Source organism: Lichenostomus cassidix, chromosome 3, assembly GCF_008360975.1.
Source record: "Lichenostomus cassidix isolate B80296 chromosome 3, HeHo_3.0, whole genome shotgun sequence".
NCBI classification, from domain to species: domain Eukaryota; kingdom Metazoa; phylum Chordata; class Aves; order Passeriformes; family Meliphagidae; genus Lichenostomus; species Lichenostomus cassidix.
Window position 1 is genome coordinate 102,152,113 of NC_139483.1, and position 144,179 is coordinate 102,296,291.

Genomic DNA, 144,179 nt, shown 5'->3' on the forward strand with positions numbered 1-144,179 from the left:
TCAGTATTTGACCTATATGTTGAGGCAGCTAGAAAGAAAATCAAGTCGAAGGGTAGGATTGAGAAGTCTTTGATTTTCTTTTTGGAATATATTACTGATGAAAAATATCTGATTGGATCCTTTACTCATTTCATAAATGCTGTAAATGACAGAGAGGTAATTCAAGTCCCTGTTTGTTATAAATTTAGATTCAGAATGAAGATATGAGCTAAACACTGTTTAAATGGTGTCTTTTGTATGCTCTCTTCAAAAAACCAGAAGCCACATCCAGCACAGTACCTCATGGTCACAGTTCTCCTTGGCTCACATGGAAGCTATTACTTGCCCAACACCTCTGAAAACCAGGTCTGAATTGTCTCCATCTGGGACCCAACAGATGAATAAATACATACACTACAAAATGAGAAGTGGCCATGAAAACTTTGGCCTCTCAAAGACAAAATCACAGTGGTTTATCCACATGCCTTGGTTGCACACCTTAAAAACAAACTACAGAAAGCTTTAAAAAACAAGACTGGGGTGTGCAGAGACCTTGCTGCTGGCTTTTTAGGTGCTGTTGAAATAGAGCAAACAGAGTGGCACAAGGAATCTTCAAGAAGCCAAAGTGTTATTAATTACTATTATATTTATGTGCTAATGCTGGTAATCTTAAGTAACTGTTTGTAAGAATGTTTCAGCCTGGCTGGATCCAGAAGTATTGTGTAGATGCAGTAACTGTCAAGAATATGAGCTGTGGAACAACAAAAGCCACCTGCATTGCTCATGAAGGTCTGGAACCAAAGTACCGGAAAGACGGGGTTACATGCCAAGAAAAGAAAAATCCATTCTGTATGTTCTACATATGGACCAAGGCATGAGGCCCGTAAAGATGAAAAGCAGCCGCTAATTTTAGTGGGATGTTTCTATGACTAATGGGCTGTGTCAGTTATAGGTCCTCTGGATACACCACAGTGCCTGTGTAGAACTGGAGGAGAGTTGTTCGATTCCCAGATGGACACCCTGGAAAACTGGCATTCCCACGAGCCATCATGTACCTTTAAAAAGATGCTGTAGCAATGGTGATGAAAATAAAACACGGTCAGATCCTGTGCTTTCATGGCTGGAGGCAGCAATCAGCGGATCGTCACATTGCCAGAGCTGACTTCATTTGGTCTTTGGCAAATCTGTGCAGCAAATCTGAAATCCAGGTATTATTATTTTCAGTCAAAATTCCAGCAACTGACATCTCTTGCTACTTTTCAAGTAGCCCCTAGTGACTCGCCAACGCTAAAGGACTTTGCCATATTTGCAGGAGCACAGCCACTAAAAATAGTCATGCATGTGCCTACAAGATGGCTTAGTCTGCACAGGGTTATAAAACACACACTGGACATGTGATTTGCTTTGCTGTCGTATTTTCTGAGTTGTGAGCAGCAAGCTGCCAAAATAGAATTCATTTAGTGATTTCTTCAGAGCTGTAAGCTTAAAACTGGTTTTTCTGTTCTTAATTTATGTCATGGAGTCTCAACAGCAATTTAATTTGAAGCCTCAGAGTGGGGGAAAGCCAGCTACTGATGTCTGCAGGCTGGTTGAATGTGTGCTGGCAGAGGACTGGAGTCAGAAGCTGTGCTGGTAACTACTTCAAAGTGGCTGCTCAATCCTCAGACAGTCTGAGCATTTTCCTTCAGCAGGTGACATAAGAACTGGAGCAGAAGTCTAGAAATGCAGATGCTGTACCTAAGAGTTATGTGGCCAACTTGCTATAAACAAACAACAAAATACCACTGCAGTGATCGAAAAAGGCACAAAAACATTTTCACCTTCAGAGAAATAGTTCATTTCTCTCCAGGCTCATACTTGAAAAGTGGAAAGGGATTCAAACACTTCGAAATTTAGCAAACATACAGGAAAACTTTAGTTTGAAAGAATGTCACTGTTGAGAAATGACCTTCCTTCCTTCCTTCCTTCCTTCCTTCCTTCCTTCCTTCCTTCCTTCCTTCCTTCCTTCCTTCCTTCCTTCCTTCCTTCCTTCCTTCCTTCCTTCCTCCCTCCCTCCCTCCCTCCCTCCCTCCCTCCCTCCCTCCCATCCATCCATCCATCCATCCATCCATCCATCTTTCTCTTTGTACTCCTCAGCCTGGTTAAAATGATATGCAGTGGTGTTTTTTTTAAACACACCAAACCATGACCAGAAGGAGAAAATACTTCTGTCAGAGGTACTCATACACTTCTAAAAACTGAGGTGTCTCTCCAAAGAGCGTTAAGCCTTGCAATCACTGAAAGAGAAGCAACTTGTACCCTTATTAACAGAGTTCAGAAATGGCTGCTTTCAAATCCACAAAATCTATTGACAGGACAGCACTGTGATAATGTGGTTCCTGTGATTCCAGGCATTAATGCATAATTTCTTACATATAATAAATTAGCAAGGCACATCAGAGTTTATTTTTAATGTTGTTTGTTGAGTTTTATCATACAAATCAGTTTTGACAGGAACTTTTCACAGGTAGCACTGCCACTTGAGAATTTCAACCCAAACATCAATGTGGGAGTCCTGGGAACAAAAAAAAGAGAAATGAAACATGAAAACAAATCAATAAATCCAAATCCTATATGCTAGATAGGATTAATTTACTAGGACTGGATTTTTCTGCTACTTGCAAGAGTTCCTGGTGAAGCCTCTGTCCCTGCTCCAGAGCAGCTCTGGCAGTGCCACCTGGTGCTGGCTGCACCATGGTCACCAGCACTGGAACAGGAATTGCCCTCAGAAGCAGCACTAGTGCTCAGCTGAGGCAAATTCCTGTGTTACTCTGGAAGTCAAGAAATCAATAAAAGATAGCTGAGGAACTAACATTTTAGAGCAACTAAAGGTTTCGTATTTATGGTTATGTGTGCATCAGTTTACTTTTTTTCTGTATTTGCATTCCAGTTCTTTTCTTCCACTTCATGAATCTTCCCAACAGGTCAGAAATTCTCCAAAATGGCTCTTCCACATCAAAAGCAGTGCTTTCCTTGTTCTTTCTGCAAGCATGTCAGCACACCACAGTGTATTCTGTCTGAATTTCTCGTGGCTGTGGTTTTGGGGCGAAAAAAAACCTAAGTAAAAAGAGGTAATTTTAAAGATCAGATAGTTCCAATGCCTCCATGGCAGGGGGAAACCCATCATGTCCCATAGACTTATAGGGATGCAGCTGAAGCAGCAGATCCCACACAAATTAAGGTTCAACTGGGATTTTATTATTCTAACAACCACGCTCCTTCCTTCTTTGCCTTAGCTCCTTCTCAGCCAGTCTTCTGCCTCATATTCTTCCCTTATAACATTTAGGAATTGCCTACTCCTGTGCCCTTAGGAGTCGGTCCTTAAAAAACAACCATCACTGATGGACCCCAGCACCTTCAAATGCATTTTCTCAGGAGACCTTACTCACTAACTCCCAGCACAGTCTGAATCCTGCTCTCCTTGTGTCCAGGGTGGAAGTTTTGCTGGTATGTCTCCTCCTGTCAACAGATTTTAAGCTCAAACACTTTGTGGTTACTGTGGCCAAGATGGCCACCAATCATCGCTTCACCCATGAGATCCTCTCTGTTAACAAGCAACAAATCAAGGAGAGCATTTTTTCTAGTCTCTTCAACCCAAACCATTCCATGATTCTGTGATTATTGGGCCTTCAAAGAAAAAAAACCCAACCTCACTTCCTAGTTTGCACTTCCTAGTTGGGGTAGAAGTACTCCTATTTTTCTGTTTACTGTTTAGGCACTAGATCCAAGGTAGTCATTCTGTGTCTCTTTTATAGCCAACAGAGATGAAATAGGTGCAGTTCTGAAGAGAAAAATCCCATTTTCATATCTACTTGTCAGCTGAGTCACCTGGTGCCCTAGAAGTACCTACTCCCACCCATTGGGCACAAAGGGAGTGCAGAGTGACCAGCCTTGCTGTAAATCTTCAGGCCTCACGTGGCTGCCTGGAGCTTCAGGGATGCTGCTACCTCACACCCCACCAAACTGTGCTGATGTGGGGCACAGAGAACCTGGGAACCTCTGCTTTAGTGTCTGCTTGCAAAACTTTGTTCTTGTTGCTGTTTCTTACTCTGTGATTTTTTTTTAATTTTGGTTTTTTTTTTTTGCTGAATGTATCATGGGGATGAAGTGTAGCCAAGTCTTTACTTTGAACACAGAGACAGGGAAACCTAAGGAGCTACTGCTAAAGTCCTAAAGGTGGCCCATGGTTATTTGTTTAATTGTCATTTGGGGCATTCAAATATTCAAGGAGCTAGAGGGTGCAGGTGGTTCACATGCCATTTCAGTATTCTGTGAGAGGACAAGAATGATATCAAGGCTATTACTTCCTTCAGTTGCTTATTTATTCACGTGCCTGACCCACGGGTTCTCTTCCTCCCACCATAGCCAATTTATGTGCATATAACATATTTATGGAAACCCAAAGTGTATAATTTGCTGCCAGCCAGCCCACATTGACTAAGTACAAAAAGGAGACTACATTACAGTGTGGGAAGTGTGGTATCACAAATATGTTCAAAAGTAAGGGCTCACCTCATAATTCATGTGTGAGGGAACGAATATGACAAAGCTATGATTTTCATTGTTAATTTTTTGCAAGCACATTTTAATTGTTAACAGGCAGGAGCTGTGGCTATGTGTGGTCCCTCTCCCATCTTCCACTTTTGGCGGTCGGAGGGTGTTGGTGAGGAACTTGAGTGGATCTTGATGCTCTCAAATCACCCCCAGAAGCAGTCACAGAGATGGAGCTGTTAAACAAGCTAAACTTGCCAGCTCCCTTCCAGCTGCAACCACAGACCTGATGTCTCTTTAGACAGCATCCCTGCCTCCTCAGAGCCAACAAATAATGTCTGATCAGACCAGAGCCCACTTCTCTGGTGTGTTATGACAAATCTCATGGCTTATCAGCTACAAACCTGGTCCCACTGCTGTCAGCCAGGGAGTTGCCCACATTGTTTGTGAGGAAGAGGATTGGAATATATGTTGCTGATTAAAAAAGCCTGCTTTGATTCTGTTTTAAGTGTCTTGAACAGTGAGTTTTCCAATTAAATGTCAGAATCATAATGTACCATAGGCATTGTAATTGTAGTTACAGATGTTTCTGACTTTCAGAAAAGATTTCCTTATGTCTTGTAATGTTGCATACTCAGTGTGAAAAACAAACCCTTTACTCATTTTTTTTCTGTGCATGAGGGGCAGAAATGTCCTTCAGTTTCAGCTCAAGACTTTTTTGTTTGTTTGTTTTGCATTGAGGTCAAAACATTTCAAGATTTTGGTGGTTTTTTTCTTTTTTTTTTTTAATGAGTAGAATATAGATTTAAAAATATATATTCCTACTCACTTTGACAAGGCATCATGAGCCAGTAGTGATGGCTGGGAATTTTATTGATATTTTCTGGCCTGTAGATAAAGCTATAATGAGGTTTTCTCTTCAGTGATTACCTCTGATTTTTGAAGAGTCCAATTAGCTCTTACCTGATCAATAAACACATGAATAGCTTAGAGAAATCTGGCAAAGCATTGGCTGTCACATTGAAATACACTTAGGAACACATTCCTAGTTCTTGTGGTTTTATGGTTTTCAGCAATAAGCCTGCTGAATTGGGTTATATTTTTGTAAATTATATTAAAAAAATTAGCAAAATACTTTTCTTTCTTAATGTCAAAGAGATATAATAATCAAAATATAATCTGATGTGATGTGGCAGTATGAAACCAGTCTTCCAGAAAATTGATTCCAGCAAGCAGTAGTCCTGGGAACGGGTTCTACCCACCCCTCCATTCTCCAGCTCATGTCAAAACCTTTTTAAGATATAAATGGAAAAATTATCAAACACAGTGATTCTTTTCCCTTTTACTTCTTTCACTTCTCCATTTCATTTAAATGAAACTAAATGCATCACTGGGAAAAAAGAAAAATATGAAGAAAAGCAAAAGTAAATCATATTTGGTCTCCCTGTTGTACACTTAAGTGATTTTAATAGAAACTCAAAAAACCTATCCCTTTCCAATTTTTGGTCATGTGAGTGGTGCATACATTAAAAGTCCTGAACAGCAGTGGTCTCATTGTAGCCTACAAAACCACAGGACTCTCCTGAATGAAAAGAAAGAACAAAAAAATAGTTATAAGGAGAGATAAGTATTATCTGAAATGCAGATGCTAATGCACAAACTGACTGCACATGTGGATAATTCTGACAGAAATCCTCTGAGAAATCCAGGATGTGACAAATGCTTGGCATGCACTGAGGTGACTCAGAAACAACATTGTGGCCAGAACTTGATGCTCCTAGCATGAGAGATGGGTTATAGAGATATCATTGTTGGGAAACAGGTGAATATCTTTTTCCACCTTGGTAGGAAAGTCTCCATTTAGATCACATTTAGTCCACAGTCTGTGTTGTTTTAGGACCTAAAGGAAGACCTTGAGAGAGAACAACTGTCTCTTGAAAGGCTGCAAATGTATAATCACCAAAGATTTAACTGCATTAAGCTGAGGTTCTTCCTTTACTAAAGAGAAAATAAGGGCAAAGGTGTGCGAAGGGAGAGTTTACACATTCTTCCTTGAGTTCATTCTGTTTATAAAAGAAAGGCAGAGCTTTGTGTAGTGTGAGTCTTGGGGATATTCTGAGAACACTTGCTTTATATGCTGATCCAAATGCTTGCATTTACGGTATATCTACACATTTTGGTTTCAGCAGCATTCATAGACCAGATAGATATCATCCACAGGACTGAAAAACATAGCTGAGTGGAACCAGGACTGTTTCTTGACATAGCTTAGGGATGTTTTGAAAAGGCTAAAAGACTGTCATTTTCTTCACAGCTGAAATGCACAGGTGGTTAACTATATATATATATATAGGCATGTATGTATGTATGTATGCATATTATGGGCAGAGACCTCGGGGGCTTACATATAGATGTGAGTATTAATTTATGTCTGTTTCAATGTTAACAAAAGAGATTTCCATATCCACTTGAAGGTATTGCCATATATGTGAGAAATTATATGAGGAAATATGTGTGAGCAATTTATGCCTCTTGTTTTAAAACCATCTACAGAATTCTTGATTATATTTGCAATATTTATATTTCGTATCACACTTACTGGGAGTATTAGACATTTACTTGACAAGGAAAATATTTGACAATGAGAAAATCAGAAATTTACACAGTTAAGTACGGCAGACAAGAATTTACGTGTTTAATATTGTCTGTCCTATTTTGGCCTGAGTTTCGGTTAAGCCACATTGATGCACAGGAAAAAAAGGAAGCAATTGTAGCTAGACGCGAAGGCAGATCCCCTTACACATACTAATAACTTGTACCAGAATATATTCTAGAGAAGTCTGGGTACCTCATCATCCTCTGAAAAGCCACTTCTTTAAAACTAATTTAATTTGTACAGTACTGAACCTGTGTGCAACACAACCAGAACAGCATGAATGACATGCATAATTTTCCAAGTTTCCTTTTCTTCTTCTGTAGTCACTATCTGTGGAAAATTCTGCCTTAACCCCAATTTGAGGACTTGTCCATGCTCCATGGCCACCGAATAGTGCTGAGGCTCAAAAATTACCAGGTGCTAGTCAAGGACAGTGACCGAGGTGGCTGCTGTTACCAGTGCCTGGGGTTTTCTTTGGTCTGCAGGAAGGAAGCAGAGGAAAATGATAACCCAAGAGGAGGCAGGCCCTTAAAGACAGCATCTACCATAGCGTGGGCCTGCAAATAGAGTTCAGCTCACCTGGGAGCTCCACTGGACTCTGCATCTGTCCCTGCACAGTTTTGCGATGCGCGGTGGGGAGAGCTGCACTCAGAGCTGTGATTCCCCCCCGTGTGTCTGCTGAGCCCTGAGGGAGCCTGTCCATCTCCATCCACGGCCCCAGGGAGCTCGGCCGGCTCTCTGAGGGGTCCCGCCCGGTGTGGGGCAGGTAGCCCTCGGCCTGGAGCTCCGCGGCTGCAGCCGGGAAGCAGCTCGGCGGGGTAACGAGAACCAGCTCGGCGGCTGAGCTTCCAGAGGCAGCTTCCCTGTGCCGGTAGGCAGGAGGCGCCATTATACAGCTGGTGAGGGGACAGGAGCGAGGAGCCGAGCGGGGCCAGGGGCGCCCGCCGATGCCAAACCCCCGCCCGGGGCAGCAGCGCCGGCAGCTCACACGCTCCGGTCAGCACTTCCCGCTCCAAGCGGCAGCTGTTTCCCGGCTCCTGGCCGCGGGGGAGGAGGAGGCTCCGGCCCGCAGCAGCGCAGCCTCTCCCGGTGTCTGCCAGGTGCGCCCGGCCGCGGCTCCCTCAGCCCAGCCCCGCTCCGCCCGGCGGGACACCGCTGCTGCCCCTTGGCCGAGGGTTCGAGCGGAGCAGCGACCCGCTGACCGTGAGAAACGCAGCCGAAAGTATCGCATAGGCTGCCTAATGTATGCTTGTAGTATTTGAAGTCCTTATCGCAGGGGATAATTCTGATTTTAGCACAGGTCTTGCCCCCGGCAAAAGGCAGCCGAACGCGGCACAGCTGAGCTGCGGTGCGATTCTGTCCGCTGCGCTCCAGCTGCCCTTCTGCCTCCTGAAAATCTTGTCTCTCTTTTCTATTCCCTTCATTTCCCAGGTAAATGAATTAACTGGGGAACATGCCCTTTCCTTTTTGAAATAACAACTGCAGCAAAACCCCCCCCAAACAAAAATAACGACAAAACAAACCACCAGCACTCCTACAACAACAAAACAAACAAACACAACAAGAAGAAAAACAAAACAAAAACCCAGAACCTGTGATGTTTTCATTAAAGCATCAAAACCTTTTGGTCAGAAAATTTTGAAAAGTATGCTTGAGAAGTTTTGTAGGGTTTTTTTTTTTTCAATTCATATGGTATGTGTCAGGGAGGGGAAGGAAAGGACAGATGAGGAGAAGAAGAAAAGATAAATAAAATGTAGGGGGGAATAAAAAAGACTGAATAAAGAGAAAAAAAGGATAAAAAAGGGAAAGAGTAGGAAAGAAAAGGGAGAGAAAAAATGAAAGAATGAAAGAAAGGAAAGAAAAGAGAAAAGAGAAAAGAGAAAAGAGAAAAGAGAAAAGAGAAAAGAAAAAAACGTTTGGTATTTCCTACAAAACTTTGTTTAAAAAGAGAAGTAATTTTCAGCTGAAAATACTTCAGCAGCCGCAATAAAAAAGCAACTTTAGCAAGTAGTTAAACCACACAAATAAACTTACTCACCTGCATAGCATGATTTCCCTGTCTGAGCAAAGTTTATGAACTGCTCATGTGTCAGTAGGATGGATTCCTGGTAAAGAACTGATTTATTTCAGTGGAGTAATCTTAACACAAATTTGGTATAAGATCAGGATAGGTGTCTGGCTTCAGTGATTCCTGATTTACATCATTAGCCAGCGGAACTGAACTCTGACATTTCTCCTTAAACTTGCTTGGTATTAAATGAAACCGGATTGTTTGACCTGATGTTGTTCGCTGCTTCACGGAGATAATATTAAACTCTGCCCTAACATGTATGTACATTAACCCTGATGATCCTAAAGAGAAGCTGAACTTGTGCATGTATCAGAGGGCAGAATTTACCCCTGTACTTAAAATAACCAGAAATTTCAATTGTATGTCTGGCACATGATGGATTTTAAATTGATTTCTGAATAAAAGCAAGCGCTTTACTGGCTTTAGCACTCAGCCAAGCCAATTGGAAAGAATGTGTAAACTTTACCTTTTGCCTACTCCATCTGCCTGTGCTTTGAGATTTGCCTTTGCATAAACCTTACTCGGGTATTTGTTATCTATTCTACAGGCACACTGTGATCTTTATTTTCCTTCCAACCACAGCCACCATCGAGTCTAATAAGAACTGGCATTATGTTGAGATTTTGTAAAATAATACTGGGGTTAAGGCTTATGTTTAGGGATGACTGTGGAAACCAGCCAAAGCCATGCTCTGAAGAAGCTCAGGAAAGCCCAGCGTGGATGAGAGGAGTTCAGGGGTGCAGGACAGGTCACCCCTTCGGCTGCCTGGTAGCAAAGCTCGTCGGTGTGAAGGACTCGAGGACTTGCAGGGGGTACTTTTTTGCTCAGTGAAGTTTCTCTCTGGCGGATGGCTTAGAGTTCCTCGAGGGTTTCGGGAGGCTGTGGGCTCTCCGCTGGCCCGCGGAGGGAGCTGCAGGCTGCCGCAAAACTGCGCTGCCCGGCCGGGCATCGTGCGCGGGATGCGGATGGGGATGGGAATGGGGATGGGGACGGTGCGGGGAAAACACCGCTGTGACTAAACAGCCCGCGGGGGGAAAACAGCAATCCAAAAACCGACGAGGAATTCAAGGTCTTTTTCCACCTACAGCTGAGAATGTGTTTGATAAGCAACACCTAAAACATGTTAGGAAGGAGACAGTTTGTTTGCTTGAGTGTGACTTTCTTGGCAGCAGGATTTCTCCCTAATTTATAACCATTATGTAAACTTCTGACTTCCAGATTCACACTGTGAAAATATTCAAGATGAACTAATCAGGGTGGAAATCTGAAATTGTTTCTGCATGGTTTATATCCCCCATCTGGCAGCACAGAACAAACAGTACGACCCTGATGGTGTTTACATGAGTTACCTTGTTGGAGGAAATGATTGTACTTAGAAAATTGTCCTTACTCGAGAAATGTAACAACTTGTTGGCCTAAACAGGGTTTTATATCTTTTAAATCTCCTCGTTTTTCTTTTTTTTTTTCTTCATTGTATGTGTTTGAGGAGGGGGAAGCTAATAACTGTGAATTAGAGCTTTCACACCACATCTGTCTTTTAACTACGAGCCGAACTTCGGTTAAATGTTCAAAATTACAGTTGGTTCCCTTGCTTACTCGCTATTGAGAGCTGTACTGGGGAGCGTTCTCAGAAATTATTATTATTATTCTTATTACCTATTAAGACATTCAGTGTGGCTCTTTCCCTCCCTAAAAACTTGGCTGTCAGCAGTTTCAAGTGACTGTGGAAATGTAGTGCTCTCGGTCAAAAAGCATAAACGTGCTCCGTGATTTTCATTTTGCTGCACCCTTAAGTAGAGTTTCACTATAGCAAAGTTTATTATGGCCAGTTTTCATGGTATTTGATTGGATTTGCAGTTCTGTCACTCACCAAGGTTTTCTTTTAGGAAGAGTTAGAGAATAGAAGGTATAGCTTGACAAATACTAATAATGATAATAAGACAAATTTGTCTTCAGGACCTATGGAGTTTTCAGTAACTTTAGAAGAGGGTTTTTTTTTCAGTCATTGCCTTGCAGTGCAGAATATTTTACATGTTTGTGGCAGAGTCTGAATCTGCATCCAGAAGTGTTCCAGAAAAAATATAAACACATAACATTATACCGTGAGAATTCATAACCCTAAAAGGTAATTGTTTTTATAAAAAATGGTCATTTGAGTTAGAGTTGTTGCATGAAGTTATCTTGGGGAAGACAACATGTCTTTTTTTTTAAACCTAAAATAAGTGAGGTCTTGTGTAGTGAACCATTTAAATTTTTTGGCTCTAGTTTGTATTATTCTGTAGTTTTCAATTGGCCTTCTTGTGATCACTGTGAATTAATGGGATATGACTCTGTCATGTGAGCTTTCCAAAAAAATGATGGAATTACATTAAATTTATTTTACTATGAATTCCATCTATGTTCTCCCAGAAAAATTCCTGGACACAAATAATTTTAAAAACAACAAAACTGGCTTGTCTTTCAGGATGAAAATTATTTTCCAAACACTTAAATTCATAATTAAAAGTGGGTTTTCTTTCATCCTAATATAAGGAGCCAAGATAATGCATACTTTGCATTAAAATTTTGGCAATTTTTGTATAGTTATTTCTTAGTCCAAATCAAATTTATATGCTAAATTATTTACGTTAAAATTGCTTTGTGTTTCTTTGCTTGAAGGTTTAAGATGATTTGAAGGAAAACAACATATCCAATATCCCAAAGTGGCTTTGCATTAAGACCTGGTTACTAAATAAATTATATATTTAATTTGGATTTTTTTAAACTTTTTTTTTTTTTAAATGAAAGAACCATTCTATGTTGGAAGGAGCTGCATCTATATAAAGCAGTAAAAGAAGTCAATCCTATAGCAAAGCAAAAGTACCATTGACTGTTAAGGAAACATTAAGAATTAGGATCAAATTATAGTAAGGAAAAAGGGGAGATTTTAGACGTGCAAAATTAAAACTGATTGCCTGAATGCGTTGTAGTGCTAGAGAGATCCTAAGGGTGTTTGAACATGACAAAATCTAGGAACTGGGAGACGTGCAAGGACGTTGTGAACATTTAAAAATAAAACATGTCCAGTTAATTTAAAAGATCAAATTACGTATTACTCAATAGAATGCAAGGAAGTAAAAAGAAAAGATTTCTTTTTGGAAGTACTTTTCGCCTTGTTCATAGCTCTAATGTGAAGAGTGCAGATTTTTCTTTTTATTCACAATTTTTTTTTTCCAGACAGCTTAACAGCAGCGTATTGTGAAATTTCAAGAACTGTTTTAAAGTGCATAGTTACCAAATAGATTTTAGATTTGTTGACATGCACGCTCTTATCATTACTTACAGGAAACATAAATTTTAAGGCAAGAGAAAACCTGGAGAATGTTGAATAGTATCTAAAATTATATGGTAGAATGAGTGTTAATTTCAAATCCTTTACATGATGAAAAAAAAGAAAAAAGTGAAGGTAAACTGCTGTTTAACAGCTTCCCACTGTTATATAAACTTTCAAACAACCATGAAATGTAGGTCTCTGGACATCACTTAAAAGAACCACAAATAAACAGAGGGTCGTACCACACTTCTGTTTCCTAATGTGTAACTAAAAGGTTTAGCTAAGAACAGAAATGTCTAAAACTCCTTTTTGTTTATCTACTGCCTTGTGTACCATAAACACAAATAAGCAAAGCAGGGCTGGAGAAGGGAGGTGGGATGCTGCCTGCCTGTGATTAAGGCACAGAGGAGGTAAAAAGCCTGTTAATGTCTCTGGAGGGTCATCTTACCTTTGTGCGTGCAGCAGACTGGGACATTTATGTAGCAAAGAATCACCTACTTAAAATATAAGGATGCTGCACTTAACGCTCCTGTGCCAGAACGTCTCTGGGGACTTGTATATCTTTCATGGAAATTTGCTGAAGTGTGACTGTTCAGCAATTATATGGGACTCAGAATAGTGGTGTCCTTTTAACAGAGCAAAACACAGGCAGGGCTGTTGTATCTAATGTACCTCCAGCCTGCAAGGCTGCATCCTCTTCAGACTTGCTGTGGTCATGACCAGAAATGTGTAGTGGTCTTAAATCATACAAAATTCCTCTGAAATTGAGGGTTGCCATGCATAAGCTGGAATTTCCTCCTGGGAGGAAGCTTTGGTACCTCTGTTGTTACTGGTGCTGCATGTGCCAAGCTGGGGAGAAGGGTCTGCACCTGGGGAGAAACCCAGCTCTAGGTGATGGCACAAACCCACTACCAGAAAAGAATAATAATTTCTTAGCTACACTGGTATATGCTAAGAGTTATGCAAGTTATCCAGAAGTACACCTGAGCAGAAGAACTTACTTTCTCCAAAGATAATACTTGCAATACTTTTATCCTTTGACACCAAAATGGTATAAATAAAACAATGCAAATAAAACCTGGAAAGGTAATTTTCTTTGAGTCTTGCTCCAAAATTATCCTACAGGCACCCCCCCAAAAAAAAAATCTCTGTCTATGGGGATTTCATTCTTGCTTTTTTTTTAGCAAATAGTGTTTAGGCAGCACAGCAACGAGCAGTAGCATAAATCAAATAGTCCACTGAATGTAGCATGGTTAGGAGAAAAGTGGGGCCTCTGGTTAAGACAGAGTAATTAATATCTATTGGAGTATAGGCTTCCTTGAAGTATTCATTATGTGAAATCAGGTACTTACATGTGCAGCAATTAAGTTGATATATATGTGTGTATTATTTATTTATTTGTGTAATGTGTGTGTGATAAATTACCAGTACGTGGACATATTTTAAAACCTGTTCCTAATCTCAGTGTTGGTCATGTAACCTAAGAAGGAATGAGGACGTCGGCTCGAGCGATGATGGTTATACAACACCCCAACACGAGCAGAACATAACACAAATGTCATTACAACCCAGGGCTGCACACAAAGTGTTCTGAACGCTCACAGGTTTCATTCGGGTGGTAAAAAAATGTGTGTGTGTGTAGCAAGGATTAGTCATGGGATCCATATGCTCCCTTTGTTCCCATTTACACGAACATTTCATGGCAGGAGCTCACTGGTGGCATTTCCAGAGCAATGTGGTAGGTGGGAGACTATGCAAAGGGTTACAAGCTGTAGGATGAAGTCAACAGCCTGCAAGCGACCCAATAATAATGCAATTTGCAGAAGGAGTTTGTACAGGAACAGAAAGGAAAAAATATATTCCCCATCTGGGCAGTTATTGAACATTTTTGACCGTGGAACATGCAAAGTGGGGTGGAGCAGAGATTTTCCTGGCTTGCCTTCCACATCAATCAGTTTGTTGGGAATTGTGCACAGCAAACACAGTTGTGCCACTCTGAAAAAGACAATGGATCAGAGAAACAGCAACAACATTTTTCCAAAATGACTGGTGGTTCTAGGGTCTCATTGGACATACTTTGAAGCTGTCACACTTTCAGGAAGCGTTGAAGCCCTATTCTCTGAAACTCAGGCCCTCTCAGTCAACTGAGGGCAAAACACATTGTGTTTAGGAAGGCTCCGAGTGAGGGACATGAAAATCTCCATCCAAGATAATTGTGTTCAGGGGATTTCTGTCACTGCAGTAAACAACTGTGGGAATGCAAATCTGCTGTTCTTATTATGGAAGTGATTTTCAACCAAAAAGGAGAAATTACACATCATTGCAAAGCAGAAAAAAAAAAAAATTCTGGATATCCTCTACAAATGATAAGCATTTCAAGGAATTCACTGGTCCCACACCTTTTCTGTGAGAAGTAATAACACACAGAGCCACTTTTTAGACATGCACATGATTTTCAAATAACATTGAAATGAATTTGTGTTGACTGTTTAATGGTATGTGAAGGGCTTAGGGCCCAAAATGGTACTTTTAATTTTCAAGTGCCCTACAAAGGTTTTTGTGGGTTCTCAACACTATAATGGTGTTTCACTTTTCTGAAATTCAAGTTATTTTTTTCTGATCAAAAATTTTTAAAAAAAGAAAACCAAACCAGCCAAGGAAAAAAAAAAACAAACAACAAAACAGTGTAAGAATGTTCATGTCTAATTTAGCACACCATATTAGCCCAGGGCTAGCACTGGAAGTTGTTGAATTTTCGGTTGAAGTCTTTTTCAAGGAAAAGTCAATTTTGTCAACATTTTTTAATTGTTAAAAAAGAAGCCAGGAAAAAAGAAATGTTTCTAAGTATCAAGGTTTATTTTCAAAAAGAAGAGCACCAATTTTCTGCTTTTGTTTTTTCTTCCTTTTTTTAAAGAAACTGAAAGCAGTTAAAACCCAGTTTTATGCTCAACTGAAAAACTGAAAAAAAGGGAGAAATAGTTTATCTTTCAAAAATGTCATCGATACATTTAATTATTACTGGAAGCTAAAGTCTCTGAGTGCTTGAACATTTTTCTTTTCCTTTCTTTCCTTTTACATACTTTTGTGTGTGTGTGTGTGTGTGTGTATCTGCCTTCACAAGGCTGTAAATTGTGATTAATCTCCCAGTCTATCACCAGGATTGAATTACACTTTGTACTGTGCTGCAAGACTAATTAATTTAATAGTCTTATGTAAGTGCAGTCTAGATGTGGTGTTTTTGAGCCTCCTCACACATTTTGAAACTCCAAACTGAATCTGAAACTTTTTAGGTTCATGTTCTGGGCAAGCCTGAGACTGTGCCAGCTCTGGCTGCTGTGGGCTGTGCACACTCAGCTCTGCCAGACATTATTCGGCTCAGTCGAGCACAAGGACAAGCACACATGCTCCTTCTGCACCCATCCTCTCAATCCCACATAAATGCCCCATTCCTAAGAAATCCTTTCTCAAATATATTCCTAGAACTAACCTAAATAGACTTTCCAGCTTGCTGTCTTCTCCTCATGGTCCAGACACCTTCAGTTGGCCTTTGAGCTTGGAGAATGGTTGGGCCAGAAGCAGTAACATCTCGTCTGCTCTATAATACCACTGTAGTTGTTTGATGCACCAAAATTTAAAGAAGCTTAAAGCAGCAGATTGGCTCGTGAAAGATTCTTCCTCATCAATTCAGAAAAGTCAACAGAGAGGCAGAGGTAGGAATAAATTGAGCTGAGTATATTTTACTGTACTATTCCTATGCAAGCAATGAAAAAATCATAATATTAGAAGTAGGAAAGTTCTTTACTCAGGGAAGGAATTAAATTCCTTTATCCATTGAGAAATGTGCACATGCACATCTGATCTTATTTTTTGTAACGCAGATGTGTATTTTCTCCATGTTCTGATATGCATTTCCACAACGACAGAGCTGGTTTTGTACATATTCTGTTCTGTATTTTCTAACATTGCTGTTGGCTTCCTGCCCATGGTGGATGTGTTTTTGCACTGCTGTTTTTGACAGTGTAACTTTTTTTAATTTTTTTTTTTCTTTTTACTTTTAATTTACATAGCATGAGCTTTTACTCAGCTAGAAATCCTGGCCTGGGTTTTTCTGCAGCCCTGAAACTCATGAAGCAAAGAGGAAGTTCATGAAGTAGGGCTTCCAGACCAGGCTAGTGGGTTTCTTCACCCACTGTACATAGCTTGAAGCTCAAGACAATGAGCTGGATTCTGAAGGTGTCCTAATCCATCTTGGAATGATTCCTAATTTCCCTTAAAGCTAAATTAGCTCCATAGCTCTGTCACGGTGAGACCACTGTCACCTAAAGCAGTGGGATACCTTTGCCTGGGTTATCTCAGCTGCATCAGACAACAGCTTCATAATTTTGACATTTGGGAGAAACAGTTGTAAGATTTTAATGAGAGCAGACACTTAGCACCCCCAAGTAGCCAAACAGGCTAAAAATATCCCTTGTTTTGGTATTCCTAGGTTCCCTGAGGTTAGTGATATGTTTAATTTGCTGTCCATTTGAATACAGGAACTCCCTTGACAGATTCTTGACAGTGGAGAGTTTTGTTAACGGGAAGGTTTGAATCAAGTAACATTCCCACTCAATCCCCTTCTATAGCTGTCCTCAACAGTATATTGCTCACATTTTGTTCATAAAATGAAGGACAACAAAGATTCCAAGATCTGACAGGTTCTCTGTTGTTCTTTATTTTAAAAATAGAGCCATTCCCCCATAATTTTTTTCCTATTACTTTATTCTGCTTAAGGCAAAAAAAAACCTAAACAAACACCCCCCCCAACAAAATAGCAACAAAACCCCACAACAAAACCCTACGAATTGAAGAACACTCTATAGCACTTATTATGAAGTTTTCTTTTTAAGTTTCTCTATTTGAAATCTCTTACATTCCTTCCTTACTGATTATGGCTTCATGCTCTTTGCTTAGTAAAATGTTCAGAAGCTCATGATGAACAACAATGGGCTGACTGTGGTTGAGTTTATGGTAGAATATGGGCCTTGCTTGCTTGTTTCATGTTAGGAGCTGTACTGGCAGCAGCCACCCTGCTGAAGGTGTAATTGGTTCTGAGACCACCAGCTTCTGGGGGGTAAATGGAGGTCATTTGCACATCAGCTTTGTTCTAGTAGATTACATATTGAACATCTAGAGGAAGGGTTACATGGGGAATAAAAACTGCTCTTTACACATTAAACTTGCTTCCCTTTCATGAAATGCATCTTACCTTTTATATGGAAAATGTATATTCCAAACATTCTTTTCTCATTCCTGCCTGGGAAGCTCCAGAGCCACATTTTCTACTAATGGTCCAGCTGAACAACCTTGTGATTTAGTTAAAATGTTCCTGTTTACTTTGGCCAAACCAAAGCTTACTTCTTCAGTGGAATAATGATCCAGGAATGTGTCCTGAGCATTTGCCTACAGATACAATTTTTTTTGGGGAGGTTGAACAACAGAGAAGCTGGGTGGAGACCAGCCCTCCCTGGGTGGAAACACACTTACCTGAGAGGAAGTGTGAAGAACTGCTATTATGTTTGGGAAATGGTTAGAGGAACGACCAATTTTGATTAGTTCCTACTGTGGTCTCAGAGATGCTCTGGGAGTATCTTCTGCCCTCAGCACTGCTGGTGAGACAGACAGAGCAGCCCAGTATGGGCATATTAACAAGTGATAGGATAAAAGGAAATGGCCTCAAGTTGCACCAGGGAAGGCTTAGATTGGATATTAGGAAAAAATTACTTCACTGGAAGTGTGGTCAGGCATTGGAATTGGCCGCCAGAGAAGTGGTGAAATCACCATTCCTGAAGTCTTCAAAAGGCTGGTGGATGTGACCCTTGGGGATGGGGTTTAGTAGTGAACACAGTGGTGCTGAGTTAATGGTTGGACCCAATGGTCTTTGAGGTCTTTCCCAGCCTGATCAGTTCTATAATTCTGTATGGTAGAGAAGAATTAGCACAGAGCAAGGAAGACCTGAAAAGTCCCTGAACAGAAAGCAAGGTTCATCACTCTGACAAACGCCATCATGTCTTTACCAGGTGCTTTGCACAGCACTGCTCTATGCAGTGTGCAAGCACCTTACAGGGATTTCTGCACCCCATCCACTGCTCAGCCACTGTGAGCCCTAGAGAGAGGTCTGCACATGTTTTGGGAGTTCCTGGAGGTACCTCAAACAATTGAGCATCACAGAAGTATATTTTTATAGAAGCGATGACTACAGGTCAACCACCCTTTGCAGTCAGGAATTAATGCACAAGGTCTTCCCACTGTTGCTGTTATCCCCCAGTCAGCTACACAATTTTCTGGAGTTTTAAGTGCTTTCAAAAACCCACATCTTTCTAAGTTTTTAAAGTGGAGTTTTATGTGGGGAGAAAACCCCATGTGAACATTTCTGCTACTCTTTTCTTTCATGGGTTTCCTTTCACTTGGTAGGGTTTCTGGGAAGAGGCATGCAAATATAGAATGGTCCTGTGCTGAGGTGTCTCAGTCATACAGGATAAGTTTATACTACAGAAAAAACAGTGCAAGTGCCTGTTCTCTGACCATGGGGCCAGCTGGCATTGTCATGACATTTACATATTATTAAGTTTTCTTTATTTCCAAAATGTAGACTGTTCTAAGCTGCCTATTCTGAGTGGTCATTCTCCCATATTAACTACTGTGCCGTGCCAGGAAATTGTTTGGGAAATGCTAGGTGATTTTAACATAACCATGTCAGGGACCATTCTTAGAGTTTAACCATGTAAGTGGTCAAGTTGCAGTGCCCAGAATAATCCCTGGCATAGTCATAAAAAGGGACTATTGTGTCCCTAACTGGCAATATGATGCCTTTTTGCTAGCAAGCCAGAACTTATTTTTGGCAGTTTTGTTCCTGTGTATTAGAATTACATTTGAGACAAAGATTAAAACAAGAGGGCAAATTAACAGATTGTTTATCCATCTTTAGTATTCACATATTCTGGGTAAGAAATTAGAGGCTGCCCATTCCATTATTTGAAGTTTGATTTATGTTCTGAAGTTTAGTTGATCTGCACTATTTCATTTTTCATTTTAAAATAGACCCAAAGACCCTGACCCTCTTAAAAAGAAAGAACATTAGCTTGTGGTATTGCTGTACAAAAAGTAAACAGCCAGTTTTATGAGGAAAATGACTTTGAGATGCATAACTATGGCATGCCAAAGACTGAATGTGGGATGCAGTGTGTGACAAAGATGCAGAATGAGGGACACACAAAAACTATTCATCCAGTAAATTTAAAATGTGGGATCCAGTCCTGTAGTATAAATAAGTCTTGTTCTAACCTCAAAATAATGATGCTTTATTTTTGATATAAATGGTTGTCAACAAAAAAAATTGTGGTGCAACCACATTTTTGTGGAAAGTAGGAATCTGAGTCTAAAACTAAATGGTGGAAAGGAATGTCTAAATATATGATATATACCTATTTAGTTCTTGTTATTGTCCATAAAAGTCTTAATTTAGAAGTGGCAACTTATTCTTTCACTAATTATATCAAATATTTTGGACTGACCCCTCCTTAATATAAACTGGATGTCAACCTGAAATCAACCTGCCAAAGTAGAAATAAGGGACATGTGAGGCCGTTCTGATTTCCACCACTTGAGATCTTGAACTTTCCTTATTCCGTTTTTTCCCTCTTTTTTTTCTGTCTTTTTTCCCCTCCTTCTGATTTTAATACAGTATAGCACTTTAAATTCCCAGGAGCAAAAAATGCAAATAAAAACTGGTAAACAAGTTATTCTATGAAAGCTTGTTTAACAGTGTTATTCAGTGTTATGAATGCTACTGTACCTAGTTGCTTGGCTAAAGGAAGTCAATCAACTGGAAGGTTTATTTATGTGTCTGAAACCTTGCTGTAAATTGGAACTTGTAAGGAAGTGCTAATGCAGCCTCTGTTGTGAGATAAGAGTGAAAGTGTGGTTAGTCATGTAGCTAACAAGCAATTTCTGTTGCTGTTTTTACTAAGTTTATGGATTAAAATCCATTAGATGCAATAGTAATGACCTGCTTCTAATCCAGACGGATTTTATAGTTAGCACCTCTGACTTTAGTGAAGCAATTCAAGGATCAATCTGATGCAAATGAGAAGAAAATCAGGTCGCAAATGCTGCAGTTCTAATGAAACCCTTCTCCCTGATCCTGTCTCTGACCTCCCATACTTTATCTTCCAAAGATCAGCTTTGTGGTGTTAATTATGGGGTAAGTAAGCAGTTACTTCCTAGAGCAAATCAGCAAAAGTCCAGGTTTGCTCTAGAGGTCTCAAAGATCAGAGCTCTGTGTTTCTTCAGGTTTCAATTTACCAGGCTCAAAACACTTAAAAGCACAAGGAGGAGAGGCTGGGGAGTGATCAGTTTACAAGTGACCTGGGAGTTCACAGTCTCCATCCCGTGAAATTACAGCCCATATAATAGGTCTTGTGCAGACAAAACCGCAACAAATTAACTCTAGCATCTTTGTTTGGAGGAGAAAAACACCTCTGCTTTATCAGCAAGTCCCAGGTTGCCCTTCACTGCAGTGCCAAACTCTTTCTTTCCAGGAGAAATGTTTCGGATGTGACACACACTTTGCTATTCTGCCAAGAAGGCAAACAGCATTTACCAGTTGACTTGGTTTGCGTCAAAACTCAAACCCCAGCCCTTCAAGAAGTGACGAGAACCAAGGACGTCTCTTACATGTGCAGTTACACTGAACCTCATCACTCTCCATCTGTTACCACTCAGCTGAGTTCCCACCAAGTTTTCATGGTCACAAAACTCTTCTGGGGCCAGTACGAATTTAATGGCATGTAGAAGAGTTTGAAAGACTTAATGTAGGGTGAGCAATGTGTTTTGTCATCACACATCATTCAGTGTGCTTGATGCCATCTTATAGGTGGGTCTGGGAATGTATATATTCTGTTGTCTATATTCTGTTGACCTACACCAAAATCACGATTGTGATGACTGGACATATTTAGAGGAAATTAACAGAGACAGATCAGAAGTATTGACCTGTAACAAAAAAGAATGTGCTTAAAAATGAAAGAGTGTTATCTGCAAAAGAGGCAACATGTTTTTTAAGACTTTCAGAAAATATTAAGTCATGTTCATTTTTGCTACCCCGCATTTATTTTTGCAGATGTCAAGACTGAAAATTATTTTATAATATTACTGTGAAATCTGCCAACTTTGCAAAACCAGGCAATTTTAATTCTGGGATTGAAAATGTACTGTTAGTTCCAGCACTGAATCTCATTACTTCTTTTCAATAAACTTGTGTTTGTAGCTAGGCTGTGCTTCAGCAATCCTTAAGTTAGACTTCAAGCCAAGATTCAAGGTGGTTAAATTCATCTCTCCAAGAAAAGTGCATTCAGAGGTGTATATAATCTGTAGCAAGGAATTTAAACAAAGACTGTGGAGATGGAAGCATGTTGCCATCTCTGAGATTAGCAGTTGTTTCTAGGCCCTCACCTACTTGTGCAATATCCTTGGCAGGGCTCCAGGGGATAACTTGTCTCCATATAAAAATACCATATAAATAATATTAGGAATATGTTTCGGTGGGTCTTTGTGCCTAAGATGAAAAGTTGTCTTGTGCTTCTGAGTGTGGGGGGGAATAAAAATGAAACATTCTATTTAGGCCATTGAAGCCCAAAAGGACTCAGAAGAGCATAATTATTGTTGCATTTCTGTTCTCAGGAGGTACACTGGTCTGTAAAAATAGTGAGGTGAGGAAAAGGCAGAGATCCACAAAGAAGAAATAGGTTGCCCTTTTATGCAGGTGCAGAGAACCAGAAATACCTCGTAAATACTGACCATAGCTGTATAGGTGCAGGGAATGTGCTTAGCTCAAATCAGTCAATTATTACAGCTAGATGATATTTTGCACTCCAGACATTTGAGTAGAGTAGTTTGACAGTCAGTTATGTAGATTTTGTGACTTCTTAGTATCTTCACATATGGAGACTAAAGAATATGGATGCTCTCAAAAGTCCCAAAGCCATTGGAGGAGAGGTTAAGGTTGTACTTTGGCATGTGCAACAGCCATCTGCTTCCATAGAGACAACCTTTGTCTGCCTGTAGGAGAAATTTAGAGCTGGGGTAGGGGAGAGAAACTTTGGTAATGAAACCAGAACAGGATATCTCTGATATGATGGTCATGCAGTGTCTGAGCCAATTAGAGATAGGGAATGAATAGGACAGTTCACTTTTGGACAGAGAGGAAGATAAGGGTGCTTGGGAAATCAGTCCAGTGGATGACACACCTGATATATTGCAAACAAATGGAACAGTCAGAAAACTTTACAGGAGATTATATTCTCACTCTGCAATACTTGCGACACAGGCTTAAATCCGTGTCCTAGTGGATACTCTGTGAGACCTGGTTAGCAGGCAATGGGGAACAGTCCTGCTGCCAGCTGAGCACAGCCGTGCAGTCCTCCCTTATGCTCCTTGGTGCCTTGAGAGGGCATTTCTGTGAGCTCTGGCTGGTGTCCAGATGTTGAGAGATGGTTAGAGACATTTTCTCAAACTGCCCTTGATCATTCCAGCCTGCAAAACAGATCTGATCATCATATGATGGCTCACCTTGGACCTTAGAAGCCCCAAGGACTTAAAAACCTGCCATTGAGGGAATTGCAACCTTGTTTTAGGGCTGTAAATTTTTGCAGCGTCAGTAAGTTAGAGTTCAGATCCAGAATGCTGACCTGAGCTTGACATGCAATATAAATGTATCCTATGATGAGTTTATAACATCCTGAAGTCTGTTGTGGTTGTGGATCCAGACTGCAGACTTTTAGCTGTATCCTAAGGTTTCATTTTTACCAGCAAATTAAACAGGACACAGGCACAGACACTAAAACTCCATTATCTGTAATGTTAAATAGTGCCTTGCCTGATTTTGACTCAAGATAACTAGCACTCTCCCTGATGATTCCCAGGTGTGGTTTGGGATAATGTATGGGATACAGATATTCCCATGTTGAGTCTGAGTGTGGCCACCTTATTTTGGAGGTAAAGACAGATAACCATATAATGTTGAGTTAGCTTTGGGGTCACAGCATCATTTATTTTACTGGAATAGATTCTCTACAGAGGCTCTGAGAGGAGCCCATTCTGACATGGCCTAGACCCCAAACTGATGGAGAGGTTGTTGTGCTGCTTGGAAGGAGAAGACAGCCTTTCCATGGGAAGGGTGCAAGGAGTATTTCCATACATGCATGCCCTAAAGCAAACCTTGCACTGGAAATGTACAGAACAGCAATAAGATGAGGATGTTTGCATGGGAAAGTCTAGACTGAGTTACTGCCTGCCAGCTTCTCAAGGCAAATTCTCTGAGGCATCCCTAGAAGCTAAATGCAAGGGTGGGTGTGTATTAAAGTCTATTTTCTAATCAGTTGCACAGCAAATGCTCTTGATGTTACACTTGTCCTTGTAAAATCCTGACAAGGCTGAGCTATGGTCTGTGCTTCAGCAAGAAAATACACCAAAGGACATGAAGAGAAAAGGAGTGATTGAGAGCAAATCAGTACCTCATAATCCATTATAAAATATCGTATTTCTCCCTAATGTGGCCTGCAGTGATTATCACAGTTTTGGGTTCCCTGGCTGTGACTACTAGAAACTCATTTCTCTCAAGCTATTCAAGTACAAAAGAACAAAAGTTGTCTCCTTCAGAAAAATGATAATAATAATAAAAAAAAAAAAAACCAGAGAGAGAATACCCTTCTCCAACAACTCTGATTCTGTGCAAGAACTAGAAATCCAGGACAGAAAATCTACTAAAATCTGAATATATTCTTAGTCTGAGAGAAAGAATTTGAATGTACTGACACTTCAAAGACAAGCCCACTTTTTTTCAAAATACTTCCCTGGCTTCAATTTTCATTTTTAACAGACCACTGCTATAATTATTTATGCAATCAGTTTGAAAGGTTTTTATCTGTTTACAGCTCTTCTCAACTTGTCCTTGCTTACTGTGTAATCATGACAATTCTTTGTCATGAACATGAAGAAAACAAAGTTAAGGGATCTTCTGTAAAATGTCCTTGCAGTTTAGCAATATTACTTTTTCTTGACATTGCATGAACATTCTCATTTGGCTGTGGAAAAAAGTCTTCTATATCTGTATTTTGACATGCAAATATTTGAAATAAAAATGTTTCAAGGCAGCTGTCAGATACTTAATAAAAATATTAGTTCAGGTTACATGTATTTAGAGCACTGAAAACACGGGATATGAGAACTGAATTGAGAAAGAACGTTTTAATTGTAAACTAGTGGTATAGAAATTTTAAACAATGGTAATGAGACCCAGGATATAGACATCTTGAATTCTGCAACCCCTATTAAGCAAAGTACAGCCAGACGCAACAGTTAAAAATATGTAACCACACAAGTTCCCCATTTGCCCTCTTTTATTTGCTCTGTGTTTTCAATTTGTAATGACAATTTTGTATCAGAACAATAAACCAAGAGGATCATCTTTCTTTTGCCAGCTGTGACCCAAATGACTAGATTTGACTGTCCCAGGAATGGAAACTGACAAATGAGACTTCAAAAGACTTCCCATTGCCAAGTTTAACAAAATTCTGCTATCTTTTAACCAAATATTTATGTATTACATGACTGTGCTGTATTATATTTATGTATTACATGGCTGTGTCCTATTAAATTTAAGTCTCCTCTGATCAGCAATACTCTCTTTCAGTGTCATTTGTAATATTTGGTTTCAATTAATATACATAGGACTGAAAGAAATGCACAAAACCTTGTTTATTTTCCAGCAGTTGATGGTAACTGATTAAATCATTGCACATGGCATGGTCTCCATCCACTGTTTGCTGTACAAGGCAGCTGGCAAGCCGCACCTGTCAGCCTAGGAGAGAATCTCATAAAGCTGCCAGTAAAACAGTGTAGCTGAATACACATCTGCTAATAAATTCTTTTCATCATATCCTAATCAAACAGCATATGTACTTTATGGCCTGGCTAATAAAGGGCTTGAAATATCTGCCTGTGAACTTGATTTTATCAATGTCAGCCTGCATGACCAGTTTTTATTTACTCCACTGCTCAGTGGAAAGGCGTGTGGTGAAACAGCCGATGCACAGGAAAAGGGAAGTGAACACAGGTTTTTTATCATAGACAAAAGGGCAAATTCAGCCTTTTATTAATCCTCTTTGTCCATTAATGGGACTGCTTCACTGCCCTGCTTTGCCAGTGGTTCTGTTCCTGACTCCAGCAGCCATGTGCAGATACTTCCCCAGTGGTTCACCTGGGCAATATTTTAATAGTGCCTACTGTAATACAAAGAGCCTGAGGTGGCAACTTGAATTTAAAGGTCGCCATGTCCAGCTGTCTGGTTAGGTGGCTGTGGCTTAAAATATCAGACAAACAATGATTGATACTTTTTAGCTCATGTGTAAGAGCAAGTATGTCAACATGGTGTATTGGCTCATGGCATTGGCTTGAAGAAGTTGAATAACACAAGTCTTTTCACAGGGCTATCCATTGATAGTAATCAAGAGTGGCTACGACTGAAATAATGATACTTAAAGTTGAAATGGGCATTTTTGAGAGAGATTTTGCTGCTCAGATTGGAATAGACCTCATCCAGTGTGGCTCTTCTGACTGATCTTCCTACTGGACCAGTGCTTTATGCTCTACATAAGCCATTGCTGTTTTAATGTTTCATCTCAGTCACCTAACATATTCTTCCTCCTTGGTGTTCCAGTGAGATATACAGCAAGCAAAAGTATATTGCATAGGTAAAACATTTTCCTGTGGAGCTGTTAATCCCACTGCACTAACTTCTGGAGTGTCTTCAGAAGCTGCACAAAAAGTAGTGGTTTTTCTTTCCTTAACAGTCCAAATGATCTCCTGCAATTTTTTTCTTTGCTCTGGTTACTTATGCTATCCTTACAGCTCAGCCCAGTGTTTCACCATAAGATTTTATCTTCCATGCTGATCTGACGAAGTGTCTCCCTTAACAAAGCTCCGTGCATTTTTAGGGTTTCTAAACATGTATAGTACATTTTGCAGCCAGCTATTGCATTTCTCTGTTAACTACAGACATGCACTACTTTTAGCTTTACTCTTTATCTCTTGTGCTACTATTCCATTGCTTCGTATCAGAGCAATGCTACTTTTATGTGCTTAGAATAATGTTGCAGTTCAGTGTTTTCCTAATCTTTCTGAAAGACCTCCTAAAAAGTGCTGAGTTTTGAAGCCAGGAGTTGGATGTAAGTGCACTTTTTTCTCCAGGAGTGCCCCTGCTCTTTTGCACTCTAGCCCACTCACACCTTCATGTCTTCTTTACCTTTTCTTTGGCACCACTGAGTTGTGCAACATGGTGATGTCCAATCTTCTTACTTTCTTTTCCTGGGTATCCAGCACTGTCCTTCTGGCCTGCACATCTCGCTCCTCTTGTGTGGATCTGGTATCCATGTGAACTACAATAACTGGAAATTCCTCAGTATTCTTCAGGATATCCTTTGCTTTTTTAGTCACACAAATCTCTAGAAACTTTTCAAATATGAAAGGCAATCACACAGATGATTCAATTATGACTGTAATTTTTTTGTGTCACCTTCCCTTCTTTATTTGTTTCTTTCTCTTTATGGTACATTATCATCAGCAGGAAGTTTCACTCACCTTGCCTCATTGTTTTTGAATCTCTGGACTATAGATAAACCATAGGATTGTTATCTTCTGTGTAGCTAGCTCTAAAGAACTTAAAGAGGAAGGAAAGAAACAAAAAAGTCAAGACACTGGCAATGTCACAACACATCCTCTCTGAACTTGAAAACATCACTTTCCTGCCTTTGGGAAAAAACTTTGTGTGGAGAAAAAAATTGGGAAATCCAAAGTTCATAAGTGTTGTTGCTATTTCAAAAGAAAAGACACCCCCACCTCCCCTACCACCACAGTTCTACATCTTGAGTGTGCATATTTTAAATGCAATTCCCACATGAAGTATTTAGTAATATTTTTAGAAATAGAGTTATTTAATACCTTAAATATGTAGTTATTCTTTCAAAATCTGGAGTGCTTTACACATCTGAGCTATTACTAACCCCTGTGCCATTACGTTACGACCGACAGAGGATGTGAGAGTTACTTAGTTTTCTGTAGTTTCAGCAAATTTTCCCAGAAAATCAATCTTTGTCAACAAGAGTCATTCAGTTGTCATAATAGTGTTCCATAGATACCCAAAAATATTTTTGTTTATTCATGATGTTTAGAACACTGAAAGTTTTTATTTTTACATTTCTTTGAGTGAGGAAAGCACTGTTTCCTTAGGTGATTTGAAGCACTCCAAAAGGACACATGCCTGAGGTATCTCATAGAAGAGAGCATCCATGAATAGAAAGAGGATCAATTTTTGGTGTATAAGCAGCTGACTTAGGCAGAGACACCTAGAAATAACCTTTTAGGTATGCAACTGTCCCATAGCAATGTCTCTGTCCCACCATCTTTCTCCTGATCCTGTTAATCTCAGACAGATGTTTAACATATGATTTCCTGCAGAAAAGGCAACCAGCTGACAGTTTAAAATTTAATATTAAATCTGCACGTCCTGGGTCCAAGAAGAACAATTTTATCACGGTGTCTCAAATGGGTGTCCTGCTCAGGCAGGTGTATATCCCATAATCACCTCTCATGTTCAAAGCAAGTTGTCCCTTCACATTTTGGTAGCTGATATTAGAGATGCTTTGGACAGGCCTAAAGGATTGCACTAGACTGGTGAGATAGAGTTTCCTAGAAAAGCTTGAAAATAAACTGTGAAGCCTTTGGATGTAGCCTGAGAATGATCCCTAAGCAGTTCGTGGCATGCAGAGCACACTCATGGCTTAAACACATTGACTGCAAATATCAGGGTATTTATGGAGAAACAATTCTGGGAAGGACTATACCTACACCACAGTAGGTGTCTTTAGAGATGGAGAGCTGCTTAACCAATCTCGAACACAAGGCTTCCCTTAAAGCCAGAAATGAAGCCTGTGAATTCAGGCTATGTAATGCTGGTGATTTCCAACCAGCAGTCTAAGGATTTCCACATAGGTTATAAGCAGTCAACAAAGAATTGAGGAAAATATTGAGCACTGATTGTTTGGACAGAAGCCAAAGGAATAAGGTTCAGCAATAATCTCTGAATGGGGAAAAGTTCTACTGGATAGCTATAGCTTATTTCTTTTATACATCCTTGTAGAATCGTAAAACAGATTGCAGATTCCTAGCTGATACAGGATGAATTCTCATTTTATTGCTACATTTTGGTGCAGAGACCATTTTTAGGCAGCAAAACATTACAAAAATGTACTCAATGGATATGGGATTGAAACAGACCTTTTTAATTATTTAGGCTGTCACATAAAATGGCCAGTGGCCACTATTTAGAATGCTTTTAAATTTCATGACCAGGGGCTGTACAATGCATTAATCTCAGAACTGGGAATATAATCCCTCCTGGGCCAGTATTTGGCTGTAATACTTTAAGCAGATATCTGTAATTTTGTAATCAAAGCCAAACAAATACGAACTCTGACCAGAGGTATTCTGAAGTGGTTTCCATTTGCAACTTCTTAAAGGAGACTTTCTGCCATAACACTCATTTTACTTTTCAGCTTGTGAAATAATCAGCAGATAAAAGGCAAAGACTTCCAAAGAAAGGGGGTAAACATATATGATGAGTAAATATTGTATTATTAAACTAAATGTGTCATAGTTTCTGCACACAAAGCAAAACTGGCAGAACTGGGCAGAGATTCTTTGACTTAACCATGGGGTTTCTGACTTTTACAAGCACAGTATGTGGTTTTGTGTCTGTCAGAATTTTTGGACATGTATAACAAGCTACTCTTTACAGTAGTGAAAAATATGGAAAAATAATCCATTTTTATCTTTAGCAATCTGGGATGAAAAATGATAATATTGTAGCAGGTGAGTCTGAGAAGAACAGAAGAAGTGATCTTATCTCTTCATTTGACCCAAGAAAAGATCAAGTAGACCTAAACCATTCCTGGCATGTTTGTCTAACCTGTTCTTACAACCTGTCAGCAAGAAAAACAACACCAGTTGCCAGGCGAGCTATTCCAGGGCTTAACTCTTCTCACCGTCAGAAAGTTCTTTCCACTGTCTAACCTAATTGTCCCTTCCTGCAATATAAACATACTGTTTTTCTTACTCTTGTCAGGGGATCTGGAGAACAGACTATTCTGTTTCTCTTTGCAGCAACCTTTTTATTGCATCTCGCCACAGCCCTCTCCCCCAGGCTGTCTTTTCTGTGTATTGGGTCACCTCCAGGATCCGTTCTGCAGCTAAGAAATTAGGTGTCTTCTTGAACAACCTGTGGCTTATCTTTTAGGTAGTCCAAGGACCCAACATCTGTCCACAAAATGTGGTTCTTCAACTTATATTCACCCTATTGGACCTTGCACACTTATTTTTTCCTTACACTTTTTTCATCATCCTTTTGCCCACAATCTACACCCATGTTGTCACTGTGAAGAAAATAATAAACATGACAGATGACAAAGCAGACACTCTTCATATCTAGGGCAAGCAGAAAAGGTATACCCTCTTAAAGAATACCAAAATTTCAGTCCTAAAGTTAGGCCACTTGGGGGCAGGAGGAGATCTAGCCCTTGTGGCAGGGTAGCTCAGGCTACCCTGGGCTGAGGTGAGAAAGGGCATGAGAGGAAAGAAAAGGACTGTGAGAATATCCCGAGCTGCTGACAGGGATGTGGCAGGCCAGCCACAGCTGTGAGCTTCCAGTGGGAAGAGTGCAATAGACAAACTTTGTGCAGATCACATGAGGTCAGTGAATTGGTTTGTGCCAAAGCCACGGGGCAAGGACTAAGCCAGGCTTTGCTCCAAGGGCTGCAGTGCATGGACACAATCCCTTCACATTACCAGGAGTGCACAAAAGCATAAGCCAGTTGTTAGAAATTAGGAATGGAATAGGGAATTTTAAAAAGAGGGCATGGTGTGCTATGTAAATTCACAAAAACTGGAATAGTTGTGCACAGTGCTGCAATCACCCAAATACGACAACAGGACAAAAAAAAGGTTCAGGCAAAGGGAGGGGTATGGATAAACTTCTTTCTGAAGGCTGAAGAAATGGGGACTCCCAGGTCTGGTAAAGCAATGACTGGATGGCAGCCATGGAAAAGCTCAATCCAGCCTAGCATGATGCTGAGGAGGCCATAAGGCTTGATTGTTTAGCAGGATCTAGAAGAAAGACAGGAAGCTTGTTCCCTTGGGGTGCAGTTAAGTGGTGGAGTTCCTTGGCATAGGATGTATATACCAAAATTTAAGAGGAGAAACAGAAATATTCAAACAACAGAAACCTGCTGAGCTCAGAAAGTCCCTAAATTATGAGCAGTTGGAGGTAATGCAGTTTTACTAGCTGCTTACCTTGTTATTATGCTCTTGTCTTGGCACTCACTTTTTGTATTTGTCTTTGGGTCTAGGTGGGCTTTTTGTTAGATGCAATACAACCATTTCAATGTAGGAACACTACGGATGTGGATCATTCTGGGCCAGTGACCTTTCCAAGAAGGAGATCAGAAAACAATCAGAAAGCCATGGGGACACTGCCATGAAGTTATTGCTCCAACCTTTGGCTCTTCCTGCCCCCCATTCAACCCTTCCACCCTGCTGTCCTCACCATAGCTAGCTGTGTCCCCTGCAGCACACTCTGCCAACAGCTGGCATTGCTCTTTGTCCTTGCTCAGTAGCAGCTGTTTGTAGGTAGCCTCATTCTTTTGACCGGCAAGTTTTATGGTCCCTCATCTTTGCCAGGGATATTCTTCGGATTTCCCACATCCTCCTAAGGGATTCAGGATTTCCATACTGATATATTATTTTGTATATCAGTATTTTTCCATACTGATATATTATAGTCTTTGTACACAAAGACTAAACCTGTCAGGAAAATGCTTCAGGGCCTGATTTCTGGAGTTGAGGGCAGATGGCACAGCATGGATCACATCCATACATCCAACCCCTTCCTCTGTAACACAAGTTAGCCACATACAAATAATCTATCGGGATTTATAAACTCACCTTGAACTGGAATCAGCTGATGTCTGGAGAAATGGTAGTTGGCATAGACCAAAATTTAAGCATATTGACAGTCACATTCCAGAGCTTGGGTTTTCTCTGGAGCACTACTGTGGCAGCATTTTATAATTGAAACTGGGTTTCAGAAAACAAAAGTATTCTTAAGTGTAATAATTTTTCAGTAGGGAGTGCCACATACTTATGAGAAACCTCCAGAGTTGTCCCATTGTTGACAATTTGGTAGAAACATTCTCTCCAGATGAAAATTTTCTCCTTGACCATGGATAGTCTACAGTTCACATCTGTTCTAGATATTATCTTAGGTCATGTTTAATCTTGTACTGTAAAGTAATCTTCTTAGATGGCTTATATTGGCTTATATGGCTTAAATCAATATATTAGCATATACTGATTTAGGTAATGCTCTGTCTGTTCTCTGCTTCTTGCCTCTTTCAAGGGGAAAAGAATCTATGTGAAAAATTGCGTCTGCTCTGTAAGACTGCAATTATGGTTTTAGAGTTTGGCATGATATTTTTTTACCTTTTCTGATCTCTATAAACAAAAATAATCGCAGCATGTAGAAACATATTTTTAACTTCAAGAGATGGTAAAGTGTGTGTTAGCTCATTAAATAAATAGTTAACAAATAAATTTCCAAATTTTTATTTATTTTTCAATTGTACTCTGAGCAGTCTTAAAAATATGATCTAAAAATAAGACATGCTGAGATTTTTTGCCCAGTTGTGTCATAGCAAGGAATTCAACAAATAAAGTGAATTTTAAGGAGAAAATGTTTTTATTTTTGTTTTCAGTGCATTAATATTTTCATTATTTTTAGTAAGGCTAAACAGATTCTCCAAGTTTTATATATATATACATATATACATAAAAAACATTAATATAAAACATTAATTATTGCACATGGTTAAGTTATAATGTCCAAGCTGAATCCTACTACTCTTTTCAGATGCTCCACAAGTGCCTAAGTCCTTAATAATTTTCATTTATTGTATAATGTTCTCGTTTATGTTAATAGTCTACCTAGAAAAAGTGTTATACATGTTAAAATATATGTAAGTGAAATGTGTTTTAGTATTAAAAGGTTTCTTAGCAAAAATAAAAAATTCAGTAATAACTATTTAATGAGAAAGTTTGGTCCAGGAATGGTACATGTTAGCTGTTCTTAAATCGCTACAGAAATGGGTTTGGACTGCAGCTTTTCCTTTCAATATAAGTTGGTGAGCAACCAAATTACAATCAACATCAATAAAGAATACAGGCTAGAACAGTAAAAAAATGTTGAAGCAAAATGGTTCATGTCAGTTGAAACAGGGAGATAGATTCCCAGGTGGCTCATAAAGAAAAGGAAAATAGCCCTAATGAACAGAACAATGAATCCAACCCTCTAGTCCTTCCTGAGGCAAATCTTCCCTTGACTTCAAGCCATGTTATCTGTGTAAAAAGTTGACCAGGGCTGGTGTGGGAGATTTTGCTTATTTCCAAACACAAACCCTTTCAATCTTCACAAGCCCTTTAACTCTGTGTGTGTTCATGTGCTCTTTCCCAGTGACTGAGGCTTGTTGTACATGAAGAATTCTAACTTATTAATTCTCAAGATTTCTTCTGGTTTTAGAATATTTATTCTACCTTGTTTTAATGTGAAGTTCAAAGCAAACAGGAAAACATCCCAAAATTCAGAATCACAGCAAGTTCTTATTTCACACTGGAGATAATTTTATTCTATGTCCTCCTGCTGGGCTGGATTACTGGGTGGCAAGGAGATATTGGGCCTTTAGCAAACACAGACTATTTGTCAACTCCTTGTCTCTAATTCCCTTTGGAAAATCTATTTTTGAAATGTAGGGAGAGCATACCTTTTAATTGCTAGACTTTAAAATATGTCTGATGCTAAAAGAAAAAAAAAGAAAGACATAATCTAAATAAATGTATCTAAAAACCTACACAGTAGGCACAGAAGAAATATCATAAACCTCTACCTTACTAATCCAAGCAGAAATCCAGGCACTGCCTTTCATGCTGAACTAGATGCATTGCTCAGGAATCCTTGTCAAAATGCCTTTGTGATACTCAGGCACAAAATTCAGTCAGGATTCACCTGACTAAATGCGTGCTTTTTCAGTGGAAATCTGTAATTAGAGCTAGTTATTCAAATTCCCTTAATAGTCTCCTTTTGTTCCCTTAATAACATCTCTTTTGTATTAGAGAGAAAGAAGAACCTCTCAGGATTAATCTCATACTAATGCAGGTTTCTAAAATTGGTGAGATAAATCCAGCCCTCTAATTGTATTTTGACTCTAAAGCAATCCTGTACAGGCCACCTGGGGTTCAGATATCTGCACTGTAAACAACTAAAGTTAAATAACTTGTATCCTACATAAAGCGTTTAAGTGCAGAAGAAATAATTGGACAATTTAATATGTTAAATTGAGCAAAGATCTCTGACTAAGAAATAGCTTTTGTTTGGCTGAAGCACATCCTTCTGAATTGCAGCCAATATTATTATGAAGAGAAGGAGAATTCACTACTTTCCCTTGTAGATGCTTTTTCTGACTAATCTCCCTCACTGCTGAAAAATGTGCCTGATTTCCAAACTAAACTTGTCTGGTTTTAGCCTGTATATATTGATTTTCTTTAGGCCTTTTTGCTTGGGTTTGAAAGTCCTTTAAGCGTTCAGGGGTTTTCCTAATGAATGTATGTGCATACATATTCAAGCCACCCTTAAATCTGCTATAATCTAAATAGATTGAGTATTTCCAGTGCCCCACTGTAAGGCATTTTCTCCATCCTGAAATGATTTTTAAGATCCTTTCTGCATCTTTTCCAATTTTTCAGCTATTTTTCCCCACAAATATGGGCACCAGATGTGTATGCAATATTCTAGTATCAATCTCATCAATATTACACACAGAGGCAAAATCATCACCCTGCTTGTATTTGCTACCCCATTTATAGAACAAAAGTTTAATATATTTTCAGAACTACATTCAGAACTTTTGCTTGCTGCTTATCTCTAAAGATTCATCTTAGAACTTCTGCAGAAGTTTGGCTGCAGTGCCTGGTTTGTTGAAATTGTCTCACCTGGCTAAATAAGCTAGCTAATTTTGTGTATAAGTTCTTCAACAATTTTTTACATCTGTCATTCAAAACTGTCTTCTGCCACTATTTTAGGAATATTTTACATTGCATGTGGTCATGCTTCAGCCAATCCTTGGGAGCTGAGACTAGGGGTAGAAATGTACCTCATGACTAGTTACTTTAGGGAACTGTCAGCCCATCTTAACCATATAAATTTATTCCTTTATCATCTTATTCATTATTTGACTGGGATTGATGTCCAGTAACTCGCTTAATTCAATCTTTTTGGATATTGGCTCAGCGTTTGTACTTTTTTTAGTCTTTTGGAATTTCACCAGTATTTCAACATTTACTCAAGAGCAACATTAGTGATTCAGCTGACTCCTCAGGAAAATAAGGGCTCTTGGATTCAAGCTAGCCAGCCTACTGATTTAAAAATATTCAGCAGATTTTGCCTAAATTCCCCCTTGCTAACTGAAGTACTGGAAAACTCTTGATCATCTTTATATGAAGATATTAAATGAACCTCTTTTTCTACAAGGCAATATTTACAGAAAATTTATTCTTCTCTATAATTACAAACAGATTTAATGTCCTTATCTAATGACAGCATTATATCACTTCTAGCATATTTTATCTTTAATGAAAGTTTTAAAATTATTGCTGTTTCATATAGACAGAAATTATTTTCCCATGCTTTTACTTTCTCCTATTAATTATTTTGTTTTGTTCATAATTTCTCATTTTTACTGCTAACTAAGTCTGCCTTTTCTGTTTTAACATTATACATTGCTTTTATATTCACAGTTTCCATAAAATGAGTTTGGGCTTGTAGCCAAAGTTTGTTCTTTCTTGATTGTGAAATTGTGGGGGTTTAGCCATTTAATAAACTCTTCTGAAAGAATGTCCAAGCTTCATTCAAAGTTCTCTGCTTACATTTCAATTTCCAAGAATTTTGCTATAACATTCCTCACCTTTTAGAAATTATGTCTTTTAAAAGCAGAAACCATGGTATTAATTGGGAATTTTCTTTGTTTACTCTTAGAAGAGTGCAGATCATGATTGCTTCTCTCTAGGCTGCCAACATCCTTCAGTTTAGAGAGACCATTTTTTGGCCTATAAGAATAATTTACCAGTATTGAACACCAAAAGGCTGTACTTTAAAAAATAGAAACCAAAATTTTCATAGGCAACATCTTTAGATGAATAATTATGTATTTACTTATTAAGATTCTCATGTTTTTCAGCTGTTTGAACGAAACTTCCAATATTCTTGTTCTAAGTTGGAGCTTACACGTAGCAAGGTGAATTATTTTGTTGGGTTGTATAAGATACTTTAGAAACAATTAAAATTATTGAATGTTTTGTCACCTGTATTTTATTAGAGCCCATCCTGAATAGATACAGCACCAATCAAACTGTTGTGTTCATTTAAACGCTTAGATTTAGGCATACAGAATAATAACAATCCTTTATGCCTGATAAAGTGATAAGCTCTCTTAAAAACAACTAGAGCTGCAGTGAACTTTGGAAAACAAGCCCCCTAAAGCTTGTAAGTTTTTAGTGCCATTTTCCAGGTGGGCTCATAAGGAAAAGGGAGGCCTTTAAATTATGGAAATAGCCAAAGCACACTCAAGGGTAATTCAGAAATTTGAAAGCACAGCAGCCAACACAAATGTCACGCTATGGTGAAGATACAAGCCAGAACAACAGTCTTGCATTTCACTGAAATATCAAATTTTAACTTTTAGTGGACACATCTTGGAGAAGACATGACAAGCAGGGCAAGAGTAGAGACAGAGGTAGACAGAGGTAGAGAGACAGAGGTAGCAAGAGTGCTAAAGAGGAAGGAAGGTATATGATTATTCACAATTCTGGCCAGATTGTGGATTTGCTATCAGTTATAGAAGAAAACAAATTTTTTAATAGAAGGCACTTGGTTTATATAAAGAAGCTGTGACTTTTCCTTTCTTCCCCCCCTCTGAGAGGGAAAGTAGTGGATGTGAGAAATTGCAAAGTGTTTTTTACAGCAAGATATTCAGATATCCTTATGCTGCTGCCAGAAGACTTGTTTGGCCTGAGTCTTTTTTCCACCTCTTCCTGAGTGTGAATTCCTGTAGATAACCAGAGTCCAGCCAGTAATTAAATCCCAAACCCCAAGAGAAGGTGTCCCACATAAGACCTGAAGCCTAGGTGTGCCCCACTGTTCTGTGTGTGTTACATCCACTGATAGTCCAGAAAACAAACTGAAGAGTGTGCAATCTTCTCTCTGCTGAACTGCTTGTGCAATCCGCGTTCTCATAACATCTGACTGCTACCCCATCATGAATATTAAGTACTTATTCCCTTTTAAAGATCCCAAAGTTATGGGGAAAGACCTGTGGTGTGGAGGGGTGAGCCAGTTATTTCAGGTCTATTTAAGAAATCTGCTGTTGAACATAATTTGAGTCTCCTGAGCCCTGATTTTTTATGTACAAATGGTACAGGCCCAGTTTTAGCAAACATGGCAAGCTGCCCTGCTCTGCTCTGATTTTGTGACTAAACTGTACAATTAAATCCAATGCTTCCTGGATGTGGCAGGTCCCATATGCAGATCATCCTAGGAGTTTTCTGGAGGACCACACCTGCTGTAGGGCCTTGGTAGTTCTGCAAACAGCCTTGCTTCCTGCTCAGGAGAGGAACAAAATGCAAAGAAGGTGGTTTAGATTAGTTAAATGGTACCAAAGCATGAGGCCCACAAAGCACAGGGTCTGACACCATCCCCATGTTCATGTGTGCAAGGAGACCCTTACAGAGCAAGAAGAGAGAAGAATGAAACCTTCTAAAAAAATTGCAAAAAAATCCAACAGAAAAGAATCACTTTCTAAAAGAAAATATTTAAGAACATTTTCTCCCTGAAAAGTTTCAGTTTTCATGTACTGTGTTTTATTATGAGATCTGGAAGAAACTGACCAGGAAGAGAAGATAAACTGCAAAATGTGTTGGAGAGCTTGAGAGGGAGGGGCACAAAAAGTCACTGCACTTTGATGTGTTTTTTATGGTTCCCTCTAAGAGATTTTTGTGTGTAAATAATGTAGCTGAGATCATCCAGAGTAAAGTAAGCCTTTTCCATTAGATGCTCTAATTTCCTTCAAGAACTGTTTGTGTATGCATGTGTGTGTGTTCCCATATAGCTGAGAATAGTCAGTGAATTCAAACACAATGAAACTGTACTTGAGAATTATTTCTGAGCCCCCCAAAGTGCTTGGTGCTTTGTAAAACAGAGGAATTCCTAACTGCTACTTCTAGAGAATTTTGTCATATTGTCTAAATTACAGAAATGGAGAAAACCAGCTGCTTTAGGGACTGGAGTAAAGAGGTACAACTTTATCATCTTAGGGTTATTGGCCGTCTAAGTTGGGGATCAGATACAAAGATGTCATGTTTAAAAGTGGTAGGCTTTACATTTGCTTCAATGTCTTCCCCTGACTTGGTCAACTGTAATGAAAGAGGAAAACCACAAATATGATATTTGGAAGCTATACTATTGCTGTTGCTCTGATCTGATTGGGCAGGTCTCTTTCAGCCCACAGCCTCAGTTATATCAATTACTGCAAAACTCGGAAGGTATTTGGTATCCCTCAATGAGTGGCAAAGAAACATTGCTTCTTTGTGACCACTTCAGTCTCTACAAGCCACACTCTAATGATCCGGTACAAACTTTTAGGAGCATTGACAATTCTACATAGCTCTTTCCTGACCTCTGTGGAATATTTCACACCACTAAAGGTTTGGCAATAAGTAATCAAGTGGTAATTCTTTGGGAATTGTTATGTTCCCCTAGCCCAACCTATCTTTATTCTGGGAGTAAACTGTCATTTCCATTATCATCAGTCACAAACGTCGAGGACAGACCCACATTTTCTATTTCACAGCTGACTTTCCTGAGCTTCCAAAGTAATGCAGTCTATGCTTGCTGCAGCAGGGTTAAGTGCTTGCTTGGATTAGTGTTGATTAGGTCTGTTGATCTGAGGTTAGACCACAATTCTTTCACAAATGGAAATATTTTTGGTCGTCTTTCTCCACCCCCAAAGGACACTTGTTTGAAGAAGGATTTTCTGGGTGGGTAGAGAACTGTCATTCACCATTCTCCAACAGAACTGTCCCTGTTTGCCTTCACCCCTTCTTCATTCAAGTCAGTGCTGTCAGTTACATTAGTTATTTCCTGAGCACTACTTTTATCCAATAAAGGAAAACAAATAAACAAATTGGAAGCATGTTAAGCAATCTCTCTCTGTTCCCTTAGTAAAGCATAATGGAACAATTGTGTAAATAAAACTGTCATTTTTATAGACCTCAGGCCAACATAGCTCTCAAGCGCATCAGATTCTGTGGGATGTGGTTCCCCATCCTTGTGGCTGCAGCTTCTCCTATTGCACGACCAACATAATGTTCAGTTCCTTGACCAGAGAAGGAGATGGTGCCCATCAGCATCAGCACCTGCTCTGGGAACCAAACACCACAAGTTTCTACTCTATGACAGTTGTGCTGGCTGCTGCTTGTATTTCCATGACTTCAAAGCCCTGTTCTTGAGCAAGGTGTTATGCTGTAGAGTAGAACAGCATTTTTTTCATTTTCCAATAAATTTTAATTCACTAACTCATTTAGAGTGGGAAGGGAACCTCCTCATGCAGTGATAAGGCAAACCATAACCACTGAATAGCAAGGTTCAATATGTCATGATTTTTACCTTGGCTCACAGTCAGTCTAAAGTGGTGGTTACAGGGCAGTTTCAATGGTGAAGCACACATTGGACTGAAAAGTTTGATTTTGGTGCATCAGCAGCATCAGCAAACATTTCTATGGAACAAGTAATGGATAAATTGACACCTCCTCTAATTACTGAGTAGCCTAACACCAGTGTCTTTGAAATATAATGAAAGTTACATCTATGGACTATTTTTGGTTGCACATGGCAGACCCTTTCTAAAATGGTTTTTTCCCTCAGACTCAAACAGTATCCTTTGAATAAGTTTTAAGAGTAAAAACTATACTGACTTTATTATGGAAACACTTACAGTCTGCAGCTGGATGCTTGTGGTGAAAAAACACTAACTGCTTTGGCAAGTGCTAGGTGGATAGGGAGCTGTGAGATATATTATCCAATCAAACATTTGCATCTGGTCAACTGACATCCAGCAGTGCTGTAGTTGAGTTAATAAACAAGGTATTATCTTTATACTTGTCATTCACTGCTATTAACAATAATGAATTAATTAATTGCTCCTGATTAGTCAACTTGTGACTGGCAATGAAGGTAGAAATCAGAACAGAAGTGGTTATCGTGTCATTTCATGCTTAGCTTTATATTATCATTTGGCAGAATGCTATGTACCAATTTAAAACAGCTGGTCCAAGTGAGCTAAACTAGTTTAATATCCGGGATATATCACCAAGGGAATTACTTATTAAATTATAGGAAGTGATCTTAGATTTCAATAGTGGTTTATTATTCAAAATTGTTTTGCCTTACAACAAATTGTAGTTTTTGACCTCGGAGTTTGTATCTTTCATTTTAATATTGTGGTAGTTTATTAGAATCATAAATATTAAGATATAAAAGTTTATTATCCCAAAATTTCAACAGAGACTCATTGGGAACTATTATTCCCAAATGCTTTTTTGATGACAGTAAAACGTACTGTAAGTTAAGTGAAAACTTTTATTCAACAGTTCAGCTACAGTGCTGTGTCTCTGTTACATAAAAAAGACCACACCATTTCATTAGAAGCAAACTGCATCATTCCATCTTCATGTAAGGCAAGATTTGCTGCCATTTTTAAAATAGTAAGCCCAGAGTCTTGCTTCCTAGTAGGTTATCTCCATCAGTTCGGATGTAATTGCTCCTGATTTCCACTGGTTTGAGTGAGATCAGTAACAAATTCCAATCTTGTTGAATCACAAGGAGAAAATATGGTTTCTCTTTTCCAACTTTTTTTTCTGAATATGTCTTCAGAAAGATAGGAATGTAAGGAGAAATGCAGACCTGAATGAGTAGACTGACAAACTAGAAGGAGTGGTTTGATCTAAAGCTGAGCAATCTCTTTAGGCCTCATCACTCCTGCAGCCAGTTCCATATTTCAGTGTTCACTCTTGGAGACCAGCTGTCCTGTACTCATTTACTGTGTGCTGAGTAGATTGCAAAACAAATTCTCAGTGAATCAGAGTGAAAAATATTCCATACATTTGGCTTAAGTCTTCCTGTCTGCTCGGTGACTTGTTGGTCTCCCTGCACCAGGAATCATCTGACTAGCTGGAGATGTCTATAACATAAGGGTTTTTTTCTTTCTCAAGAATTTACCCTAAACTCCCCTTCCATCAATGCGAAAAGCAGGCATTTTGGGATATGAGTCAGCTCACAGTCATTTAATACAGGCCAGAGGAATTGTGTTCCAAAATTACTGACTTTTTTCATGGGCGATGAAGGCAATCTCTGGTGACTTGTTCACATACAGTTATCTAAAATGTTGACATTAAACTGTGTAAGCTGTATCTCACTGCAAGACCATATTCTATCCATTGGATGAAAAAACTGCAAACTACCTCTTTTCTCAGCTGTCAGGATATGATCTCAAGACTGAAAGTCATTCAGCGGTTTAGTGGAGAATTTAATCGAGTATGATGGGCCTGGCCTAGCTAATCTCTTCCCAGAAGGTAGGACAGCCTCTCTGTGTGGTGTTGCTCCATGCTGTGCTGAGGCATGGACTGTTCAGCAATAACAAATGACTCATGACACTGTGGGACACTGCTCAGTTGGCTCCCACTGGGAATATTTATTCATCAGCAGTCTTATTGCAAAATTCAGCCCATAGCAGTTGGTGGTGGCAGTTGCCATATTCCAGCGAGAAAATAACATGGGTAGCCTATAGACAGTAATGCTGGATTGTGATCTCCTCTGCACTAAACTAATAGGCAATATTAAGATGTCCAGTTCTGGCGACAGTTGCAGTACCTAACAGTAAAAAATAAGTAGTGTCCATTTTGTCACACAGTGTGATGAGTGATGCAGCTGGCCACAAAATTATAATTTCTTCTCTCCTTCCTTTAACCTCCTTGGTGAGGAAATGCAAAGAGACATGTCCCCATACTTACTCTTTTGCAAGTGAAATTTCTCTTCCACTGAGTAGGCACAGCAAAACTGTCTGGCCTTTCCTACTCTGCTTTGAGTACAAAACATTTCCACTGAGCCCTGGTTTATGTATGCTCAAACTATGATTTTTGATGTCTTTCTGGTAAGCACAGACTGAAGGTTTGACTTGTCTTTTTAGCCAAGTACCACAGCAATAACTGATATTAATAAGGACAAGAAGTTGGGAGTGATTGCGCTTTTTATCTGTGAAGCTGCACAGAGCAGAGCAAGTGGAACAACTCCTTTGCTTATATTTTTAAAAGGTCAGATTCCAGGCCTGTTATTCATGGTTTATACTACTGAATAGAATCTTCTTCTGTATGAAATTTGAGCAATATTCACATATAACATTGCATGCTAGCTGGGGCCCAAACCCCCTTCTGTCCACAGCCTCTTGCACTTGAAATGATTTGTGCATTATACTTGGACTGTCTGGAACTATCCAACTAATATTGGGAATTTGTTTCCATGTGAAAAACATCTAACTATGCAAGAATTAAAAGGCTGGACATCTTCTAATACACACCTTTAAGTCCCCAAAAAGGCTTGGAATAGGCAGATTCTGTCATTGTTCACCAGGAAATCATCAGTGAGCAGTCCAGAGCACTGCAGAAAGAATTATGGAAAGTATTACCTTAAGTATGTGCAGTAATACTTAAGAAGCAACAGTTCTTAGGAGGACACTGTCATTTTCCTTACAGCTTTATGGCTAGAGAAGGACAAGCTGGATGCACTAATTCTGGTGTCAGCCCTCTCTGTCATGAAAACATATCCTCTGTGTGAATTTAGCTAAGAATCGGTGGGTTTTTAACAAATAAGAAACCTTGACTTCTCTTACCTGCTTTAATAATATGTTTTAAGCATGATTTCCTTTCTTTTATCCTCATAGTAACTCTCATAAAATGTTCCTATTTCTGCCTGCCCCTATCTTCGGACCTCAACCTGTGATTCATTGTCTGGGAGATCTGCTGGGAATATTGAGTCAGGTTTTTTTCTTCTTTAAGCCAGGATGACTTGCACTGCTACTGGATGTACTACTAGCACATATGGCAAAAACACCTGCTCCAAATTCTGAAGTTCTCTGAAACATCTCTGGCTTACACTTTGAACTGCTTTTCAACTAATCCCTTCCTTTAAAGAGGTAGGGAAGAAGACGACAGTGGTTCTTTGATGTTTTTAAACAGTACCACTGCTAGTTTTTTTCTGGCAATTACAGACGCAGGTTTTTTTGTAGTGGATCCATAGCTTTGAAATACTTTGAGCATGGCTTTGTAGTAAATTTGAGCTCTAAATGTGCATTTCCATCACCAAACTATTAAATGTAATTGATCTTTATTGTTACATTTTTCTTTTTGTCATGATTTTCATAATGTTTTAATTACAAGCCTGATGTACATTGTTACCACAATATGAGTAAAGATGAGGATATTAGAAGAAACAGCAGAACAGAATATACCATAAATGTGAGGCAATGTGGAAAATTATCAGAATACTTTTTTCATTAGATAAATGACAATTATGCTTTTATGCATGAACATGTATAAATGGCATTAAGAACTTCAAAAGATAATATTTCTGACAGCCAGAACTGCCAACTCAAGCTGAAACATGGGAGACAAGCTTTGTTTTATTCTTCACCCTTTCATCCTGAAAAACTAATAAAGAATTTCCATAATCAAGACATAGCTGGCATCTTCAGTGACGCTCAAAGTAGAGGGGAATCCATCTTGCTCCTCACATAAACTCCTTTTCTTTCTGCTGCTGACAACAGATCTGATCTGAAGATAGAGCTGAGACTTGATGTGTCACATATCAGCTTTGCATTGCTATTTTTCTGGCAACTTTGAAAGGTGGGAGTTTCCACCCAAACCTAAGTAAGTAAATGACCAAGATTTTGGTCTAGCTACTTGTTTCCAGATAGTCAAAGTGTTCAGATCCATATGTAAAGGAAGGCAAAGGTTTGAGTATAATTTTTCAATCCTCTCTCACTTTGAAGAGTTATTAAAATTGCAAAAAGCATCCAGTTTTTCTTATGCATTATATTTGGAAATTCACATGGAATCTAATAGCATGTGTACTGTAAATGACTGAAAAAAACCCTAATGCTGCGCAATCTAATCAGCAGAAGAAAACCATCCACCCAGGTATTCCCAGAATACTGGGGTGTAGATGGCTTTCACAGGGTGAAACATCACAGAAAAAAGATTGGTATGGAATCTGGCAGTTTTCCTCAAGTATGAAATTATCAAAGCATTGGGCAGGGGGTTTGACTCAGTCATTGTGGAAACAGATGACATATAGTATCTTCCCATAAAAAGTGAGAGTTACACCTGCTTTTACTCTATGTACCTTCTCCAAACAGGAATGCAGTGCAATTGGCACATTGGCTGCAGTCTATGGGGAAAACGTCATTTTGACCACTGTCAGATTGTGAAGCAGGGCAAAAAGCAGGAGCTCTTACCATATAAATAACCAGCTGAGATCTGAAACAAATTCACAGCCATCGAAGAGCAACCACAGATGGAATCACATCTCACATGCTTACCAGTGCAAGAAAGGGGAGCCTGGTAATTTTATGCAGGCTTTCCCATCCTCTCCACTACTTGGCTTGCAAGAGGTAATGAACTCTTTTTTCTTGTCAAGTATGCAATTGCCTCCTTTGCAAAGGACATGAAATAAAGCATTGCTATGTTGTTTGAACTTAAAGCAGTAAAAAGATAGCAAACTTCACAATAACTAAGGTTGGGCATTCTGGCCTTGATTCAACACTGCACTTAAATATGTGCTCAAGATCATCCCCATTAAGCAGAGCACTTAAGCACATTCTTAATTTTTAACATATGTATAAGTGCTTTTCCGAGTAACGATAGATTTAAGCACATGCTTGTGTGTCATACTGGATTGGGGCTAAAATCAGCACATATTAGTTCTTTCCAACAAATCAAAGCATCTGTTTCAAAAATAACAATGGGTACTTCATAGCAAACAGCTGTCTTCCTCTACAAAGTGTTTCAACCCAAGGCAGGACTTGATGCACATAAAAAGGGAAATAGTTTTTAAGACGGACTCAAGTTTTCAGAAAAGGTATTGGTCATTTCTAGAGATGAAAGATGAAAAAAAAGTGTTGTTACATCTTTTGTGTCTGTAATTATTTTTTTTTTTTGTAATAAGAATAAGAATATATGGCTCTTAATGCAGGCTTAGGGAAAAAAGAAAAATGTCACAGTTTGGATTTCATGTCGCTTCAGTGCTGTATTTAGAACAGATAGAATTTCAGTTTGCTAAAACATTTCCAAGGCTATGGCTATTTTCATTTTTCCATGGGCAAAGGTTTACATATTTTTAGTGTTAATTCACTTTAATAAATAGGCACCCTTGAAAAAGCTGTACAATAGAGAGAATAATAGTTGTAATGCAAATCATCTAGGGATTAAGGGCTAATAATATAACACTACTCATCCCAGAGTATCCCTAAACACTGGAATGACTTTACAAAAAGATATCAGTCCTGAATCACTCACTCTTTCCCTTTTGGGGTAAACCACAGTAATGATTTATCAAGGCATAGCATTACATTTAAGAACAGAAGGAGAAGGATATTATCTTTGACTACAACAAAAGAGAGAATTTTACGTACTGTAGACAGAATAATTACCCAAATTGGAATCGGCCAGGGCAGAGGAAAAAAAATGGAGGAGGTGAACAGAAGGTCAAAATGAAGAGATGGGGGACTTCCAGAGAGCCATTTGTCACCTAAAGGGGAGAGGAGGAGGGGAGAGAGAAGCAGAGAAGAATTATGATTCTCTGTGGAAATCAAAGCAAAAGTATGCATTCCTGCCTTCAAAATTGTTGTTTGGTAATACAAGGTTGTGGGGAGCTTGACAGAGAGCCAGAAATAAGTTTCTTTTACCCAGAGAGACAAGACAGATATATCTGGGAAAGAGGCTTGGGAGCCCTGTAACATGCTGAACTTGAGCCAAATATTATTGGAAAGGACCTGGGAGAAAAGAGAAACTCCAGGCACGGCACTGGCTTTCTTTGTTGGAAAGATCAGATCTTTTTCTGTGTGATTTGAGATGTTATTACACATATGAGTGTGCATGTGTGTGTGTTGCAGGGGGGTGTTATTTTGCTTTTACAGGAGCAGCACTTTAGCAGAAGTGAGATCATCTGAGCCTTTGGCCATCTCCAGAGTTTGGGGTCAGCATACATTTCTCTGTAAGCTGTTCAGGACATGTTTTTGTTTGGCATCACAGCCCACGATGGCATCATGGTGTTGATTGAAGTCTGCTGCTGCTACTGAACTATCCACAATCATGTATGTTTTGAAATCTCTTGCATTCACCCAACAGGGCATTGCAGAGCAAAGATCATTCTGTTGAGATATAAAGGTCACAACTATTCTGTTAGAAGATTAAATAGAAGGATCTCTTTGGACAGAAAGGCCTGAGTTTGTGTCTGCTAAGGTAGATATGGCAATTAAAAGGTCTATATTATTCTTTGGATTCATTGTTATTGTACAAAACAAAAAGGCAGAAATGGAAGATCTAAATGTTATGCACATTGCATATCTTGCAATCATGGCTATGTAGATCATATTTGAGGCCCTGTTTACTGAAGATGAATAATTTATCACTCTAAGTAGAGTAGGAATTTGGAAATCTAAGTTTTGCAAATTCTTCCATTCCAAAATATGCTTTCATTTTAATCCATTTGAAAGCAGCCATAACAAAAATTGTTTTAGCCAGTTGAAATGTTGTGTTTTGATAACAGAGAGATATTTTGCTTCAACCTTTTTATTACATCAGATAACATTCATTTAAAAATGAAAAATCATTTAAAATGAAACATTCCTTTCTGCTTGTTATCCAAATTCTTCTTAACCATTTTCCCCCTTTAAATATAAATGAGCCAGCTAGATATGGCTAAATATGAATTAAGAGTTTAGTGGAACTTCATATTCTGACACAAAAATGGGATGTTGGTACAAGAAAAAAAGAACATCCCTTTTACTTAGCATGAGGAAACCTTGACAGAGGGAAAGTAAAGCCTCCTAGGACTGTGAGGTATCTATACAAGCCTGTGGGCAGGGGTTCTGAAAAAGCTTGAACTTACATTCTCTACCATTAGAATAACCTTACTTCCTTACCTGAGAAGGACATTTAAAAGAAAAAAAATCCACAGGCTTTTCTTGACAGTTTTAGCCTGAAGCATATGTAATATGCAAACATATAATAGATACTCTGGTTGTTGTCACCTATTTTTCATCACAGGACTGTGCAGCTCTGGCTTTTGTGGCTGCTTTGCTCCTTTACTTCTATTCTCTGCCATTTTGCATGCTACTAATCCCATGTGAGCTTTCTCACTTCTACTGGGGCAATGTGTGTACTTATAATTTGAGTGATTATTCTTTCAGCTGTTTGGCTCCACTGATATGTTCCCAAATAAAGGGCTGGTCTCACACCTACCAGCTTTTTTGAGGTTTCTCCTAACATCCAGCATAGCTTCATAAATAGCTGTACCTACCTATCTTACACTTCAATGCAGAAAGTGTATCTTGCACTAAAGAAACAAAGAAGTCACTGGGTTGGACAGGCAGGTTAGAAATATGTTTTATATTATTTCAGTGAAGATATCTCCTTAATCCTGTTATCTTGAAACTAAAGGCATATTTTTAAAGTTACAGCTACTCTGACTAAATAAATTTGTAAGTCTCCTGTAGACTTACATGTATTAAGAAGCTTGATGTGTTTAATCTGCATAACTGTGCATCATGGCATGGTGTATCTCAGGAACTTGTGTGAGTTTCATTCCCTACCTGTCTCTGGCATTCTTTTTTCCCTGAGAAAAGGAATGTAAATAAGTCAACCTCCGTGGAATAAATTTTTTCAGAGACTGAATGGTATTTCTCTTGCCAAGTGGTTTCTCTGCCACTCCTGTTGTTTGTAGGAGAGCCTGTAAAAAAGAACACTGCTCGTTGTGATCAAATGTCTTTTGCCAAATTTTCCGTATCAGAATGACAGCTAAGAGCATACATCCCATACAGTCATTCATGCTTACTATCCTGACTTTTGACAGGTTTATTCACTGCACATTTTTTTAAAAGATGCATCAGCTAGAATTTAATTTTTGTTGTGTTAACATTAACCTGGAACTTTAGAATCATGCCTGCTTTACACATGCAGCAATGATGTGGTGACAGGGAGAAAGCCAGACATATTGAATTTGTACCAAGACTTGTACAGCCAAACTTTGCAGTTCCCTGAAGCTGCATTAACTCTAACACAAATTCACTGGGCTATAGTTACATCTCTTCTAGTTACGCCTGTACTGGTAACTTAATAGTGCTAGGATTTGGTCTCTGGATTTGAAACCAACTTACACAGCCTTGCTAATCCATGCTGTAAAAATATCTTATCATTGAAAACAGTGTGGTTATGCTAAAACTGACTGGTGTGAGCAGTTAGAGTGCCAAAATGTGCTGGGCACTTTTTTTTTTTTTATTTTAGTATGTTATATAGACTGACAAAATATGTGAAATTTGCAGTAGTGATCAAGCAAATCTATTTCTTGCACCTTGGTCCTGGCCCCAACAGTGTGTGATTTGTCCCTATAGTCATAATCTCAGAGTCCACCTGAACTCTTTGCTCTTCAGCCTGTACTGACCCATGACCCAGCCTGTCAATTGGCATTCCCAGGTAATCCAGGCATCTTTCTGCGTCATGAATTTAGTGATATAGTTGTGAAACTAGTACTGCTTCAGCAGAGTTCTGTCTGTAATGTGATAGTTGCTGTATATTTGTGACAATTAAGTCTCTAAATTTACACAAAATTGACATGGAAATAAAAAAAATATAAAGAAAGGGATATAAGGCTAATAAGGGAGGAGATGAAAACAGTACTGTAAAAAAATTGCCATGTTTCAGCTAAAACTTTCAGACAATCAATATTAACAGGATGTTGTTTGTCTAAATACTGCTTCATGGCAAAGTTAATCATGAAAATAATAAATATTTTTACTGGGTTGTTTGTTCTGTATAAACTGTCTCATGAATGACACACATAAACTGGGTTTGGACAAAAATATACGGCAGTGTTGGAGGGAGCACTTTTTGACAGAAGAAAGCAGAAATTCACCTCTTCCTAAGCTAGTGGCAGAGAAGTTGCAGAAGCTTACAGCAAGAAAGACTCCAACATACTCCTGATAGAGTATTAAGGGGACAAAAAAGAAGATATCCTGCCTTTCTTATACCTACTTATTTCTCTTTGCAGATGTCTTTTTACATAATGATGGTTTCTTCACCAATCAGCAAAGACTGGATGCACAACACTTGTAAGCTGGTGCTCCACTGAATTAGGTCGAAGAATTTCCCAGAAGCTGGTGCATAGTTACGATTGCTGGAATTCTGATATACTTTAGGAACCTTGCCAAGCTCATCACAGGCACAGCACAGGAGTGGTTCTTAAATGTGCCCCTGTGATGCTTTAGCCCATGGATTCTTAAGCTTAGCTTCTTCTCAAACTAATAAGAAAAAATCCCATGTGAAAGGTACCACAACTTTAATATAGGCAAAATGAGACTTGACAAGTTTCTTTCTTCTTTCTCAACAGCAATGAGCAACCAACATTCACCAGGTTTCTAGTGCACATTTTCCAGTTATGTCTCCTTACATTCTTGGATTTCTTTGTGCTTCTGGGTCCTGCCTGTTTTGCTCCATAGGAGAGGTCAAACTTCATTGATTAAGCCATGGGCTTCCAGTCTGTCATAACCAAGACACCAGGCTTGCAGGAAGACCCATCTTAAGCAAGAACTAGATCATCTGTAAATAATGAGAGAAACTAGTGGACCCCTTCTTAGGGGTTCAACCAATCAACAGGAAGATTCACTGGTGTTTTACTGAGGTGCACAACAGACTTTTAGAAGAGGCTGCGAACTCCTGACTTATTAAGACAAACCCTGAAAGAGGCTGGAAAGCAGAATGTCCAGATATATCCCCAGTGAATTCTTCAGCAGATGTGCAGATGGTATTTTGACACAATCTGAACCATACGACTTGGAAGCAAACTTGGCAACGCTGTGTAAAAAATGAAAACTCTCCTTTCATGTTTGCCTAACGTTTCATTGTGATATATGGATAATGAGTGTTATGAGTAAAAAATATTTTTACAAATTACTAATAGAAATCTGAATAAGCTTTTTGTGCCTACACTTCTTTGGCATTGACATTGACATCAAAGCAGAGGGAAGAAATCTCATGAGAAATCATATGAATTATATGAGATAAAGATATATAAAGACATTTTTAAGAAGACCTGAAAGATACAATTCTGATCTAGAAGCTTGGGGTTTAATCGCTCAGTTAATAATCCAGGTAACAGTTTTGTTTTTTTACCACATAAACTGTCATTTATTGCAGACAGGACTTATTCTTAAGGTATTTAAAATGAGTAATCTGTGCCTAAATCAGACATACAGTTCATCTGACAGGTTATGGAAACCTTTATTTTGTTCTTCATACTATACCATTTTAATATTAATATAATTATAATTGTAATTATAGATAAAATTTTTAAAGTTTTGTGGGTTTTGCACTTTCATTGGTTGGCGCTTCTCAAAGTGTTCACAAACAGAAATTCAAGAACTTTTAGTACATTAGTCCTATACTAACAAATAAATTAGGTATTTGCAAGTGAGAAGTGGCAACTGAAATTCTTTACCTCTGTGCCTATATTGTGAAATTTGTATTTTTATAATTTCTTTAAAGTCTCATTAATTTAGGAAATACAAATAATTTAAAAAAGCAAAGTTGCAGAAAAAAAATCTTCACACCTTGAAAAAATCAGGTCTTAAAACAAAATTTAATAAATTTTAGAATTAACTTCTCATTTTCCCGGATGGGTACCAACAGCAACATGTTGTGACAGTCAGTATATCAAGGTTCTATGCATTAGTTCCTACAAATGCAGGCCCTGAGATGTCTAGGATAGCTAAGTGAATAGCTGAGTGAGAATAGAAGGGAAAACAAAAGCACACAAATCTGTTTGTTTCAGAAGGAATGTGTTTTTTTTTTTTTTCCTGGATGGCTCATTCCAGAAGTGGAAATATTTGAACTAAGTCATGTTAGCAATGATCATAGCTCTAGCATCTTTTCTGCAATTTATTATAAATTCTTTTTGGGAAAGGAAAAGTTTTGTGTATTTTTAAAAGTCAAAACATGGCTTTAAATATTCATATTTTCTGAAAGAAAGCATATTGCTTTTCTATTGAGTCATGCTATGGGAATAGAACCCAGACCATGCTGCTGGGATTCCTACAAGAACTTTCAGTTGCTTGTGCATATTGTATAATCTGAGAATCAAGGGACTCAGCTGCAGTTAATTTTCATTTTCTGTTTGTATATAAATGCTTTTAGTACTTAAACTAAATTCAGATCAATTAAACTAATGTTGTTTGACATAATATTCCTTGTTCCAAAATCAATATCCCTTCATTTGACAGACTTATTCTTGAATTCAGGATGTTTATTATTCTTAAAGCTTACCTATAGACCTGGTTTTTGTCTTTGAGGATGTAAACCAGTTCTTCCTTATGTACCATGAGCCAGAGTATAATGGGGTTCAAATTTCTCTGGTAAATATCTTTAATTGCAAGATCATGTCTGTTAACCTCTTGCCGTAGTGCTAACTTCCTATCCTTTTCTTTTGTCTTCGCTATTATTTCTTTGAGACCATATTCTCCCAAGGAAGTTTCTTTTTTTTTTTTTAATAGTACTCTGCTACTGAGGACATATTTTGTCTGAGATTGTGGTATTTGGTAATGAATGGTCCTCCACCTGATTTCAGAGGACGAAGTGCTCCAATTTCATTTCAATCAACAGATTCCATAAAATCCATGGTCAAAAACTCTGTCTCCAGATCGAGTGTGATATTGTTTATTTCACTGCCTAGAGAGGAAGGAGGAAAGAAGGGGAACTACAGGAAAGCACTAACTCTTTCAGTGTTTATTGTCCAGCACTGAGGAGGGTGCAAAGTGCTGATTCCCTGAGTTTCACAGTGATCTGAAGTGAGCCATGGAGTCAAGGCAATACCTGCTCTCTGCTGCTTGTTTCACAAATCTGTTCATAGATGGGAAAACTCTTGTAGGCAAATTCTGTACTGCCAGGGCTGGCATTTCCTTGTCCTCCCACAAATGAAGGATGAATCAGAATTTTCCCCTCAGTTGTGAATTTCTGCAGATATAGCCATAGTAATGTATGCAAGAGCTCCTGAATGATGTCTGGCTAAGGACTGAACAGAGTCCTTACTATTTGGTCCACCAGGAGTATTTTTCTTAAGCTTTAGTTCTGAGAAGACAGAGCAGGGCTCATGCCCTTCAGATCCTCTTTACCCTCCCACTGCAGTACTTATAAATCTTGTGATTTTGTTTTGTCTGGCCCTTGTCCAAAAACAGACCTGTCGAATGAAAGGCAGCTTTGGGATCATTTATCAATGTAACAGTGGGAATAGTGGGTTGAACAGTAGTTTTGTGCTGTTACCAAGTGAAACCACCATGAGCAGTTACCTAATTGGAATAATATGGCACATGTTCCCATAATTGCTCTCCTTTGATAACTTTACTTAGGTCATGTTTTCTTAGTTAATTATCATTAGAAAAATATCTAATGAAGGTAACAAGGACAAAGGGTTGCAAAAAAGAAATGTCTATAGCCTGCAGTGTGACTTATTTTCAGACACAAATATTTTCTTTACATTAATGGTAATAGAAATGATATAACTTGGCATAAACTGCAAATGTAATCAACAGCTATGGTTCCCAGGTATTTATTATGACTGAAGGTCAGAGTGGAAGAGGGTTTATTAATGAAACTTAAGGCAAATTGTCTCAGTTATGCAGCTGGAGGGCAGAATCCTGACCTTCTGCTCCTCTGCAGCTCCCCAGACCTTCAGACACAGACAAGAAATGAAATCCTACTGCTTCAGGTAGATCCTCTCATACAGTCAACCCCTGAGAACAAAATGAATGAAATGGGTATTGTTCCGTGCTTAAAACAACAATGAAGGTAGTATGGCAGCTGATAAATTGCATCATACTTCTGGGACACATGGGAGAGAACTTTACTGTTCTGGGCAACACATTCAGAAAAAAACCCAAACTTTTCACCCTTCCACACCCTACTCTGTGGAAAGCAGTTTAGCTTTCTGACAGGACATTCTCTCTATGAGTTCTTCTAATGTTTTTCTTGAGTAAAAATCTAAAATTTAACCTAAAAGGTCTTTAAAAGTATATTTTAACCTGAAAGATACACTGACGAACTTATTAGTATGCATTAGGCTGGTATCTCTCACCTTATCTCAGGTGTCTAATAGTTAGAGGTCTAAGTCTGACCTGGAGACCTCAGACTCACTTTATAGTCAGAAGGAAAAAATGGGCATTCCCAGATTGCAATCCATCTTATTTGAGCTAAGTATGCAAGACAAGTCAGATGAATTGTGGCCTGGATTTGCTTCCACTGAGTATAGCAGGAAGCCAGGGTAACTAGCAGAGGTTTGGATGTTGAACTTTTGTATGTCTACATTAAGGTAGATGAATTGCACCCTGAAGTTAGGTACACTAATAAATTAAACAGTAGAAAGGAACATGCTCTGCCACTTTGATGCCACACAAACAAGTTTGGATGGTACCTGGCTGCTTTTGACCTAGGAGTGCTACTGCTGCTCAAACCAGCTCTGGAGTGAGCTGGGGCCAGAGATTGGTGTGGACAGTTTGGATGTGGCTGCTCAGGGTCTGAGGGCACCAGGATTCCATACAATGGATGCAAACCTTCCCATCCTGGTCAGCTGCAGTGCCAGAGCACAGCTGTGAATGCATTTGATTTTATAGTATGGACATAGGCTTAGCAGCTACAGGAATCAACTCCTATCAAACCTATTTTGCCAGCTCCAGAAGTCACACTTTCCTACAGATTTCAGTGGAATCAGTCTCTAGAGAGATATAGGCATAGAAATCCCTTTCTCCAGCTCCCAAGGGAACCCAGAAGATGTAGCAATCTCTTGTCATAAAGTAGGCAACACTAATCTTACTGATAGAACATAACAAAGATGTGAGCAACTGTGTGACAACATCTAACTGAAACATTATGTTTTAAGGCTGTGATTCTGTTCCCACTGACTTCAAAGCTACAGGATCAGGCCTGAAATGTTTCTGAGGTTTTTTTGTAGGAATGATAATGGCCAGAAGTAGAGTTCTTTTTGTTCTTTATGAGAAACAATAAATAAGAGACCATACTTAGTTTTCACTGGAAATTTTGAAACAATCAGTTCACTTCAGGGCAAAAAAAAAAAAGGAAGCCCTCTGCATTGAATTATTTTTTTTCCACTATGGCCATGAACACTTTCAAAGAAGGCTGACTTAGGACAGCCAATGCAGGATAAAGCCAAGCTACTAAAACATCTTTCCTTTCCTTAGACATTTGGGGCCTGTACTCTCTTTGTATATTTTGTCAATGGGAAAGAAAACAGCTGTGTTCTTGAAATCCCTGTTTCTCTTTCTTGGTAGGTCAATTCTCTTTCATGCATTGTGTTTGGCTCTGCTAGTATCCGTAAGAGAACCTGTTTTTTGATTAATAACATTTTTCTTTTTTTTCCTTTAAACTTGCTTATTGGCTGGGTGGTTTTCATTAACAAATCCAGTGACTAGAATCAATTACACTAACTAAACAAAGCAGAGTGGAAAGCTGTAGAAAGATGAAGATAACAATAAGAGCTAAAGACCATCACAGACAAAAATTCTTCAGCAGAAATAACTAAAACAAATTTATGCCACCATTCATTTTGCTTTATGAATCATGTGAAAAACAAATATACAACTCCATGATGTTACTCTGCTAGTTACCAGCCTATGTGCAGAGTGTGACCCTCTAACTAATCTCCCCTAGGCCCAGGAATTACATCAGATTTTGACCACCTAGTTATTCATCAGTATGGAGCATGGCATTCTAGCTGGAATGCTAAAAGCCCAGCTAAAATCCAGGGACATCTACAACTCTCACCTCATCTACTTACTCTTCACAGAAGATGACCAGGTTGTTGGGCATGAGTTACTCTCAGTAAACTTGTGCAGATTGTGCAAGTTACCTCTTGTCCTTTACATACCCACAGATTCCAAGAAGACTTGCTTGATTTTCCTAAGGACCAAAATGAGACTCAGCAATTTATAGACCTTGGATAGTCCTTTTACATTCAGCTTAAAAAATATGCACAATATTTACCTTCTTATAATCTTTGGGGTCCTCCCCTTATCTCCATGACATTTCAGAGATGACAGAGAGTGATCTTGTTTTGACATTGGCTATCACTCTCAGACACAGCCTGTACAGTCCCAAGAAATCACAGGGATTGAATTCTCTTACCAGAGTCCCTGACTTGATCCTCATTCATTGCTTGTACCTCTTGTGCCTTCCTGTAACCACAGAACCCTGGGAAACTCTCCTGGTGAGGAGTGAGACAAAGAAGGCATTGATCCATCTCAGCCTTATCCACGTCTGCTGTCACTAAGCCACCTGCCCCATTTAGCAGCAGTGCCATGTTTGGCTTACATGCAGCTTTTCCCTATTAAATGTTCAACTCTATGTGGGCTTTGGCTTACCTGACACCATTGCTGCATTCCTGGGCAGCTTTGAAAATTTTCCTTTGTGGCACATCCATCCCTGCTTCCATGTTGCCCATCCAGATGTCAGGCATCAGATTAATGTTTCACATTAGATCTGGGGTTTGTGATCTAAAGTCTTGTTTTACTTAGAAATGATGGAATTTCACAAAACAAGTACTGATGGAAAGGTTTTGCCAAGAAATTTCATTACTGAAGCCACAGCTAGCATGGATATTTAATTATGGTGCTAATAGCTATGGAAATTACTTATTTATCCTAACATTTTTGATGGAGCTAAAACCACATCAGGTACAGGATTTTTTCAAGATAATTATAAGTAATTTTCGCTACAAAGAACTCAGGAATGTTTTATATTTTTTTGATGGCTCATTCTTAAATATCAAAAGTTTTGGTTGGAACAAATGGTAGGGTTTTATTTAGATTCATTGCTAAGGACCAGACTGCAGCATTCACTGTCACAGTGACTAACTGAAATGAAAAGGTCTTGTTTCACTTAGGTCAAAATAATTCTTTGAAAAGTAGCATAACACTCAATATTAGTAAATTCTCAATACGGTTAAGAACAAAGCTACTATTTTCCTTTCTTTCAGTAGAAGAAAAAAAAAATTATAAGAGACATAAGTAGGATGTGTTTCATAGAGCAATCTGTCTCAGCAGCATTATGGTCCTTTTCTCCAGAAACCAATAGAAATGCTCTGAATTGAATCAATATTTGAATCCTGTCATATTTTTCAAGAGCTTTTCAAGATTGTGAAAACACTGTATCGCATCTTAATCCAAACTTGGGTTACTGAAGGTCTATATAAAAATTGGAAATTATTTAGAACAAACTGTTCAGAGTTCTAAAACCATGACCTTTCCCTGATTGCCAGAAACAGAAAATAATATGATATTTTGAGCTTCATGAAATATGATCCTTTTTTTTCCTTTGCAAATGTAAGAGGAATTCTCACAACAGAAATATAGTTAGGGCCTATATGCAATTTCAGGGTAGAATAATTGTATTTGTTATTACTGGGACATGTTTAATGCTTTTACTATAATCAAAGTAGGAAGAGATTTATAACAAAATTCATGACAGCTCTAAAGTGCAATTTAATTGTTGCCTACCTCCCAGTGTTTTCCATGTTCTAAGCTTGCAGCATTATATTGTCTAGTTATCTTCTTACATACATGTATGTTAGTAGGCACACCTAAATTGATTTAAGCCCTAAAAACCACTTAATTGATGCTTATACTATTTGGAGTTTTATAGTACAAGTATTCTCTGGGTTCTCTGGCACAAAAGAAGATTTTTTCCCTTTCCCTTTTTTTTTTTTTTTTAACCAGTTAGTCCTATATTTCCCTTCAGGATTAAACCTGTTTTCAGTCTGGGTGTTTTCTTGCACTTTCTTTGATGGTGCCACAGCACTGTATAGGAATATTGGCCAGTAAGCAATATGGATCCAACCATTATGTTCCTGAGGTAAAAGAAATGAGATGTGTGAACACAAACCATGTTGTGTCGTGCCTCAGAGCTGAGTTTCTAGCAAGACTTCCTCACTAGTATGGACATCCTTTCTTTCCTTGTCCAAAGAAATTCTTTAGGAGAAGGAAGCCCCACATCTCATAACAATTTATAGCTAATGACAGAGAAATATTTTAGGAGACAAGAGATCCAAATCCAGAGGTTTTATAAAAAATGAAAGTGTCAAAAAAGAAAAGTTCCCTCCCTACACAGCATCTAAACTGGGTGGTACAGTACCGGGAGAAGGTAAATATAAATTCAGTCTGCCCGAGGAAAAATAAGTGTAGACACCATTCTTTGGCAACTAGGAAAAAATCTAGGCCCCAATAGTCTTAGAAGTGTTTTCTAAGACAGTTTGTTAAATTGTCAGAGCTCAAGTCATATTTTGCATCTGTCCCTTCCAGATGACAGTCACGACCTTTTCTCCCACTTCCTGGCCTAGGTGATCTCCTATCCAGCAAGCTGGATTTTGAGTGCTGTTCTTATGTGTTTAGCACTCCCATTTTGTCATTTCAAGAAGTCCCTGTACCCAGGCCAGGGTTGTGCTCTCTAAAAAGGGTAATGGGTAATAGCAGGGAAGTACTCCCAAAGAATAATTTCAGTACCTGGAGGGATGTTGCAGCGACCTTAACTCAGATGATCTTGAAGGCAGATATACTTGAAGAAGGCCCCTGGGTCTGAGGAGACCTTTACCTCAGGGTGACAAAAAGATGCTCCCCCAAGACACCTTGCAACCAGCCTCCTCAGTATGCATCAGGGAACAAGAGTATTGGTTTTTGGATTTCTCCTCCTCTTTATCCTATTTGGAGTTAATAGCTAGAATGTTCTACTCTGTTCCTTCTACCCGAGCTTTATTATTGGTTTTCAAAGTTCTGTGCCCTCCCTCCTTGTTTCCCCATTCCCTGGCTTCCCTACCAGTCCTGCATCCCCAGAGTCCCGGTTGGTTCTCCCATGTAAACTCCTCCCATCCTGCATCCCCCTCTTAACCCGGTGTTCACCTTTGTTCGGCGCTCTGCGCGCTCGAGAACCCAGCTTGCTCCATTCCCTCCGACCCGTCCCGACCCCACACACCCTTGCCATCCCACTGCTCCTCAATAAACCCTGGATTCTGAGAACACAGAGACTACAGAGGGATGGTAAAATGGGAGGAATCATCAGAACAGCGAAGTTAGTAAGGGCTCTAGTAAAAAACTAAGCCTTTCTGTTTAACTCAATCTTTGTCAAAGCCTCCTCTAGCTTTTGTGTTACTCTAGTCATTCAAAGAGGAAAAACTAAAATTGGACAAACTCCTTTGAATGTCTTGACATTGAGAGGTCTGCCTGTCTCTTTTCTTACATAGCATTTAATCTCACAACTCTTTGGCCAAGCTAGACTTGTCCACACTTTGGAAAACCCTGTCTCCAGTCCTTTTCCTCAGTCTCTAAAGGGACAGCTCAAGACAATAATATTTTCTGGCTCATCCACTCAGATATTGATATTCTGTACAACCCAAATTTCTGGTTCGAAGTCAGACAAAACGAAGCATTCCAAAATAATTATTCTTCACCAATGTGTCAACAAAAACCACTCTGAACTGTAGTATACAGAAAACACACTTCAGCACACTCTGCCAGTCCATCTCTGTTCAGGAAACCAGTTAACAACATGCTTAAATGATGTTTTGTCTTGGGACTCTTTCCTACAAGAGAATCTTAGGTATTTTGTCTCTGGTGGGCTTTTAAAAAGAGCTTCAAAAGACTATAATAAGCTGCAGTTGCCATGTCAATAGAACATTTTTTCTATAAGGAACCACATCCAAAGTGAAGCCATCTATATCTATTTGGAGAATATTTATTTATTTATTTAAAGTTAGTAAGGGCCTTTCTTGTTTTCATCCATTCTAAATTTGCTTGTAAGTGTATTAACATTACACTCCACATGTGTACTAGAAAAATATCTGCTTTTTTTGTAGTGCTGAGCATTAACACCAAGGTGAAGGACGTATGAAAGAGTGACACCACAGTTTCAAATATGATGTCAAAATTGGCAATTGCATGAAATTTCCAAACACTAAAGGGACTCTGTCAGGTCAAATTAGGTCTCAGATTTTGTTTTGATAAAGAAAAGCCTGCAAAAGTCTTAAAAATGAAACGCTACCCTGATTATTTGTTCAACATTCCAAAGGGATTTTTTTTTTCCTTTTTCCCCCTCCCTTTATTTTAAACAAGCATTGACCTACAGTATTCATAATGCAAATATCACACTGTTTTGGTGATCACTGCTGGCCCGTGAGAACCTAAATCTCTGAAATGGGTTTAAAGAAGTTACAAAGCTTAACACAGAGACAGATTTTGCTCTCAGAGTTAAGAAAAAAGGGTAAATAAACAATATAAAAGGTAAGGCAAGGATATTCTCACATATAAAAGATAAATGGAAATAGATTTATTGAAGCCTGTTTGGAGAAAGGTGAACTTGTTCTCTTGTTTTGTAATGGCAAGTGATCTGTATTGAAGAATATTCAATCCAATAAAATATTCCAAACACTGTGTTTGTGTTACAAAAATAATCAGCTTAAAAATCAGCTTAAATATTTTTTACTGACAGCTAATCTAAACAAAATTATCTCAAGTTATAACAGATTCCAAACTAAAAGTATCTCAGTGAATTACAGTGGCAAAAGGTAAATTTCACACATTCAAACAGGTTGTGAAATCCTCATATGTGGAGACTTGTAGCAAATGTTTAATAACAAATATTCTGCTCTATTCATGAGGATTTTATGGAAATAATCTTTAGATTGAGGGGGAAAAAGTTATTCGTGGCTTCTATACATCTGCCTGAAAGCCTGAACATTTTCAAAAAAAAATTAATATTTGGTTCCCTTTTTTTTCATAGAAACAAAGAATGAAGAAAAACATGCATCATGAAAAGCATCAAACTTATGAACTTGGATAAGTTTGGGAATTTTTTAGCAGTGTTATAATTATCAGAAATAGGCCTTTCATATTTTCTTCATAATTTTCATAGAAAATTTAAAAAATAATACTTTGTTAATGTCAATAATAAAAAATGCAGTAATTCTTTAGAGGTGTTAATAGGAATATGTACAGATATCCTTGAGACAGCAATATATAGGGCATTTAAAATAGTGGTAATTATTCATGGTAATTAGATTGTTCATATCTCTGTTCTTGAACTGATTTTTTTTTAAACCATTTGGTTTTGGTCTCATCTCTGGGTTTGGTCTTCTGAAGGACCTTAGATTTTATCATCTCTGTGTTTCTAATCTTAATTGTGAAATGGGTAGGATATTAAATCTGGACATGCAATTCCTTGTCTGCAGATAGAAATAAGGAGGTTCTAGTATATAACACTTATTATTAGTAGTATTTTATCTGGGCCCGAGACTCAGAAATCCTAGGATCATTTAAATGTAGCAAATTGTTACCTTTTTGACTGAAAAAGCATTTTGTTTTGTCCAAGATATTGAGACAATATTCCCTTACTCTCTTCATCTTATTGATGTAAAATGTAAGCTCTTTTAGGAAAGTATTTTTCTTCATTGCTTAGTTATACATTGCTTAAAACCCACTCTAAATATATACATACAGAAATGTTTCATGTGAACTACAAGAGGTCAGATTCATAAAGATTCTTTTCAAAGAGTTTCTGATGACGAGTTCCTCTCCAGCTTCCCTGTAGGCACTGCAGATACTGGAAGGCTGCTGCTGGGTCAGTTTAGAAGCAGATTTAAAGATGCTCCAAAAAGAAAGGGAGAAAGATCACAGTTATCATCCTTTGTCCTACTTTAGTAAATTAGAATAATCAAAAAGCAATTTTTTAATAAAACCAAACACATTTTCACTTCAAGAAATAGCGGCATCTACAAGCTGTATTGTACTGGCAGCAAAGCAGCTAATATGGTTACTCTGATAGTAAACCAGAATGAAAAGTACCTCTTTACATCTGTAAAGACATCTGTACCTCAGAAGTCTGAAGAAAAATGCACTGATAGCTTGTTTACTTTTAATGACAGACAAGGAGGGGAAGTATCTCTTTTATTAGCCTTTTAACAATGCTGTCTTTGAATTCTCAGTTTGCATACGTGGTCTTGCATCAGCTTAGCTCTAAGTTCCCAGTTTAAAAATTAATAACAAAACCTCCTTAAACAGACTTGGAATTTATCCAGGGATTCAGAAGCTGTTTATTTCTTTTGAATGACATTAAAAGATGTTTTTATTTATAGCCTACCTACTGGTTCCAATCAGTTCAAAACGCTGGAGAAAAATAGCAGGAAATGATTGCCAAGAAGACATTTGCACTGAATTCCCCAAGTTATTCACTGAAAGGATCATTTATATTTTTGTCCCTACTCCCATGTGTAGCACAGTTCATAGGTTCTCTCTTTCAGGAGCAGACCACAAGAGAGTAGCTCTTTGCCTTTGGGTTTCCATGTGCCCAGAGAAGCAGTGATTTAGCCCAGATTAACCTCTCAGGTCTCTCTGATGGGTTACTCCCTGGCAGGCTGTCGTGTGGCCTTGGCACACATATTTTTCAGGTATCAGGAGCAAGCCAAGCAAATTTGAATGCCAAAATTAAACTTAGAAACTTAACAGTCTTTTCCAACCCAAACCATTTTATGACACTATGATTGCAGGAGTTCTTCCTGATCCAATGTCTATCCTCAATCACCTGTGATATGCAAAAAGGAAATTTGAGTAGATTGGCACAACATGCAGAGACTTTCATGTCCAGAGGATGAACTTGACACATTACCAGCATAAATGTAACCTGTGAGAGCTCCAGCAGCCACGACATACAAAATCTAGGCTTGTTTGAGTCCTGTTCCTAAGCAGATTCATTAAAATTGCATTCTTCTTTGTCATGCTGTCCATGGTAACCATAGGCAATGTGAAGCAATGCAAATATGCTCTAACCCTCCCAACTTACCCCTGTGTATGTACAGGTCAGGCTAAAATCTGGGTTTGATTAAGTTGAACTCAATCTGAGTCTTGGGCAGATGGGAAAGAAACACCTTGACTTTTTCTTTTGGTACAAAGCAGACACCAATATTGTTTTAAAACCAGTGAGGATACAGGATTTTTATAAAAGAGTAATATTTCCACATCATTGTCCTGACCATGCTAGAGCCATTAAATTCCCATGTTTATATTCCATATTTTTCCTCACTGTTAAAGTGTAGGGACTTCTCACATACACCATGCTACTCAAACAACAGTTCAGACTTAACCCAGTCTTATTTGCTATTTTTAAATCATTAAACACTCTCACTCTCTTTGTTCCTCTTCTACTTATTTTTCCAGTTATGTGGTGTAACCTGGAAGAGCTCAATGGGTTGTCTAGAAGATCAGGAGTTCTGAGCTTTGAGTCAATGTTTTAGTGGGACTGAATTTGCCATTTCAGCCTCTCGAAATAAAAGAATGCTAATGAAGACTGAATCTGAAGTTTGACAGGTGCATATTTAAAGTAGTGTGAAATCACTTAAAAACAACAGAGGCATTTTAGCCATGGTAGTGTACTCAAGTTTTGTATGTAGGATTAAAACTTTTAAAACCTGCTGGTTAATAAATTCATTTCCTCTAACAGAAACCTTTATGCTTGATAGACACTTGCTACTTTCAGGAGTGACAGAACCTCTCTCCAGGCAGTAAGTTCCTACTGCAGCCCTGTGTTGACTTGATTTTCGGGAGTCTTTACCTGTGTAGCAAAATCAGAACTTTAAAAGGAAAAACTCTCTGTAAACATCTTTCATGTATTTAATTTAGACCAGTGTATCAACATTTCAGCAATCTCTGTTTAAAGAAAGACATAGAAAAACTTTATTTTCCCATAGATAATTGCAGCCATACTTCCAGGAAAAATAAAAAGATTGATGATATTTGCAGTTTTTTTCTTAATTTTTATTTGTTTGTTTAGGTTGGTTAGTTGGTGGGAATATGGCACTTTTGCTGCAGCTCACTGCCTTGTGGGTTTCAGTTATCTGAAGGGCTTACATTCTCACAAAGCTTTCTGTACGTGGCAATTTGTCATCAATTGAGGAGGATTAAAGAGGGATCAGTTACAAGACAGTCTTCTGCTTATATTTACTCTATCTACATCAACACTTCTTCCTACCTTAGTGAAATCACAGCCTAGTGCATGAGTTATTTGTGTATCTGTAACATGTTTACTGATATTAAGAGTTGATTGAATACAAATGTCAGGTTGGAACCTTTTTGTCTCCAATATTTGCCCTTTTCTTGTTGTCACGAATCACCCATTGATTTCAAAGGCACAAACATTTCTCGAGGGTGAGAGTTAATCTCATTTTCATGCTTGTTTACACACTCTGTTCAGTCCAAAAAGCCAGTTGCACTTTTCACCTTGGTCTACAAGTGGTTATGCAAATAAATGCCTCAAACCCCAGCAACACACCCTTTTGTGCTCACCCTGTTTGCTTACCTCATGCTTCTGCTCACTTCCTATCTTGGTTATAGCTCCATTTTAGAGCTAAGGCTCTGATCAAAGGATCTGAAGGTACACTGAGAAAACAGTAGTGAGCAAAAGGCTGGACTCGTGTACATCCTTTAATTTCAAAACTCTGCTTTCTGATACTCAAATCTTCTGTGTGCACATATGTATGTGTGTGTGTGTGTGTGTGTGTGTGTGTTTACCTTTGAAAACCTATAGTAAATAGTGAGTATCTCAATGTTCTTCAGTGTATCTAATTATGAGACTAATTCAAGTGTTATCCACCTGTACTTCATAGTAAAAGGAAGTTGGAGAGGGAAAATAAAGATTCTACCAGGGCCGCCTGTATCCGTTGCAAACAATTTTATATATGCAACTGGCAAATTAAAAAAGACAAGATAATATTAAATTTTGTCCAAGACAAAGAATGATGGCCCTTTTTAGCTTGACTTCTAACTCAGCACACATCATTTTGCTGACAGTTCCCTTAATTTCACTAGCATGTGGCTAAGGACTTTCATATTTTATTTTCAGGAAGTTCATATGCCAGTCCAACATTAAGAGACTTCACAGGTTCCAGAAGCACAGAGGGAGTGCATAGTTGCTAATATGTTGTTAAAACATGCATCTGTATGTTTCTATGATGGCTTTTGAAAATTTTGTATATAAAGATTTTTCGCCAGGAGCCAAGGTGGCAGATGATACGAAGTCCACCTACAGATTTGATCATCAGAGAGAACAAAACTATATTAATAGTGCCACAACATTTTTCTTCTCCGGTGTCTAAACCTTCATAGCAATATCCCAAGGGAGAGCATTAGCTACACACAGTAACCCACCACCTGTCCAGAAGGTAGGTAAGACTGTAGACACATGGGCCTCTGCCTCCTTAGAAAAAGGACATTTCTCAAAGAGTCAGCTTCAACTCTGAGCTTAAGACTCCACAAAAGCAGACAATATGAAGAGATTTGAAAGGTTTTCTTAAGCAGACATAGCTGGTGTGAAATGGAACTCAGCAGTGACATACTATGCAAGCAGTTTAAAGCAATTATGCTTGCCTAACCCACTCTCTGCGAGTTGGTTCTCCCCCACCAGAGCAGATGCTTGGAAGATCACCACAAGGCGTCCATAGCTTTTCAGTCTTTCTCAGAATTTCAAACCCAAAGGTGCCAGTAATAGTGCAGACAGATCCTGATGTGCTGAATATTTGACAACAATATAATGTATGGTTTCCTCTCAAGTCAAACCTATGTCCACCAGTTTAATTTCTACCTCTGTGCTTTTGTTTTCTTGCATAAGGAATCCATCATGTGCCCAGAAATGGCATGTCTGCCTGGTTTGGCCTTGGCAGCCTGGCATGTCCAAGCACACACTGGACAGAGACTTAAAGGCTTGGGTCACAGGCACACCTTTGGGGCTGACATCAGGTTGTGTCGATATTGTCCTGAGCTCTGGTGTGCCTAGTTGCTACACAGATTTGGCTTGTCTGGCAAACTTGGTCTTGGCAGTCAGCCTCTAATACCAGAAAAGAGACCTCCAGTGAGGGCAGCATAAAGTTTGAGAACATCTGAGAAATGGTGGGAAGAATCGGAAAGACGTATTTATCTTCATGTGGCTTTTTCCATTTGTCAGTGAGGGACTCACAATTTCTAGGGAGCCAGATTTGGTACTTAGTACTTACTGGTGAGACACTGTAGGGAGTTTCTGTGCAATGTGGAGAAGCTTTCCACCTTGGGGCTTGGCCTTGCTAATGTAATAACATGAGGACACTAAAAAATGAGAGAGCATTTTGTGCTACCTCTGCCACTCAGCTTTTGAATAGATATCCGGCACTGAAACCTGCCCACAGCTGTGTTACATTTCAGGTTGCTCCATGTCATGAGGCACCAGGGTGTAAGTTTTCCTGGTGGCTTCAAAGGGTGCACTGAGCTGCCTTGTGACACCTGGGGCTTGTTAGGACTTGCCTTCAGGCATTTCAGATGCAGCACTTCAGTGGTACTTTGCCGTGTGCTCTCAGGCCAAGACTAGTGTGCCTACAACAGCAATTTACATCAGGTCAGGAGCAGGCTTCTGAAGTTAATCATCCAGTTAACCCCTCCAACTGCTTCTTGGATTGCATCATGGAGTGGTCTTGAATCACAGGAAGTCAATACTTTTTGGGTCAGCATAAACCAAAAGGTGTTTTTTGGCATTGGACCTAACCCACAGCAAGTGATAATGGGCTGAAATTTACAGTATTAAACCAGAGCTAGTTGAAAATCAAGCACCTGAAGTGTGTAAAAAGGGGTTATTGCATCTTCAACTCTAACAACTTAAAAGATATGCTGCCATCAAACCTTGCTAGTGTGAACGTAGCTTGTGCAGCAAGTTGGGAATTTGAACTTGAGAGTATTGCTGGAGGTCTTTGAAATGGTCGATATTTCAGTGGGCAATGTAAGAAATTGTCATTTGAGCCTTCCCACATACAGAGAAAGGTTCCTTTATACCCTCATTAAAAATATCAAGTGCTGCAACTATCCCATGTTGATTTTTGTGGTGATTGTTACTACAGCAGTGCAGTGTTTCAGTAGGAACCCTGTGATCCCATTGTGCAGAACAGTGCACGTGCACTGAATGATAAGATTTAATCCTTTTAGCTTCTAGTCTGAGTGTAAAGCCTTTGTTGATCTATGCCTTGAAGCATGAGAGTTTATTTTGTTTCGATACTGTATTTCTACCAGTGACATTTGTGCTGTGTTATTGCAGAGTATTGTTCATTCTTTTGGAGAATGCACTTGATGTTATGGTTCATTCATAATGCCTCTGTTGAAGTGATGACTTGCTTGAATGCTAACATGATAATGCATGCTCTGTTGATCTTACAATCCTCACATCAGTTTTTGGTGGCATGTCCAATTGGAAAAAAATAAAATTCAAGTGAATATGATGCATGAATTAATACCTTCTATGTTGTTGTACCAAAGGCTAAAGGTGAAGAATCATCAATGCAAATAGGTCTGAATACATATAACACAATCTTTGTGCTGCGATGTTTTTTTGACATGATAAATAATCACAAAATATTGGTTCACACGAAGTAAATGTCTGTGTCACTCACAAGTTCCAAACCCAGTGAATTTTGCATGATTACTATCACAGATCTTGGAATCCAGGCTAACTTTCACAATCTTTCAATTAGGCATAAGTGGGGAGTCTCATAAATTCTGAGCCCTTCTGAAATCTTGTTATGTTCCAACAATTGCTATCCGAATCCCACCTACTAAGCGATGATAGAACCAGGCTTCAAGTTCCTAGCAGCTACTTAGGTCTCTTGATTTCTATTACAGATTTGTGTAGCTGACTTCTCCTTTTTACTCATTAATCTGGCTATGGTTTAGGAGATCTCTCTTCACCGTGGTGTAAAAATTTAGTGAAGAAGAGACTTGAAAGATACTGAAGTCTTTTACATGGAACAATCATGTGGTACCCAGGAGAATACTTTAAAACATACTGACTGATTTTAAACATGTCCCTTGGCTGCATGACCTCCTTCATTGTTCTATCCTCTCTCTCATTCTCTCTGTTCCTTTTTCCCTTCTATCCATTATCACTGTCCTTGCTGTCAGCAGTGCTTAGAATTTGCTGTTGACTGATTTATAATTTCTTCGCCACAGAAAGGTAGTGCAGACTACAAATGGTAGCTCTCCCCATGTTTTAACTCTCACTGTTTTTTCTCAATGTGTCTCAGGATTCAGATTTGTACCTCCCCCACAAGAGAACTAAACAATTCCCTAAACTTTTTTTTTTTTTTTTTTTTGGTGGGTATGACTTTATGCTTCAGTCTTATGAGCTAATTGGGATTATTTAGGAGTATTTGACTAGGTATAAAACATAATCATCTTCCTGCTGGCAGCTATGATCCATGGGTAATAATGTAAAGTCTATAAAGAATAAAATATTTCAGGTAGAAGAAAGAGGGTCATAACAAGAGTATCTTCATGCTTAGCTTATCAGGTGACTGTTACTCCACATATCAGGTTTTCAGGCACATCTGATATTGCAGTACCTCTAGAAACTTCTCTCATATGTAATATAAATAAATGCTGGTATCTTCTGTGGCAGGAATTTTATTTTCTCAATATTACAACAGGAAAGGAAGCCAGCTGAAGACACTCATGAACAAAATGAATGCTTCCAGTTCCTTTGAATAGGAATGTTATTCAGGAATGACGGCAACCTGAAAATTATTATTTTTATGCTCATACCATTCACCTCACAAAAATGTATCTCAAAAAAGAACTGAATGAGTTCTTATTGTGAAGAATATTTTAGTCAGTGTAAGTTAAATCATTAGAACTAAGCCCAGAAAAAGTAAGAAAATATTTTAATATATGCTCCAAAATACCATCTGTATTAATAAAAGTATAATGAGGGGGCAGAAGAGAGACAAAATAGAAATGTCTTTTATTATTATTATGTTTTACTTATGTTATTCCATGGTAAATATTTTTCAGTGACATTGTTGCAGTTTGCTTTGAGAACTTTTAGACACGCTTGACCTATAAAATGCACACTATAAAATTAATTTAATGTTTTACTACATTTGCCTTTGAACATGGGTCCTCTTCATTTTTTATGGTTAAGTGAAATGTGGAATGCTAAATTCCAGAGTTGGCAGCTGTATGCTCTAGCAGTTATTCATTTCTACACTACAGATTTTGTTTCAAAGGAATCATTCCTGAGCTGGATTGAATCCATTTTTCTGGGTGTTGTTCTACCCCCCAGACTTGAGTAGACAATCTTATTCTTGATGATTTCTTGAGACTACCAGAAACTGCAACTTTATATACGGAAAATTAATTTTGTGAATTTTATGAACAAACTTTGTATAGATATGCATAAAATCTTCCATTGTTTTTCTGAATCTATGGACTTTCAATATGTCTCCCACAAAAAAAACCCAAACAAACCCTCCCTCAAACAAACCCCAAAGCTTTTCTTTATGCTAATTCTACAAAATTTTCCTGAAATTTTATCTTTCATTGAAGATGAAAAGGTTTCATTGACAGCAGAAAAAAAAGTCTCAATTTATTCTAGGTTTTCAGAATATTCAAAATCTTTTGTAGCAGCAGAGATTGTAGTAGATACAGAAGTTGCAGTAACCTGTGAGTAAAGTTTGCCCTCAAAATCTAAAAAAAAACATTTTTGTAAGAGAAGTAGTCAATAAAGATCACACTGAATCATGTATCTTTGATAATGTACAGTTAATAAGTAAAGTGGGAGTTCCTGTTAAACAGTTTTCCCAGACAGGAAATCCCAATTGAGTTTAATGACAAAAACAAAAGTAGTTAATAATAGATATTTTATTTTATTTATAGTTTTTATATTTACTTTCTGTGGTACAAAGAAAATTGCATAAATTTTTAGTTACTGACTGTAAAACTTGCAGATTTTCATTCCAGTGGATCCAATCTTTTCCTAATGATTTTACTAAGTTGTAATTAACTTATCTATTTCACCCAGGGAGACAAAATTGAACAGATAGAAGTCTTCAACATGCTTAGTAATAGATGTTGCTGTCAAAGATTACATCATGAGATATAATAGTTGCAAAAATTGTCTTTCATAATGCAAGTAAATCATGTAATGCAAGATGTCAAACATGTTGAAAATCATTTTGAGCCAGATCATCATCCAAAACTTCAATAATTTTGGCCAATCAGACTAGGGTACAAATCAGTTTCCTTCCCAAGGTGGGGAGAAGCATAAAGCAAGAAAGGCCCTGCCTTTCAGTTCTTCTTTGTAAAATGGCACAGCATGGAGTGCAGTTTCAGTTTTGAATTTGAAAAATTAGTGTATTTTGTAGGGTTCTTTTACTCTCAGTAGGTTTTAAAGAAAGTGTGTTAATGCAACATTCTGCAGAGGGAAGTTAGTGCTAGTCTCTCACATGTTGCAAAGGCAAATAGCTGCTGTCCTGTGATAAATATTTTGGTTTTTTGAGAGGTGTTTATATTTTTCTTATGTTACTATTGGTTCAGCTGGTAAATATTTCAATTGCTGTTATCTTTTTTTTTTTCTTGTTTTAATTCTTGCAGGAATTGTTCATTCTTACGTATTCTAACCCCTTCAGCCCTCACTGAAGGAATAACTCCTTTTCAGTTGGGGGCTATTTATTTAAACAGGAACTTTTTAAAAAAAATTTGCAGAGTAGTCTCTGACATTCTTCCACAGAGATGCATTTTATTTTGCAGATGGTCTTGGCTATGCTGGGCTTTTGAAATAGTAGCTCTTTTCCTGTAGAAGATAAAACTGAAGTCCTCTGTTGTTCCAACCCAGAGAAATGGCATCATCTCTATTTCCTTCTCCTGCCCATGAACTTCTGTTTCTAGTAACAAATTTTTCAAAATTAAGAAAAGTGATTGCCATTTTAGAACCTGTGTTTATCTTTCTGTCTTTTCTCTGTAAAGCATGACTGTTTATCTTAGCTGTATTGTGTTTTCAGAGAAGAACAACAGCTAGACATTTCAGAGATTGGTATCGTGCTGATAAATTGCCACATATCGAGGAAAAGCTGCAGTAGAGCCATCATTTCTCTCTCACTCTGCAAGAAACCTACATAGAAACCACTCTGGCACTAGGACAAAATTCGTGGGTAACACTAAGAAAACATAACATTTCCACCTCATTCAAGAGCATTCTCTTGGCCTCTGCTCTGCTGTCATTTGCTCACAGCATAACACCAATTTTCATGCACTTTAAGTAAGAGCTGAGTGCAACAGCTGTCTGCTTTAAAAGTACCAGTGTTGGTATTCAGCCATCACACTACCTGCATGCACGTCAGCTTATATAAAACTGGAGTTAGGAGTTGACAGCTAACGCATGTCACTTTGACAGGTCTGCAGTAGAAACAGTTAAACGTTTGAAAGGGACAAAATGCTTTTTTGCTCCTAATGGTCTGGTCCTGCCAAACTGAATATATTTTGGCTGCTCCACGCTCTTCTGTTACTGCAAACCTGAGGAAGTGTTCTATGTTAGTAGTGCAAATTGCATTTTTCCCATTTGCTTTACCTTGTTACATCAATAGATCATTAACTACTTAACCATGTATACAATATTTTTCTAGATTCAAAATGATTTCTGCTTCTTTGGTAGTAGTGTGGTTTAAGCAAAGATTGAAACAAAAAAATGGCCAGTCTCAGCTGCCTCCTTGATACCTATTAAAACAACTTATGACATCTTTCACTTTTTCAACCTTTTACCTCTTTGGTCTTTTTGTCTTGTAAACTTTTCTGAGCTGAACTGTCTTGTAGCATATCAATACATGGAATTTAGCATAGAGGGGATCTTAAAGCTTGGTTGTCATTCCCTGAATTCTATGAATTAGAAAAAATAAGCACCAATATGACTCCACTACTCAGAAGATCTGAAGAGATGCTGTTTAATAAATTTTACTTGCAACAAGAGATTTGTTGCATATTTGAGGAAGCACCCATAAAGTTTTAAGCATAATCACAAAATCCTTTAAAAAAAACCTTCCTATGTGCTTATCATGTTAATAAATCTTGCTTGTTCTCTTAGAGTTTTACAAGTTCTTCTTTATAATGAGAAATCTCTTAGTTTGCTCACAAAAATCTAAATATTCTTCACCCCTAAAGTCCTCACCCTAGTGTAGGACCAGTAACACTGATTAAAAGAAAATGCGGAAAAGTCCTGGGAGAAATACCCTTTGGTGACCTTGTAGCAAGTGTGTATATGAAATGACATCAGAATAATGTGTTTGACATAAATTGTACAAGCTATATATGCCTTTATCCCAAAAGGTATCCACAAGGCATGGAGCCTATATGTGCCAGTGCAATGAATGACTGCTTTTGCTGTAATTACACAGCAATATAAACGTCATTCCCTGAATTCTGTGAATTAGAAAAAATAAGCACCAATATGACTTCACTACTCAGAAGATCTGAAGAGATGTTGTTTAATATTTTTTCTTGCAACAAGAAGTCCATGTAGGAGGGAGCCAGGAACCAGTCTTTGTTTTCAGTACTGTTTCTACCCACAGTGACACCTCATATAATCTTTCTGATGCCCTTATTTCTTCATTAGTTGCTGATTCCTTTGCGCTTTTTGATGGCCAACTCCATGTGGTGATGACACCCTCTCATTGGTTTAAGATCACTATGGGAATCAAGGAACATAATGTAAAATAGACAGAAAAAAAAGGACAAATAGTCACAGCAATACCTTAGGCAGCAGAAACGCCTTTCCTGCAGTTGGTTTGCTTCTTATATCCACTGAAGTGAGAAGCCAAAGCTCCAGGGCACAAGTGCATAAATATTGTGCAGGAAATTGTGTCATCATTCCTTCCTCCACAATAACAATGTGTTAGTCTGGGGCAGCTCTTTGCCAGGCGTTTGTCTGGGGTTTTCCAGTAGCAGCAGCTAGGCCTAGGGCTTGTTCTCTGGCAGGGTGTCCTGATGCTCTTTGGCACTACCCTCTTGCTGGTTGGGTTGGCTTCTGTGCAATAGAAATAAGCTTAGAGTTAGCCAACTGCTGAGGATCTGGCTTGTCCTTATTGCTTTCTGACATTTTCTCTGGTTTGAACATAAAATGCAGCACTAAATTGGATTTCTAATGTGGGCCTTGCATTGAGGGTCCATTGCCTGTGGGTGGCTTGAAGGCACTGCTTTGTTTTCAAGGGTAGGAAGTTGGAGAAGGAGCAATGGGGTCAACTTGTGACATTGTCTCAGGTCTAGAGAAAGGGACGGGTGATATTCAGAGAGGTGAAATGATCAGATCTGAGCCCACACTAGGGCTGAGACTTTCAGCTTTTTTAAAGACACATCATTACAAGTGGTGATGTTATTCTATACCTGTCAGGGGCACTTAGTGGTTGCATCCATTAATCCTGGTTGTGGAGTCAGGTATCCTGCTGTCCTCCTTCCTTTTCCTAATCTTCATCTATGTGATGAGGCTTTATAAAGCACATCCAAGGCATAGCATGGGCAGTTGTGAGGTTCAAATTACTCCTGGGTGTTTACAGAGCTCCTGCTCCCACTTAGCCTGGAGCTTGGGATCATTCAGTGTGGGAAGGGAAAAGCTTTATTTGTTCATTGCCCTTGCTCAATCCCTACCACTCTATTTGCTCATGGACATGGCCCACCACTAATAATTCCATTTTAGTCCTTCTTCATATAGAAGAAGAAATTAAGCCACAGAAGAACGTCTTTGCCTATGGTGATGTGGGCAGTCTATAAACCTGCTAGGAATTCACAGCTGAATGCAGCTATGTTGAAGAGACAGAGGAGATTTTCTTTGGTTTGTGTATTTCTCATTCTTCTTTTTAATGTTTATCCGTAACAGCAAGAAAATCTTCTGAAACATGTTTTAAAGCTGACAGACAAAAACAATACTTACTGCATAATGGCAGCAACATTGCATTTGTAAAATACATCTAATAAAACTGAGATCTACTACTGTTTAAAAATTTGCAGGTCAAACAAGTTGACCTAGCCTTGATGAATTCTGCTTGAAGTGTTTGTAGTTCAAAAGACTTTGAGGCAGATTGTTTAACTATTGATTTTCTGTGCATGTGGATATCTGTATTTTCCATGCAGAAACAGAAAATATGTGTCTGTCACTTAAAGATAGATACACGCACACACACACACACTACTTCATATATGTGCAAGCATGTTAGAATTAGAAATAAAACACGTTAGAGGCTTTTATTTTCAGGAAAAATTAAAAGGCATTTATAAAAAACATTCTCTTTCAAAGCAAGGAATTTTATTCCTTTGTATATGTGAGGGACAAATGCAAAACTGTAATTCTCTTAATATTTTTTTTTCTGGTTTATCATGGAAAAGTTACCAAAGAGATCTCATTCAAAATCACATAATTCAATCTGCTCATGATTGCAGGAGACTGGTGTCAGGATAATTTTCTTCAGCTGATAACCCTTTCACCTTTAAATTCTTTTTTTACTTCAGGCTGTCATGTCTTCTAGAAGTGAATGCATTTAACCTACTAATGCAAGATCAGTTTTAAACCCCTAGGAAAAAAAAGTAAACCCCCCACATTCTGCTGTATTCTGCATGTCATTTTCCAGTTAGAGGGGTGCTTATAGGCCAGAAAACTAAAACTGAATGCTCTTCCAGAAGTAGTAATAATTTATATTCATCTTGAAAAGAAATATGCATTTCTTTCGTTGTTCAAAACTGAATCCTTCTTATGGTGCTTAGCCGACAAATCTTACTGGTTGTTTTAAAAGCCAAAGGAAAGTCAGCTCTCCTGACCAAAATCCCCATAGCACTGTGATATGAATTTGGCACCACTACATACCAGGTTCAGGTAAATCAGTTCTCAAATCAGTTCTCTTAGGCATCAGTATTGGATATAGATGTTTTGAAGGTTTTGTATTTGGGGACAATCCTTTGAAATCCAATAGGAAAAGCTAGTTTTTGCTTTACACCTACTACATGTTCACACATGTAGTTTGTGGAATATGCCTGCTGATTATGAATTGGTGCATAAAGTGGTGATTTAGGACCAGACTGCTCAATATTAATTTTCTTTGTGATGTTTTCAGCTTTCAGAAGTGTGTCTTATACTGCTTATAGCACAGTAATTTTGCTGTGGAATATGCAAGTATGTACTCTAGATAATAATTGTGTTTTCTTCCCCTGATTGTTGCCGAAGAAACCAGTGCACACTACAGTCAATGTGAATTCTTGGAGCACAGCTTTCGTATTTATGCACCTGTAAAATAAGCTCATCTAGTACTTAATCTGGTTTAACGTTATAAATCTGGAAATAATACATATGGGAAAGACACAAAGTGTGATTTTGCAGTTACTGGCACCCAGCCATTCAGCAGGCACTCAAAGTCCACCTGGGTGGGGGCATCACTGCAAGATAAGAGTATCACTCAAATCTCTTGCTCTAGGAAATGGTAGATATATTAATTCATACATAAATGAGTTCAATATTTATTGGACATAAAAAGATAAGCATATATACATGTTTCCAGTAATACTAGACACATCCTTACAGCAGAGGTTCTGAACCTCAATATTTTCATTCCAGCATCCACTTCTTACATACAAATATAAAAAAAAATCTGAAATATTGTCCCCTTTGAAGGCAGATGAATGCCCTTATCAGAGCCAAAGGCAGAAACACAGTAAATAACATTTTCTTTTTTCCAGTAAATAGGAAAAAAAAAACCCAAAACAACAAAAAATCTCAGTGGAAGAATTTGGTGAGAGTTAAGCTTTTGCAATCAACAGACAAATCCTCTCTGATTTTATCTAATGGGTCAACATTAGATGCAAACCCTTTCAAGAAACTAAATTCTTTCAAACTTCATGAAGCAATGTAAAAGAAAAATGGCCTTTGCAAAGTAATGAAATCTTTTCAGAAAAGCTTGAACTGGAAAAAAGGAAAAAAGTCAAAATACAGTTCCAGCAAAGGCCAATCCCATTCAACAGAAAAATGAAGTTCTTAAATTTACTTTTACACTGGTTTTTTATTTAATAAGAAACTTGGGTTAGATGCCCACTTTTTGCAGATGTGTGGACCTGTCATCTACGATTTCCACTGAACACTATTTCTCCCAGGTAACTGTGACATGAATATGTCATGGCAACAGAAAACTCTGGAGTCTAGGATAAATGTAGAATTAAAGAGTATCATGTAACTGAGACCAGTGCATCATCATCTTTGATAAACTTATCTGCTCTTATTACACTGAAGTAAACTCTGATACTAATAAATGCAGATAGATTAGGGCAAAACTAGTATTTTCCCTCTAAGTTTTTTGAAGAATGATGCCTGTCCAGACTGAAACTCTGTCTTAGTTCAGGATGACAGGGGCAAATAATTTTAGCTGGTGAAACCCACACTGTGTTTTGTGGCCCCTTGGTAATCCATGGAGAACTGATAACAATTCACACAGAGCTTGGTTTTGCTCACAGCTCTTCTCCCTTGTATCCAGGTGTCTCTACAAGGAACAGCACATTTTGGCTTTTCCTACCTTAGCTTTTTGTCGCGTAGAAGTTAGAAATAAGGCTGCTACAGTGTGTGAATTTTCTGCTAAGCAGTTTTCAGAAAAAATCAGGCTGTTGAAAGGGAAGTAAATGAAGAAATGGTGTCAGATGAAGAGCAGTGCTAGGAAAAGAGTCCTAATTTGAAGTGGCAGTGTGGACAACACATTTGGAAACTAAAGTAGAAGCAGTGCAGACTGGTACTGTAGAGTGAGAATATAAGGAAATGAAGTGATGTGAGATTTTTGGCAGGGACGAAGTTGTGAAGGGTTGTGAAGCAGAGTTCCTAGAGCCAACTTTTTCATGAATGGCTTTTAATTTCAGGTATCTGAGCTGGAAAGAAAAAGTAACACAACTAACCAAAATCCCAATTTGGAAGGGAGCCCAGTTATTCAGAGAGCTCTGAGAATCAACCCCTCTTTAAGTTTGGAGATGGTGTGTAATAACTGAGAAACCTCAAATTATTTTGTTCTCCAAGTATAAGTGGATGAATAGGACCTCTTGAAGCAATTTCACAGTTTATGAATTGGCATTGAAAGATCTGGAAATTTTAGATCACTGAAAAATATTATCACCTAGGCCTTGGAATTTATTGTCTTCAAAACACACTCTTTCACTAGAGAAATAAGATGATTTTATAAGGCTAAAAGTGTAATATTTCCTTTCTGGTGCACGTTTGACAGTGAGAGTCTTATCATTAGATAAGAGTTAGAGTAGCTACCATCCCACACTCTCCAAACAGAGCCAGATGGTTTGAGGACTAAGTAGTGAAAAAGCTCAGTCTTCAATCAAACAAAGCAGTTTGCATCTTTATTGTACCATTTGTTTAGTAAGCTGACATGAGATGCCTAACATCCTTAAATACCAGTATTTAGGCAGCTGCTTAATTAAATTCTCAAGGCTGCATTTTGATGGGGATAATTCATTTTAAATGAACAACAAAACATAAGCCCTTTCTTGCCCTCCTTTTCTCTTCAGAGATAATGCTCTGTTATCAGTTGCTTCTGGCTCACCACAAATAACAGTGACAGCTTGAAATGAGTCACTGCTCTCCACAACCCTCCTATCCTCTACAAATTGGTCTCAAAATCTGATGAGAAGTAACACAGGTGTTTTATAATAGCTTCAAAAGAAAAAAGCAAAAAACACTTCTGGGTCCTTTGAATGACAATTAAATGCCAAAATATGTTCAGGAGCATACCCTTGTTTAGCCCTGGGAAGGGTTTTGCAGAAAGATTTTTTTCTGGGTTTTTTTACATAATAGAACAGTATTATTTTACAAAAGGCTATTTCTTCTAAAAAATTTCCAAAATTTCAATAATCTAAAACTAACAGTTTTGGTTTTCTTTACCTTACTAAAATCCATCTTACTTCCTTTGTGTATCTAAATGGCCTCTTGTTTTTCAAGGGTGTCCCAATTAAAATTGTCAATGTGAACAAAGCCATCTGCTGTGTGTTGTTTGCTGAACAGGTAATAGAACAGAAAGGAGATGCTCTGCCTCAAACCTGAACTCTGATTCAGCTCAGAAAACTTTTTCTCAGACAGAGATGTTCTTGTGCTCCTCATTGAGATATCCCTTTTTTCCTCTAGATGTTCTTGTTCAAGTGTAATCTAAAATAAGCACCAATATGTCTATTTTTGCTTTCCGGTCTGACAGTTCTGGAGATGCCATTCTATCCCATTTCCAGTGGGCAAAGAAATGATAAGGGAAAGGAAACTGATAAAACTTAGCAGCGTATCTGCTATTCATTATATACATATGTACATCTGTTTAATATCCATGTTTAGCAAATATAAGAGGCACTCTCAAGTCAAACATGGCTCTAGCATTAACAAGGCAGTTTAACAAACTTCAGGGGAGTTGACATAAGAAGGGAGTTGACATAAGAAATAAATATGTTCTCTTTTTTTATTATTTGAACTACTGAGAGATAGGACTGTCTTTCATTTAAATTTCACCCAACTTGAATCACATTGTCAAATAATTGAAATAATTATGATTATGTTGATGAGATGGAATTATTAATCATAATAGCGACTGCAAACATTTAAAGTCTATTTACATTTTCTAATAGAAGGTGCTCTACCCTGTAAAATATTCAGCAAGATTAGTCTTCATTTCCCATTGTGCTCCTTCCTGTGGCCATATCCCAGACAAAATTAGCTCCTACTGACTGCAGTGGCTTATCCAAGGAGCAACTAATCTTATCTGAATTTCACAAATACCTCAAATGGTAGCTTGTGACTTTGATTACTAGGAGAGTAGGCCTAATCAGATTCCTTTCTTAAAACAGTGGTTCATTCAGATCCTTCACTTTGAGAGATCAAAGCTGTTTCTTCTCTCTATCTGCAGGGAAGCTCATTAGGAGGAGGTTGTCAGGGTTATAATCACGCAACAGTTTTACTTCTGGGTTATAACGCTTTTCCTTTCTTATCAGTCTGTGGGGTCCAAAGTGAGAGGAACAAAGTAGGTATCACTGACATACAGTGCTTTTAATACTTTCAGAAATCACTGTGTTTTACTACCATTTTATTAATTTCTTCATTCTGAAAGTATTTTGCAAATGTATCTCAAATGTATCTGCAAACTACACAATTAGTTTATAGGAGGTTTTATCTGGCTTCTAACATTTTAAAATCAGCAACTATGTAAACAAGTTAATTTGAAATTTAAAAATCATCACTTTGATTGCATCATATACTTCATGTAATAGCAGCTTGCGTGAATTGATCTTAAGCATGATGTGTCATTTACTAATGTCCTCATCACTGTTTCCACATATAATAAAATAGAAAAGCATATTAAAATATGTTCCTTTTGCGGACTTCAAAGACAGCCTGTACATGGTTAGACTGCATGTCGTGCAGCTAGAAGTTATTAAAATTTAACTGCTATTGTCACTTGAAAGTTTAGTAATTTCAAAAATACTGCATTTGCCATCAAGTGTTTGATCCTGATTCCAGTGTAATTTTCTGTGTCACACTACTTTAAATGCTCAAGGTATTTGACTTTGGGGTTTTGATCAAGAGACCACATTTAATGATACTACATTAATGATGATACCTGATGACTACTAGGTAATTAATGATTGAACAGGATAATGAACAGGCAAAGTAATATGTATGACTTCAAGCCTGCAAATACATCCTTCACTCTGTTGTATTCCGAGGCCCAGTAATTACAGATGCCACACTCATCCAGATAATCAAAATGTAAGATGAAGACTTAAGTTACAAATAAACGAAATCACGGTAGCATGAAATGCAAGCATACAGTTTATCTTCTTCTAGTGAGCAATTATTGAAAAGTAATCACTTTTCTCTAACTAGGAATGACTGTTGACCAAATTTTCTTTGAATCCAAAATATCAAAACTTAATAATGTGTCTTATAACTCTAAGAAATGCCTGAAAAAAAATACTAGGATCTGCCGGCACTGAATAATTGATTGTGAAATGGTGGGACTGGAACAGTCACTGAATGAACTACTCATGAAGCTGAAAGCTGATGATCACATCTGATGTGCAAGCCAAACAAATAGAGAGCAATGTCATCCAAAACCAGATACAGACCTTCCAAGAACTGAGCCTGTGAGGCAGTGCTTCCTCCACACTGCTCTCTCTCTGGTCTGCCTGTGTTTAGGTCTGAGTCTTCCAGCTCAATTTGAGCTCTCTCTGTCATGATGGAGTTCAATGTAATGTCTTATACACCATTGTCATTACAGGTTTCTCCACTTTCAGATATTGCATATTGCACACACTGATCAATGCAAAATACCATCTTGTCTCTCCTGTCTGCCTCTGGGATCCTCCTGCCATTTCATCCACTGCTGCTGTCCCTCCAAATTCCTCTTCCCAGAGCTCTGCTATTGCCTACCAGCAGTAGCTCTTTCTCACCATCATTTCACCTGTGGGCTAGAGAGAAAGTTAGTGTGTCACAGAACTCCATTCTGTGTCACAGTTAGTTTTTAAGGGGGACATATCTCACAGGCAGCATGAGGTTTCATGTCAAGATCTGTTTTCTCCAGAGTCAGCTCTCTGGAATTAAGCTCTATTTGCAGAGTCCTCTGGTTCCCTACACCATATTAGACAGCTCAAAAATATTTTGCATCTAATTTAAATAAAATAAATAAGAATTAATTTTAAAATATTCTGTGGATTGGGGGTTTCCTTAAAGGAGCAAAGAATAGTGGAGAGGGCTCCTCTTCAGGGAACTGTGCTGAAGAGGAACTGGACAGGTTTGGTTTCTCTAAGCATTTGCTGCATATAATTTACCTGGTCTGCTCAGAGGAACAGAATGATGGAAGAAACTTAACTGATGCTCTTTCCAAAATCACTCTTTCCCAGGGCATAGAAAGGACAGTGATTTTCTGCATTTTGAAAATACATTTACACACAAATACATTGAAAAGGGGCTACTTCCTTAAAAAATCATCTCAGTTTAAAGATGCACAAGCTAGGATCAAAAACTATCTTGACAAACAAAAGACACAAGGAATGAATAGTGCTGCTTTAGCATATTCCAGATGGTCATTTGTTGTACTGGTCTGTGATATTTTCAAAGCTGAATTTCTCTGAAGTGCCCTGCACTGAACACGTGTCCATATTCCTGCAAAAAGCAATAAAGAATGTTTGGCCAACTGGACTGTGTGATTGGCAGAACATTCAGACATTTCATTTTGGAAAAGAAATGACACTTTATGGAATGAAACTTCCAGCAGACCATTCCACTGCCATTGCTGAATGGGAAAGATTCTCTAATTTTTCCTTTATTTAAAAGTAGAATACAATACTATTAAAATATGGTGATGTGCCTATAGCCTTCTGATTTCTAAAATATTATCTTATGAGATTTTAGGAAAAACCCTAATTCAATTGTTTCTGTGGCTCTTCTCCAGCTTGTTCCAATGACATTGTAAAGGTATTTACAACAATTAATTTTACATCAACAGTTGCTCGTTTACACTGTAAACATTCCTATTGTTTTTCCCCCTTTATTTGAAAAACCCTTTTACAAAATCTGCTAAGGAAAACCTTGATTTTAAATGAGGCAACTTTAAACCACTGTGCTTAATTCACTTAAGTGGACACCAATATGAGTCTGAACAAAACTATGAGACAAAGCAAAAGTAGGCTTCTCTACTTGTGCCAAGAAGAGGAAGTGTAATAATGTTCCAAAGCAAACTCTGTTATTAGGTCAAGATGTGAAAAGGAAGAAGCAATTGATTCCTCTTCCCTCCATTTTACCAAATGTTGCAAAAAGTGATAGAACTGGAGAGAGCATGCAGGCACTAAATTTCTTTATCAAAAGAAAGAAACCAGGAATAAGCAATCTGTCCAGAGCTAGTGGGTTTTTATGGTCCTCTCTCATCTGTGTAAGATTGCTGTCAGGTTGATTAGAGCATTTGTCTTACTTGGTGAATACACTTAATAAGCTGTTTAACTAAAGGAACCAGACCAATCTGGGACAGAGATCATAATGGATGAGGGATTCTCCAAGAAGACCCACAGGCTTAAATTTTTTTTTGTATTGTCAAGATACTAGCTCCAGTCCTAACCAGAATCCTCCATTTCCCAGGAAAGACCTGACAAGGTCATTTTTACTACCTGACAATCTGGGACATATTATTTGAAATTCTATAATATTTTAAAATTTCCAGATTAAAGAAAGTCAGAAAAAGAACCAAAAAAATGCATCCTGTGAAAAATAAAATATTAGTTACCATAGTCTTCATTCCACAGGGCACAAAAGGAGAGGAGAAAAATAGTGGTGGTCATCTTGTCTGAAACACCTGTGATCCAACCAGAGAAATCCATTTGGGATGTCAGATAGACATTGTTTCTATTCTGACAATTCTGTCCAAAGGGAGGATTTCTTGATCTGCAGTCATGGAGGAAGGCATGAGCTGTTTCAGGGGCAGCTCTTGGACAAGCACCAGCATATCTCCTACTCAAGTCATCCAGGACAGGAGCACAACTGAAAACCTCTTAAAAGAAACCTCTTTTCAGCTTGCCTGGGGCAAAGATGGAGTGCTTTTGGACTGAATCAGACAGACATATCTGTTTAGCTGATTAATAAAGAAGTTAAAAATAAAGCAGTGTGCTACATCAGAGGGGTTACTCATCATAATCCTGACCATTTTAAATATATACCCAGGCCGATCATTTCTAGCTACACTTTTAATTTTCCTGAAGTCTTCCCAGGATGTCTTGGCAATTGCCATGAGCTCCATTTTTTTTTAATGGCATAGACATTCTGAATAATAAGATAAGATAAGATAAGATGTTCCTTCTATTTCTCAGCAAAAATTTCTTAGTTATCTTCCTGGAATGAGCAAACGCAGACTGTGAAGAGACCTGAGTGTGGCTTCTTTGGTCTGTTCTAGGTTCTTTTCCACTGAGACATCACAACTCACTCTGGTTTTTGTGGATGCAGACCATCTGTAAAGCTCCTCCAGGCAACAGCTTCTGGAATGGAAAAGATATTTTTATGATTATTTACATGTTACCATTCCAGATCTTTTTACCCTCAACATCACCTTCAGAACTGGTTTATTCTCTTCTACTGACACTGGCTCATTCTCTTCAGACTTTCCCTCTTGTGCGAGTGCAGCAGTTTGTGTTTATGAGCCCAGTGAGGTGTTCCAAGGAAGCTTCACTCGACACATTATCACATTAACAGTGTACATCTTGCTGTACATCTGAAGGCATTCAGTGCCCCTGTCAGTTGCAAAGGAGAATGGCTCATCACTCAGCATGACACAATGTTCTTCATGTGTGTGAAGTGGGAATCACTTGATTCTTTGCAAACAGGCTATCTGTCTATGGAAATCTCCTTACTCACTTCCAAAATGATGAAGCTTTTTGAATTGCCATGAAGATGTAGAAAGAAGGGAAAGTTTGACTTTGTCTTCATGTTATTTCAACTATATCTCATTTTTTATTTCTTTTTATTACACTGAAATCCTTGATTCATTTACTTCTCAATGATGCAGCTGGTATGAATATCGTGTATAACTTGTTTGCAACTTTAAAAGTCTGAAAATATCCATTAGAGATATCATATGACTAAAAGCTGAATTAAAGGATGACAGGAATCTGGCAGTAAAAGAATATATAATATTGGTTTAATTTTAAAGTGTATAGAATTACCTTATTGTTCCAAATATTCTCTCTCTTTAACTAGCACTTATATTGTTTTAAGCAGCATAACGAATATGTAACATTCCATATACATTCATATTAGAACCTCCTGAGAAATTAGGATCCAGATAAATATATACATATCCTTTATTTTCCCTTCCAAGTTAAAAGTGAACTCTGTTCAATTAAAAAAAAAGGGAAAAAAAGCCAAAAGTACAATATACTTGAACATTTTTCATAAATTATTTTACAACTGAAATTTTATGAAACAGATTACTTATTGAAGGATTGTCACATAATATTTAAGTTTTATGGAGATGAGGAAGGTGGGGGAACAGGTGCAAAGAAAAGAAGTGCTTGCCAACATCATTTTGCAAACTAGAGGCAAAGCTATAAGTAGAATCCAGTGGATTTTAGCTTGCAGTCCAATATTCTCCTTATTAAATCATAATAAAATAATAAAAAGAATAATAAAAAAAATAATGAAATCACTAAAGAATCTGTGTCATCTTGATTTCAATGGTTGCATGCACTTCCTTTAGTGAGTGACTTATGAAGGGGAAGATGATGAAACACTGAAAGGTGTTGCAGGATGGAAGCTGGAGGGCAAAGAAGTTCCGTTTGTCTGATCTGTGGATGGAGAACACATTCTATTTTACAGCTAAGAAGAGCACAGACATTGACATAACAATATCTGCTGCTTTTCTGGAAGATTACTAGATGTATTAATGACTCTGCCAATGGTAGATGGGTGAGATATTGGGGGTGGAAGAAAAAGAAGTGTCAGGATGGACAGTTGCATACTATCATAGTCTTGAAGAAAGCTCCTTAGAGGAGATAAAAATTTTCATATATTGTGTCACGATGAGAGCAACAAAGGTGATGAAAGGGTAGGAAGGAATGTTCTATGACTAAATATTTGTCTGATTTGGAGAAAAGGAGGCCTGAGGGGCAACCTCATTGCTGCCTACAGCTTCCTGAGGGGGGGAAGTGGAAAGGGAGGTGCTGAGCTTCTCCCTGGTATCCAGTGATAGAACCAGCGGGAATGGTTCAAAGCTGCATCTGGGGAGATTCATTCTGGACATTAGGAAGCATTTCTTTACTGAGAGGGTGGTCAAACAGTGAAATAGGCTTCTTAGAGAGGTAGTCAATGCCCCCAACCCATTCATATTTAAGGGGCACTTGGACAATGTCATTCTATTCTATTCTATTCTATTCTATTCTATTCTATTCTATTCTATTCTATTCTTTTCTATTCTATTCTATTTTATTCTATTCTATTCTATTCTATTCTAATTCTATTCTATACTGTGCAATTCTAATTCCCATTTCTTCTGTAAAGAGACAACTGATTGTTCATGGCCATAGAGTGGACATGCCCCATGTTCATGTCTGCATTTCCCTCAGGAAGGGCTTTCTGGGGACAACCCATGCTGTGGGCCTTTCTCTAGGACCTCCCTTGGCAAAGGAGGCAAAGACATGCATGGATCTCAGGAAATAGAAAACAGGCTTGTGACTAGGATGGGGACAATATTGGTCTGTGAGACAAAATACTTTCTGCCTACAGATATCTTTGCACTCTGAGCCCTCTTTGGAAAAACGTTTTCATTTGTTACACCAAAGGGAGGTGTTTTTATTTTTACTGCAATGTGAGTTGAGCCCATCTCTAATCCCCACTTGCTGTTCTGATAATAACCAATTTGCTTGTCTCCACTGGTATTGGACTGATAACTTGCAAGAAACCATATTTCTGTCATAGACATGCAGCAAGCTCCAACTAAAAATAAAAACAAAAAAAAAAAAAAAAGAGACTGTGTACAATCTGTGCTAATTTTGCAGAAGTTTAGCATCATGTCCTCAATCAACCACCTCTCAGAGATGCAAAGGACCTTATAAACAGTCTTCACAGATCTTTCCTTAAAGAGTCTCTCTCAAACTTTGAAACAACCTCAGGGACAGGGCAGGAGTTTGTGTGCTGTGCATGAGTGAAAGCTGAGAGAAGTATTTAAGTAAAGGTTCTGGGGCCAAGTATCTGAACTTGTTACCTGCTTTTAACCACCACAACTGGAGAGGACAAAATAATGTACTCTTTTCTCACTTTTTTCTTGAGTCCATCATCTATTGTTGTTGAAAACACATAAAGAATTTTGTATTATGATGTAATTTATGTAACTTGTCCAAAACAATATTAGATTTATTCCATTTGCTATATGAAAGATATCATTAGAATGTAGCCCATTTGGCAAAACTTGTCTCATAGTTCCAGGCAAGGATTCAATCACCTGTTGCTAAGATACTTTGAAAATATTGTCTGTTTTTAAATGTTCCTTTTTAATTGAATAAACTGCTAGTTTGAAATATTGCTGCTGAGGTTAAAAAGGTTTAGAAAATCGTATAACTTTTTTTACTGGAAAACAAGTTTTTAAAAGGCTTAAATGCAAAAGCTGCTGTTTTTATTTACTCTATTCTTTAGGTAGACATTAAAAGTTGTATTGAAATAATGACTGCTTGAAATTTTGAGAATTGAGTTCAAATAACATTATCACAGATCCAATTAAAATTTTGATTATCTATACATTTGATCTGCACTATCCACATCAACTCTGTAGCAATAATTTCCAGGAAATAAAACTGTTCGTAGGGGTTCTGAAAATGTACAGGAGTGCTATGCTGACACCATTGCATTTTATCTTCATGTAGTGAGGCTGAAAGCATAAAGACATATAATTCCTGTCACTGTACATTTAGAATTATATAGCATAGTAATCAAATACCCTTTTTTTACATAATTAAATATATATCCCACTTTCATCAGAGCTATCCTGTCAGGAACTGGAATTACTCTGACCTCATAATTGATTGCTAAAGTATGTATCTATTGTGAAATTCAGACAACACAGAACAGTAGAGTTCACCTACTGACTGGCTTAATTTTTATCTCATTTCAATAGAATTTACAGGCAAAAGGAGTGTTCTGCTTGCCTAATAAAATTGCACTTACTTTGCTAACACTTCTTAATCCTGACACTCACAGGTAAATACTGAACAAGACTTCGGAGTCTGAAAATGATTAGGGATCTGTCCTTTGAATTTATCTTTTGTAGTCTGTAAAAAGGAGGGAATGTTTTATAACACCACTGTGACTGCTCTGATGGAGAACTGGGAGATACCCAACAATTTAAGTATATAACTTTTATATTTCATCAAGCATTTTGCCACAGAACACTTTTGATGTAAACAGAAGACAATAAATCTATGTTTTTGGATAGGAGGGAGGAAGGAAAATTTTATTCCCTATACTTGACATATCTGAGACAAAAAATAAATTGCATAAATCAAGATTAGAAGTTGCTATCAAGATTTGATTTATCCCTCCATATGGGAAAGTTCTGGTGTAAAACTTGGATTTAAATCTGTGCTAAGCTATCTCTCAAATCTATTGCTTTAGAAAGAGTTTCAAACAAATAAGATTAGAGGCAATGTTTTTGACTGGTTTTCTTTTATCTGGTATTTAAAGTAAGTCTGGAAAGGAAAAGGAAAAAGCAAAACATTCTAAGTGCTGTTTTGGTTTCTTTTTCCCCAGAAGTCTTCCCCTTTGTCTTTTTATTAGCCCAATGAATAATGGGCTCATTTAGCCTGGAAGATACTGCTGGTAGGTCATGAAGTCCATTTCCCTGCATCACAGCAGGATTGATGGCTTTACTCCTGAGCCATTCCCAAAGAGATGGGTGGCCCAGTCTTGAATACTGAAGTGATGGTGATTCCATGACCCCTGTTGGCAGTGTGCACCACTTCCCTCAGGTTTATCTTGTTTTCCCTAACATTTAACCCAGGTTTCCTCAATTGGATTTCAATTCCATCCCATTGTGTTCTGTCTTTGAGGATGAATGTGAGCAATTTGCCGTATGCTTTTATCAAACATCTCTGCACGAAATACATCATTATGAACTTATAAATTCAGGTCAGGGTTGCTGAAAGTTTGTGTAGGTCTGTGAGGCTTACAGACATTGACAGTGCATATGACTGCGGACAAGCTTAGTGTCACTATCAGCATTTTCAAAGACCTATTTCATTCCGTGAAAACTTACAGTCTACAAATAATTGAATTAATGAAAGAATGGTTTAAGAATTGTGGTTTGTTACAAGTGCTAAAGTGTCAAAATTTTCAAGCACACAAAAAATATGCAGTGCAAAAAATTATAGCAAAACAATAGAAAGACTTTCCTAGTAAAAGACAGATGAACATAGATATTTAAAAATCTGTGCAGCCTATTTTGCTGTAAACCTCATCTGGACAAAATGATTTACAGGGTGAGGCTGTGTCCTAACAATCACATGTCTGAGGTGCTCAGAGAAAGAGGTTATGGAGGCTAAATCTGGATGTCTTTATCTGAGCTGCTTGCCTACACTTCCTTTACAATGAATGAAGAATGTAGTCTCTTCTGCTCTGTGATTCATGTCATCTTCTCATAGTTTTCTAACAGGGATCACATGAATCATGCCTCAAAGGTGCTTTGTTTCCTTCATCTGCTGTTAAGCAATCATCTTATCTGGGGTAGCTGCATCTGTAGACAGCCTGGGTTAGATGAGATGGACATCTTGCTGTCACTTTAGCAAGTACCTGCAAATGCTGTTTTATTTTTTAGCTCAAGGCATGTCTAATACACAATCTGCTGAATGCTATGTAATTTTGTTTGTAATTTTATTGTGCAGAAACGTTTCAGACTTCAGCTCGAAATCTGTCATAAAACCTAATGCTTTGACTCATTGAGAAATTTGCTGCATTTTAAATTGAAATCACTCTTCTTCTGTCCTTAAATGAAGACAGTACATTTGCTCTTATCAGCTAAGGAGATGAGGCCATTCAAACAGCCAGGAAGTTGTTTCCAAGCACTATCCCTAATCCATGAAGCAGTTAAGTTTCTCTTGATTAGGGGGGATGAGGAGCTTTAAACATGTTAGTTAAGTTTATTCAGAGGGCCTGGTTCTGACGAATTTGTGGAATGGCGGCTGTACAGGCTTTAGATGGATATAAATATGTTCTCCACCTGCACACATGCACAGCAGCATTGTCCAACTCTGAAGCATTTCGAATTGATTGAAACTATAAATAGTGCTGCTGGCAAAACTGCAAACAGTAACTTCTGGATGAAACTTCAGCCTTTGCACAGTAAATTCAGTCAGATCAGAGAATAGCACAGTTTGTTGGGTTTAAGGTATGTCATTGAGACCTCTGCTTCTCATAACAGTCAGACTTACTTCTGTTTAATCTCATGCAGTAACAAGCCAACAGAGTTTAAATAAAAAAATCCCAGTATTAAAAACAAAAGTGATTATCTTTCAGTCCCCAAAGGTCCAGCTATTGCAAACAGTTAACCATTGATGTGTAAGAGTGACCTGTAGGTCAAAAGAGATGCCTTTTGTGAGCAAGCTTGGTTTGTGCATGGGACAGAGCTGTGACTCAAAACCTTTTACCTCTGTCAGATGAGGGGGTGCAACACTGGCAAAGCATAAAGATTAAAATGGAGGAGAAACGAAGGCAAAAAGACTTTTGCTATGCACCTTTTGCAACATGCCTAAAATTTAGCTCTGTAGGACTTGCCTGCATTACTGGTTATAAGAAAATCATAGAAACTTGTTCTTGCAAGATAGGTCCCTGAGTTTTACAGCTACAGCTTAAATTTTCATCCCAAATATGACTTTTCAATTAGAAAAACATGACTAAGGCTCAAGTTTTCCAACCAGCTGTCCCAAAATTTCTAATCTTACATCAGCCACTGCCCTGCTGTGTGACTGCAGGCAATTTCTCAACTCATTTATTTTCATTTATGATTATTTGTATTGCTGTATATCTAGGAGCCAGAACCCTTTGTGCCAGGTGCTATAAAAGAGAACAGAGAACAATTCCCTCTGGAAAAAGCTGAGAGTCTAAAGCTAAGGAACTCGGATTGACAATAAGAAATGAGTGACAAGCAGTGGTCTTAACATGTCCGTATTCATTATACAAGAAAAATGTCCTAAAGAGGGGACAGAAACCCCAGCAGTCTGATGCCTACAGGGGTCTTCTTCAAAAGGTGACACATGGGACATGAAAGAACAAAGGTGCTATGGAAGCCATCAGGAGGAGGAAACGTGCAGAACTTCTGGGAGCTGTGTTGCTGGTGAAGGTTCACCCAGGGCTGCCCTGTGATGTGAAGAAGGAGGAGGGCTGCAGCAGGACAGCAGTGTGGGTAGGAGGATGGCCCATGGAAACAAACCCTTTGGCAGGACTGCATTTGTTAAGGCCATGAAAGAAGGTCACAGCAGTATTCAGCAAACAACGATGCTGAGAGCTTCCTTGAGGAGTAGCCATGGGGGTTGGTGGGAGAGGTCGTATTTTAGAAACATTGTGGTGAAGGAAAATATTTCAGATAGAGCCTGGATAGGAATACCCACAGAGAAATGGCTCAGGGATTGCACATAAATTGTAAATCTAAATGACAGGACTGATGGCAGTGGGGTGACACTATTATTCTTTGACTTGTCAGTATTTTAATATCTTTTTGGAAGACACTGCATTTTCTGTAACACTTAGCAGGATGTGGCCCTTCCTACATCGTGGCAAAGAGCTAATAGAAAATAAGAGTATATAAATAAGTCCCTGAGCTCTGTTTAAATTAATTTTATGGATCTAGGTGTTGAAAAGCTAAATTTGAAGACTTAATTAAGAAAATAACAAACAAGGCAAAGAACTGAATATATCCCTGACACCTGCATACACCATGAATTAATTTTCCTTGGCAAAATGTAGAAATACACATCTTCACATTTAAGCTAACACAATTGTTAAGCTGGCCACCAGATTTCATGTGATTAATATTTATCACTGCCACGTCCATAGTCCTCCAGGATTTAATTCAAAATGTGAATCTTTCCTAAATCACAGCACTTAACTTCTAATCTTGTTTGTTTGTTTTGATTAAACAAAGATGTCCTGCTTTTTTTGTAGAAGTGATGTCACCTAATTGACTACATGTTGGTTTAGCCTCTAAAGCCATAAAATGTGATTCTATTCTTCATAGCTTTTAAGCTTGATTAAAGCAAGCTCCTCAAGTTGTTCTGTAATAGCAGGCTCCCCAGAAATGGAGAGAGATTCTCAAGTGGTTTAATGTTTAGAAAATGAAGAAACATCTCCACCCCCTCATGTAACCACAGGAAACAAAGTATTAAAGTTGAGGAGGGGGAAGGAATGGAGAAAAAGAGGAGTTCGTTCTCTGTATTCCCCCTAAAATGTGAACCACAAAGGATTGTTTTCCTTTCATGTGAAGAGATTTTTAGCATTTCATTTCCTTAGATTTCTATACGGTTAGAGCAAAACTCTTAAATCACTAGTTAGCGGTTTCGATCTAAATCTCATCATCTAATTATTTTTACAACGCATTCTTGGAAGGGTAGGAATGGTTCTGCCAGGAGATGTTTCACAATAATTAGAAGCCCCAATGGGTCTCTTAAGAATGTTTAAAGGGTTCCATATGCAGGCTGCTATGGGGAACCATGCTGTACACAGCTCTTCGTTTGAAGCAATAAGTCTTGACAGCCCTTGTTGTATTTTATTATAGCAAACAATATCCATGCCAACCAATCAGGTTTCTGAATGTCTTGCCATTCTTTACTAGAAAAATAAGAGTGGAGATCGGTTAGCTACAAAGACTCCATCACATCATTGCAAATACGTGCTGCTTGAAAGGCATTTCTCTCAAAGACAGCTCTTTGTGGCAAACAGCATTAAAAGGTGAATTTTGGAAAAAAAAAAAAAAAACAAAAACAACAGCAAAAAACCCAAAAACCAACCCAAAAAGTGCTTTCAAACCAGTGTTCCAGTGTTTAAAGTTGTTTTCTTTCCCATTCGTGCAATAAGCATGCAGAATTGGCTTTTGAAGTTAAAATGTATACACTGGAATATGCCTTACTAACATACATAAATGGCCAATTTGAGAGCCTCAACCCTCCTCCTATTGTGTGTGTCAGCCAATGAACAGCTGCTGTACACTTTTTAGCTGAGTACATCTTGCCTTCACAGACTTTTTGCCTATAGTAAGAGATGCCTGAAGAAAGTGGCTCAGAGAAGGACAGTGACACCATATCCTTTATTAAATTTTTGCCCATGCTCTATCCATGTTTAGTAATGGATAATTACTTGGCTAATAACAAGGAAGACAGAAAGAGAGAGCTCTTCCACAGTGAAGGGCTGATAAGACAGTGTTCCTAATGAACACAGAAGCAAAAACAGGCAAGGGAAGCAGAAAAGAAAATAGAAAACTGTCCAGTTTTAGCAGTTGTTATTACTACCAGGGCCTGCAGCACAACACAATTTTCCAAGAGCATTCTCTTCCTTAAGGGTCTCACATTCTGCTCTGTCTTCCCAGCTAGCCCTTGCGGGAATTTTGCTGAAGCTCAGTCTTGGTCCCTGAGGGTAACAGGCATTTTTATGGATAACTAGCAATGTATGTTTTCAGAAATGTGATTTTCCTGCATATGTGACATATTTGTGGCCATATTAGGCATGCTCAACTGCATGCACGCAAATGGATGTGACTACACTTTCAAATCCAGTCCATAATATCTTCGCCTTTGGATACAGACACGTCTCCTGTGTCAGCTGTAAAGTCACTGGCTTGATCTCTGCTTTTATTTTAAGCTTTGGCAAGGGCTTGGTTTGAGACATTGCAGTATGTACAGATATCTGCACATAATTTTATACTGAGGACTTTATGTGGGGTTTCCCAGTATTTAAATATCACAAGAAGTGGATTACTTCACTAACGTACTTCATTAAGGAGGCTAATTTTAATTTTTTTTCTTTTTCAAGAAAATATTTTCTTTTGAGAATGTGTTTTTCACTTTTATAGTCATAATTATAAAATCAATTGAGTTATTTTGATTATTTCAGACAAAACTTTGAATTTGCATGAGTTTTTTGATTCATTTTTTCTCTTACATTTTTTAAAAGAGTGACTTGGATATCTGGTCTCTTCGCAGCGTGGGAAGAATATCTTTACTGATCATTCAAATAAATTCATCATTACAATTCCCCTACCAAATTTAGGACACATAACTATAACAATAAGTATAACTAACTATAATTAAACTATAAAATTAGGCCATATGCATCTCTGTGTTCAGCCCCCGATAAGTATAATGTATTATACAGCAGGTAGAGTAGTTCTAATTTCTCAATGTACATGTTTAATAAGTGCAAAAACTTATTTTTCCTACTTTTGTCTCTTGTGTTTCTGTGTTTTTTCATAGTTTAAGGAGAGAAGTAGGGTAACTCACAAGATAAAAATGCAGACTGTCATAAGTTGAGACTCCCCTGGTAATGTCCATCTCACTTCAGTATCTGTAGGAGTAATCTAGAAAAATAACCCTTGAAGGTTGATAGCTCATAAAGGTGTCTCCAATTAGGTTTGAGGAGTGTTAGAAGTTTATGAATCAGTGCCATTACATCTGCCCTTCCTACTGCCCATTGCAAGCTGTAAAATATCCCCTAACATGCCGCAAAACTCCAAGGTACCAGGTGCAAAACCACTGCTAAGCATCTCCAAAAGGTTCGTGAAGCCAAAGGCTGTTGTCAAGAGAAGCAGCAGGGAATTTCAGAGGTGAATATGCTCAAGTAGCCCTGAAGAATAACTGTGTCCTGTGCCACAGAAGATTGCAGGCAGTCCTCACCCACCTCAGACAGTGGGACTTGGAGAAGGTTCCTTCCTTCCTGACTCCAAGCCTGGCAAATGCAAAGTCCAACATTTTGGAGACCTTGCAGTGTCTCTGGGTGCACCAGCCTGCTCTTCCCAATGCTGCAGATTCATTTCAGGTGAATCTGCAAAGGATTGTGGAAGGAAAACCTTCTTCCATGTCTTAGCACAGTCAAGCTCTGACACAAGGAGTTTTTAAAAAAATATTTCTTCCTAGACCCAGCAGGGATCAGAAGCAACTTCACAGGTTTAACACACAACAAATGCAATGTGAAAGCAAGCCTCAGCAAATGGTGACCAAGACACCTTTAGGGTGTTCTTTAGGGATATTAAAAAAAAATAAAAAATTCTTTTTTAAAAAAAGATTCTAATTGTATTGTTTTTGATGTCTAATTATAACATCATTCTAGTCAGTTATGGAATCCTTTGTTTGTCTGAGGTTTCAGGTTTCATCTTGAAACAATTTAGGTTCCTCATGCCTACCTATCTTCTATGGAAGGCTGTCCTTAAAAATTACAATGTGGATAACTAGAAAACATCAAATTTCTACTCAAAGTTCTTTCATAAACATTTTATGTTCATCTATCATCTTCTTCTCTACCAATAACATCTTTGAAATGAAGTAATAATTTTTTGTCTTTCATTTCTATGGTCCAGATGTCTTTATTACAAAAAGTTATATAACTTGGGGTTTTTATGAGACAAAACAAACCAAGATTTTTCTAACGTTTTCAACAAGTAAATTCTTCATTATATTAATCACCTGGTAAATTTTACCTAAACCTACCACCATTAAATTATTTTTACACAACTGACTGGAATCATATTCTTTAAAGATGACTTTATCATTCTGCAGTGATATTAATTCTTCCCATGCCATGTGACTCTTTTTATTAGTCTTCCCTCTTACCTGGAAAGCAATTACAGATACAGCTTTTTATTATGTTCAAATCTTTAACCTTCTCAGTGCAGTAACCTTTGCTGATTTGATCCCTTTGTGTCTTAAAATCCAAAACATTACCTTGATTCTGTATGGAGTTCTAAAATCAGTTTAATTAACTCATGTTCTTTTAATCCATGAAGTTTCTATATTTAGCTCTTCCATGAAAACTTTGTTTCTTCTTTTCTCTTAGGTTCCCAGTCTCACGAATTTCTTGAGAGGGGACTACACATCCCAGGCTCAAAGTGCCCCAGCTGGGGGTGGTGCAATCTCTCAAGAAATTTTATTGCCTGATTTTATAATTAGTACAAGTAATTTTTTCCTTCCCAAATGAAGATGGTTTTCCTCCCCCAACCCCATTTGCCATTCTACATTATCACTTAATTATTGTCTATTTCATGCTCTATTTGTACTCTACCAATTTCAGGTGCTCCATAGACAGCACCTGTACTTTGAGAAAGTCAAATCCATAAAAGTCTCCTTGAAGGCAAACATCTTAAAATTCCCTGAGGAATGACATTCTCAAGCTATTTTGACCATTGTTATTTTGCCACTCCTTCATTGTTCCTGCCTGTGGAATTTAAGGGTCTTTCTCTTTTCACTCTTTTCCATAAACTAATATAGTAACTTTTAATCTGTGTCATCTAAAGACTAGTTAAAACACTTATTCCAGAGAAAGCTACTGGTTCCCAGCTCCAACCAGGTCTTCCTGAAATTCAGAAATATTCCAAACTCTGGATGGATTTTGCATTCTTTCTGTCTTCCCTCTAGCAAACCTCTCAGGTAATGTATCCCAGCTATGTAGAACCATTTCCTATCATCAGTGATTCAACCCCTTGTTATGACTTTTCCATTCTCCCATGTCTCAGGAAAAGCTTTATAAGATAAAAAATTTATTGGGAGCCCTTTCCATAATCTCCCACAAATCCCCACATTCAATCAGTTTCACAAAGGAATGATCAATGATCTGTGTTCAAATCATCATTTTGAAACTGAAACATGAAGCAACCAACTATAATTCCTTGAAGTGTACCTCTCTGAAAATAAAATACATCTTTTGAACTGTAGTAATGTAGAATAATTCAAGTTGGAAATCACTGGAATTCTGAATCACTGCTCAAACAGGGCTGGAGTCCAAATTAGGTCAGGTTGCTCAAAGTAGAGGACTTCTTAAGTTTTGAGTGTCTCCAAGGATGGAGATTCCACAGAAACTTTATGAAATCTGTTCCTATGTTTAATTGGCATAGTTATGATTTTTTTTTCTTTTATATCAAGCCAGGATCTCCATTTTTGCAACTTAGTGTCCACTGCTTGCATTTCTTTCAAAGTGTCCTGCCAAAAATGTCTAGATCTGTCTCCTCTACATCTGCCTGATATTTGGAGAACAAAAATATTTCTTTTTAGCCTTGTCTTCTCCAGGTTAGGCATACCCATCTCTCTCAGCCTTTCCTTATGTGTCGTGTGCTGTGGACCTTTACACCTCCTGGAGGTTCTCTAAGATTTCTCCTGTACACTGATTTACTTTTTGTTTTGGGGACCCGAAAGGGACACAGCATTCCAGCTGTAGCCTCATGAATGCTGAATGAAAGGAAATAATAATTTTCTTTGATCTACTAGTCATGGTGTAGACCAGTACGGGGTTAGCCTTTATTGCTGGAAGGGTGCAAAGTTCAGTCCTCTGCAGCTGAGAAAGTGAAGGGATTTCCCTGTAACAGAGCAGGAGTTTTACAGCATTCTGACCACAGCCATGATGTTTTCACCTGGGAGGTCTCTCAGGCAGCTGACTTGCACAGCTAACTGAGATCCTTGGAAGTTGTCATTTGTGGACGGGATTCCATTCCCAAGGGCTGGGGATAACATGTTGATTTGCTTGGTGACTATTTATAAAAGAGTACTAAAAAACAGAGGCATGAGACAGAAGTAAAATTCAGACTAAACAGAATGTTTCAAAATATACAGTGTTCTTGAGAATTTTTATTATTACTATTAATGTTGCCAGGATACTTCAAAATTAAACATGACTTTGAATTGAAATTTTAAATACTTTATTTTAGAAAACATAAAAATAAAAAGTCAGGTTTTATTGTTGTGGGTTTTTTCTTTATGGAAACTGTTGACAAATTAGATGTTGGGATGTGAAATATTCAAGTCTTCTTTCTTCGGGTGAAAAAACTTCAAAGTCGGGATCCTTCTGTCATTCCACATCTTTCTTCTGGGTGCTGATTTGCTCAGTAGAAAAAACACTACTTTTGGAAAATCAGTTTTCCATTTACCTTCTTCAAAGCAGCTGGATGAGCAAATAGGAGGAAAAATTACTTTTATTTTTCCACACAGGAAAAAAAAACAACCCATGTTTAATGGTGGGGTTGGACTAGAAGTCTTGACCAAGCCCAGTTTGGATCAAAGTTGATAATTCTGTTATTGGTATGAAAAAATGATCAATGATTTTTTTTTTAATCCCAGCATGTCTTCTAGCATGTGTGCAGTACTTACAGGCAGTGTCAGCAGTGGATGTGTTGAAATGGTCCTCTGAAGCCAAACACAAAATATTTCTGCTTACACTTGAGCAGATATGAGTGAGCTCTGCCTGCTCACTGTGAGACTGGGAAGTGCATGGCTGTGACATGGCTGTGACATGGCTGTGACATGGCTGTGACAGTGCCACACACACCTGGGCTTGCACAGCTTCCAAATCTCCTGCCTTCATGGTTGACTGTACTTGAATGGATGTGGCTGTTTGGCAGAGTTAACTTTTGCTTTTCATTGCCCTGTTACTCTTGAAATCAGTCCAGAAACTGCAATTGCACTCTTCCATCCTGCTTGGTTCATTCACTGAGCTCTCAATTACCAGTTTAGAGCTTCTGTGATCACTTTCCTGGAGAGATACAACCTCTTTATGCACTGCATTCAAGGGCTGATTTAATCCTTCATAGAGTGCTTCTGCACTCATTGATAGTTCATATTCACATAAAAAAGACCCTCATAAATAAAAGACCTTGGGTAATAGTAATACTTAAGTTTGATTGAATTGCTAGTTTGACTGAATATGGATCAGAAGAAACAAGATTTCATTTTCTGTAATTCTGTCATAAAGGATTTAATTACCTGAGAATAAATTTCCTGCTTTTTATATAGAAATCTCTCATTGCAGTATTCAGCCGCTGTCCTCAACTCTTCTATGGAAAAATGAATCAAATTTTAAGGTGCAGAAAAGAACAATATATTTAAAGGAAAAGATAATATGTGATAATCTCACAAAATAGTGAGCACATCCCAAAGTAGGGACTGCAACATCCATGTCCATTACTTTTGTCTCGGAGTTAATGTAAGAAATGGATGGGCTGATGGATGAATGAAGCTAAACAGAGTAGTTAAGGTGGTGCAATTGGTCACATTTTGTAAAAACAGAGTAGCTTCACTGTAACATAGAACCCTTGCTGATTTAATCATAATTCTACAACCTTGACATCAAATGGAAACCTTATTTCAGTAAGGTATTTGTGTAATCTTTCCAGTAAAGATATTGAAAGAAACTGGCTGCTTGGTGTAAATCAAATAGCAGAATCTGGCTCTAGCTGAAACAATAAAAAACCCAATGCACTCCAAACTGCTGTAACTGGAGGTAGTGGTAGCAACCAAAAAATGCCAAAACAGCGACAGCGAGTTTTAAAGTAACTATGATTTAACTTATGATCACCTAAATAGGAAATTGTGGCCTGAAACTGCAGACACCAGTGACTGCTATATTCGCTCACATACTGTGACTGATATTTCAGCTTTCAGTAAAGGCAAAAGCACAGTTTGATGAAGGCTACCTGTGTTTAACACAATACAGACCTCCATGATTAGTAAAATGCCACTTGAAGCAGCTTTTGAAACCAAGTACTTGGCTTCCTGCCCAAAACTATTGTGTAACTATTTGCAGATTAGAACAGAGGGCTGAAGACAAATGGTGTCTTGAAAGTAAAAACGTGACCTTTCCCAAACAACATGATGTTAAAATGCTAAGCGGGAGATAGCCCTGCAGTGTGACTTAAAAGAAAACCACAACTTGTGTTTGGTTTTCAGCATCCACAAGCTATTATTCTGTAATAACAGAGGGAAAAGTTTTCTCCAGGCAACCCTACTAGTGGCTGCAATCTGAAAATAACTTCCAACCACTAAATGATGTTTAATTTTTTTCTTTCCCTTTTTTTCTCCCTTTCTATTTCATGCATGTCCATGTTTGCACAGCAGAGCAAATGCACTTCTAAGGATGTGTCACTCTGAATTCAAAGCAGGCTACCCTGATGAACAGAAATATGCCGTGAGCTGCACTTACACTGCAAAGCGATCTCTAACATCACAGAATCATAAAATTTGCTGAGTTGGAAGGGATCCATCAGGTTCATCAACTCTAACTCCTGGTGCTACACAGGACACCCCAAAAGCAACACCATGTGCCTGAGAGCATTTTCCAAACTCTGCTCGAACTCAGACAGGTTTGGTGCTCTGACCACCCACCCTGGGGAGCTGTTCCAGTGCCCAACCACCCTTTGGTGAAAAAAATTTTACTGATATCTAACATAAACCAAGGACAGTGAAGATATCAGCACCTGCCCCTCCTCTTCCCCTCACGAGGAAGGTGTAACTGCAGTGAGGTCTCCCCTCAGTCTCCTCTTCTCCAGGCTGAACAAGACCAAGTGACTTCAGCTGCTCCTCATACAGCTTCCCCTCAAGGCCCTTCACCATTCTCATGGGCTCCTTTGGATGCTCTACAACAGCTTATTATCTTTTTCATATTGTGACACCCAAAACTGTCCCCAGCACTGGAGGTGAGGCTGCCCCAGGTCAGAGCAGAGCAGGACAATCCCCTCCCTTGCCCAGCTGGCCATGCTGTGCCTGATGTCCCCAGGACAGGGTTGGCCCTCCTGGCTGTCAGGGCACTGCTGACTTATGTTCAACTTGCCATCGACCAGGACCCACAGGTCCCTTTCTGCAGCACTGCTCTCCAGCCTCTCATTCCCCCATCTGTGCACTCAGCCAGGGTTATCTTATTGCAGGTGCAGCATCCAGCACTTCCCTTGTTAAACTCCACATGGTTGGTGATTGCTCACCTCTCTAATTTGCCGAGATCTCTCTGTAGGGCCTCTCTGCCCTTGAAGGAGTTGACAGCAATTCTTGTCAGACCAGAGGTGAGTCAGAGCTTTCCCGTGGTTTTCTGATACTTTATACCTTACCACAGGCAGTTTACTTATAACATCCCTGTGCCCAAGGGCTTTAAAATGTGGTCAAGCAAGGATGGTGAAAGATGGTTCACTGGTTAGGCATTGAGTTAGGTTTTATTTTTCACTTTCCCACAATTTTAAATCTTGCATTACTTACACTATTGGGAGAGCATGAAGAAAGGCAAAATTGGTACAATATCAATTTTTTTTAAAAGGATATTTCAGTTTCAATGTTTGTATTTTTATTTTATTAACACAGTCCTATGCTTTTACCTTTTTTTTTCTCTTTGATGCTAATGTTTACCAAGAGTTCACTGTTTTATGTATTTGTTACCTAAGCTTTTCCTCAGTTATTTTATGGAAAAGGAGATAACTAAGAACAAATAGGTGGATTTATTTTAGGTGTACTAATTTACACTGGAAATACAAAATCACCCTTGAATAAAGAAGGATCAATTATTTTCTATTGATAACATAGCAATCCTGCCGAATCAAAGGTCTTAAGGGCAGAAAGAATGCTACTATTATAGATCTTGAAATTTCATGAGATATAAGCACTTACATTTCACAAACTATAGCCTTGATTTTTCACAGAATATATTTGGTTTTAGTTACATATCCAGTCTTTTTTGGAAGGTATCATGAGCTGAAGCACTGCTTTCTTTGTACAGGCATATTTCCTTTAGCCCTTCTTTCCACACTGTCATCCTTTGCCTGTATCCCCTGTGTCATCCCCCTTCCCTATTTCTTTGGTTTTTGTTTTTGTTTTGTTTTGTGTTGTTTTATTAAATTTATTTCTAGGATTGTATTAGAATATTAGGCTGGTGAAAAGTCATTTTAGGCTGGCTGTCCACTCCAAATCCCATGCTATAGTAACAGTTCTTACCAGCCAAGAAGAACCCAGAAGAAAAAAAAAAGACAATATCTGTTTAGGGTTCAGATAAAATAACTGTATTTCTGTCAATAACCTCTGTAGCTGGAAGACTTGGAAATAGTTCTAACAGAGGCAGTTCCACCATGTCTCATCCTGGCAACACAATCCTACAAGTGGAATTCCATCCTAGGAGTTTACTTATTTTTTTCCATGCAGAAGCCGAAATCTTAGTGGAAGTGTATTTCTCATTCCACCTTTGTGATCCTTAGCCACTGATTTTATTCATGTGTGTTAAAATCTTTTCTGTTTTACCCTTGCTGAAGTTGTTCTCATGGCTGTAACTTGGACTACATCTAAAGTACAACTGCAAGTAATATATTACTTTATTTTATGCTGCACATTGAAAGTGTAGAACAGACTAAAATATTTAGGATTGTTGGCATTATCCCAGCTAAGATGTAATTTAATCTGCGAATAATTTTAAAATACACCTACAAGTTCCTCAATATTCCTCAGTAAGAAGACTTCAAAGGGTTAAATATATTCCTTTTATTAATGTATTTCTTTGCAAACTACATTGATTGTAATACACAGAAGATCCTTACAGGAACAACAAAGAATATTACCAACACCTGTTTCTGGTGGAATGTTCCTTTTTTATGTCACCTGCCAAACTGGCCTTCTAAAAGTGTCGTTCCATTGTGTTTTAATGGAAATCACATGGCTTTGAGTGATCTGTAAATATGCCAGCTGAAATGTGTGTATTCCCTCCTCTCGTCTTTGTTTTCTTTCTCATGTATGCCTTTTGGGCACAGCCCCGTAATGAGCTGCACATGAAGGAGCCCATTGGCAGCTGTGGAGTTCCATATGGAGCTGGGGGTCCATCCAGCAGAGAAACACTCGAGTTGGAGATGTTGGACAGCAAACCACTGGCAGCAGAGAGCATCTTCATTTGTGTCCTGCACAATATCGGGCATGTTACGGGATGCTTTGTGTCTCATTATACAACCAAATTATATATAGAAACCACATGGGCACAGTGGGGCTCCAAACAAGCTTCTTTACTAAATATAGAGAGCATAGGAGAGCAAGTTACTTATACATGGTGTCGCTCAGAGAGGATTCTAAAACATTGAATGCAGCAGCACAGAAAAGTGCTAACAGACTACTTAGAGAAATCTTACTCTGCCCATTACTCATTCCAACAGACTACATCACTGCTAAAATAAAAAAAAGGACAGAAATTGTCAGAAAATAAAAATGGCAATTGCTTCTGACTAAATATAATCAAAAGAAATTGTCACGAAATGGGTAAGTGAAAATTGTTATAGTCTGAAATCACATAGTTTTTCAATAATGCCAAACCACCAACTTTAAATAGAACCTGATTTTCATTAATAATTCTGCTTTCCAGTTTTTTATGATTTTTTCAGCAGACCTTATGGATCATATGTAACAATAATATGAGACATGCCACAAAAGGTCCATTTTTAGATGAGATTCCAGGTTTTTTTCTTGGTTTTATGAGCACTGGATCCAAACTCCAGTGGGACCTGCCAATATTCCAACCACTCATTAACTCAAGCTATCAACAAATTTGAATAAAATACTATTTGTAAAGCTATTTATATATATTTTCATGCATACATATACCCATACAGAAGTTCACATATATGTATGAATATACATACTATGTTTCTGCGACTGTGTATGTATATTTGTGTATGAGCATGCATATACACACCTATATACATACCTATATAGATATGTATACACATATATATGTGTGTCTATATATGGAGAGAGAGATATAGACATATAGATATGAATATACATGATTGCAGCCCTGGAATAAAATTACACAAAAATCTTTGTAATCCCCTGAGAGTGGTGAAGACCTTCTGAAAATGTAGATTCCCACTACCACAACCTCTGTTTCTAACTATATGGCCAGCTTAAGACATTCAGAGACATAATGCAATTTAACTAAGAGAAGTCCTTTGAGTTATATTTTGGAGTCCTGATTAATTTCTTCCTAGACTTATAGCCAATTTGAGACAACTTGGAGGCTGTTGACTTTAGGAAATAATAAGCCTCCCTATCCCCTGAACAATAGATCCACTGAATATTAAGCCAACATCTATGGAAAGCTAAAAGTTATGGATAAAACCCAGGCAGTCTAAGTCAGATATACTTCCTTCTTGTATTTGAATCAGTCATTCCAAAAGTATTGAAGTCATCTAAATTTGTTCTGAATAAAGAAAACAGGTATGGGTGAAGGAATTCCAAATGCCTGAAGTCAGGCTAACAACAATTCCACAACTTCAGACACCTCCCTTCATCTGTTCACTTTATAGAAAAGTTAAGCACTAACTTGGGGCACAAAACTTCAGGAGACACCTAGTATTCATCTGTAAATTGGCTGACAAACTTAGACTGAGTTTCTCCACAAGTTTCAGTACCTGAGATCGGAATACCCTCTACACAGCACATGCAGAAGTTTATCATCCTCACACTTGAATTTTCTACATATCACCAAAAAACCAACAGAAGTTGTTTATGTGGATTTTTACTTCAGTTTCTGACATGTAATAGCATAGGATGACAATTTCAACTTGTTGACCCTTTAATTGTCTTATTCTGTAATTCTGTGATTCTACGTCAAGGGTAGGCTTTTTTTGTTTGTTTTGATTTTTAGTTTGTATTTTTTTTTTTTAATATGGAAGACATCATGCATCTGTTCTGGTTGTTACAATACTGAATTTTAACTCAAAGCCCTGTATACCTGATTTCCTTTTTACACTGTATATCTTGACTTTTCATATCCATAGTGTAAACATCATGGACTGAAAAGGGCACAAGTCCCATATATGGTCCACACTGTTTTTATTTAAAAATAGCCAAAAAACCCATTATTAATTTGCATCCCAGAACGGATCTTCTTGATCAGCCTACAGCTTAGCTAAGTACCCTGGTCCCCTTGACTTACTATAAGAAGCTGGAAAGAGCATGAATAATGTTGCAGACATTCCTTGCTTTTTGTGAGAGTGTCCTGCCTGTGAGACTGTGGCCAGTTCATGAGAGTAGACAGGAGATAGGCTGAATAACCATCTTCAGGGTAAGCAGCAGGAGCAAGGCAGACCTGGACTACTTTGGCTGCTTTTATTGAGTCTGGTTATACTGGTACCCGTAAACTAGAGTACAAGGAGCCATTCTCTGGCCTTGAGTCCAACTGGAATGATCTGGCCACATCTGCACTATGATCTTACCAGAACAGCATGGGCATGTGATAAATTCTGAGCTGTGTTTGGGAACTACTTTGGAAAATGTTAATTGGGCTCAAGCCAAAACTGTTTTAGCGTGCAGGATATTAGTTTAACAGCTTAGCTGACCAAATTTCAGTTCTCGCAATCAATTTCAAAATCCACCTTAAATTGCTAAAATAAACATGCTTTTTATATATATACAGAATTCAAAAATCCATGGCCATAGAAAACAGATATCATATTTTCTCCAATTCACAGGGTGCACATTATCAGAGCTCCTACTGGAAATCTCACAGTTAGGGAACTAAGAAAGCAGAAGATCCTAGTTCCAAGTTTTATCTAAAATCAAATTATCATGTTACATTAAGCATGTAGAGTTTTGCTATATTTTGGATCTTGAATTAAGGAATTTGTGACACGTATTTCTTTGGAAAGGGGGACCTCAGACAAATGGGGTGCCCAGCCTTCCCAGCTAGCTAGATTTAGATTCCTTGCTCTATTTTGACCATTGTTTGTGTGTATTTCAAAAGCATCTCTTTGCACAAAATAAACACTGTTATTAGCTTCTGGAGCCTTGGTAACTATTCTGGTTATTTAGGATAGGTAACAATGATCTTGCCCTATATATTCATTCACTAATTATCCTTCTAACTGAAATTACTTACCTTAATGTTCTCCTATTTATGTTTTAAATTTCAGCATTTTCAAAGCAGAAATCTGTTTTTCATTCCATTAGTAAAAATCTGGAGCATTTCCACTGATGGATTTCATGGCTCTGTTCATGGGATGTATTCTGAACACTGTGTTCATTCCCTCAGGGCAGTGTATTTGCAAGCATGATAGATCCTCTTTACATCCACCCTAACATCAACAGAATCAGCCTCTGTAAAGCATTTGTATTTTGACAAATAGGCAAATTTCCATAAAACATTTTTTTCCTTGGAATTTTTATGACCAACATACCCATCATCTTGTTCACTCACGCATGAAAAATGTCAAAAAGCTATATAAATATTTAGTATGATTTATGATTGTTTTCTGGGCTTGAGAAAGGCTGTGAAACAGCTAAGAAGAGCAAAAGAAATCACAGTCCAGAGAGAATGTGGCAAAGCATCAATTGCTGTTCCTTATTAATCCCTAAAGTACATCCCAGTAAAATGAAATAAATTAGTAAAGCCTGTTCACCAGGCCTTACCATTGTCCCCAAAAGGAACAGCTCCTGCTGCTTAAGAATCAACTGAAATATAGAACAACAAATTACTGAAATTGGAAAGGTATGATTAACCTCTGCAGTTGTTCCATGCTCTTTTATTTCTGTAGAGATCTATAGTAAATCCATGTAAATGGTATGAAAATCTCAAAGAAGGGCTTTTCTTATAGAATTTCCATCTCACTTTTACAACACAAAGGATTTGGAATTCTTTGAACAAGTTTCAGAAAATCATCCAAACTTTCTGATGTTCCTCCCTAAATTACATGAGATTCTAGGGACACATTAAAGGATTTAAAAGGGTAGGAAATGTACTATATCACTTTTTGAGTCCATAAGTGATTTTCTCTTCTTGCCAACTGTACTCATGAGACTCAAGGGCACAAGCAGACAGCCAAAGAGCATTTTTTATGGATTTTTTACATTAAAATTTCATCTAGTTCTGCTGTCCTTTCCTGTGCTTTTTTTTTTCCCACCACAAAAAAAAAAATATGCTGTAGCGATCACCTCTTAAGAAAAGAGAGAGAAAATGTTTAAGCAATAAGATGTGAGTTTATTTTTAATAATCTCTTATGTTCATTGTGTTATCCATCCAATGGATTTTAAAAGATTGGCAGACAGCCTACAAATATAACACTAGTACTGTGGAGTTTAAGTGTTACTGGTAAAATTTTATTTTCAGGAATTCAAAAAATAATAATGACATAAAGCATTTAAACAACAAGATAGCATGTTATAAGATAGCTATCATGCTACAGAAAACAGTGAGTTTGTTATTTGTTTGCTCACTCAACAGTGCATAGAGTGAATTTTTAAATTTATATGGAGGAAATTATGTATTCCTTTATTTCTATCATATTTTTTCAATTTAATTTGCAATATAACAGCAACTTTCAGAACAAAACTAATACTAGTTTGTTTTTGGTTTTGGTTTTTTTTAAGCAGTGTCTGCTGGTTTCAGAGAAACCATCAGGTTTCTGTAAAGGGATTTTTTTGCAAAAAAGTGTAAAAATTAAAGACAAAAGTTTCAATTTTTAAATGTTATTAAAAATTTACAAAATAAAGGAAGCTTCAAATTCAGGATATTTTCAGTAAGACTAAATGTATTTTTAATATCTCACATGAAAGATGACTTACACTGACACACTCTTTTTAGTCCATATAGTAAAAGAACAAATACATTAATCTCAAAGTTTTGCTGTTACAGACAAGGCAGATATCTGCTCAATTTACCTGTTAGCCTAACTAAGGCAAAGTCATACTGGGTTGGTGGGGATATAATATAGGAGAGAGTGACACAGCTAAATAATTTGAGAGTTGTGAGTCTCCAAGCTCACAGGTATATTCTATATTAATTAGCTGTGAAAAGCATTTAATGGCAATCTGGGTGCTTTGACATGCTTTGGCCTGCTATTATCACTAAAAAACTTTAAACATCTCTTATGGCCATTTTCTATTCAAAATAAACCTCAGTCAGTCCTCAACAATAAGACCAGTTGTTCTCCAGGTGCCCAGCCCCTTGAGCTAGGAGACAGGAGGGAGAGCAGAATGAAGCTCCCATAATCCAAGGAGAAATGGTGAGTGACCTGATACAGAATTTAGACATACACAAGTCTGTGGGACCAGATGGGATCCAGCCAGAGTACTGAGGGGACTGAGAAAAGGGCTCACTCACCTGTTTTCCAACATTTGCCAGCATGTAGGAAATGGTTGAATTATTTTAAAATGGGTAAACTAAGGCATTGTCTTATCCATATTCTCAGGTGAATTTCATGGAGTGTGTTGTCCAGAGAAGAATATTATTTTAAAAACATGCAGTAAGATTTTTTTCTTTAATACTGGCTATGCTCATAATGCAATGTGCTGAAAAGAAGGATTGTATGATAAAAACCAGAAGGCTGAAGAGAGCAGCAGTATCAAATATCTGCTGGTGGAGATGGGCACAGATCTAAGTACAGATCAACATCTTTTTGCCAGTCCTCTGTAGCCAGAGGAGCTCATGAGCCTCTGTTAGAGCTTTCTTCTAGCAAGGACCTGTTTATCCAGGACAAGATGTACAACTAAAATATTAATGGCCCAGTGATGAAATGTGTAGTCATGTTCATAAGCAGAAACACAACACTGACACAGTTAAGTGCTGTTAACTACTGGAATTAATGGGCATTGTTGCCTAGCATAGCTGCCTAGTTTCACACAAACTACTGAATTCATAACAAATTATAGCTTCTGTCAGTGTAGTTTTCTTTATTTGATTCAAAATCATGGCCATGAGGTAAGAGTCCTGGGTTTTAATACTAGTCCTCTGAGTTAGAATCCTGCAAAATTCCAACTCAAAAGGTTATTTTAAATTTATTTATTTTTAAAGCCCTTACATTTAATATAAATAGCTCAAGAAAAGCAGGACCTAAAGAATAACAGATCCTGCCATTTTATGGCCTTCTTCCTTTTTTGTTTTTCGGGAAGTTGAGAGAAGCTGTGCATGCTCAGCATTTCAAAGGGCAGCCCTGTACTGCACTGAGTTACTGCAGTGAACCTGCAGAGTCCAAAAAGTTACTGCATGGCAACTGCACCTCCTGTTTCATCTTTCATCTTCAATAGGCTGTTCCTTTAATCATGACACTAAACCTCCTCTTTTTCTCAGTTTAAATACCTCAATCACAATTTTGGGAAAGTTCTGGTACCCATGGTAGGGAAGGCTGCTTCCTGCGGCCATGTATGTATGACTTTTTTATAAGAGCAGGAAGAAAAGGTGAAGCTGTCCCATCCAGAGAAAGGCAAATTGGTAGAAATTTTGAAAGCAAGGTTTGATTTTCTCTTCATGGACTACAGGAAAACAGGTATTTTTTATTACCATTGAGTCATACAGTGGTTTACTAATTTTTTCTAGTATCTGAGCTCATATTATTCATGCAACAAACAGGGACTGGAAGAGATTTACAAGAAAACATATGACTTCTGAATTTTTGGTTCTACTTTTAGTCATGTTACCATGACCAAAATATATGTTAAATGCATAAATAATCTAGGATCCTCAGTTGCTGTCTTTCTGGTACAAGAGCACAGCTTGAAATGGAGCAGTAAGCAGGTTTTTATTTTATAACACATTGCATGCTGGATGGAGACCTCTGTAGGTTAAGTTCCCTTCAGGCTGTGGAAAATTGCACTCAGGTTTTAATACCTCACAGGTAAATCTGCTGCTAAACTGACCACTTTGCAAAAGCCAGTGAACACCACCTTCTACTCCAGAAAGCTGTTTTAAAAACTAACAGAAAAGATTCCAGCTTGTGAGAGGCCTGGTCCTACTATAACATATGAACTGGGCTTCAGCCATGTTTATGGGATTAGAACCCTTAGGGAAATTTGGCACCATGCAGCTGAGTTCCTGGATCCCATTAAGACCTGGGTAGATCTGGGCATTCACACAACGCAGAGCTGCAGGTGCCTAGAAAGCATCCAGGGCCAAATGTGGTACAACTGAGGAGTTCAGATGTTTCCAGAGTTACTCAGATGCTGGGCTGGGATTGAAATGTGAGGAAAAGGGAGAATGATCTGTAGTTTACAGCTTAGATATCTAAAGAATACACAAAGTTGTATTTAATAGTTCTATTTAATCTAATAATCTATACAGATTATTGCATATGTCCTTTTTTTTCTTCTTCTTCCCAACGGACAATTAAGACTTTTAAACACATATATAGAGTAGACAAGGTGGCCCAAATTCTGCTTATGTGGATGGAAAATGTTTTGATTTATGCTGATGTAAATAATAGAAGTTAGTTGAATAGCATGAGAAAAGAGTTATTCCACTCCCCACTTTTCCAAGAAATAAATTCCCACACACACACCTCCCAGACAGTTTAGAAATAAGCTAAGGAGATACCAAATTTGGGGACTAAAATACTTTGAGAAAGTAAATTAATCAATGAATATCAGAAGATAATGAGAATCAGACTTCCTTAAGTTAATTTCTGTGCATATCATGGCTTTGGCTAAAGTCTGGTACAAAATATTCATTTTATAAAAAATTCTGTCACCCATGGTAAAATACATTTTGTGGAAAAAAGGGAAGCAAAAATCCTATACTGTGCATGGGACCAATATGTTCTGCTAAAAGTTGTCCTTCTGGAATAGTTCACTTACTTTTATCTATATGCATGTATATATCTATACCTATATCTATCTATGCACACACAGTCACAAAAAAACTTTTACTGCTGCAATACTCTACTGTTTCCCAGATCCCAGTAAATCAATGTGTTGCAATTATAGCAAGTATTTACTTTGCTACTTACCTGCCCAAAATCCCAATTTAAGCCAAAATCTGTAGTTAATCTTTTTACCACCATTGAATTAGTCCTGTCCTCATGTAGTAAACCAAGTGCAGCCTGAGAGCTGTGGAGTGGTGTGGAGGGATGTTAACTAAATATACTATGATTGCTTCTTTGCATTGTAATATAGACTAGACATACAATAAAGGGGTAAGAGCCTGCTTCCCATAGCCCTTGGAGCTAAATGGGATGTGAAAGTAAGAAGAGCTGGACACCTAATTTGAATTCTTGGCCATTCTTTGGAAAAATGGGAAATTAGTATGAATGTTTAGGTCCTTAAATGTTAGTGGTGGAAATCTGGCTGCAGGCAGCTGAGGATATGCCCACATCAGTCAGTGAAGGCAGACCCAGGCTGATTGCCCTGGGTCTGAAATGGTTCCAGGCTGCATTGCTCAGGATTCCTTCAGCACACCCTTGTGCCTCTGCTGCTCTGCCTGAATTATCTCCTTGTCCTGCAGCACAGCCAGAGGACATGTTTGCCCCTGTGCAATATAACACTTAAATATGCAATTAATTTAATCATGGGCCAAAAGCATATGCCATGCGCTCTTCTGAATACTGACCTGTGGTCCTCCTTTGTTTTTCTTTAGTAATATCATCAATGGCAGACCAGACCCTTGGAATATCACTGTTGTTCCAGCTTTTAGTCCTGCTAAAGATAAAAATTCAAGTGTTTCCTCTGCTTGTGCAAAAGGCAGGTCCTACCATTGCTTTCATATTCTGTCCTACTTAGGCTCTGAGCCTGCTCTCACAAACTTGAAAGCACAACTCCTGTGTTAAACTTCCCATCCACAAAGCACATGATCTTCATAAAAAAGACATAAAAAGTCACAACATGGGAAACTGAGGCAGGCAGAGTGAGAAGTGACTCATCCTAAGTCAAACAGCATGGCTAAGAAGTGAAGAAATTCTTCTGGAGGCAAATGCTTTACCCTGTGGGTGCTGCTGCTTCTTAAATATTTGTATATACTCTGTGATTTATGAATCATTCACTGATTGTAAAGGTGGGAAAAAAGATTTTACAAAACGCTCCACAGAGTTCATAACTTAAGCAAACAGCTTGAAATCTTTCAGCACAATAATGTTTATAAATAATTAATGATTGCCTTCCCAAAGACAATATTTTGCAGTAATTTTGAACAAGACTGTTAGATAGAGAGAAAAAATGTATCAGGTCATAGTCTATCTGACCCAGAGCTACATAAAATTGGGTAGCATTCAATTATGTTTAATGTCAGTTTTTGTTTGTTTTAGTTATTTTTCCTTGTGGGAAAAAATGTTTTCTAATGCATTCCAAAGTCCTTGCAGTGTTAAAGTTCATTTTATTGATCTTGGAATAAAATTTACAATATACAACCACCTGAGCCTCCTTCTGAACCTCCTTGGAGATCTCACTGTCAGATGCCACCACCATGAAACAGCAAATGGTCTTACAAAGTCTTGGATTAGCAGGTACATTTCCCAGGTCTGTCTGTGATGCTAAAACCTAATTTACCCACATACCTTCAGGCTGGGAAGAGACTTGCTTAATGAATAATCAAACTGAAACCAGCGTGATTCCACATGAAAAAGAAAAAAGTTAAATCCTCAGGATCTTTTCCTGAACTGGAAAATGTAACTAGTACTCCAGGGAGAATTTTCTGACTTGAAAGACAGAAAGTTCTGAGAACTTTGGTAATCTGTAAATATTTTCATTTTCATTGCAAATATGATGAAGAAAGCAGATCACTTTGCTCTACTGACTCTTAAGAATCACCGTCATATACAGATGTATATTTTAAAGCGCAAATGGCATTTTGAGGTGGAAAGTGCTCTTCAGTTATAAGATATACTGTCAAACAAGCTCCAAACCACAAATGTCAGATCTTGAACCAGATATGCATCTTTAATTCCCCAAAGGATTTGTTAGTGGGGGAGGGATTGGACAGTACTGGGTCAGGAGTTCTGTCTTGGCTCAGCATGCAAATAAATTCAAGCCATAAAGTTTGGATCCAAATTTCCCCTGAAGTTAATTGGGGTTTGGATCAAATGTTCCATCTCTAATTATGACTCATATTAATAACATTGGGGAGTGTAATTTTTTTCCAAAGTGCTCAGAGTTGCTCTTATTATGATCCCATTGAATACTAAGCTAAAATTCTTGTTTTTAATGCAGGGGAAAAAATCTGCTTTGAGCGCTTATGAAAATCTCTTCTTCCTGCTTTCCCTCCTTATTTCCCTGCACCACCTCTCCCCCTGCCCAAGTCAATGTGTTTAGCTCATTCTCTGTACAAATTTCAAAGCAGTGAAAATACCATCTGTTAAAAATTCCAGTTCTGTGGTTTTGATAAAAGGGAAAGCTGAGAAGTGGAAGTTTCAGTGATGGCAAGGAGGCAATATTTGCATCAATATTATTGGAATACAAATCCATTTAATGCGGATGAGTCCTATTTATTTAATACTAGGTTAGATCAGATGCCTTGAAGTGTGCAAAATTTTCTCCAATCAAGCTCTTGACATTTCAATGGGTTCAGTTAAAATGTTTTCCTTCAAATTTTCTTTGAACTGAAAACTGAGGGGAGGAGTTACTGATAGGGGTTTTTTAACTAGAAAAGGATCTGCAGATAATTTTTTTTGTTTTGTTTTTGGGGTTTTTTTTGTTGTTGTTGAGAAGAGTACTGGAATGATTAGGCAAAGTTGTTGCATTCTTCAGCTTTTCAGTGGAAAATCGGAGGTGGGGGGGTGGTGTATATAGTTTTGTTTCTGTTCTGTTTTGGAAAGGTTGTTTTGCTATTTCTGTTGGAAATGTCCAATAATTCCAATCAGCTCAATTAACAAGTGCTGCCAGGAATCATTATAGACTCCAAACCCATTAGAAACTCTTTATTTACATCTAATTGGGTATGTCAGTATCTGCACACCATTAAAAATAAAAAAAAAAAAAAAGAAAAAGAAAAAAGAAAAAAGAAAAAGAAAAAAGAATTCAGGATACTTTAACCTGGTGGTTGTGACTTTGAAAAGAAATAATCCTGCTCAAGGCCTCATCTAAGTGCCACACATGGACAGTGAATTCAAAGATGCATACCTATTTACTTCAGCTCTTTCCAGGAGAACTCAGCCAATGAGCTAAAGCTCTTGCAGAGTGGTGGTTGATGGAAGGAACCAGCAGAACATGTCAGAAATGGGAGTTTCTACAGTCCCCCATGCTATTTTCCTGTGGTACAGCATGCATATGTGACTATATGTGCTGTGTGTATTTGCTTGTACACAGCAGTGCAGGGGTACTTGATAACAGCAGGAGAAGTTTAAGAGGTGGTGTCTGTACTCTCCATCTCTACTCATCTAAACACTTTTCTAGCAAAGTCATGAGCAGGGCCATGCAGAAGGTATACAAGTGTTTTAATGCAAACCACTTATTCTCTTTATTCTCCATCTTATCAAGGGGAAATCTGCATATGAGCTGAGGTTAGCTGTTCAGGTCAAAATTTACGATGACATTTAAAATCAGCAAAGCTTGCTGTAGCCCTAAATGTTGAAGCATACGTACACACTTCATATAATATGATCCCAAGCAGCCACCAAATTGGAGGTTAAAAGTATTGTACACATTGCTACCAGTTACCACATCAACATTTCAGGTACGTGCATGAGATTTAAGTGCAGATGACCTGGAGCTTGCTGATGCCATAACTTAAAAAGCAATTGGGCTGTGTGCTGGCTGGAACAACAATGCAGGCATTATAACAATCTCACTTGAGCAGCCATTAAGACATCTCCAGCACACCGTTGTACTACTAAAACATAATTCCCAGTAGACAATAATCCCAGACCCCTTGACTGTGAATCACGAGCAGTAAATGGCTGACGGGCAGGTTAACAACAGGCTCTGTGGGCAGCCTGACATTGTACAGGTGCGCATCATCACAGTAAAGTAATTAACAGGTACTTAAAGGAATGTACATTTAAGCTCAAAAAACCTGTTAAGAGACTTCCTAAGTGGACTGCTATTTTTTTTTGTAAACCCCACTTATATTTTATGACCAGGTAAAAGAACTGCAGAGCACAAATCCAATCTAAAAGTAGATCTGCAATCAATAGATCTCCTATCAGCGCTAGGCGCTCCATCAACAGTACTGTTTTATAACTTTGTGACATGTTCCTGACTCAGGATTTAAAGCAATTCAACAATGCAGTCTGACCCCTATAAAGAAAGTAAGAAAGAAAAAAACCCAGTAATTTAATATTTTACCCAGGAAAAGGATGAAAAAATTATTAAGAAATGCAAATTATTAGGAAAGATAATGTGGTATGTGTGGATATGTACAGGAATATGCATTTATACATATATGTATATATACTCACACACATACACAAACCATGAACTCCACCCGATATATATCTACACACTTTTTTTTTGCATGGTGCTGGACTTATTTGGGCAGGAAACAAAAGCCCAATATGGAAGGAGAGGCAGTGAACTTGGGTTTGCAGCAGGGACTGCAATTTTATGTGCTGAAATAATGAGTAGTAATGGGAGAGGCTAGAGTTCCCTCAGCATTTCCTCTTCTATTTCTTCTCTCTCCGCTCTAGTAAATCCAAGTCTGGCATATATAGCAGATAAAGAGTTTTAAATGTGCAATTTTATCCAAGGCTCTTTATAGGAGTAACAAGATCATCTGCTTAATAAGTGCTTGATTCAGTCCTCTGCCTGCAAAACTCTGGCTTAACCTTCTAATCATCAGAGGATCTTCCCCAGGGGTTTGTGAGCTGCCTGCCTGGGCTGGCCAGCCCAGGTTTACCAGCATTTTTCCTAATAGCAAATTTTAACCTGGTGGGAAAGTTTAATGATCGAACTGGTACCAAACCAAGAAACAAATCTATTTATTGAAAACATATTTCTCCACGAAATGGCATTTGCATAACTGTTGTGAAATATGGAGAAACAAAACCAGTCACAGTGATGTTATCATCCTGTGTCTGCTCATTAGTCTTCCAACTTTTGAGAATAAAGGTGGGGTTGGTGTCAGGAACAAACCTGACACAGTGCAGGTCCCCAGGGTTTGGAGAACCTGTAGCTGCTGTGTCTTTGCTGGCAAATGTGATGGGGAGATCTTGCCTTACCCCTTGTACTGACATTAATTTCTTTTGATTCAATACAGTGGCAGTGCCCTGATGTGCCTGCAAAGGCATAGGTCTGCCTCCTAAAGGCATGGATTAGCCTTTCTCTTGCTCTCTTCTCATAAATTAGAAGGTTTTCATGGTCTCTGCCCCTCTGACATATTTCTTACAACTCCCTTCTGTACAGCAAACCTCCTCTGGTTCTCTTGCATCTTATGCCCAAGAAGGACACCTGGACTCTTCCCCCTCCAGGCTGCAGCAAGAGCTTTGCTTTGGAGGCTTCTGCGTCGCCGCAACCGCACAGCGCTCCTGCTTTGATTTTGGCGTGTTAAAAATACTCCCATGGAAAGTGCTTCAAACACTCTGGACTACTTCTTTTGCTGCTGTGGGAGTCAAACCCTGAGGAAATCTGGCACATTTATTTGGACATTTTTGCATTAATACATTTACTTCAAAACAGTATTAGCATGAGCATTTGTTTGTTTTATAAAGCCTTAATATCATCCAAAGGAAAACGCTTTGGAACTATTACACAGATACATGTCACTAGTGTACTTTCCAAGCTCTTCATGCACATTTCATGCTAAGCCTATACATTCTACACAAGATGTTATTTTTGCCATCCATCTTAGTACTATCTCATCTTTCCCTTATTGAGATTTTGATTTCATTTAATCTCCTCTAGTTCAGGAAATCTTCGACTGAAGCCAGAGTAGTTCCTTTGTGTAAAACAAATACATACAAAAAACTCTAAACATTAGTTCACTCTGTTAAGGTCTGAAAAGCATTATTTGAAACCATCAAAATGTATTGTTATTTTTATTCAAAGAAGGTATGGTGATATAGCTTAAAAGTACAGATCTCCACCTAGAGGGGTTTCATTTCACCTTCCTAAATCTTCCTAGAAGTTACACATCTAAAGTAAACCACATGCTGGATTTCCTTCAGAATCAAAAGAAAGATTTAGGCTCTGGCAGTTTTCCCGCAGACAGATGTGTATCATCCTCTAGAAATGCCTAATTGCCCAAAATATAGGCTTAATAGAATATTAAATTTATTTTATACTAATCATCTGTGTTATATATCTAAATCATCACATCTAAAATCATGGGATGTGAATTTCATCTCTCACGTAAAGAGCTTCACAGAGGTGATTAATGTGAGGTTGCTCTTTATCAGCTAAGAATATGATTTAAAAACAGTATTTTTTTCCCTTCTTTTTAAACACATATATGCAAATAAAAGGTTTTCCTGGTTGATGACTGATCTTAGGAAATACACTGAAATGTGGTATATGCTATAACATGTGATTGATATATAGTTTTAATATCCCTTGTGTTATTTTCCCATTATAAGAACAATATAAGTAGGGAATAAAAATATTTCCAAATGTTCAGCACACTTAGATAGTCCAAATTGAGCCTCAAAGTTTGATGAGTGCAGCCCTTATAGCCTTCATTTTTTGCTAATCAGGCAATTGATATAATATCCAATGCTCTTTGGACAGAAAAAGAAAAAGAAAAGACTAAGGAGGATACTAGTTACCACTAACATATTCGGAAGCAAAGAGGCTCAAAAAAGATGAAATCTGATCAAAATAAATAAATACTTGCAAGCTTTCAGGTTATCACTTTCAGACAAAAATGTCTCTAATGTTAATAAGGGACGTAGGCCAAAGGCTTTAGAAGTCACTATTCTTAAAAAAACCCCATGATTTATTTGATTTTTTTCCAACTTGAATGTCATGAACCAGACATACCTAATTATATTATTTGTCTTATGCAAGTGAACAAGAATAAATTAAAACTGGACATGTTGCAACAGGGCTGTTGACATTATATACAAAGTCTGCTTATTGTCATAAGATACTCTTAACCTTTAAGCCAAAATCTTTCAAAACTATTAGTGTTAAATCTAGCAGCTGTTGTCAAATTTTTCCTTTTCTCTGCTTTATGCATTGTGCTTTATTTGAAATGTTTGTTTTATTTGTGTATATAACTTTCTGCAAGCTGTCCCTTGAAAGCTCAAGGGATTAAATAAGTAGGTTGAGCTGGTTCAAAGGAACAAAAGTTAACAAATTAAAAGAAAACTTTCTAAAATGAATGTGTAAACCATTAAAATATTTAGCTGTATTTGCATTGGATAGTTTCCTCTATATAAAACAATATGGATTGTTTAAATAAATGGGGTTAAGGGAAACTTATTTCTACTGTAAAGTTTATTAAAGCTTCAGGAATGATGACCTCCATCCTTCAAATGCTTACGTGTTTAACTTAAGGCATGGAATAATCTCATCCTGGCAGCACTAGACAGGCCTCACCACTTCGTCTTCCAGCAAGAAAAAGACACAGAGGGCATCCAAAGAATGGAAAAGGAGCTAATGGGTTCCCTTGTGCTTTTGTCTAGCCCTTGCCTGAATGTGTAAGCCACAGTCTAGAAACTGTTTCCTGCCTATCTGTGAACAGAGAGTGAGTCTCTGTAGATGTTATTACAAGAATAGGCTCAAGTAGGAAAGACTTCCTATAAGAAGTAGAAGAACAAGCTGGAAGCTTTTGGGATATTTCAGTGTGTGATTTTTGGAGTTAGTCTGCAGGGAGATTAGGATACATGCCACGTGTCTCGTCACATAGGGTGTGCCCTATGCCATCTTACATGGTGCTGAGAAGAGGACTTGGAAGATCCTTTATCTGACATAAACCAAAGCAAAAGGACCACGAGTTTTCTACAGTCAAGACCTGTTTATGAACTGAGGCACAGTGAGGATCTGATGCCCCTGTGCCTTTCCCCGGACTCAAGCTTTCTCTCTCTCTAATTCCATGCTGTGGTGCATTGGCCACAAAGCAATGGCTCAGGCAGAGCTCAGGTGCTTGTCTGTCTGAAGAGTGGACAGAACACATGGAGCAAACTGATTCTGAGTGAACTTCACACAAAACCTCCTGTGACCAGAGTGAGGGACGACTTGTGGTAAGGTGAAGCAGAAAGCAAGAAGCTATGAGAAGAATTCAAGGACATAAAAACCATGAAGTATTCAGAAGGGAACAGTAAAATAAGGGAGTCCCAGAGAATAAAACTGTGTGCATGAGAGAAAGATCTTTCTATTTGGAATGCTAACTAAAGGATTCCTGGAAAGGGGAAGAAAAAATGACTTTATATCAAATCCCATTTTCTTACTGAGTAGAGTGCTACACTTTATTTGCAAATAGGTAGGACTGCATCTATCTCAATTTTCTTTAAGAACTAAAAGATGTTCCAAAGTGCCAAACCCTGCCTTGCCAAATTCCAGTTTCAGGTTCAAAAGGACAGAACATTCCAAGAACTACACAGAGTTACTCAGTAAAACCAGAGAGAACTTGGTACCTATTATTTTTCCATGTTACTTTGATATTTCCAGCCAAATTGACTAACACCCTCCCTGAATTTTTTTCTTTATAGGTAGAATTATAACTTGAAGTCCAAATGGTCTTTCAAGTCTTGATTAGAGGTTGAAGTGCACGTATCAGAGTAGTCTTTACTATTGTATGTGCAGGTTTTTAAAATATGTTTCCAGACTTGAGTTAAAGCCTCTTATTCCAGGGGAAAAAAATGAGGAAAAAGATTGTATGAAAGGTTTTGCTTTCCTATGCAAGTCTTACAAATATTGTCACTAGATCTAATCCGCCTAACCTGCTGAGTACATGACATTTAATATAGGATTGTTTTACAACTCTTTCTCTTCATTATTCTTGCACTATCTAGCCTATTATTTCTCATATAACTGTTAAAGAATTAAGACCTCTTACCTGGCATCCACAGCCAAAACCAAAGAATGTTGACTTTAGTTATTAGTCAGTCAGGTTTTTCAGTTTTCCTTACACTCTTAACCACTGACATATAATTACCAGGAAAGCCAAGCAGATTTTTGTTCAGTATATACAGAAATCTGACTTCAGATTTTAAAAAATGCCTGATCCATGTAAAAAACACTATCGTTCTGAAAAATCTACGTTACCAGTAAAATGCTGAAACTGAAAGTTTAGCATCACTTCAGCGCTATTTAGTTATAATTATTGGAAGACTATATGAAAAAAAGGTAATTATAATATCTGCTACATCTATCAGGTTGGCACTCAGAGCCTATGATGGACCCTTTAGCTCTCTGAAGGTCAAGAATAAAGACCAGGCTGTTTCTTCAAACTCTACCTATAATCAAAGGTGAAAATTACACACCTCTAGAAGATATTTTATCTCAAATGCTCTTCTCAGCTGTCTCTCTTATTCTTCAGGACAGATGAACAAAATGCTAAACTTTATTTGCCTTCTATGAATTTCACCATCATTTTTCATCTAACTGGCCAAGCATGTGCACCAGAGCCAATGGAGCAGAACTAGTGCAGCTCAGCAGAGATAAGTGATCTAGCCCAGTTTGCCACTGGGAAGCAAGTCTGACCTCTCAGTAAATTACTGCTGCATGCATTTCAGTGGTGCAGTGACAGCATTGGTGACAATAAGACTGGTTGTCCTTTTCCACCCATCACCACATTGTAGCAAAATAACCTTTGTCACATAGTGGAGGTGGCAGGAGAAGCTGCCCTCATCAGCAAGCAAGAGAAATAGATAAGCAAAATGGGTGCTGAATGTGATGTACAGAACAGAGGAAGGAAAAAATATGACAAGCTATACACAAGGTTTTCTAAAATATTTGTTTGGGTTTTTTTTTTTTTGTTTTGGTTTTTTTTTGTTTTGTTTTTTCCCCCAGGGAACTTGATTAAATGTCAATATGAAATAGGCAGGAAGGATCACACAGAGAAGGCCAGAAGGGTGGATTTTGGAAGCCAAGTGAGACCAGAACAGAGAATCTGCCAGGGATGCTCCATCAGCATGGACATGAGAAAACTCATTACCCAAAATGTGCAGAGCACCCTAGCAGTGCTCAGAGCCCTGCACAGTGCTCACTGTTGCTGCTCAAGCTGCCTGGAGAAAATCATCTTCTGCTTCATGCACACATTGGCTCTCTTCTCTGTCTCTGCTGCCAGTGGCCCATCATTATAACAGTCCCTGGGCACAAAAAAAAAAAAAATAAATAAATAAAGGTTCAGAAACAATTTCACAGGGGAAAAGAATAAAGACGTATCCTGGAAATTTTTCAATAACTGACCCATCAGCTGGGCTGGGCTCTTACGTACCAGAGACCCATGCTTGGAGAGGTCCTTGGCCCATAGATAGTCTCCCTTTGCACCAGAGGAAACTAGTGGCTTCTATTTTAGGGTAATGATTTCTGCAGCTTTTGGATGGTCTCCTCTTTAGAGAATGTGATATACCCAGAGCATCTTCCACTTGCTGGAAGAGGCTGGGGAGCCCAGCAGTAGAATTTTGTAACATTTATTTGTTCAGATAATTTACTAAGGGTTTACTAGAGTAATCCCATGGAAAGATTTGCTGTTCTTTGTTATTATGTAGACTGGAAGCTTAAGCTTGTTTGCAAAGCTCTAAAATGAACTTAAGTCTGGTGGAAGATACATTATTTAACAAGCTTGCTGGTTAAAATAAGAAGCTGTTTAACAGTAATGAGCATTATCACTCTTTATTAAGTGAAGTTCAAACTCATCTGTCTGGACACAGGCAAGATGCCTGCTCTCTGGTGCTCATGAGGCAAATTGGGAGGAAGAAAATGAAGATCTGAACAGGAGATATAAGGAAATTGTTTACCTGGGTCAAAAAACAAATGAAGATGTATTGCAGAAAACATATGGTTGCTATTTAATTTATGCTTTATCATTTTTCATTCTGACATTAACATTGCTATGAGTGGGGCAAGAGCACTGTACATTGTACAATGTAATATAAAATGAGAGCTACCACTCCTTGCCAGAGGAAACGCGATTCAGAAACAATTTGGGGGCAATTGCAAGGTGATGTGGCACAGAGAACCAGAAGCTATTGAAATTTTAAACATCATTTCTGGACAATATAAGACTTGCTGCAAAATGACTTGTAAAAACATGAAAACGTTACTTTCCTGACCCCAGAGAATTAGAAATCTTTAAATATCAGTTCAAACAATGCCTCTTAAAGGGCACCACACTTTTTCATTGCCAGCTACCATTATTTTTAACAGTTTGTTAAGCATACTGCAATAAAGAATGATTAATGGCCGAGATGTAACCCAAAAATGCAAAGGGCCACATTGAGATCTGTTACATGCAGGACATCAGTAGTGAGGCATAAACAGGGTTTTTAGATAGAAAATTCACCCTCAAAACATTCAAAACCCCTAAAATATGTGATTGAAATGGGAATTCAGTGTTTGGAGAATATAGAGTAAAAGACACAAAGAATTAGAAAGATAAAGCATAAACAGTACTTTATTAAGGAGAATTAAAAAATATTAATGATAAAATATATTTTAAGGATTGAAGGAATACTTTAATTATATAAGTATTAATAAGAGGATGGAGAAATAACAAAAATATATTCACAAAAATATACTTACAAGTATATTAATTTTGTATTTTATCAGAAAAGGAATCAAAAGCACCTGTAAGCCATGTCTTAATGACATTTTCTAGAAACACACCTTTTTAAAAGGTTTGATAGAAAAGTAGTTTAAGTAACAGAATTAATCTCACAGGGTTGTTTCCATCTAAAATTTCCTTGCCTATTTTAAGTTTTCTGAAATTCTTTCCTGAAAATTGAGAGTGATAAGGATTTCTGCAGAAAAGAAATTAATCTATTTCTGAAGGATGAAAACTATTCTGGAGGATGATACTTGAAAAAGCACTGCAAAAAGAAAAATCTCAGTAGGCATTTCAGGATACCTTTTTTGCCTCTGAGGCCTAAACCATCTTTTCATTATGAATTCTCACAGAATAAGATGATTTGAATAACTGGAACTTCAAGAAACAGAAAATGAATACTATTGGGTGCATGTTAAGGTCCTGGAAGTATTAAAGTGTAAATAAATGTCTTGATCATATTTCAGTAACCAAACATCCTTGTTTAAGACAGCTGACAGCTTTGGTTTTCCTTAATACAAACACTAATTTTAAAAGGTAAAAAAATATTCTGTTTTTTCATTTGTGATTTGAAAAGTATTGGAAATTACCAGAAAATATTTAAAATTAACTGAACAACAAATTATGTGTGTATGTATGTACACACATATGTAATGCAGAAAGAGACTTGATACATGAAGTTACACATCAGTCCAGGCAGAAATTCCATTACACTTCCTCATGCTTTCTGGTCTGCAGAACATTATTCATTTTTGTTTTCAGTTCTGTTCACTATGAAAATACTGCAAGCAGAAGAGGAGAGATGTGCCCCTGTGCTCCTGAAGGGATATTATGGGCTGTTTGCTTGATGCTCACACTGATCATGACCAGTTAGATCTACTTTGCACATCCTGGTGGGAACAAAACTGGTGCAGAAAACATAAAATCAATTGCTTTTTCTCCCCTTGCAAACCAAACTGGCAATGTGAGATGTTTGACTCAGATTTATAGCTTAAGAGAAACAGTTTAAACTACAATGAATAGTGAAATTCTGCACTCCTTGATTTCAATGTATTTGAATATGGATATCATTATTGTAGCTATCTTTATTTTCATATGCACAGTATAATTTTATCCATGACTAAAAAGATATTAAAAGTTTGTACAGAGGTTGATGAAATGATTTCAGTAAACCTAATGGCAGAAAAACTACAGTAATGGTTTATTAAACCTGATATAGTCATCAAGCTTAGCATTATGGAATACCTATAAATAATGTCTGAAGAGCTGATACTTGAATAATAACCTTTTAGTAAAGGCTAAATCATTTATTAGAAGTTATTATAGACTGCCTAGATCAATAACACCTACTAATGTGCCTGTAACCATCCATAACAAATACTACTAAAGTATATAATACATTTCTAATATCTAGTATTCAATTACTAACCTCTGTACAAACCATTTATTTGAAGCCTTAATATAAAGTTTTATTACTGTGTTAGTGATTTACTTTGTCATGCTTGTGTGGTTAATTTACTATATAAATCCTGCATCTGATCCTACAGCCCACATTACAGAGAAATCCTCTGAGAAGTCATAAAAGAGAAGTTAGCAAGAGAGGCAATTGTTGGGTTGGGTCTCCTATTTTCTTACCTGAAATGTTTCATGTATAATTTCTATCTTTGTCAACAAGCTGACATTTTAAAGAAATTTTGTAGGAAACTACCCTGAAAGTTACGAATCACCCTTCAGAAAGAGATGAATGAAAGCAATGTTGGGTGTTTATGGTCCTTGTATGCTGGAGAAGCTGGAGTCCTGCTTTTGTGTCACTGCCAGTGTGAACTGCCATCAAGTCAGTAATAAGCAACTGGCTGGTGGGCATTTCTGAGAAGAAAGTGACCTTTTGAGATTTCAGGAGACTTGGAAGTCTGCAAACACAGAAAGTTCCAAATCAAGTGAAACTGATTAAAAAAAAATAAAAAAGGCAAAGAAAGCAGTCTGGCAAATTCAAATGCACTGGCATATCCTTAATGTATTTGCCAAAGATCTCAACTGAGGCTCAGGAAAGGGGCTGCCAAAGGCAGAAATTTTGTTTGTGACATTGAAGTCAAAATGTGCTTCTAGATGCATATTCAGCATCCATCTTGCTTCACATCTCTGGCTCTTCCTTTTGCTTCAGCATCAGAGTCTGGTGCCTCTGCTGATGTTTCATGGTGCAACAAATCAGTCCATGCTGACAAAATAGTTCAAAATTTGATCACCTATTTCCTGCTTCCTTCTCCCCCTTTTCTGCAGCACAGCTGAAGGTTACAAAGTTATCTGGGGTATAAAATACCCTTATTCAGCTTTCCTCCGGGCTGTTTTGGAGCAAATCCATAACCTTTTGCACGAACAGAAGCAAGGGCTGCAACTTCAGCCTCTTCATGCAGCCCTGTAACCTCAGGGTATTGAGTTGCTCTAGCCTTTTCTTTGTGACCCAGAGATTGATGGCAATATTTGCATAGCAGTAAAATGCCACTTCAGAAGAGTCTATAACCCCTTGGCTGAGGTACCTCTGCAGAAGATTAAGAAAAATGCAGTTTGGATCCTGTTAGTACTCAAAACCTCTGATCTTGGCTCAAATCTAAATATTCTAAGTAATTCCCCCTAGGGCTAGGGAGAAACTGGGTAGAGAATTGAAAGAAAATGAAAGTTTTAATTTATAATTTTAAAATGAGGAGTCCAAAGTGGTAGTTGCAAAGAAGTTTTATGATCGGAACATCCCACTGTTTGGAATTTTGGAAAATGTTGTCCACTATCTTATTTGTTTGACTTCTGCAAGTGATTTAATACCATCCAGAGAAGATGACAACCATAACTACAGTAGCAAATAATACTGATATGATAAATTATATATTTTTTTAGAAACTGAAAAAAGTGAAACAAAACAAAGCCTGTTTTCAGTGTTGTGAAACTCTGATTTACCAAATTGTCAGTTTCCACATATCTTTCTTCCTGAAGACCAATAAAAGCCCAACTGATTTAAACTAGGTCATTAAACATTTGTATGTTTTTGGATTTGAATACATTAACATAATAGAATAATGGATTGTAAGTAGTTCATCAGTAAATAATCCACAATTATGGAGTTTGCAGACTGATTGAAAATAAATAGCAGCATATTGTATAATTAAGCCATAATCAAATGTCTCGCTATATACAGATGATAAAGTGTCCCCTTGGGCCACGGCCATGTGCTGAGGGTTTTATTTAGCTCAATAGCAAAAGCCTTTCTGTGCCAAGTTTACACAAAAGAAAAGTTAGTGAATTGCTAGGAATAAAGTTGACTGATCTCTCCATACAGTGTAATAATTAGAGCCAGCATTACTCTGTGCACATTTTGGATAGGGTATTTTGCAAGAACTAGAAAGATTAACCCTCACTGCTACTCAGTAGTAGCTTTTGCTGGCCAAAGAAATACTATATGTTGGGTTGTATAAAAACTCAGTAACATTTCAATTTAATTATGCTTCACATGCCATTAGTTATACAATTCAACTTCACTTTCAAGCAAAGAAAGTCACATTTCCTACAATTTAAAGTAATCTAAAAAGTGATGTGCTTGAGGTTCTGAGCAAAACTCAGTGTGGGTCCTGAGTTCTGCCTGGGACTCTCAAGTGATGGGTTTGGGCACACAAGAAGATATAGGAGTTCTTTGTTTCTGTTTACAAGGTTAGACACTGGTCAAGAATATTTTAAAGCAAGAATCTTTGTTTTTCCAGTGTAGCCTTTCACTGAGAAAATCATGGTGAAATGAAAGGGCTGATTACCTTTCTTCTGAGAGAACATGTTTTACATTTAAGAATGAAAATATTTAGCAGAACACTTAAAAAGGTCAGAAAATCGTGAAATAGAGATAAAGTATATTAAGACGAAGCATAGGCATCAGAAAATTGCTTCTTTCAAAAGAAGTCTAAATGCAAGTAGATGAATGTCACTGAAAGGGCTGTCATTTGCAGCTTCTCAATCACTGCTGCTAAAAACTCTGCTATACCTGATGTTTAACCTGAAGATGAACAAAGAGTGCAGGCAGCTCTAATGCCTCGTATTGGATCTGTGCAACACCCTTTGCTCACTATTTTCCATGTTGTGTGCTCAGGTACCAGTAATAACCCTCAGAAAACAATGCTGCCTTCTAACAATCTGAATTTTAAACAGCCCATAGATCTAGAAAAATTAGTCCTGGGACTAAGGCAGCTGAAGGTGGTTTCTCAGGATTTGACCTACTGTGTAAATTACAACCTTTGAGTGGTTCTCTGGAATTAAGAACTCATCCAGTGTTGGGTATAGTTTGATAACACCTTGAGTAGCGCTGAGAGTCATATCCAGGGCTGTCAGTTTTGTGCCAAAAGCCAGGATCTCCAGAAAGAAATGCTCAAGGCAAACTCCTAAGGTCTTAATCTGTACTCTTAGAGCAGCATTACACAGCACTGCTTTTCAGTCCCTTCCCTGCTTTGACACAACTTTTAGCAATCACAGCACAATTCTGGAGTCTGACTTAGTAAGGGCACCATGGTTTCTTCTGGCTTTTGATTCAACCCTTTGATTTCAGCTATGAAACTCCTATACTACAAAGCCTCTTCACTATTTAATGCATGATGTTTAACCCTAGGTTCCACATTGACTTATTGCAGTTTGTTTATTTTCTCATCTCTTAATAGCTCAAAACCCGTTGCTGGGGTTTCAGATCAACTTCTGAACCAGAAGGAGCACCATTTGCATTCTTACATTTTTTGTGGTGCTCTCTAGGGAAGTCTCTGTTCCATATGAGGCAACTGGTTTCACTGAAACAGTTCATTTACCAGAGTCAATCAGGCCTGTACCTACATTTTTCTTACAAATGACTATAAAAAGTTAAACAGTGGATGCTTCTGTTGAAGTCAAAGCTTTGAAATAGGTAGCAACTCATCTTATTTGCTACCTTACTTGCTCAGCATTGGTCACAGCCACATGAACAATTTACTTGGAGGGAAGCCAGATGAGAGACAGAAAATTAGAGCTAGGCTACTCTGAGGTAAGTGAATATGTGGATTTTTTTTTTTTTTTCCTGCAGTTAATGTGATCTCACTTGTCCCCTAATAAAAGTTCATGAGAGGCTGGAATATAAATATTACAGAGCAGCTGCTGTGAGTTTAATCTACATTCCATTAATGAAGACATTTTGCTCTTAGTGCTGGATCAGAACCTGACATATTGTTTTCTTGCATTATGTGCTCTACACCTGCAAGGTTTTTTTGGTTAAAAATATGTGATATGCTTTAGATAAACTGTTTTCCAAAACTAATTTTGGAATAGCTATACAATTGTGAAATAAGGATAGCTGTGGAAAAACAAACTACTGGATTTTGCTCTGACTGTAGGCTGGAGGGAAAGGGCTTTGCAGGCTGAGTATAAATATACTACCAGGCCTAAAAGAAACAAAGCATAACACACAGTTATATATAAGAGACAGGAAGGCACACAGTCCAAGAAGCAACAACTTAGTCAAGACTTTCTTTCACCTCCTTTAAATCTTGCAAATGCATATCATTCCAATTGAACTATTTATTTCCCAAGGTGCTGAGCAAGACTTGGTCTTATTTGAATCAGATTTTGTACCACCTATATCCTTCTGCTACCACAAATCTGAAATATAAAAGAACACCCCCCCCAGTCCTCTTAATACCATGAGAGGGAGTTCAAAAAGGGGGAAACAAGTTATTGTGGTTTAATTTGCAGAATAAGCCAGAAAAAAAAAAGGGTCCCTGATAAATGAGAACTAGTCCCATTATGTTATTATTCTGTTACCTAAGAAACTATCTTCAAAACAGAAGCCCTCATAAATACTCTGGAGATGCATCAGACACTTTTCCCTGCTGTATGACATTGTGTATATGGTTTGGCAGGAGTTCATCGTGTAGAAGATAAACTAGCACATAGTGCCAGGATTCTATTACTCTTGACCCTGACCTTTGGCTGCATGCTGTTTCCAGTTGCACTCCATCTTTAAAAAAAAGACAGCGACCATTTTTTTACCCTTTCTTTTTTAACTTCTGTTTTTAAACTTCTTTACCATAATCTACCCTTCGTCTCATACACATTTGAAAAACAAGTTTTCTGATCTCTTTCTTCTCTCTTGTTTTTTAACTTCTGTTTTTCATTCCTTAAACTAGCAGTAGTGCTCCTGCCAAAGTTGGCTTTCCCATTCAGACTTCTCCTTTTTTTTATCTCCAAACAGTAACTACCTCAATAATGTAGACTAGTATAATGTATCCTAGCCACAATGAAAATAAATTCTTGGAAATGGTTTGTTTTTCTATGCTATATTTACTATGCTGTGAATCCAAGATATCCATTTTTTGCTATTAATTAAATTTTTTAGTTGTAAAGTCTTTGGAAAGGAGGTGTTATTTTCAGAATCAGATGATACAAAATCAATGTTCAGAGCTTTCAACTCTATGCAGAGGAGTGTAGAACCACATAGGGCATGTGAAATATTTAATTATGCTCTCTTCCTACAAAATTATGATCTCTACCAAAATTCCAAAAGTACTGCATAAGGTTGTGGCAATTTGCAAAGCACTTTATACAGAGCTAAAATATAAGTATTTGCTAAACTACAGAGATTAGATTAGGCCACAGGAAAGCAGAGGGATATTCTTGAAAGTTTATAAGACTGCCTTCTGTGCTCCTAGTTCAGGCAAAACTCCCAGTGAAGTCACTGGGAATTCTGTTTGTATTAAGCAGGACAAAATTAGGTCTCTGTTTTCCCAGTAGGGATCAGGCTAACTGCCATGGATGAAAATGTTTTCAAATAGAAAGCAAAATAAACTTTTTTTAACTACCTCTGGCTGTCTGGAGTAGACTTTTAAAACTTAAATCTTGGTATATCCAATGGCTTTTCATTTTGTGAATGTTGCAGTAATCAGAGTATGCTCATTTGTTTATGCAACTTTTAATAACAAAACAGAAAAAGAAATTACAAAAAAACTCCCAGACATGTTTCTTTTTTTTCAGAGTCTAAGTGAGAGAGAATCAATGAAACTTCACATAAATGCTGTAGTTGCATGAACAGAAAAATTTAGAAATCAAATGCATCATAACTTGACAAAAGTCTCTGGTGCATTAAAGACAACAAAGATGTGTTGCAATACAGCTTTCCTAAATGTTTAGCTTACTTTAGAAAAAGAAAATATTAACACTGTAATTATAAACTGTTAATACTGGTTTGTTTTTGGGGGCCAGGACTGAAAATGATATAAACAAACTGTTGTTACATAAATTTCTTCTTTAGTTAACTCTTTCATTCTACCTGTATTTCTGTATTACCAGAAAGTAAAAGCGGTATGACAAAAAGGAAGTTGAACACCTGAAGGAAATAAAGCCCAAAATCCCTGAGATTCACATCAAGTCCTACTTTATATACTTGATAGTGGTTTTCATTGCAATCAAAATTAAAATTTGATTTTAATAGAAATTTAAGATTTCTTAATCTGTGTTAACAGGGAATTTCGAATGAAAACCAAGAAGTCATTATTGGATAAATGCCCTGATGTTATTTAACACTGTCAAAAAATTAGTTACCAGAAATACTTATGATTAAACTTCACAGTTATAAAGCTTAATTTATAGGAAGTTCGTTAGGAATTCTAAAAATTATAGCAGATAATGAAAAATATTAGAAAGATTACTTTAGAGTTACCTGCTCCCCTCAAACAGTTACATCAAGATTATTTGAACAGAGGGTAACAAGGAGAGCAGTATCGAAGCCCATTTGTTGGCCTGGAAGCCAATTGACATGGCCTGGCCACAATCACACTAATAAATTCTTTCACATTACAGAAGAGGGTGGCTGCATCCAAACCTCCCCCTGGGAATGGTCCTTGGCATGTGCTAGTTCCCAGACAGATACTGCAAATTGACATGAGCCAAAAGGGCACCAGGGAAGAGATTAACAATTTAACCAGACAGATAACTGTTCTTGGGCTGCTGCCCTGGTCCTGGCCACTTCACTAGTACAGTTATGGTCAAAGACTCTGGGTCCAAGATGTTTTACATACCTGTTTTCAAAATGGAAAAGCTCAGAATCACTATGTTGTGTGGGTGTATAACAGACACTAGAGGAAAGAACACTCCTATATTTCATTATGCAGTTAGAGATACCCCCAAAAAAATCCACTTCCAAGTATCCTAGAATTTTATGAAGAATTTGCTCTCCCAGAGTCACTGTTCTCCCTTCTCCAAGAAATCTTGATAAAATCTGGTCCCCAAGCCAAAAGACAAGGAATTTTAATCAAGGTTTTAAGCAGACATCCTAAAATATATCCAGTTCACATGGAAGTAAGCTGAAAGAATATCTTGCTTGAGCTCTTCAGGATTGTGGGGATTACCTAGATGACTCCATTTCTATCAATGTTTGAAGTAACACTGTGACTGGACAGTAAAGTGCAAGGAAAAGCTGACAAAGGCAGTGAATTTTCATCTGAAAGAAGACATATCTACCTATTAATACTAATTAATATGTTATGTGGAAGAAAGTATGCAAAAACTTAGTTTTTGGGTTTTTTTTTACTAGTTCAAAGCACCTTTTTCCTGCTGCTGCTGCTATCACTTGAATTTCTTATTTAAGTTTCAAGGCTGGTTAAGTAAATTTTAGTCTATGCTATAATAAAAGGCTTTACTGCTCTTTTTTACCTTTTCCCCAATTATGTGGTCATGTCCTCTTCCTTGCTCTTGGCAGTACACAGTTGCTTGGCTTAGGGAGCTCATCCAAGTTTGTGTAGTCCCATGAGTAACTGCACATGCAGAAAAGCTAGAAAACATGATCATTTCTGAAAAATTGACAGCACTGGACATGCATAACCCAAAAAGAAAAAAAGAAAAAAGGAGAAGGAAACATACTAACTGTATTCAAACAGGCTTCTGCAGAAAAGAAAGGAATCTGTTCTCTGTGCCAGAAGGGGATAGAACAAAAAATAATGGGCTTACATTGCTGCAAAGGTGATTAAAGTTAAACACTAGGAAAAACATTCCAGCAGTACAGATAGAGAAGGACTGGAACACATTGCTTAAGGAGAGTGTGGAATTACCATCATTACAAGTCTTTAAAACAGCTGTTTTTTCCAACAGCTGTCCACAATGTCCTTAGCAGAGCCAGTTCTGCCTTGGGGCAATGCAAACTACCACATGACCTCTCAAAGTCCTGTTTCAGTTCCATTTTCTGTGACTGCATGATTGGATTCAACAAGTTGTTAATCCATGCCCTGTCACATTACATGATAAGTAGAAGCTAAGGAAAAAGTCACCATCCAAAAGAAATATTATCTTGTTTTCTATGTAACCTCAGCCTGAATTTGCCCAATTTCATCACACAGGGCCTGAGTGGGAGGAGACTGAGTCACAGGATGCAGGAGTGAGTTGTTCCTGTGACGGGAACAGTTCTCTTTCTGAGAACTACAGATTCTTCTTCTGCTTCATTTTCCTTCTTTCTAATGAGTATAATTCTTTCAAAGAACTAATGACTGTGATTCTCCAGATGGAAACTTTTGCAGAAGTATTATGTCATTACTGTTCTTTCCTATTGACAGACTTCTGTCCCAAAGCAGTCAGTGAAGATGGTATCTAAACCCAAATACTTCAGTTAGGGATATGATGTCTTCCTCTAGAGGCTTTCTAAAGTACTTATCAAAGAACTGTTTCCGTTGACAAGTTAGGGAACTTGTTATTTCAGGAGCAATTTCTCCCTAATCTTCAACAGCAGTAGTAAATTAAATATGCCAAGAGCTGCTCTCTGGCCTCCAAGTCAAAAGTCAAGGCCAGGCTTCCTCCATACTGTTAAATTACTTAACCCTACAAAACACCTTTTGTAAGAGTTCCCACTAAATCCTGAGTTGTAGTAGAAATTGTTCTGAAATGTGTTGATTGACCTTGCTGAAAAATCAAACCAGAAAATTAATGGTGTAGTTGTTGAAATTTCAGTGGCTGGGAGTATTCACTAGCTGTATTTAAGTTGCAAATGTGGAGGGCTCATAATGGCTAAAAATTTGGTAAAAGCTGCATAGCTAAAGTTAGATTAAATTTCACCATGAAATGTGTTAAGTATTTAGAGAATCAGAGAACCTTTTAATATAGAATCATAGAATCACAGAACGGTTTAGGTTGGAATGGACCTTACAGAACATCTAGTTCTACTCCCCTGTCATGGGTTGGGATACCTTCCACTGTACCAGAGCCCCATCCAGCCTGGCCTTGAACACTTCCAGGGATAGGGAGTCCATAATCTCCCTGTGCAAGCTGTTCCAGTGTCTCACCACCCTTCTAGCAAAGACCTTCTTCCTAATATCTGATCTAAACCTACTCCACTTCACCTCAAGGACATTCTTCCTTGCTCTATCACTTCATACCCTAGAAAAAATTCCCTCTCCAGCTCTCCTGTAGCCCCTTTAGGTACTGGAAGGTGATGTAAGGTCTCCCAGGAGCCTTCAGGCTGAGCAGCTTCAACTCTCAGCCTGTCTTCTCAGGAGAGGTGCTTCAGCCCTGGAATCAACTTAGTGACCTCTTCTGGACTCATTTCAACAGGTCCTTGTTTTTTCTTACGTTTGGTGTCCCAGAGTAATTCAGATGGATTTCAGATATGAAAAATACCTTTTCCTTCACTGCGATTCCTGTGGCTTCATGTGTTTGGACAATATTCACTGTTTTGTTAAGTGGAAGATACTCTTTAAAGGTTTCAAGAATTCACTCATAAGCCTGCTGCTGAAGAAGTGGACACCTCAGTGATAAGGGATGGGGCTTTGGAGGAGGCAGTTGAGTACAGAGGGAGGAAGGTTCTAAGAAGGCTGATAAATTCCTGCAGATGCAGCTGTAAAGATAATCTCAGTCCAGTTATAAAAATCTTTTTAAAATTGCACAAGCACCTGAAATTTTCCTGTTCTCAGATAGATTATCTGTGCTGTGGTGAATTCCAGGGGCATAATCCCCAAGTTTATCTGAAAAATGTACTTCCAAAACCATCTTCAGTACATCAGCAGGGCATGCAAATAAAAGAATTCACATAAAACCAGGCAGACCTTCAGGAGATACCTGCTCCTCAGGTAAACACTGCAGAGTCTCACACTTGTTAGGGGATGAGTCAAAAGAAAAGCATCTAGGAAACTGATACAGCAAGAGTAATTAAATGTAAAACTATTCCAAGAACTCAATTTAGATTTTAGGGGTATTATTTAGTAAATTTAAGATACTAGTAAAGCATTTACTTATCAAATATTTTTGGCATAGAAACAAAGTGAAGGATATCTGAGGGTTCAAATATGGCAGAAAGAAAATTAAAGGACAATAGGAAAAAAAGCTAAGCAAGTTGGACTATTTGTATTTGGCTACAGAATAAGCTAAGGCAACAAGATATAAAGACAGAAAGAGGTACCAGGTTGAGAACTTGGTGTTATGATTGTGTAGGCAATGTTCCCAGGAGAGCTATGAGGGAGAGAAGGCCCCAGGAGAGCAATCACAGGGAGTTACCCATTTATAGAGACAGTTTTGTTTTAGAGAGGACTGTATGGTAGTTATGATTGATACGCATTTTATTTATTTACAAGTGCCATGGTTACCCAGACAAGTTTTGGTCTCTGTGCTCTGGGCACTATGTGTATATGAGGCTGTCCACACCCCAAGAAGCAAACAGGCTATTTAGGAGGTTTAGATTCAGCTGGAAAAGTGATCTCAGCATGACAGAAAGCATCCCAAAACCCCAGAGGTTCATCAGCCTGAGCATGCCTTAGCCTCAGGAGAGCACAGTGTCTCAAACTCAAATATACACTTTCCTAGCCATAAGAACATGAGATGCTGGAAGCATTTTGGTCTTTAAAACAAGAATATGGCCACCAAACATTGCTTGAAATTCATTACTAGTGCTTTGAGCTAGGTACAGCCTTTTGCAAAGCTGTGCTGTGAAGATCCCAAGAAGAATCAAACAGAAACTTCCAAAGAAAGCTTGTTCTGTATATCCCCCAGTCAGCAGACCTATGAAATGTCTCCCCAAAGGATGGCATAGATGCAAAAACTTACATGGGCTCAAGGGGAGACTGGACAAGAACATGGAAAAGAAATACAGTGAGGATCAGTAACTCAATAAATCTTGTCAAATGCAGGAAATCCTCTAAAAACAGCTGGAATCTGAGATGGTATTTGGGGTTGCTTCTGCACCTCTTTAGGTGTTCCCTTAGCCAGGGTTACAGATGTTATCACTGTTCTTATGATCTCGTGTGCTGGAGCAGCAGCTGAGGAACATCCTGATTCACACATGGATTGTGTCCAAGGTGCACATCTTGGTCTTGTGTAACAGGGACCACATGGCACCACATGAAGCAAGAGCATAGCATGTCAGTCTCCTTCTTTCCCTTTCCTTTCACCCCTCCTCCTCAGCAATACTGTGGAAGCAGCTGTTTATGTTACTCCTCCTTGGGCCAAAGAATGAATGATGTCTGCATTAGTTTGAAGGAATCCCTCTTTGAAGGAATTCCTCTTTGAACTGCTTTTTGAGTTCCTACATAAAGGTCATTCATCCTTGCACAGAAAGCAGAAGAACCAAAGTTTATGGATGTATATCAGAGTATTAACATTAAAGCAAAGATTGATATTTACTACTTGTTTTGAGTGTCAAGAAATAAAGCTGGAGCTCTGGAAACTTGTCTCATAGGTATTGGTTAAATGGAATCACAAAGGAGTCATATTGAACTAATTCAAGTGCATTTCCTTTTACTACTATTTCCTAAAATTTTCAAGTTTAGTCCTACACTGAAAAGATGGAATAAAACACCATACTATCATGGAAAAAGAAATAGCAAACCACTGTTGCTAAAGAAATAGTTAGTAATAAGAAGATCATTCGGTAGAAGCAAAGAGCAACACATAGAGCTGCCACTTTGGACAAGCACCAGCTGTTCTGCTTAGACTTCAGCCAAGCAACAAGGGGAACTCTTCCTTCTGTTGTCCAATAAGCTTTTTCTTTTCAAATAACCTAAAATATAACCAGTCTTGCATATTTTTCATGGGCACATATAAACTTATATAGATTCATATACATATATTTATATTTCAACAGCCACACGCACACAGACACATAGATACTTTTCCAACTATCTATCTAGGAATGACTATTGTGTGTATTAAGCTGAGGTATGTATTAAGTAGCTAGAAATTATTCACTTTTATACTACACTAATACCCAGAATGTGAGGAGACAAAAGCATAGTTTAGAGTAGCTGAAGTTTGAAAAAACAAGTGAGTTAGACAGTGCTACAGACAAAGGCAAGTGCACCAGAATCTACCTAATTTATCAGGTTTCTATCAACCTTAGAAAAGATTATGTAACATAAAATTTTTAATTTATTTTTTTCTCTTATTTTTTTGCATTCCTTCCCAGCATAACTGGTCATTTTCAGAATATCACCAGCCTATTAGGCAGAACTGCTCTTGTGTATATGAATAAAGTTTTAGGTACTTGTTATGGAGATAATTGAGGGCATTATTAAAGTTTTAAACCTAGCAAGCCATGTTAAGTCTCAAGTTTGATCTTATCTTGGCTTCCCTTTGTCTGTGTGTGCATCTATGTGTCCTCTTATACGTATAAATTCTATTCATATGTCTTTTTAAATTTGTTCATGCTAGATGTTTGGATAATACTGCATATCCTTGAAAGATGTAATTAAATCACACAGAAGTGTCTTTTTTAAAGGATTTTGCTTTTAATGGAAATCCAGATAGAGATATATGTTTTTACAATCTTCTAAATGCAGTTGGACAAACAGGTTCAATAGAACTCATGCTCTGCTTCCAATTCAACTTGAATCCAGCTATAATCAGTAGATCACAAAGGTTTTATATATGTATGTGTGTGTGGGTATGTATGAAATACATAAGTCAGTTTAAACACAGAACATATTTTTAAAATTAAGTCCTAATTTCCAGCTCCATATTTACTAAAATAAATAAAGTCTACAGTATGAATATATAAGTACAGCCTGAAATCATGGAAATAAGTTTGACTTAAATGAAAGCTCAAGTTCACATATTTTCCAGCTTATACCTGGAAAATATCACCTTTTATTGCAACTTATCTGTAAGGGCTGGTTTGTAAGAATTAATGCAAATAATAAGACTGAAAGTAAGATTAAATCGCCAAGATTTCCCTCCACATGAAAATGTTCAGATTTTTCAGACTCATGTGCTATTATTGTCCATGAGCCTGGAAACAAACCCTGATATAAACACAGAATCCAAACCACAGAAAATGACTTGTTTAAAAAGTTAAATTCTGTGAAGTAAGGCAGGAAACAAGATTTATCCTTCTGGGATTTTTTTGGCATGAGCAAGGAACTAGGCATGCTCAGTGCATGTCATATCCTTCATCTATCACTGCTCTCTGAAGTAAATCAATTCTTTTTTTTTAAACTCAAACCAAGGGAAGGCAACACAGCCACCATCTGAAATGTGTAGAAATCCTTCTGTTTGACATGGCATTAAACAGAAGAAGGCAAATTACAGTGTGTTGCCTTAAGGATTATTGTTGCACATTTTGTGCCTTCTGGCTGTGGCAGGATTTGTTCCTCCAAGTGAAATTAGCTGGGCCCGAGCCATTTTGCAACACTGTAAAAATAAATTGCTGCACTTGATAAGCGAATGTTAAATTTGTCACTCTAAGCTAACTGCAAATTGTTTTAGTGTCTTCAGGATAAATTGGCAATCTCTGATAGGAGCTACGCAGAAGGTCAGCTTTGTCCCTTGGAAGCCAAGTTTAGGTTATAGCTGGGGAACCAGAGCAAACACTCCTGCTCATGAGAAGAAGTATTTCCAACACAACCCAAAGCTTCCAGATTAGACAACACCAAGTAAAAACTACAGGATCATGCTAACACTTCTATTACATCATGTTACACTTGTAGGACAATACTGTTTAAATTTCAGGATGACCTGCAGGTGCTTGCTTAGGGGATTGGAGAGGAGGGAAGTCCCAAAATGAGGAAAAATGTGAGGAAAAGGATCTTTGATTGGCCACTTTTCTTGTGTAGTCAGAAGTGCTTGCTCCTGCAACCACCCTTGGTGTCAGCCTCTTAGGACTTCTCAACTCGAATTGAATCATGTATCTTCCTTCAAACACCTGCAGGCTTGTAGCAAGAAGGAAATGATGGTGTAAAACCAGCTTTATTCAGGTGAAATTTTGGAATTAGGTCCTTTAAATACACAACCTGCCTGGCATGCACCACAGCTGGAATTCAGTGGTGCATTTTTCTCATACAAACTTGTAAATCTGGGAGTCAGTCAGTCAGTCAACTTTTCTATTGGAAAGTCCCACTTCATAAAGTCAGCATGTCTCTTGGGGAACATGGCATTTTGTTAAAATAATAAGTGATTTATTTTTACAGGGAAGAACTGAAACAATGTATTGCTTATTACCCACCTCAGGATGCTTCACAGAGACAGTTCATCCCCAAGTACACCTGGCAATCTTTCCCCAGGTCTGGCACATAGGGGGAAAAAAGTACTACTTCACTTCTACTTTTAAGGGAAGCTTCTTGGAAATTTTGCAAGGAATAAAAAGAAAAACCTGAAATATTTTTGTCTATTTATTATTAAGGAATCAATAAAATAATGTCAAGTGGTAGATTTGAGAATGATTCAAGAAAAAAGAGGCAAAAGAAGGTGGTGGTTGGGATATTTCTCTTTAGCTCCAGTTTTGCAGGTAGGTTCCTGTTTCTTCAGTGGTTTTGTTAACTAGTGGGAGAAGTGAGAAATTTTTACCTTCTGCAGAAAGTGTAGAGAAATTGAAAGATTTGCAACACATGCTTATTACAAGGCAATGCAGCCTTACTAGTGATCTCAAGTGGCCTGAGGGGGTGAGACAGTTTAGAAACTCAGCCTGTGTTGTCCCTGGTCCCTCTCTTCCAATACTGCAGCAACAAATGCTTACTGCAGCAGAGGCTTTTGTGATAATGGACACCTCCTCTGGGACCTGGATTGAGCCCAAGATTAAGTCACTATAGCAACAAGATTCACAGAGTCATTGCCAGTAAATATTATGGTAATTGGTTACTGAAATCTAGGGTAAGTCATTATTCATGGTCTCAGTATCAAATGTAATGAAGAAACATATTTAATGGTGACTTTTCTAGACCAGTCCTTGCAAGTGTCTTCAGGAAGTTGAAAACATTTTAAAGCACATAACTAAATACAAACAGAGAATTGTAATATAGTAAAAAATGCACAATATGACTGAAAATGATAATGGCATTCCAATAATTTTTTGGGGGGTTTAAAGTGTAAACATTGACAAGAAAAAGGACAAGAGATATCCTGGAAGTTTAAAACAGATCTTTCTAAGAAGACAGAAATAATAATAAGATAAATGAATTGTGTGAGTTTGATGAGTTGGTCTACTGAAGCACTATCACACATTACCTGACTCTGCCTCACCAGTTTTGCTAAGATCTCACACAACAAGGTCTCAGAGAGAAACCTGCAACTCTTGAGGCAGTTTAATAAATCTTTTCACTCTTTTCACCATTCCTTCTTTTTCCTTTGTTTTCCTTCTTCTTTTTCATCCCTTCCTTTCCTGAGACACAGCATCTCTAACTTTAAGATTACTGCTATTGCAAGTGTCAAGAAACTGGTGCATGACATTGGTGCAGCTTCTAGAGAATAACATTCAATTGTGGTGAAAATGAAGAAACTCTTGACATTATTCTGGTACAACTGAAATTGCTATTCTCACTTGATTTCCAATTAACTTTCAATCAAGTATGTAATTTAATTTATCTTAGAAATTATTTCTGAATTATTTTGCTGGGGTAACTCTGAGTGTTTAACAGCAAAATTTGTATCAGGAATTGCCTTTTGATTTGTATTCTTTGCAAGAGAAATACTTTATTTCACTTCATACTAATAAAAGCTTAATAAAGGAAAGGGGCTTTTGCTTCACTGCCATGATGATAGAGAACTGAAACCAGTATTGTTAAACAAACATATCAGAATGGCCTGAAATAGCCCCACAAAAACTGTGAAATATAGAAAACTAAAACACAAGCAAACATAAACTAACACATTCTGGGTTATTTCGCTTTGTCTCCTAATTTCTGAGACATCACAGTGCACACAGCTTACACAAGCAAAATTTTCCTTGCTATAAGAATCATAGAATGCTCTGTGTTGGAAGAGACCTTAAAGATCATCTGTTTCCAGCCCCTCTGCAGAGGACACTTTCTACTTTGGGGCAACTTCCAGGTTGCTTCAAACCCCATCCAACCTAGCCTTGAACATTTCCAAGGATGGGACAACTACTACATCTCTGAGCAACCTGTACCAGTGTTTTATCAGCCTAATTGTAAAAAACTTCTTTTGTATGTCTAATCTGGATTTACCCTTCTTTGCTTTACAAACATTATGCCTCATCCTGTTGCTACAGGCCATGCTGAAAAAGTCTGTCCCTACCTTTCTTATACTCCACTTTTGAGGTACCAGAAGGTGATATAAATCCTTCCTGGAGCCTTCCCTCCAGTGTGTTGATTCCACCATACATCTTGGTATTGTCAGCAAACTGGCTGAGGCTGCACTCAATCCCACTGCTCATGTTGCCCACAAAGATGTTAAACAGACCCAATCCCAATATCTCTGAGGAACACCATTTGTCACTTGTTTCCACTTGGACTTTGAGATGTTGAACATCCAACCAATTCCTTTTTCCCAAGTAGTCCATCTGTCAAATCCATGTCTCCAGTTCAGAGACAAGGATGTCATGCAGGACAGTGTCAAATGCTTTTCACAAGTCCAGGTGAATGACATCAGTTACTTTTCCTTCCTTCACCAACTCTGTAACCCTGACATAGAAGGCCATCAAATTTTTCAGGTATGATATGTCCTTAGAGAAGCCATACTGGCTATCACCAATCACCTCCTTATTTTCCATGTGTCTCAGCATAATTTCCAGGAGGGTCTGCCCCATGGTCTTGCCAGCCATTGAGGTCAGACTGACTCTTCTGGAGTTTCCCAAGTCTTCCTTTTTTCCTTTATAAAAAGGTGGGGTATGTTTCCCCTTTTCCAGTCAGTGGGAACTTAATCAAATTGCCACAGCTTCCTAAATATGATGGATAATGACTTAATAACTTCATCTGCCAGTTCTCTCAGGACCCATGGAGGCATCTGATCAGGTCTCATGGAGTTTTGCTCCTTCATGTTCCTTAGGTGGTCTTGAATGTGGTCATCTTTTATGGTGGGAGAATGGGGATTCTATTCTTCATTCTCCCAGAATCAACCTTGATTGAATCCTGAAAAAAAAAGAATTTTTTGTTCCACCTGGACAGTCCTTTACCCAGCTGGGCAAACAAAATTCCCTTCATACCTCTTCCTGCTCATCAACAGCTTTTCTGCTTTGGTGGATTTGGGCAAGGAGATTTGGTTTTCTCATACAAAAGCTTTGGGGTAGAAATAACTTTGAAGTGTTTTCACATGGCCAGCTCTGCTCACTTTATATTGAAAGTTCCCCTGCAGTGCGGCACAGATATGTCAAAGATGGAAATGAAAAACTGGGTTCTTCTGTACCAAGGAAAAGGGGTTGGTGCTGACCATGGCCTTGTGCTTCAGACCCAAGCTTCAAGAAATCCTGTCAAGCGAAGATCCGATTAAACTGCCTTGTGGAAAACTTTATTCTTCTGGTAGCTGAGGTTACCTTCATCTCTGGAGTCTGAATATGGATGACAGAGAGAGTTCATGCTGTGAAAAAAATTATGCCTGAACAGAAACAGAGCCATAGGTCAGAAAACAGAAAAGAAAGTCAGAAAAACACTCTGCCTTACTTGTTTTTTCCCATTTGATTGCTCTGGGACAGAAAAAAAAATCTTTATCCTTTTTCATTTATGAGCTCCACTTCATACAAGAAATTATGCCTGTGTAAAGGAAGCTTTTTTCCTTTCTGGGTTAAAACTGTTGGTCAGTGAATGTAGATTGGCATATATTATTTTCAAAGAACTCATTTTCAAACACCAGTGTCTGGTGGTGATGTAATCACAGTTCAAGTCATATTTGGGGTGGATATTTTTGTAGGATTTATAATCTGGTCTTGTTTCCATCAACAGAGATTTATTTTGACTAGCATACAAATTTTTTTTTACTTCAGTGATTGTTGAATTAATGAGTACTTTACCTTCAACTTAAATGTCTCTTTTTTTTAAATTTTCACTTTGATTTATAACACTAAAACTTGAAGTCACATGCTGGTTTAGGCATAAAAGTCAGGATATCTGTCGTGCACTTTGATAGTGCATTGAAGACCATTTTCTACTTCTGTATGTCAAGACCTACTCTTGTCCAAAGAGTGTGACTTGAGAGGTTGGCTTGCAGAGATTTCTCAAACACAGCACCTCTTGCTAGGCTATAGGCTCACAAGAATAGGACAGAGCTGGAAAGAACAGAACTTTAGAGCATGCAGAAGTCCAAGCTGAAGTATTGCCAGTGCAGGATACTCCTAATCCCTTGTCCGGTTACCCAGAGAATGGCCTCCAAAGACAAAAATCTTGGACAGCACCTGCACTGCATTTGGAGGCAGCATGACATAGTATAAGAAATATGTGAGTTTAACCTGCTTCTTGTCTTGGCAGAACTGCAGCAACTCCATGGTTATCCCTAAACCACAGCATGAGCAGGCAGCAGAGCCTGAAGAGATGCAGGTGTGGAACAGGGAGATCAGGCAGGGCTGCAGGAGCAAGAGGATTAGGGAAAAGCCACCATCCTGCAACCAGGGTGGACCTTTGTCCTGCTGCCTGCAGCTCCACACCAGGGATGTGATGAAGGTGTGAGTTACTGGGGTGGAGCTGTGGTTACAACTTATACCACAGCTCAGTGGTTAAGTAGCAGCAACTTGATCGTGTGTCTAGGCTGTAATTGGTGTGGCTTTGTCTACTGTGGTGCTATCTGATCTGGTAAGGGAGATGACAAATATATGGATTTATTTAATTTTTTCATTTACATTTACGATAATTTTAAAAGACGCCTTTCCAAGGCATCTAGCCTCCCCCCAACATTGTTAATAATTCTATAAAATAAAAGCACCATTAAAGTAATCATTTCCACATGCACTGAGTCAGCCAGCTGCATTCTGCAACTCCTTTCCATTCCTTTATCATTGTGGGAAGCCTACAATCATCCCTCTCCAAAATCTCTATCAGAAAAATGTCTGGACAGAGTGATGCTACATAGCAAGGCTGTAAAACGTCTTCATGGAAGGCACAAAGCTTTTTCAGAGCAAAGCCAGATAGCATGAATTTATGTCATTTTCAACCTATAATCTAGAGCTGTCTTGCAGCTTGATGCCAAAAAACAAGCTACCATTAGTACCATTCTCTCTCTTTCTCACTTAATAGTTTTTTCTATCAGAAATTTTACTCCAGACATGAGTCTATCAGCGTCCCTAAGTTCCTCCACTGTTTTTTTTTCGAAGGGCTCATATGAGCCTTGTCTTGAGTGAATTTTTCTCAAATTATACCAGATAATGCAATAGAGACAAATTTAAACTGAGCAGTTCTCAGTTTCTATCTCTGTATATAGTCTCATAGAAGTATCATCCCTGAAGTCAAACTGTTCTGGGATACCAGAGGATTGGTAGAGCCCATTGTAACAGAAAGTATTACATATAACTCATTAATTGAAAGCCGAAAATAGAAAAGATATCTGTCTATAAACATGTATGAATGTAAAAAACTTACCATAAATAATAATATTGAGATAAAAAATAGATTAAAGTTGGCAAAGAATTTGGGCTGATCATTTCTGAGCATCAGAAGAGTTAGTGGATTACCTCCCAGGAACCACAGTGGGAGCAAAATACCCCATAACCTTTAGATGAGGAGCTTAGAAAAATTTGTGCAATAGGAGGGACCTATGATCCCCCAGACCAGACCTTACTACAGCTTTATTACAGAGAAAATACTAAAATATGAAGTTAGGTTAAAATATATTTATGTGTGAAATGTATCCATGTTAGCACTTAACATTATTCCTTATAATATCATATTGTACAAATGTTCTAAATGCAATAACTACTTGTACCTGTGATGAGACCTGCATTCCCTGAAGAATTTCCAACTGAAGCTCCTCAAACTGCCCTTGCCTTGACAGATCCCTTGGAGTTCAAGAATGCTCTTCAGAGGTTCTTCCATCCAGCTGCAAGTCACTCCCTGAGTATTAACAAAAGGTGTGCCGATTGGATGTGTTTACCGAATGAAGATGTATGATGGCAGCAATTAATCAAAAGGTACACAAATGGTTTAATAGGTTCCCTAAGACAGAGTTGAAGTGAAGTGGATCCTGCTTTGGATCAAAGAGGAAGACCAGGTATTCTACAGAGGTTTCTTCCCATCTCAGTTACTCTGGTCCAACTTTGTGAGCAGTGAAATGTCCTTCAGTAAGCCATGATCTCACTCGAGTTGCATCAATTCTGCATTTCTGGGGACTAGCAGAGTAGCAAGACAGAGAAATGTTGTGCCAAAAGAAAAAAAATTGTAATTTACTAAATAGGAAATTATCTTTCCTCCTGAAAACCACAGTGCTAAAAAAGGAAAATGTTTCTTTTTCTAATAGCTTTGTGATTATGATATATAGAGGTAATAAAATCCCAACATGCAGAGAAAAATCTTTCTTTTTTAGAAAGCAGCAAATTGTTGTAATCCAAAGTAATTCAAGAAACACAAGCATTTCCTTCAATTTTTCTCCTCAGCAGGGAAGAGGGTTCCTAGGGAGGGGTAATGAAGCTCAGTTGAGCTTTGGAGAAGGTCTATAGTAAACTGTCCCTACATTACACATTTCTCAAGCTTTTATACTACTGGATTGAAGAATAAATAATTCTGCCTTGTAGACATCAAGCCTGAAGAGACGAGCGTGAGAAAGAATCACTTTTAAGTGTTTTCCTCCTCTTTGTTTACTCAAATATGGTTCTCACCTGTGCCAAGAAAGATAAAATTTAATTTTTTTCATTTAAAGACAGACATACACTGAGGGACATTAGGGAATTAGGTTTACGTGTATTAGTGTTTTTCCATTTCATGCAAGTAAAACATTTAACAGTGAAGAGAAACAATATTTCTCCCACCCTCCCCAGTTTTTCTTTGATTCCAGTTACTCAATAGTTCAGATTGGGAATGGTTTTCCCCCACTATCTCCTTTCTGCAAGCAGGATCGTATAGGTTTGATCCCTTCATTTTTCCATGTTTTGAATGACCTTTGCTAACTATCAAATATTAATTTATCTCAAGTTGAAGTTTCCTGATCTATCAATGTTATTCTTCTCTCATCTCCACCAGAACTGCACCAAAAGATGCATAATATACACCACAAAGTTTTCTCACAACAGCACTTCATCCTTATGAGACATTCAGTTTGATTTTCAGCCTACATTTATGATTGTGGGTGAGTTACACACACAGAACTAAATGTAACTGAATGCCCTATCTCCTCAGTCTGCTCCCTCACTTCCCGTTAGCGCTTTATTTTCAAATTCCCCTGGAGATAAAAATTATGTGTTTTATAGGAGTCTTAAGAAAATAGGTTAATTTTGCCACAAAACTGTGATATTCTGTTTTTCCTTCTCTCTCCATTCCCATCCAGGGGGGATCCTCAATGCCTAATCCCATGCTGTTGCAGCAGCTCCAAGTTTGTTGGTTTGCACACAGATGGTCACACAAGTGCCAAGTGCATTGTTGAATGTTACATTGTGCAGTCAGTTTACTGTCAACACTTTAGATGCCACATTTGGCAATGATAGGGTCTTGAGGGAGTCAATATGTGGTTGCTAAGCTTTTATGCACTAAATATTTTGGAGTTTATTTGAGGAACTGTGCAATTTCCTTATTCTTCTCTATGTGTTCAAGACTGGGGCTACTCAGTTAAAGGGCAAAAGACAGTCATTAAAAGAAAGCTCTGGGTGATGATGAAAAAAATATTCATAAGAGGAATTAAGGGCTGGAAGAAATTGACCAGAGAGGCAATGGAATCTCCAACTCTGAAGACTTCCTTTGGAAATGTGTCTTAGAAGTTAGCATATTTTTGAGCAGGAAGTTGGATTCTTGACCTCTAGAGGTTCCTTCCACCCTAATTTTTTCTGTGGTTCTGTGATGGAGCTTCTTTGTGCCATTCAGCTGCTGCAAGCATGTTTTTCAGGAAGAGCACAGAGTTCTTGAGTTTTCTTCCTTGTCTTCTAGAGCCTGGGTTTACAAACCTTCCAGGCATGCTGCAGTGACCATTTCTTCTCACAGACTTTTAATGGCCTCAGCAATTAGACAGAGGTGCTGTGGTTTGAAGAAAGATTTAGAAGAAGGATTTAGATGAAGGTTTATGACATCGTCAGGTAGTACTTCTAAGAGAGGATATTCAAAAGTGCTCAGTGTTGGCCTGAATATTTCCACTGACATCACTGAGTGTTTTACCATGGATGTGAATGGAGGCAGTGTTAGGGAAAAGCCTGGTGCTTTAGAAAATCCTGTAGTGTGGGAAAGTCTATGGATTGGAAACCCATAATTAGAAATTTAATAATCAAACTATCATAGTGAACAAAGTGGATTTCCTAGCTAGGCACGTGAAAATTTAGGAAATGCCTCTAACTTCCAACTGCCACCAAAAAAAATTAATTCTCCAAAGTTCTCTTTACAAAGCCATGGCAAAAGAAGATGAAAGGGGTAGGAACAATATTAGATATACAAAGAAAAAAAAAAAGAAAAGGACCTGAAAAAAGAATTTTATACTATTGTTAAAAATACAGACTAATTTGAATAATTTTTCAAAATGACAGCTGGTTTACTAATGAATCACTAAAATATTTCTCATTCAGTCAAACAATATTTTAGAAATTGTGGTACATAGAAAGGATATCCCTTGCTGTGCAGAGAAACATAATATGTGCTCCATGGAGTAGGAAACTTTAATGATATATGCAGTTTTGTTATTAAAAGTGAGTTATATATTTTGCTGTACAGTGGAAAATTGTGACCCAGTATAACATATCTTCACATTGTTTATAACTTGAGGAAAATCAACATTCTAGGTTCTCAGTTCGCACAGTAGGAATTACATTTATTTTGGCCAAATGTAATTTATATAACTGCAAGGAACAATAAAACATGAACTTTATAGTGTTTTCTTACCTAAAAATAATATAGAGCTTGTAAAAGTGAAGAGATTATTATTTTAAGGAAAAAGACAGTAACTTAAAAGCTGAAACTCATTTTACAGCTATGTAAAACTTACCCCAGCTCAAGTATTAAGGCACCTGTATCCTCATTTTCATTTATGCACAGTGATTTCTG